Source organism: Melospiza melodia, chromosome 6 (assembly GCF_035770615.1).
Source record: "Melospiza melodia melodia isolate bMelMel2 chromosome 6, bMelMel2.pri, whole genome shotgun sequence".
Taxonomy (NCBI): Eukaryota; Metazoa; Chordata; class Aves; order Passeriformes; family Passerellidae; genus Melospiza; species Melospiza melodia.
Window position 1 is genome coordinate 4384144 of NC_086199.1, and position 121896 is coordinate 4506039.

Here is a 121896-nt window from a genome sequence, read left to right on the forward strand (position 1 = left end):
TTGTGGCTAAAATCAGTAACAGCTCTAGCCATTTTCCCTCAATATAGAGCAAAGGAATGAGCTAGTAAATCTAGGCTGAAAACCCAATTTTAACTTTACCTGTTCTCTCTTACATCCTTTGTGTCAAAACAATAACATGAGAGAATTGCAAAGGAATCTTTTTAATTTTTCAATATAATACACTTTCTCCTTGTTTGTGTCTTGGAAGAACTCTGTGTAACAGAATAAAATTCAGTTCACCCCTGCAAGTCCAAAAAGCTCAAAAGCTTCAGACTTCTCCTGACTGCCTTTAAAGGAGACTCCATATTTTAACAAGTGGGAATTGTTTTTATTTAGCTTTAGTTTATGATCACATCGAAAGATCACACCGTACTCAGCATCATAGTGGAGAGGTAATATCTTAAAATTTATCCTCCATTTTGGTCCAGATATAACCCCCCTAAAACCCTAAAGTGATGAATATTTACTCTACCAGTGGAGACACACACAGATTAAGTCTCTTTCCCCACACCTTTTAACATAAAATCAAAGTTCATTTCCATGACAGTCTTTTATGATCTGCATCTCAACTGGAGAAGACATTTTCCAGCCCAGAGGGCAGAGGCTTTGCTTTATATTGTCAAAAGTAGCAAGTTCAAGTCCTGTGGTGAGGGTCACATTTTTTATAATAAACCCTTCATATCCTGTATTATCTCCTTGTTAAATGGTTCACTACATTAATTATCATTATCATCCAATGTATTTTGCACTGAATGAAAATATTTCACCAATGCTTTTGGTTGAAGAAGAAAAACATAATACACCATTTTATGAGTAATTTTCATGAAATTTTGCATGCATCCAGATCTTGTGAGGTAGGGAACACACTTTGTTTGAACTTTATAGCCTTCTCATTCAGTTTTCATTAATAATTTTCCCTTTAGTTCTCAATAGGTTTCTCTAGCATTGAGGGAACAATATCAGAGCCCTCCTGTAGCTAATTTAATATCTGTAAATTTCCATGGCTGATAAGCAACAACTGCGCAGACGAATAGAAAAATAAAATAGTGAATGTGGGAGCAAAAAAAAAAACAACCCACAAATGAAAGAATGAAAGTGGAGACTGCAAGATGCTATGGAGTGATAATCATTGCAAAAAGTTTGGCTTTGTCAGGTAAAATGAATAACAGAACGGTGATTAATATTTGTCTTCTAAAAGTAAATGAAAAGCTTAAATGTGTTTGTTCCTTTCAAAAATCATTCTCTTAATAGGTAGAAATGCTCTCTCATGGAGTTTTTCACCAGCCCCTGTTCTGAGCTGTGCTCAAACACAATCCCAGCTCTCTAAGGGAATAGACAGATGTGCTTCCTGGACAAAGAGATCATTTTCTACCACACCTTTCTCTCTCCCAAAGCAAGGCTCTGTCCCACACTCATAAACTCATAAGGTTTACATGGTGTTTATTTGTATAGAAACTGTATACTTTTTATAAAAATATTAGATACTTTAGAGAAGTAGAACTGTGAAGTATGTATTGTAGTAAGACTTATGAGGGGAATTTTTAGATTATTTGTTTTAAAATATTTACAACATGGAGTAGCTAAAGCTGATAAGCCATGAAACACTGGAGTGTATTATAATTAAAAAATAGTTACCTACTTATTGTGATAGTGTAAATTATAACATCTGTATTGTCTCACCCTCCATGAGACTAAAAATAAAATCTGGCCTACACTCATAAACTCATAAGGTTTACATGGTGTGTATTTGTATACAAACTGTATACTTTTTATAAAAGTATTAGACACTTTAGAGAAATAGAACTATGAAAGATGTATTGTAGTAAGACTTACAAGGGGGATTTTTAGATTATATGTTTTAAAACATTTACAACATGGTGTAGCTAAAGCTGATAACCCAAGAAACGCTTATAGTGTTTAATAATATATAATTAAACACTATTTTAATTTAAATATAATTAAAAATAGTTAGTTTCTAATTATGATAGTGTAAATTATAACATCTGTATTGTCTCACCCACCATGAGACTAAAAATAAAATAAAAAATTTAAAGCACCTCTCAGTTACCCCATCTCTGAGTCAGAAAAGGACACAGCCCAACACGCCATAACACAGCTCATCTCCCAGTCTGTGCCCTCCCTCATGGCTGCAGGCACTGCACAGCCCTGCCCTGCACTCCCACATGGATCCCACAGGCTTTGGTGGCACTCCAAAAGCTGAACACACCATCCTGGATGAGGATTTTTGGAGCTGTCCCATGCAGAGCCAGGAGCTGAACTCAGAGATCCTCATGGGTCCCTTCTGTGATTCTAAGAAGACACTTTACAAAACCCAGAGAAACCAAATAACTTTGCAGTGTGTGATGCCACTGCCTTTCCACAGAAACTCCAAATTCAGCAGATGAATTAACTGCAGCTCCACAGCAAACAAATCTTCCAGCAACAGCCCAGGGAAAGGACGCTCACAGGTCTGTCAACTGAAGGTATGTTTTTAAACTCTTGCCTGCACAACGTAACTTTTCCTCATAAGCAGTTCCAGCTATACCTTTGCAGCTATCAAGCACAAGAAAAACTGTACTGAGGTTTGAATACAGTGCTACTCAAAGGATGGCCCAATGTGGTTTTTTTTTTAAAAGCCTGGGGAAGCACCACAGACCTTGCTGCACTTAAATCTTCCCTCAGCAGAGAACTGAAGAGATGCATTTCTCTACAGATCATTTCTCTGGTCTGTAGAGAAATTCAAGCTGAAGTGAGCAGTGAAAAGTGTGATTTTTCTCTCACTGGACCAGTCTTGGTGCTACAAGCCAAACCATCTCGTCCAGACAGGGCTGGTGCCTCACGCCAGGCCACCGGAAAGACGGGACCTGCAGGAGGAAATAAATTCCCCTGGAAGCACGGGACCGACCGTGGTGCTGGCCACCAGGATGTAACAACAAGCAAAATTCTTTTCCAATCCTGCAAATACCCAAAGCCCTGGCACCCGCAGACCTCACATCTCTAATTAAAAATGGCCATGAGCACTTCAATAAACAACGCAATCCATCATGTCCAGGACACAATAAAGGGACACGGAGTGGAAAAGAAGCTTTGCCCTGTCCTGTGTGCTGTACTGTATGTGTTTCACCACGGGGAAGCATGTGCTAATTTCTTACCTCTCTGCTGACTGCACTGTCCTTTTGCATAGTTGCTGCTGAACTGCATGAAAGGTATTTCTAATCTCGTGACGGTGACTGAAAAGGGTTGAAGGACACAAATTAAGTCTCATAGCAATAGAGCAGCTCAAGAATGGAAGGTCAGCCAGTTGACTCTTCCCAGAATCCCCTGAACAATGCAATTATTCATGAAGGAAATTTCAAATTATTTTCATTAGACTTCTGTTTTACCAATCTAACCAAAGTGATTAATTAGGGATTAAAATATTTACTCTGCACATGCTGCCTTGGCACAGCACTAGAATATTTAAGCATTGTGCTAAAAGGGTCAGCTGTCTCCAGCACTGTTTGGAATTCATTCTCTACTTTCTGTGTAAAAGGGCATTGACTCTCATGTCTACACCACACTTAGGATCCCATTAGGGACATGGAGAGAGAAGGGAAACCCTCCTCCTGCCCTTGGAGCTACCCCAAGCTCCCCAGCTTCTTTGCTGGGCTACTCCAGCACAGCAGCAGAGAAGAGCAACAGCAGTGACTACAGCAAGCCCTGCAGAGGATTCAAGATTCCACTCCTATTCCACACACAGGACCAGAAAAGAGGGAGATGCTTGTGAGAACCTGGAAGGACCAGAAAAGAGGGAGATGCTAGTGAGAACCTGGAGGAACCAGCTAGAAAAGAGAGCCCTGTGATGGAAGACACAAGAATAGAAGAACTGGATACAAGAATAGAAGAACTGGACTCAGATTTCCAGTTGTGGAAATCCTGGCTGGTTTCTCATCCCTCTGAAAAATGGGAATATGGAGTTACCCCGAGTGGCAAATGCTTTCATTGTAGATGAAGTTTAGAACATTTGGCATGCCCCAGTGAAACAGTGGGGTGGGAATGCCATGCTTGCTCTGTTCCCTTCCCAGAGCTGAACCAGCAATCCCAGGTCTGATTTTAGTCTCATGTGAAGGGTGAGACCATGCAGATGTTAAAGCCTGAGGTCAGAGCCTGAGTCAAATCCAACCCCTGCAGACCTCCAGGGGCTCCTGGAACCCATTTGCAATTCGTCCCTCACCTGTTTGTCCAACTGAACCCAAAGCAAAAGGATGAGAAACAACGAAAGACCCCAGAAAGGGGGAACATGGAGATGTGGGTGACGGTGCTCCAGCTCCACCAGATCCACAGGGATGGTTGGATTTGGCTCAGCACCAGGGCCGGAGGGGTTTTCCTGGTGGATAACCTGGCAAACCCCATTCAGGAGCCTCTGCAGGGTGGTTGAAATGCACAGAGCTGGTTGCTGCCGCCACTGCAACCTCACCAAGATGAAAAAGATGCGTAACAGGATTTGCATTCCTTTCCAGAAATGACTGCTGCAAGCAAACATTTCAGCACTTATTTCTTACCAATATTATTAGGAGTCTCAGCCCATTTCCTGGCTGGGGCATGTTTCCTCCGGGGGACTAAAGTCACCTGTCACTTTCTTTCTCATGTTACTTAATCGTTTTAGTCCAAGCAGCAAGCTGCCAATCATATTTAATATTTAGTCACCTTGAATGCATTGCTACTGATTAAATAGACTGCTATTTCAGTAAACAACTCGTGAGAGAATACTTACAGCTTCATTATAATTATTCCACCAGATATTAGAACATTATTCATATGTAAGTCCAAAGAATATTTAGGTCTTCTCCTATTTAGTTCACAAACAACATTTTAATTGCTGCCATATTAGCAGAGCTATCAGCGCTAATTGGATAATACCCCTTCAAAGATTTTTTCTTTTAGCAACCTCTTTTGCTTGCATGCTTTTAAAATGTCTCTGGTTTTTTGGCTCACTGATGATTACCCACAAAGAAATTTGCCCTTATGTGTCTATCAGACAGACACCTATATATATATATATATATATATATATATATATATATACATACACACATATATTTTTTTGAATTGTTCTTAGGTTTTCTCTGGTGGAGGAGGACTCTGTTGTTTGTACACATTGAAAACGAGGGGCTTCTGAAAGAGGGAGGAAGAGGATGATAGGACAAAGCCTGTACTGCAACTCATGACAAAGGCGAGGTGAAAAATCCAAATTTTCTGAGATCATCCATAGACTTATCCATAATGAATCCCATCACCTGGGCCACATTCCCCTGGGGGCTTGGAGGATCATTTTAGAACCTCCCTGAAAAATTCATTAAGGGTATCACAGAATCATGAAATTATTTGGATGTGAAGGACTCTCAAATATCATCCAACTCCACCCCTGCCATGGGCAGGGACAATTTCCACTATCCCAGGTCGCTCCAAGCCCTGTCTTGGGCACTTCCAGAGATCCAGGGGCAGCCACAGCTTCTCTGGGCACCCTGTGCCAAGACCTCACCACCCTCACAGCCAAGAATTTATTCCTAATTAAAGCCATACAAGTAAACTTACTGTTAGGAAGTAAATTTATTTTATTTAAGTTAATAGCCTTAAAAGCAGGGGTCTTGCTCCCAGCAGGAAGTGCCTTACAAGGTCCACACTTGGAGAAGTGTTGGAACATGATACAAACTGAAGCTGGGCAGCAGGTTTTGACAAATTATATGGTAAAGTCTTTGCACAGTGATGGCAGATTTAACGAGTGAGCTTTGCTGGGAAAGGAAAGGTAAAGGAGAATTTCCAGGAAAGTAAACATGTTCTGTGTCACTACCATCTGGGCAGGATCTTCAGGCCTTGCTTCTAGAAGGAAAGTTTTGTTCAGGAACCCAGATAGGGCAATTTATCAAAGGAACAGATAAATGCAAGTGTTTGTTTCGCTTCAGTGAGAGAAAATGAGAAATTGTTACTTAAGGTTGACCCAAACACATCTCCTTGTTTCTTCCCACTCCTTTCACCTCCTCTCCTTCCTCCCTCTCAGTTTTTTTCAGTTTGACCACTGAACTGAAAAATTAATTATTCTTACAGCTCTATTAAAGGATAACTTATGCCAGGCTGCCTGCAGCCTAAATGATGTACATTAAATATCTCTATTTCTTACTTGTTTTTCCCTCTCTTTTAACATTTATCCCTTGGTTTGAAAGTTTCTGAATTCCCAAAGTACTCATGGGGTGCAATCGATTGTTCATTAGGCAAATATATGTTAAAATAAAATAAAATAAAATAAAATAAAATAAAATAAAATAAAATAAAATAAAATAAAATAAAATAATAATAATAATAATTTTGAACCAGAACGATAAAATTAAAGAGTCAGTTCCTAATCAGAATGGCGCACACAGCCTTCAGTGTGCACAGTAATGACTATCTGTGTAGGACAGAGTTACATGGGATATTGTTGGGATATTGGGAAGAAATTCTTCCTTGTGAGGGTGCTGAGGCCCTGGCACAGCTGTGGCTGCCCCTGAATCCCTGGAAGTGCCCAAGGCCAGGTTGGATGGGGTTTGGAGCAGCCTGGGATAGTGAAAATTGTCCCTGCCATGGCAGGAGTGGCACTGGATGATCTTTAAGGATCTTTCCAACCCAAACCATTCTGTTCCATGATTTTATGATTCTCTCTACATCTCTGTCAGACCTTTCTGGTTTCTCAGCGAAACTCACCAACCTCACAACATTTTGGTGCAAATTATTCAGCTGGGAGGGCAGGGAACACATGGCTTGAGAAACAAAGTGAGGTGATCAACAGAAATAACCGAAGCTCGATCATTTTTTGTGTCTCTCCATCCTCTGGAGGAGGTCTGGGCTTTGGTCACCCTCTGCTTTAGTCATTTATTTCAGTTTTCCAGCAGAAGAACTTACAGATAGAGAAATATGGAATTTTAGCCTGGAAGAGGAATCCCAAATGCTTCTCATGGCCACAAAACCACGAATGGATCTGCCCATTCATAAATTAGAGACTAAACACCCAGCTGTGAACCAGCAAGGGTTCACTGCAGATGCAAAGCCAAGGCTGAAACAGATGGAAGTCAACATGATCCATTCTTGGATCCAAGCTGGGAAAGCACTTCCAGGAGAAATGACACAACTGCTGTGGTCACATCACACTGCAAGACATGGAATGCACTTGGAAGGATCCATAAAGATCCATAGTGAGCAGCTCCAGCAATGACCTGAGAGAAGGAGAATTGTTCAAGAATCCTCTCAGCTACTCATTGCTTGTCTCAGCCAGGCAAACACTGGTCACAGGTTCAAAACACAGAAAATCAGAAGATCAGCTGGGTATTTCAGGGCGTAGAACACACTCTCTGCTCTTAAACTTCCTCAGAAGTTCTCACTTTTTTCGTGTCATTTCATTTCAGTCAGGTACACAGAAAAATTCACTGTGCAGTGCAGCTAAGAAAGTTGGCAGGAGCAAACATTAAAATATTCAGAACATCTTAAACTGCAGAGTTAGAGTTTTTTATTGTTGTTTTATAACTTTGCTTTAATCAACTTTTTATCCATTGACTCCCTCGCAAGTGCCAACCAATATAATTAGCACTATCTAAATTAGTTATCACTCAAAATTACTTCCTTCTTGGAAAAAAACAGTTTTATTTTTAAATCATAGGTGTTGCCATAGGCTGTACCAGGAACTATATGCATGGACACATTTTAAGTAGATAATATTTTTAATCCTAATTAAAAAAAATAAATTCATCCCCTCCATAAAATGTTGAGATTTGTGAATGACTTTATTTTAATTTTTTGATAGAAACATGGTAACAATCAACTGATTTTCATTCATATACCTACTGTGCACCTTCCATTGAAGCATTCTATTGCTCAGCCGGGCTCTTATATAAACTCAACGCAAATTTCCACTGCGGGGTTTGTTCCCATTTCATTGCACACTGGATGGAGGGCAGAGGAGCCAACATTCCCCAGGGGTGCCTGTCCCAGGGGCTGTTATTGACACACTGCCATCAGCAGCAGGACTTTGCCTTCTGCAGCCTCCAAACCCATCAATACCTATTGATTTCAAGGTGAATTGCAAGTACATCAGTGCATCTGATAAAGCAGCTCTCAGCAGCGCGAGCTGAGAGTGGAGATGCTGAGATATCAAATCTCCCAAATGTGGCCTTGGATCCAGCACCTATCAGGGTGCTGAGAGGGGCTGGGCACCCCAGCTGAGCCACTTCAAAGGGACCAAAGATATTTGTGACCATGGTCTCAGGGGTCTGAGGATGAGGGAAGAGACAAGGATCTGACGCCGTGTTTCAGAAGGCTTGATTTATTATTTTATTATATATATTATGTTAAAACTACACTGAAAGAATAGAAGAAAGGTTTCATCAGAAGGCTAGATAAGAATAGAAGGGGAAAGAATGATAAAGGTTTGTGGCTTGGACTCTCTGTCCAAGCCAGCTGGCTGTGATTGGCCATTAATTAGAAACAACCAACATGAGACCAATCACAGATGCACCTGTTGCATTCCACAGCAGCAGATAATCATTGTTTACATTTTGTTCCTGAGGCCTCTCAGCTTCTCAGGAGGAAAAAATCCTAAGGTAAGGATTTTTCATAAAAGATGTCTGCGACAGATATTATTTCAAAGAAGCCCACAGGGTCATGATCTGGCTTTGAAAATGCTGTCCCTGGTGGAAATTTTATTCACTCAAGTTTGGATATGCTGCCTGGAGATTTCATACAGCTCAGGGACATGGGGTAGGGGTGGCTTGGCAGTGCTGGGTTCAAGGCTGGACTTGCTGATCTTAAAAGTGTTTTCCAACAAAAATCATTCCATGGTTCTGTGGTTGTACATCCTCCCACCACTCAGACCTTTGGGAGCCCAGCACTGCTGCAGGCTCTGCTCTGAGTGGCTTGCAGGAATATTTCCTTTCCCTATTGATCCCCAATAGTCAACCTAAATCCACCTTCTTCAGCATCAGGGAACAGTTCAGAGCTCCCATTTCCCTGAGGAAGGATCTCCTGGTGCCTGGGGAATATTTCTCTTGCTATCCCTTGCAAGCTGTCATTCCTTTAGGGAACAATTTCCATGCCCTCACCCACCTGAATGCCCCTGGTATTTATCCCTTGCTGAGGGAAATGAGGATGGGATGGGGATGCTGGAGAACAGCCTGAGCTCTGAGAGGAGGCTCCTTCCAACACAGAAGAGGGGCAGGATGAGGCACAGGATGGAGAATATTGGGCAGACCCGAGCAGGAGGGCTGTGGGCACATGGCTGGAAATGCTGAGCTGCAGTGCCTCACCTGGGAAAGCTCCAGGCTTACAAAAAAACCACTTTAATTGTTGTTTATTGGACATGCCAGTGTTTATTAATGCTACACTGCAGTGCGGGGTACCCCAAATCAGCTTTATTACTCATTGCAATAAGAGCATCCATCACAAACTGCCCTTTCCATGTATCCATCCTCCAGCCCCGCTCCCTCTCAGTTTCATGTCACTGGAGTTGGGGGTGTGGGAGGTGCAACAGGAATCAAAGCCACCTTATCATTTCAGTGTATCATTGGAAACTGGGTAAAGAGAAAGCTGAATCATTCCCCACAACCTGAGGGCAGTGCTATCTTTCATCCTGACTTGTTCTGCTATTTACAAAAAAACCTGCATAATTACCAGAGCAAATGCCACGTCACAGCCTGCACCTGCTATGGGCAAGATAGAGAACATTTTCCTGAAAGTAATAATTAAATAAACCCATCCATCAGTCAGCTGCATCTAGTTTTGTGGCTTCTGTGGGCTTTAAAAGGAGCAAAACAATGCATTTGTGCAAGGAGCTTTCTCTTCACGTTTTAATGGCAATTATTGCATGTAAACTAGCTTTTGTAAGAACTAGGAAGCAGATGGATGTGGTCAGAAAAAAACCCAGGCAAATACACCCACTGGAAAATCAAAAAGATAAAAATGCAAAGTCACTGCGTGTGTAGTTGAGTGTGTGCTGTGAAATGGTTCTTTTCAGCCTCAGCATCTGAATATTCCCAATGGAAATGTCATTACAAAAGACAACAGGTTGTTTCAGCAGAACTGATCAAAGTCTGAGATTGCTGTTCCAGGCACGGCCCCACAATGAGTCTGACAATCCTGAGCTAAGGAATTGTTATTTCCCAGAAGCTCCAATGGAAGAGACATCCAGGAAGAGATGGAGATGCTTGAAATGCTGGGAAGGAGTGAGAGGGTTGTGAGGAGAGCACTGACAGCGTGGGAGCATCTTCTCATCCGGCCTTCATTTGCCCTCTGAGCTGTGCACTGAGGTGTGCCAGGCAGGGCACCCCTCCTTTAAACCTGCTTTAAACAGGAGTCCCAGCCTTCCTTTGGGGCTGCAGCACTTTCCTGATGCCAAAATTCATCGTCAGCCAAGCCAAGGGGTGATTTGGGTGCTGCACCTTCACAATGACCAGACAGATGTTGTGATGGTGTTCACAGGGGTCTCAGGTTGAGGGAAGAGACGAGGATCTGACTCCATGTTTCAGATGGCTTGATTTATTATTTTATGATATATATTACATTAAAACTATACTAAAAGAATAGAAGAAAAGGTTTCATCAGAAGGCTAGCTAAGCTAAGAATAGAATAAGAAAGAATGATAACAAAGGTTTGTGGCTTGGACTCTCTGTCCAAGCCAGCTGACTGTGACTGGCCATTAATTAGAAACAACCACATGACACCAATCACAGATGCACCTGTTGCATTCCACAGCAGCAGATAATCAATGTTTACATTTTGTTCCTGAGGCTTCTCAGCTTCTCAGGAGGAAAAATCCTAAGGAAAGGATTTTTCATGAAAAGATGTCTGCGACAAGATGTTTAATGCTTGGGCTCAGGCATCTAAACATCCCCACATCTGTCCACGTGCTTCTTTCTCCATCTCTTCATGATGCATTTTCCTCTCTCCCAAGCTCACAGCTGTGGTGCACATTCCTTTTACACTGCACTTTAGCTGAGAACTGGGATGAGCACATTTGTCCTGTGTGACCACTGGAGAGAGCTGCACCTCACTGCCTCTCCTCTGCCAAGGGACAATTTTAACCATATTAAGCCATTCCACATCAAATTTTGGGAAGTTGTATGCAAGGTAGGATTATGAGGATTAAAGGCGTGGAGGGCTCTGCTTTCCATTAAGGATTTGCTGACAAAGAATCTGTTGGCAATTAATAGATTAATAAATCTTTTTGTAAATGTCTCATGAATTCCTGCGGAGCCGAGCAAGGCAATGATCCCAGTTCAAAAGCCCAGAGAGCACTCTGTGACATTTAAACCTGTGATTTGCAACTCTTCTTTTTTTTCACAACTTTCCATGCTCAGAATTTTGCAGCAGTGGCCCAGGCCCTGCCCAATGTGTCTAAACCACTTGCCAATGTTGTTCTTCACCACCACCAGAGACCTTGCAGAAGCAACTCTTGGACAACTTTGGAAATCTTTGCTTTGGACCAAGCAAAACAAGCAAACCCTCACTTCAAAATGCTGATTTTTTTATTGCCAATTAAGCCTTCAGAAAGTACTGAAGATTCAATTCTTGAAACGCACTGTAGCTAAGAAACATGTTTGAAAAGACACCACAACCAAAAATGGGAAGGCAACAGAAATGGCTCAAGAAAATTCCAGCAGATGGCTCCTACAGGGAAACAGAGCCCAGGAAAAACCCTGCATAATCACCTCTTCAGACAGCAAGGAAATAACTTCTGGGAAGGATTTACTTCCATCCCTCTTCAGTATCCCAGATATTCAGAAATTCTTCCTGAGATCTGCAGTTCCTACTTAAAGAGTAATTTATTGATGTTCCTAAGAGAGAAGGCTTTAATTCACAAAATATAATTCATCAAAATGCTACAAAAATGGCAGTTTCATTCTGATCCTAATCTATAAAGCTTTTTGTCTATCTTTAAAGCTATGGTTATCTTGAAGTGCTTAGTCTCATATTCATTGCTTTTATAATTGGACAACATAGAACAATGGGAGATTTACTAGTTTATTAAGAACCAAAATGAATGTAATCCAATATCACCCTTTGTTGAAAGCCACCTACAAAAGAATTGCATGAGGATGTGAAATGAATAATCTTTCTTGGTTTTCTCCTCTTGAAATCACTATAGTGCCTTTCCAGAGCATAATAAATGGCAGGATGTTATGGAAAATTACTACAAGTCTTACCAGGTAAACAAGTTCAGGAGATTTTGGGGAACTGGTGCAGCTCATTCCTGACAAAGATTTTCACAGAAGAATCATTTTTTTATTTGAAATTATCCTAATGGTCCAGAATTAAAAAAGAAAGCCTTAGGATCAACAATCTGGTTCTTCAGATTCAGACATTCAACCCAACCTTTTTTTTGTCTTTTTCTTACCTATAAACATGGGCTCGTGCATGGAGCAAAGTTTCTAAGGTGGGAAAATAAAAATTTTTCCAGTAAAGGTAGGACAATAAATAGCATTTAATATATAATAAAATGTTATATATACAATATAATAATATATAATAAATTGATATCTAATAAATTGTTCCAGAAAGGTAGGACAATAAATAGCATGTAAGATATAATAAATTCTTGTATATACAATATAATAATATATAATAAATTAATATCTAATAAATTGTTCCAGAAAAGGTAGGGCAATAAATAGCATTTAATATATAATAAAATGTTATATATACAATATAATAATATACAATAAATTGATATCTAATAAATTGTTCCAGAAAAGGTAGTGCAATAAATAGCTTTTAATAAATAACAATAAATTAGCACTGTGAAATAAATCTGAAAGAATTAGCTTGCAAGACCTAAGTCCTCCTCTGCATTATTCGTCCTTTAAAGAGGAGCTGAATGATCAGTGCTGAGCAAGAGTTAAATCTTCAGGAATGAGAGCAATGAAAAAATGGGAGCAGTGCCTCTCCATGATGTGTCACAGTTTGAACCAAGCAGCCAAACAAAGAAAGGGATTTTGATGACTCCTTGCCATGGACAGAACTAATTTTTCGTGTTGTAAATTCTTTCTAGTTTGGAATGAAGCTGAAATACATTGAAAAAATTCACAAATCCCATTTTGGATAAAAACTGGCTTTGACTGTGCAGTGAGCTCAGGGAGTGTCTGCCACCATCTTGGTATCCTCAAGCCTGCTTCAAATCAGAATACCAATTTCTAATTTCAGTTCAGCTCAGTTCTCCGCTATCGCTGTTCAGCTCCACCATTATTACAACAATTTCTTCCCTGGCCCTCGAAGTGCTTTTGTAAAGAAAGAAAATGGCACTATGCCTCATTCATAGAGAGCAGAGCAGTGCAGAGCAATAGGAATCTCTGGTGCCAGGAGGGGTCTGTGCCCTGCACCAAGAGGTCACAGTTTGGGCTCAGACCCATCTTGGGGCTGGATTTCTATCACACCCATGGCTGTCACTTGTGGGGATCCCTGAGGAACCAGTCCTGAAACAGCACTTGACTCCAGTGCGTCTCTTTGGACTCCTCAATAATTCCCTTATTATATTTCATCTTCAATAATCTGCCTTTTCCTGATCATCATCCAACCCTAACCTTGCTCTGTAAATTCTCAGCTTTGTTGTAATGCAAGCAAAAAATGCATTGAGCTCCTTGGAGCAGACCTCCAGGGAGATGTCAAAACCTTCAGGAAGGGAACCACAAAGCAGAGGTGCAGTAAGTTAGTTCTTAAATTCTCCTTAATTTGATGTGGTGTTTGTGAAAGGCCTGATTTCTACCCCTCTTTCCTGCACCATGAGCTTGTGGTCTTCCCATCCTCTGGGAAATAGGATGCTGGGATCCCTGAGAGAAATGGGAGAATTCTCTCCTTCTGCTTGACAGGACCCAGCTCCCCATCTCCAGGAGGAGAGATGCTGGGATCCCTGAGAGAAATGGGAGAATTCTCTCCTTCTGCTTGACAGAACCCAGCTCCCCATCTCCAGGAGGAGAGATGCTGGGATCCCTGAGAGAAATGGGAGAATTCTCTCCTTCTGCTTGACAGAACCCAGCTCCCCATCTCCAGGAGGAGAGATGCTGGGATCCCTGAGAGAAATGGGAGAATTCTCTCCTTCTGCTTGACAGGACCCAGCTCCCCATCTCCAGGAGGAGAGATGCTGGGATCCCTGAGAGAAATGGGAGAATTGTCGCTTTCTGCTTGACAGGATCCAGTTCCTCACCTCCAGGAGGGCTCTGGGCTGATGCATCTGCAGGGAGATGGGAAAAATAGATGGGAAAACCTCAGCATGCAGATTGCCATGGCTCAGCTCCTCCCTCCCCACCACCAGCAATGGAAATAAGCAGAGCTGCCACTGGGGCAGCATTTGAGCCCTTCCCATGGGAAAAGCCAGAGGGAAAAGGCTGGACTGATGCAAAGGTCACTGACAAACTGAACCCATGGGATCTCCATGCATTTACACCCTGCAGAGGATCCACCCAAAAACACCTCAAAAAGTGACAATCACTTCAAGCTCTGTCACACAGACCGCACCTAAGATCATTTCTCAAGTTAAACTTTATCCATTGGCTTCAAGAATAAATAAATGTTATTAATAAATGTTGTTGTCGGTTGCTCTGCTTTTCTGCAGCTCATGGCAGGGCAGGATGTCAATTGCCTCTTTGCTCAGGACTCGTTTATCCTCTGTTTTTCCCCATAGATGCTTCCTTATAAAGAGAAAAAAAAAAAAAGGAAATGAATAAATTGAAAAAAAAAAAAAGCTTGTAGACCCAAAAGAAAGAATGCACCTATTATAAAATAAAATCTCTTTTAGCAGCTATTAGAATGCATTAAAAATATTCACAGGACTCTCCCCTCCAGTTATGTTGCAAAAGCCATGCAAATAATAATTGTGGCTAAGTGCAGTACAGTGACAGTCAATATTGTACTTCCCAAGCTAGCACTCATTATTCTTTATGGAAATCATGCATTTTGTGAAAGATCAAAAGATTTACATATCATATGGAGTGCTTCAGGGAGTGACTTGCTGTGCACTTTAAATGCACAATGTTCCACAGCCATTTAAATACAGATTTCATTTCTCTCTTCTGTGTGATATTAAATTTGAAAAAGGAGTGAGACAGTGACGAAATCGACTTGGGTACCTTTGTTCACATCATGAAATACAATTTTAATTTGCTTCTGATATAGAAGTTTAATATTTTTATGGGATGTTATTGAATAATCTGCTAGGCTCAGCATTGGCCTTTTCTCAGGAAAGAGATGAAAGAATTTTTTTGTATTTTTTTTCAGAGCACTGCAGGAAAAAATCGTCAGCTCTTCCATGCCCTGGAGAAGGAGACAGACTTTGACTGCTTGGCCTCCCTCCACCATCAGCTCCCCTGCAACCTTCCCCTGTTGGTGTGGTCTGCACTGGAAGGGGCTGCCCCGGCTGGAGTCACCATCCCTGGAGATGTCCAAGGATGTGGCACTCAGGGCCGTGGTTTGTTTGGCAAGGTAGTGATCAGCCAAAAGCTGGACCTGATGGTCTTGTGTCACAGACATCTTTTATGAAAAATCCTTTCTTTGAGATTTTTCCTCCTGAGAGGCTGAGAGGCCTCAGGGACAAGATGTAAACAATGATTATCTGCTGCTGTGGAATGCAACAGGTCCATCTGTGGTTGGCCCATGTTGGATGTTTATAATTAATGGCCAATCACAGTCAGCTGGCTTGTACAGAGAGTCCAAGCCACAAACCTTTGTTATCATTGTTTCTTATTCTATTCTTAGCTAGCCTTCTGATGAAATCCTTTCTTCTATTCTTTTAGTATGGTTTTAATGTAATATATATCATAAAATAATAAATCAAGCCTTCTGAAACATGGAGTCAGATCCTCGTCTCTTCCCTCATTCCAAGAACCCCTGTGAACACTGTCACAGTCTTGGAGGTCTTTTCCAAACTAAACGATTCTGTGAGTGTTCCCTGGGTGCTTCCCCTCAGAAGGTGAGGTGGGGCTGACAGCCAGAGCTGCATTCCGGGGAATCCACCAAGGATGGGACCAGTCCAAAAAGCAGATTGTTCAGAATGGTCTGCAGAGCTGGGGGTTATTTCTGGGTGGCATCCAAGAGTCTGGGTTATTGCTGAAGATTGCAATGCAAGATGTTTTCCATTACCATCTGTATGGCAGATTACCTTTGTCAAGTGGGCAGTTTGCCTTATCTCTCTCTTTGAGTGACCACAATCACTCCTCCCTGGGAGGGGACATTGCTGATAACAGCTATTGAATGTCACTGCATGGCTGATAAGAACTACAGCATCCCATTGGGAGATGTGAGCCCAGAGGGAGGAGCCAAGCATTCCTACCCAGGTATAATCTGGAGATCCTGGAATAACTGCACAGCTTCTCCACTGGATTCCCCAGAGGAACAGCAGCTGCCTCTTCTCCCACTGGATCTTCAGAGGAAGAATCCATCCTTCTCTACAGGATCCCTGCTCCAGCAGAACCACCCCTGACACTGCAGGAGGTCTGAGCCACAATTCCAATGGGACTGCTGCCAACACCCTGACCCACAGGGTGTCAGGTTGGGTTCTGACTCTGTCAGTGCTGTTCTAGTGTACTGCATTGTTTATTTTATCCTTTATTTTTTCTTTTCCCTATTAAAGAACTGTTATTTCCTGCTCCCATATTTTTTGCCTGAGAGCTCCTTAATTTAAAATTTATAGCAGTTGAGAGGGGTGGGGAGGGTTTACATTCTCCATTTCATGGGAGGCTCCTGCCTTCCTCAGCAGACTCCTGTCTTTCCAAACCAAGACAATAATTCAGGGTCTAAGCAGCAGCACTGGGAGGAGTTGGGCACAACCCAACAAGAGATCCACACTGGTGAGGATGAGGAAAATTGTTCCTCTGCCTCCTCTGAAGGGTGAAAAGAGAGTTTTCTGCACAAGCAATTAGTCCTGTATTTCTGAGCAAGAAGGAAAGTGTTGCATGAGCAGGAAATCTGCCCTGTTTGTTTGCTCCTGATACATCTGCATTATTTTCTGTACGGAGCAAATGGAAAACCTCTTTAATGAAGCATAAAACTATGTTGTGATTAAGGCTTATTCTGTCTAAATATTGACTCAGATAACACTTTCTCGGGACAAACAGACCATAACCCATGACTCTGGCAACAAAGCCAGGAAGATTAACAGGAAAGATGCAATTTCTGGTCGTCTGAAGAGAAGTTTGACACGGCCAAGACAACAGGCAAAGTCTTTTATGATTGTGAGATCCAGCCACAGGGGCTTCGAAAGGCTGTAGCTTTCTAGTTTTAGTGAATATTTGAAAGTTCAGGGGAAAATATCTCTGTCCTTCCCTAAGTGGTTAGCACAGAGACAAGAGCAGAGTGGCAGGAATTTCTGGAAACTTCTAAAAGTGAGAACTTCTCCCATTATCTTGGACGAAAGATTACCCAAAGAGTCTTGCAAGCCCTGTTGAAGTACAACCACTGGCTCTTTGACCTTCATCTGCAGATAAAATCAGAATAAGTCAGGCATGCAGATAATAATCCTGGAAGAAGAACAGGTAGATTGGGGTCTGGAAAGCAAAATCTGTAATTAGAACAGAGGGTGCTTGGAAAATCAGCTCAAAAGGGAGAGATAAAATCTTATGCCAATTTCAATGGTATGATATTTTCTGTTTCTTTCAAAAAGCATAGATTTGCTTTAAAATAATAAAAAAAATAGTTTTATTTGGAAGAAAGGTCCTGGTCTGAGGGAGGGGGTGTGAAGGGTTTTTGGTTTAGACATTGTTATGTGTATTACAGTCAGTTCAGAGAACCAAGCTCAAACAGGATCCCATTTTGGGGGAAAAAACCCAAACCAAACCAATCCCAAAAAAACCAACCAACCAACCAAACAAAAAACCCAAAAAACAACAACAATAACAACAACAACAAACTACAAAGAAAACAATAAAAAACCCCAAATAACCCACCACAAAAAGCCTAACCAACCAAAAAAACCCCACAGGAGTGAATCTCTGCCCCAGAAGGATTACCACGAGGTGAGGGAAGGCACACAAGAGGGTGAGGATTCTACAATTCTATTTTCTGGGATTTCAGACCTTTCCATCTCTGTCTGCAACTAGCAAAGCAATGATACCTCCCAGAGAAATACCACCTCCAGGGCTAATCAGCTGCCATGTCTTGGAAATATTCATAAATAAACAGAAGAAAATGAATTGTTTCCCACAAATACTTAACAGATAAACCTTCCTGGGAAGGAAAAAAGCTCCCTGAGAAAGGAATTATCTCCTTGGTCCAGGGGAGTTTTTGATCATTCTTAGGATTTGGGAATTTAAAGAAATCATGACAATAGATGATGGTGTCAAATAGAAAAGCAAGTAAACTGCTGCAGCTGTACAGGCACAGCAGTGTTCTGTAATTCCAGTCTGGGATATCACCGGGGCAAGGTGAGGAGTTAGGAGAGTTAACAGGAATTATTTGAGCAGGAATTTAATTCTTTGAGATTTACTCGCTTATTTTAGCTTTCAAAACTCTTTAAAAGGTAAAATTAACTTTGGGCATGCCCCTAAATGTCACTGTGGACAAGAGAAAGGATTTATACTGGGTGTTTTTTCAGGGTTTTGGCAGTGCAGATGGGCTTAAAGGACAATAAGGATGGACCGGGAAGTCCTGGACATGAACCTGAACTCTGTGGGCACTTCAGGAGGAAGATTATCTAAAACAGATTCTGGCTAGTCTTTAACTCAACTCCACCCTCTCTCCAGTCCTTGTTTCTTCAGACAGTGTTTTTTCATGGTATCATGGAATCATATATGTCTCAGACATCTTTTATGAAAAATCTTTTCTTTGAGATTTTTCCTCCTGAGAGGCTGAAAGGCCTCAGGAACAAAATGTAAACAATGGTTATCTGCTGCTGTGGAATGCAACAGGTGCATCTGTGATTGGCCCATGTTGGATGTTTCTAATTAATGGCCAACCACAGACTGGTGGCTTGGACAGAGAGCCGAATCACAAACCTTTGTTATCATTCTTTCCTATTCTATTCTTAGCTAGCCTTCTGATGAAATCCTTTCTTCTATTCTTTTAGTACAGTTTTAATGTAATATATATCATAAAATAATAAATCAGCCTTCTGAAACATGGAGTCAGATCCTCTTCTCTTCCCTCATCCTCAGACCCCTGTGAACACCATCACACATATAGGCTGGGAAAAACCTTTATGATTACTAAGTCCAACCATTCCCCCAGCACTGCCAGGCCCACCCCTAACCCATGTCCCCAGGTGCCACATCTACAGCTACAACATATCTGGAATATTTCCCTACAGAATTCTGCCATTGTCTTTCCACCTTTGCCACCTGTCCAACCCACCTAAACTTTCAAATTTCTCCTCTGTTCCCATTGTAAACTTCCCCAAGCTGAGCTCTGCAGCTCCAACAATTTCTGGATATGTCAGAACTGTCCAGGTTAGCTAAGTGTTTGTAAAAGATAAAATTATTGTTTTCTGGGAAAAACCCCCAACAACAACAGGGGAGACACAAAATAATAACCCAGCAGATCTCACAAGCCAATTGCCAAAACCCTTTACAGCCGTGCTTTGTCTTCCCACCAGCTGCAGATCCCAGCCCTTATTTTGGGCTCTGCACTGCAAAACTGGCCTTTCCTTTCCACTGGAAGGAACCAGGAATAAAAGAAGCACGGAAATGTAAAGGCTGAAATGAAAGTGGGAGAGCAGGGGGAGCGTGGCAGTGCTGGTGTTAACGCTGAAGTATTCCCTGGGAGCGTGAGCTGGCAAACGGAGTGGACACCCAGATATTTGAAATGCAGCCAAATAATTTGGCACATCTCTAAACTGGCACAAAGCAGTCTTAGCAGAGCTTCCTACTGCTGCTGGCACTTTTACAGCTGTCTTTCTTCATCTTGCTCTTCCCACTGCAACAGCTACTCAACAGGTGTTTCCACAGGCACAGTGTGTTTGGCAGCTGCAACCCTTCAATATTATCGCTGGAATACATTTTTCTCCCCATCAACAGCATTGCCTGGCTCTGTTGCCCAGAGGCCAGCATGGCAACGGGGACAGCTGACCAACTGGATTTGGGAAAAGGGGGCTGTGGGCTCTGGGCAGCCAGATGTAGGAGCCAGTAGAGCAGTTGGAGAACATCAAGGCTTGGCATGGCTCTGGAAGGCTGGAGTGATGCTTGGCTGAGGTTTGTCTGGAGCCCCATGCTCTGCTCACCTGGGTCTTCACTGCTTTTTTTTCGCTTGTTGCTCTCCTGGTCCCACGTCCATCAACAGAACATATTCTTAGTTATTTTCTGTTGATTAAACAGGCATAGAGAACATAATTTCTTTGTTCTCTGTTGTTCGCTTGGAATGCAAGGGGGTTTCATATTCTGTGATTTTCTTCATTGCAAATAAGTTTCCCTAACCTCTGGGTTTCCTGTCTTTGATTTTTCATAAGGATTGAGTGTTTGCTCAAATTATGATGGATTTTCCCTGCCTGACCCTGTTCAGTCTTCAATCCAAATGTGCTTAGAGCAGAAGGCAGGAGAATTCAAATCCTAGAGGAAACCTGGGAACTGTGAGACTTTCAGACACAGAAAGCACCCAGAGCAATTCAAAGGTGAGCCATTTTGGAGTAGAGTTCATGAGGACATTAAAATTAAAGAATTATCTTTTTGCTTTTTTTTTTTTTCCAGCTTGCCTGTGGAGCTTTTTGGCCTTTTTTCACCTTTTTGGTTTTCATCTCATACACACCAAGGCAGTCTCAATTCCTTCAGCAATGCAGTTTGCTGGATGCTTTCTTCTTCCCATTGCACATTTTCCCCATGCACAAAACCTTGCAGTTGAGAAGCTTCCAGAGCAAGAGAAAGATGGTGTTTAACAGCCCCCAAACAAGCTTCTCTCCATGGATTTATCTGCTGGCTTTTTGAACCTTGGTGAACTTTGAGCATCCACCAAGTATTGCAGCCAGGAGCTCCATCCCTTCACATCTCTGGATGCAAAGAACCCCTTCTTGTTTATTTTGTGCCACCATGATAATTTTCTGGGAAATCCCTTTGCCAGGATTTCTTCTCCTGGGAAGCTTCAGCTTCTCCCTGTTTTGCTGCTTTGGAATGTGATTTGGAGATTGTTTACCCAGCATGCGAATTGTTTCTACTTAATGGCCAATCACGGCCAGCTGTGTCAGTCTCTCTGAGTCAGTCACGGGTTTTTATTATTGATTCTTGTTAAACCTTCTGATGTATCCTCTCTATTTCTTTAGTATAGCTTTAGAATAGCATTCTTTTAATATAATATAACATTATAAAATAATAAATCAGCCTTCTGAGAACATGGAGTCAAATTCTCATCTCTCACCTCATCGTGGGGACCCTCACACACACCACAATTTTGCATCCATGACCCAACAGTTTTGCTTGGTGTCCCTAAGTCTTGTGTTGGAAAACAGGTGGGAAAATGAGTTTCTGTCTCTCCCTGCTTCTCCAGCAGCTGTGGTTTCTCAGATCTGAGCTTATGGGTAAGTCCTCCACCCATCCTCCCTTTCCCATGAAGGGCTTGACATGGACATTTAAAATATAAGTATGGAAATGTCCCAGTGGATCTTAACTCTCTCTGCTTCCCACAACATCTCACCTTGGATTCAGTCCAGGGGAGGCCATGAAAGTGATTAAAGGGATGGAATCCACTCCTGTAGAGAAAGGCTGAGGGGGTTGGTGTTGTTCATGGAGGAGATCATAGAGCTCCTTCCAGTGCCTGAAGAGGCTCCAAGAGAGCTGAACGTGGGCTTTGAACAAAGGTACAGGACAAGGAGGAATAGCTGCACACTCAGAGAGACCAGATTTAGATTGGATATTATGAAAAAATTCTTGCCTGAGGGTGAAGGTGCTGAGGCCCTGACACAGGTGTCCAGAGAAGCTGTGGCTGCCCCTGGATCCCTGGAAGTGTTCAAAACCAGGTTGGATGAGGCTTGGAGCACCCTGGGACAGTGGAAGGTGTCCCTGCCCTTGGCAAGGGGTTGGAAAGAAATGGTTTTTAATTTCCCTTCCAACCCAAACCATTCTGGGGTTCCATGACCCCTCTGAAGAGCCAGAATTGTACTTCTAGCCCTCTTCTCTCTATGTTTATGTTGGATGTGCAGACACAGACTGGCTAACCACAGGTAGGGCCCTTGAAGAGCCCAAGTCTCAAGGTATCTGTGCACAGAATAAAAGTTGTTAAATCTCTGTCCAGAGCACCACGAGCTCTCAGTCCCCACAAGGACCAGGAGGCCGTGAGGCTGTTACAGCCCTCTTCCCACTCTCCCCAATGTTGCCATTAATATGTAAAACCTTAAGCTTGCTAAAGGGATTATTTCCCATCCTATCTGATTGTAAACTGGCATTTCAATGATTACATGTATCTTTTTGTCATTTCCTCGTAAAACATCTTATTCTTGAACAGCATAATTGGCCTCTTACTAATGTTTAATGAATGATTAAATCAGCATAAATGCAACATACAGCTCGACATGGAAAGCATGTTTACAACCTCCAGAGCCACAAAAATGTAGTTTTTGCAACATAGGTTTTAAACCCTTGTAGTTTCCTGATTATGAACTTTCTGGTATATTTCACATTAAATACATGGGAAAGAAAATGTGAATTTGCCTGTATGAGCTCCGAAGCAATTCAGCCACTTATCATTTTGTTTGAAATTCATAACCTGTGTATTAACAACACCTCTGTGGTTTCCATTTAAGTATATTATGTAATCTTCCCAAATTAAAAGCCAATTAAAGTCACAAAATTGCAGAGCTCAGGCAGGTAAGTCCTTGTGGAGATGGCTAAGCAAGGACACTGCCTTGCACTGGCACATCACATTAACCACCCTCACAGAGAGACTCCAGGATTTGCCCAGGAAAAGGAGTCCAAGTCAAATGAAGCATCAAATGAGTGTAAAGAGAAATGGAAAGCTATTTCTTGAAAGGAAGGAGAAATATGGGAGGATACAAATCCAGCTTGCTGAAATATGAGGTTGAGAGGCTTTTAAGACAAATGGAAAGTCAATGATGATCTCAGGATCACAGGTGTGAGATTAATTTAAGAAAGTCCACTTTAATAAAGGCCCCTTTTGACAAAAAACAGACCCATAAAACTGGGATATGCTTTACCTGGGCGACTGCAGCACTCCAGAATCCCGTAGGAGTGGAAAAACAAGTCCTAAGGTTTATCCAGTGGAGTTAGGGGAGTATCACTGATCCTCTCCAGGTCACTGGCTCAGGAAAGACAGAGAAGCCAGGGAGATGGGGAATTTCAATCTTCCAGGAGAAGATGCAAAAACACTCTGCTTTCCCTGTAGAAATATGGCAGGGAAGTGAGCACAACAAAGCAAAGAAGCCTGCTCAGGCAGAAAACTGGCATTAGCACAAGGATATATCAGAACAAGCCAAATAGTTTGGGGGTGGAAGTTACAGCTCCCAAGCACTGAGGTGCTGAAGCAGCTCTTGGACAGATGCTGCAGGGCCAAGGAAATGCACGGGTTTGGAGTGAGGCTGGATTTGTTCGTGAAGGGGCTGGGGGTCTGTTTTCCCTTCAAAGCTGCTATCTGCATTGTTCAGCAAGAAAGTTTCTCTGCCAGAGCAGGAAGCAGAAAAGACACCGTGAGGCAGCATCCTTGAGGTGTGCCAGGCTGCTGGCTGATCCTGGGGCTCAGCTGCACCCTGGGATTGTTAATTTGAGAAAAGACCTCCAAATCACCAGCTGACCAGCTCTCCTGGGGTTCAGCTGCACCATGGGATTGGTAATGTGGGAAAAGACCTCCAAGATGACCAAGTCCAACCATATCCCCAGCTCTGCAAAGGCCACCCCTAATCCACGTCCCCAAGTGCTGCTGTCTGGGGATTTCCTGAGCTCCCTCTGCACCTCTACTGAAGAAATGTCTTTTCTCATTCTGGAGAGGAGGAGAAATGGGGGTTTTATCCAACCAGACCAGCGTGATGCCCACACAAATGGATTTTCCCTTCTGCTCTCCCACAGCTGTAGCTATTCCTCATGTGCTTTTATGGCAAAACTCCACAGTCAGGACTTTCTGCCCACTGCCCAACCTGTGGCCTAGTCCATAAAGCCCAGCTGACAGGAATTCTTCCTCCAACCTCCTTTGTCATTTAACCCTCCCATATCTTGCTGCCTCCATCCACTTCTGGATTGCAGCATACAAGGCAGTGAAAAAAAGAGGACAGTTGGGTGGTCTGTTATGGTTACAAATGCAAACAAAGTAAAAAAAAAAATTAAAAACTAATTAAAATGGCAAAACAATGTCTTATAAAGGAATTTCAGTATTAAAAAAAAAAAGATGGGGGATCAATATTCCATTTTCTGAGGTGTTGCTGTAACATTTCACAAGGGTCACAGCACTGGTATCTCAGCACTTCATCCAGCTACCATGCACCACAGACTAAATCTGAGTTTGGCAAACACTTTCCTGGTCTCATCATCTGGTTCATAAAACCACTGGGGGATTTTAAAGGCACCACAGGCAGGTGCACTTTTAGCTGGCATCCCAGTTTGGATTCATGGCATGCCCTACCCACCAGCAGGAGCAAGTGTTACTGCTCTCAGCAAAACCAGCCCAGATTTATTCATTAACACATGAGGAAGGAAAGGCAGGAGCTGAAACCAGCAGAGATTCACCCATGAAAAAGAGCAAAAAGCCGAATCAGGTAATGCAAGAGCACAATATTTTAACCAAAATGCAAAGAAAACTTAATCATCAAAACATTTGGAAATTTTCGGCCAAGGTGTCTGATGCTGTCATGACAAGACCACAGTCTGAAAGTGATCCCAGGGCGATTTTAAAATTTTTTTAAAACAAAAACACAGTGTCAGAGAATGACTCTTCAATGAGCCTTTGTCCCTGCATTCCCATCCCTGGCAGTTCAGCTCTGGGTGCTGGGGCTGCTCTGCTTTGCAAATCTTCTGAGATACTGAAATGTCCAAAAAAAAAGAGGTTCCTGTGAGAATGCCAGGTGAAGATTTCGAGCTGAATGTTGGAATAACCAACTTTCCAAGCCAAATTGATTCGAGTTATCTTATTTGCTTTTTATGTAAACACAGGTAAGCTATTCTTGTATTTTAGGAAAATAATGGAAATAAAACCAAAAAGTAATGCAGTGTCAAGCTCCTTCAAGCATGCCCTGATCTGTCACTAAGGGAATCCTCCCCAGCCATGTTTGAGGGCTCCACATGAACCATGGCAGTGTCTAAAGCTGCTCTGTTTGCTCTCTCTGACACAGCCCAGTGGTTTCAGTCAACACAGATACCTGGAGACTGCCGACTTCAAACATTGTTTATTGAGCAAACAACCACCCTACAGCTCAAAAGGCAAAGGGAGGGGGGAGAAAGAGATGGGGAAGTGTCCCTGTGAATGTGAGTCAGGAGGGACACGAGCCAGCCAAGGATATTGGAGAATATAGCAAATATTCTGTTGCCAAAACCATCCAACAAAATAGACCAAGGATAAAATAGCAAAACCAGAACCATGTGTGGACTGGGATGTCTGGGTTAAAATCTCTGCCAGGAAGGTGTTTAATTCTCAAGATAATAAAATTCTCTGGGTGCTGCAGTTTCCACCCAAAAAGTCTTCACAGCACCTGTATTTCAGCTGTTGGGCACTCATGTGGCCACCCAGGTCCTGCAGAGCACTGGTGGGATTCCTGCATGGAATCTTCTAGAGAGGAAAAAGGGAGGATCTACCCAATCAAAAATAAAAGGGGAAGGACACACTAGTGGCTAAAATATTCTGTTACATCACACCAAATTTTTCATGTGTCCTGTACCAAATCTGATCCTCCTTGGTAAAATTATTCAAGATTCAGGGTCAGAGGGAAAACAGGAGATTTCTGAGTGCTGGAAACTTCTTGGTCTTCAAGCACTAAGGTTTAGTTTTAAAACAACTCACATTCAGTTACATCACTCCTGGGGCAGGACACTGTGTTGTTCTCATGCTGTAAAGCCAAACAAATGGAACAGAGACAGACCAAGCGATCACTCAAATGTATTTTGCCCATTTTAGAATGTTTTCCAAGGGTTTACATATCCACTGGCTTTTGACATGATTTACCTCGAGTGGTGCATGGCATGGAAATGCCCTCCTTCTCTGGAAATGTCAGCAAATCTTCTTCTGTTCCCAACAAACCAGCAGAGCCTGGAAAAGGGACTGGAGATGGAGTGAAGATGATAGTTTGGGAGATTACTGTGAAAGAGAAGGATCCATGCAGGGAAGCAGAGATGGCACGAGGCAGAATGGGAGCATGGAACGTACAGAACATACAAAAGATGGGAACATACAAAAGATGGGAATTTCAATCTTCCGGGAGAAGATGCAAAACCATTCAGCTTTTCCTGTAGAAATATGGCAGGGAAGTGAGCACAACAAAACGCATGAAGAAAAGCGCTGAAACTCAGAAAAGCTCACTTTCTGAGTTTCCCCACATGATGGTGGCTCAAGGCTGTGCAATTGGGGCACTGTGGTATTTTCTGAGGCCCCCATCATTGGAAGGAAATGATGAATCTGACTCCATGTTCTTAGAAGGCTAATTTATTATTTTATGAGCTATATTATATTAAAGAATGCTATACAAAAATTATACTAAAGAATAGAGCAAGTATACAGACAGAAGGCTAAAAGATACTAATGAAAACTCATGACTCCTTCCAGAGTCCTAACACAGCTTGGCACTGATTGGTCATCAAGTAAAAACAATTTACATGAAACCAATGAAACAATCACCTGTTGGTAACAATGTCCAAACCACATTCCAAAGCAGCAAAACACAGGAGAAGCAAATCAGATAATTATTGGTTTCATTTTTCTCTGAGGCTCCTTAGCTTCCCAGGAGAAAATCCTAGGCAAAGAGATTTTTTAGAAAATATGACAGTGACAGAACACCTTCTGTAGTGCACATTAGAGGGGGAGAAAATGCAGAGAAAAACCCAAGTAGGGAATGGGTTGTGAGAGGGAACACATTATTCTCCATCCATTTTCAGGGAGAAGAGGTGCTGGCATCCCAGCATCCCAGATTCCTTCCTTACAGGAAACCTGGGCACTGCTTCTTCTCAGTCTCAGTGCTGTCACAGCTGTCACCACTGCCAAGCAAGCTCCGGTGCCACCCTGTGCCCCTCTCTCCAGGGAGGAAATTCCCAGTTTCCATCTCGGGGCAGGAGAGCTGGCATGGCAGAGCCCTCGCAGATGGGTGAGCAAACCCACAGCTGGCACTGCAGCTTGCATTTAGACAATTACACACCCTGCCAGCAGCCACGCTTCTTGGAAGGGATTGTGCTGTAAATATTTCACTGCCTGCTGCCCGTGGCCACTAAACACTGACAAATGCTCCTGTAACAAAGGCTTGGGCTCTGGACCTCAAACCTCTTCAGTCCCAAACTCCAGCCTTGCCCCTGTAACTCATCCTCACCCTGGCAAGGTTGTTTTAGTGGGATTGGGTCAACACAGCTGCACCTACTTCCCGCAGTTCTTTTCATTCTGTCTCTGTTCTTTTTAATTCTCAGCGTTTTATTGTTTTCTGGAGAGTTTAATTTAAGAAAAAAACGCTTGATTTCTGGTTTTCTGGGGTTTGGTTTGGTTTCTTTTTCAAGTCAACAAAACCCCCCACAATCCTGCACCTCCAGTGAAAGGAAAACTTTCCCTGCCAGAATTAAGTGGAGGTGGCAGAAATGAGGATATTTGAACAAAGAAAGCAGGAGTGATCACTACCCCATCGCTGGAGCACACAGGGAAAGGAAAGACAGAAATGGAACAGCAGCAGTGAAAAATATGCATGCATATTCAGCCCCTTTGTCAAAAAAGCTTGTGCTGCAGCATTTCAATTAACAAAGTAGGATGGTTTACCTGATAAAATGCTCCCTGTGTGAGTGTAATTACATATTTATGCCCCACAGAGATTTTTTAATTTCTCTTCAGTTTGTTTGCCTTGAAAGTATTTGTCACTGGAAATGTTCTTGATGTGTAATTTTAAGGCAGGGTTGGCCAAATGTGTAGTTTGTTTTCATTTTAGATTTACTTCGCTGAAGAAGGATTGGAAGATAATGTATATTTTCAGAGCAAAGGGAAAAAAAATCAATAAAGAAGGTGATACATGAACCAGCTGCAGAAAAAAATACACTCAAGTGCTGCTTCAGAAATTTAATTATTTTTTTTCTTTCTTTTTCTCTTGCTTTAAATATATTCTCAGGTGCTAGAAACAGCTTATTGTTCTGCCCCTGTCATTTTGTCCTTGCTCCCCAAATGCATCTCTTATGTTTCCAGAGAGGCTGCAATGAACAGGCAGATTTTTGGTCATTGTTCTCCTATTATTTGAGCCCTTCCTGAGTAATCCCTGCCCTGGAGTCTCAGTGCTGGGCACCTTCCTACCTCCAGCAAGGCATTACAGATGTGCTGGAGCCCAAAGGTGCATCCAGTAGGTTTTGAGTTGTGGTATTTGCTGGGATGAAGGAGGAATTGAGAATCTGACTCCATATTCTTAGAAGGCTAATTTATTAATTTATGGTATTATATTATATTATATTATATTATATTATATTATATTATATTATATTATATTATATTATATTATATTATATTATATTATATTATATTATATTATATTATATTATACTAAAACTATACAAAAGAATAAAAGATACTTACAGAAGGCTTAACAAGATACCAATTAAAAACTCGTGACCTCTTCCAGAGTCCTGATACAGCTGGATCATGATTGGTCATTAAATTAAAACAAGTCACATGTTGGATAAACAATCTCCAACCACATTCCAAGGCAGCAAAACACAGGAGAAGCAATCAGATAATTACTGTTTTCATTTTCCTCTGAGGCTTCTCAGCTTCCCAGGAGAAGAAATCCTGGTGAAGGGATTTTTCCAGAAAATATGACAGTGACATGAGTTGTCCAAGTCCTTGTCCTCACTTGTGCAAATGCTGGGCTGGGTCAGGGCTTGGCAGAGCACAACTCCTGTAAATGCATTTTCAAACCTTAGTTTAGCCACAGAAATGCAGAATTAAGACTTTGGAGAGCTGCTTGAATGCTCAGAGAAGAGCAGAACTCCAGCTCCCATCAAAACCCGCCCTGCTGTTACTGGGGTTTTTTCCCCTTATTTCCTCCAAAGTTCCTCAGGAAGGACAGAAAGAATCTGAAGGTCAAACCCACCCCAGTTTTGGCTGGGGGACAGCTCAACAGCAGGGCACTGCTGGCTGGGGAGGTCAGTGAGCTTCAGAGAGATTACTGGAGAGGTTTCCTCAATAGCTTCAGCCAAGGCTTGAGAGGCCACCACAGCATAAACCATGTTATGAGGATTATTCCCAGTTCAACCTTGCAGGAAAGGAGGAATTTGGAGCAGTGTCAGGAGAAAAATCCATGACTCTTCCCAGGTATGCTTATGGCACAGGGATGATTGTGCTGAGCTTCTGGCTCTGGAGGTGACAAAAACCCACATCCATCTCCTGGATCTGACAGCAACTCCTGACACTGCCATGGCTGGATCCATCTCACAGGCCTTGAGGAGAGAAATGAGTGCTGGAGCTGGCTCTGCTCCTTCCTCCCTGGCAGATCCCAAGGGTCAGGAATGGCATCTGTTCCGTCTCTTCCAGGATGCAGAAGGGGAGCTCGTGTCTTCCTGCTCCCAGGAAAGAGGCTCAGAGATGGGATTCAACCCCAGTGCCTGCCAGACCGTGCCACTTCCCTGCCACAGCCAGGATTGTCTTCTCTCCCCCCAGCTGTCCCAGTGTCCCCGAAGAAAAGCTCCAAGATGAAAGACAAAGGAGCTGGCAAAGGCCCAGCATGTGCTTGTTTGGGATGAGGAAAACATGCAAAGGAAATGCCCAAAAATCTTAAACACTCCAACATGTCATCTGGACAATAGTGCTCTGCCACAGCTCCTCTGAACAGAGATTTTTTTTTTTTTCTCCCACACTTTGGTTACCCAAGAAATGCAAACTTCCCTTCAGGTACAAATCTGGAGCTCCCACCACTGTGCTCTCTCTGTGTTTGGTGCCTGTCCCACTCAAGGGTGATTGCCAAAAGCCAAAAAAACCTGATATGAGTTAACACAGAGCAGGAAAAGCATTCTGGTGCTGCACAGGGTTCCTGCACACCTGTAAATCAGGTGGTACCTTGCAAAGCATCAGGTCAGGTGTGATGGTGTTCACAGGGGTCTGAGGATGAGGGAAGAGACGAGGATCTGACTCCATGTTTCAGAAGGCTTGATTTATTATTTTATTATATATATTACATTAAAGCTATACTAAAAGAATAGAAGAAAAGATTTCATCAGAAGGCTAGCTAAGAATAGAATAGGAAAGAATGATAACAAAAGTGTGTGTCTCAGACAAACAGTCCGAGCCAGCTGACTGTGATTGGCCATTAATTAGAAACAACCACACGAGACCAATCACAGATGCACCTGTTGCATTCCACAGCAGCAGATAATCAATGTTTACATTTTGTTCCTGAGGCCTCCCAGCTTCTCAAGAGAAAAAATCCAAAAGAAAGGATTTTTCATAAAATGTGTCTGTGACAGTCAGTTTCTTCTCCAGGGACAGGACAAGAGGAAACAGCTTTGGGTTGCACCAAGAGAGGTTTAGGTTGGTATAAGGAAAAAATATCATCACAAAAAAAGGTTGTAAGCACTGGAAAAAGCCCAAGGCAATGGGATTCCCTGCAGGGATTTAAATGATGTGCGGATGTGGCACTTGGGGACGTGGCTGGTGTGGCATGCTGGAAGAAAATTTGGACTCAATGATCTTGGGTGCTTTTTCCAACCAAAATTATTCTGTGATTCCCATCTCAGGCAGCAGCCCTCTATCCAAGGAGCAGTGTGAAAATGAGGCAAGCAGCTCTCAGGTGCACAAAGCCACGCCTGACAACCCAGACAAAGAAACGAGGGTGCTGAACATTGGCTTGAGCTAATTCCCCATCTTGTGATATGGGAAATCTCACAGTCTTCATAGAGCTCCACACAGGGTTTTGCAAAAGTTTTCCTACACAAGAAATGCTACCATGTGGTCACCAATATTAACCACTGCAAGCCTGGCTGTTAAGCAGGAGGCAGAGTTTTGAAAAGGGCATAGAGTCACAGGACAATGGGAAATGGCTTCAAACTGACAGAGGGCAGGGTTAGATTAGAAATTACAAAGAAATTCCTTACTCTGAAGATGGTGAGAGACACCAGAACAGGATGCCCAAAGAAGCTGTGGCTGCTCCATCCCTGGAAGTGTCCAAAACCAGGTTGGATGAGGCTTGGAGCACCCTGGGACAGTGGAAGGTGTTCCTGCCCTTGGCAGGGGTGTGGAACTGGATGGTCTTGAAGGTCCCCTCCAACCCAAAGCATTCTGTGACTCTTTGATTCCACGTTCCAGCTTCCACAGGCAGGTTTGGCTCTGGCCCAGCTGGAGAGCAGCTCCCCTGGCAGGCGGCACCCAGGGCTGCCAGCCACACCAGCGCCTCTTGGCAGCCCTGCCCTGCAGCTCCTGGAGAAAAGTTAGCAAGCACTGCTGGCCAGGCTGCCAAAGAGCCCTGCACCCCAAAGCTGGCCAGGCTGCCAAACTGCCCTGCACCCCAAAGCTGGCCAGGCTGCCAAACTGCCCTGCACCCCAAAGCTGGCCAGGCTGCCAAACTGCCCTGCACCCCTAATCTGGCGAGGCTGCCAAAGAGCCCTGCACCCCTAATCTGGCCAGGCTGCCAAACTGCCCTGCACCCCAAAGCTGGCCCAGTCCCATCCTGCAGCACAGCTCTGGGGGAAGGCAGTGTATCCCCCTCTTTTGGAACCCCTGCTCCTCAAACTTCCAAAGGCACCAGGTGCACACACCTGGTGGGGTTGTTCATGTGAGAAGACTGACATCTCTTCTCTAGGGACAGAAGAGATGTCTGTCCACTGATTGTACCATCTCCTGAGGTTCCCTCTGGCCCCCTGTCTGTGTGATTGCTCTGGATGAGTTTGTGGTGCTCCTTTCCACCAGCTGGTTGTTGACACCAATTAATTCTGGTTTGAATGGCCCAAATGGCCTGCTCCTGTTGCAGGCTAAGATTAGCAGCAACAGCAAAAAATAACAACCAAAACACACAAACAAACCAACCCTCATTGCCTCTTAAAATGGGATTTCTGTCTCAGAACTCCAGTAAGACTCACTACCCTCTCCAGTCTCATATTCCAGTGATATCTCACATTATCATGGGATAGACAGTCCACCACACATCCCTCTGCTGCTCATAATTTCCAGCTCCTATTCTGGCATATTCTGCTTCTTCACCTCATTTTCTCTCTGGCTTCCTGTCCTGGTTTAGGGCAAATTTGGGAGGACACTTCCTCATCCCCTCTTTTACCCCTCAGCCAAAAATGCTCTCTCAGGGGCCCACTCCTGCCTGAGAGTGTTTGAGTGCATGAAAAACTCCTGAAGGATATTGGTTTCTGTGAGAGGTTTGCACAGAATCCCACATATCATCTCAGGAATATCTGCTTTTTTAAGCTATATGGTAATGCATGCTGTGCATCTGAGATTAGAATAAGGCCCTGAGGAACAAAACACTCCTCTCCCTTTACAGCTGACAATGCAGAGCTGATTTTTATGAACTCATTTCCAAGAGATTCGGCTCCATTGTTTAACACAGGGAAATCTCCAAAGATGGTTTGACTTGGAGAATTGCCATTTTCCTCTCTAGGGTGCAAGATTTCACTGGAGGGTATTGATCTGTGGCCTGGGTTCCCAGAGTGGGGCTGGGCACTCTAAACAAGCTGGGGAAATCTCCAGACTTCCAACAAACAGCCCCAAAAATCCCGGGGAAGATGCACAATGACAAGAGGATGCTCTTGGGAGCCCCCAAAAAGATTGCTCAGTTCCTGTGGCCTCCTGGGTCTTTGTAACAGATCATATTCACCTCCTCTCACCTTCTTCCTCTTCATTATTAAACACTTGAGTGCAATTCTTGTCTTCACTCAGAGATTTAAAAATCCACAAATAATGGAACAACACCCTGAGAGACTGAAAAAAATAAAATGGAGTTTTTTTGATAAACTTACAGAGCCTGGAGAATTGGCCACTCCTGCAGGAACAGTTTTCACCTCACCTCAAAATAAAGTTTATATATATCTACATATCTCTATATAGATACAGATATCTTGTCCCCAGCCCAGACCTTCTCACAAAACATTGCCTTAAACCACAGTGTGATGGTGTTTGCAGGGCCCCAGGATGAGGGAAGAGACGAGAATGTTGACTCCATGTTTTAGAAGGCTTAATTTATCATTTGATGATATATATTATATTAAAACTATACTAAAAGAATAGAAGAAAGGATTTCATCAGAAGGCTAGCTAAGAATAGAAAAGGAATGATAACAAAGGTTTGTGACTGACTGAGACAGTCCAAGCCAGCTGGGCTGTGATTGGCCATTAATTAGAAACAACCCCATGAGAGCAATCCCAGATGCACCTGTTGCATTCCACAGCAGCAGATAATCAATGTTTACATTTTGTTCCTGAGGCCTCTCTCAGCTTCTCAGGAGGAAAAATCCTAAGGAAAGGATTTTCCATAAAACACGTCTCTGACACCACAGCACTGACAAAACACCGTTTCAAGAGCAGAACAAAATGGGGCAAAATTAAGGCAAAATAACGAACCTGTTCCAAATGGAGACACATCACCAGCACAGAGGGAAGCTGGGCTGGAACCCTGAGGCACCTGGACTGCCATGTGCAGTGTGTTTACTCTCTCCTGGCCCGCTCCTGTCCAGTCTCTGCTCTGCCACAATCACAGCAGCAGCAGCAGCAGCAGCAATGAATTCAGCTCTGCCTGCGGTGGATGTGGCTATTTCATTTTGGCAGCACGAATGTTGCTAAGTGAAAGCACGTCTTTCTCAACTGCCTTGCTCATGGGAACCATTTAATCATTATAGAGCAATTATAGAGGTCTTTATTCAGTTGTTCCTTAAGTCCTCATTCAGGCAAACCTATTTCAATGGGAGCTGTGCCTGAAAGGGGACTCATCAAAACCTGACCAGGAAATGGCCAGTAAGAGTAACTGATTTCCAAGAGAGAAAAACTCATGCATTACGTCCATAATGGGTAACTTCTTATGAATACACCTATTGAAGTGTGTTATATTCATTAAACTCCATTTGGAGAGGAAGGGGAACCTTCCAGTTAACACAATTTCTAAGGGCTGGTGAGAGCTGGGCTCTGTCCCTGCCTTTGACACCGGTGCCCCTAGGAGCACGGCCACACCACTTTGTAATTTTACCTTAAATTTAGCAAAATAGGTGCTGAACTGGGACAGCAGTAACCATCAGTTTAACTATATTTCTGGCCCCTGGATTCTCCTTCTGCAAAACAGAAAAAGGAGGAGAAAATTTCTCCTATTTTTTTGGTTTTTTTCTGTTCACATTTTGAGGCAGGGCAAGGCTTTAATTCTGTGTTCCATCGCCCAGAATGTCTTTGAAGGGGGCTGTGCTGATCACAGAGCAATAATAATACTAATTGTTATCAATACAAGCTAAGAATGCTGTGCTTTTGTGGCAAATGTCCACTAGGAACTTGACTGAGACCATCAACATTCCATCTGGGAGTTAAGCCCCATTTGAACTTGTCTCCCAAAGCGAGAGTTTACAAACACAATTTAGTCCCTATTTGAGCAAGCTCTTTGAAGATGTAAAGTACTAAATTGTGTATCTCTATGTAGAGAGACAGAGACAGAATGTGTAATTTCTTTCTGCATTCAGGGAACACGAGATTTCCTTTTTTCCCCTCTTTTTGGAAGGAAGTTTACTGCTGAGACCATTAGAGAAAATGCAAATGTGCCGACTGTTTGTTAAGGCTCCAGGAGAGAAGGCACAGGCAGTCGTTACCACGAGTATTTCTAGGAAAATGGGAAATCTTTGTCTTTAAGTGTGTTTATTTAGCCAAGGGAAGTTTGCACAGCTTGTGGAGCGTGGTTCTGGAGGAAATTAAATTTCAGCTGCACCTTCATATCACTGCTACACCTGCCAGTTCTCCCGACCAGCTCTGTCCTGCACCGACGTCACAGATGAGCTGTTGGGCAACCACCAGGGCTTTTCTCTTATCCAAGAAAGAGGCAACAACCCCACTCCTGCACACCACAGATTGCCTGTTGCAGCAAAACCACAGGCAGGAGAACATGGAGGAATTTTTGAGGCTGATTCAAGAAAAATGAAATTACCTTGCGTGTGTATATAGGTTGGTGTGGAAGGATCCAAGCTGGATGGAGCCTAAGCCAGGTTTGGTGCAGAACACATTTCTCATTAGAGCTTATTTACTTGGACACGGCCAAAAGAGGACTTGAGGCTGGAAAATGGGAATGAGAGATAGAAAAGGGAGAAACATTTGCAGACATTGACCTTGGAAACAGAAGAAATAAGCAGAGGCAGAGGCTGTTTGGGCGCAGCACACCTCTCATGAAAAACTGTGGTCAAACTGCAATTTAAGGCAATGCAAAATGTTTTGATCATACTTTGCAAACTAAACGTTTTGTTTCTTCAGTTTGAAACTAATGCTTCAATTGCAAAATGTATTTGCAGTTTAATTACAAAAAAATCAATTCTATGAGTTTAAAAAGTTAAGACCTTCACACCGCATTGAAGTACAATAAATGCATTGAAACACCATAAATACATTGAAACACCATAAATATATATGGTTAGAGCTCAAAGATTATATCACAGAGATATATTTCATCTGCACTGTAAGCATGGGTGCATCTAAGCTGATCATTCAGGGTTCTCTCTCAAGCCACTGAAGATCCAGCCAGGAAAATCAGTGGAGCAGAGGATGAAATTCACTTTTTCTTACAGCACCTATCAAAATCCAGTCAATTAAGTGGCGCCCTAAAAGCACCTTTGCTCCTCACCACACCACAGGTGACTGGCCCAGGTGTGAAAGTCTGCCTGACACACAGACACTGTGCTCTCCTACTGCCTGTGTGCAGCTGGGGTTATTTTGCCCCAGACCTCTCTGACATGGAGAACCACGGGGCCATTAAAGTTGGAAAAGCCCTCTGAGATCGAGTCCAAACTTTCCACCACTAAATCATAGCCCCAAGTGCCACATCCACACATATTTTGGAGTCTAAGGGATGGTGACTCCAACACTGCCCTGGGCAGCTGGTGACAGAGCTGGACATTCCTTTCAGAGAAGAATTTTTTCCCTGTTATCCAATCTAAACCTGTCCTGGTGCAACTTGAAGCAGCTCCCTCTCCTCCTGTCCCTGTTCCCTGGAGCAGAGCTTGATTCCCCCCCGGCTGTGCCCTCCTGTCAGGAGCTGTACAGAGCCACAGGGTCCCCTCTGAGCCTCCTTTGCTCCAGGCTGAGCCCCTTTCCACTCCCTCAGCCATTCCTGGTGCTCCAGACCCTTCTCCATCTCCATTCCCTTCCCTGGACATGCTCCAGCCCCTCAGTGCCTTTCAGAACCTCATTCTTCCCCTCTGCATTTTTCCAGTTCAAAACAAAGACCTCTCCCTGGCCAGTCACCTCCAAAGTGAGAAAAGGGCTCTGAAAGTTCTTTGCTCCAGGCTGAGCCCCTTTCCACTCCCTCAGCCACTCCTGGTGCTCCAGACCCTTCTCCATCTCCATTCCCTTCCCTGGACACGCTCCGGCCCCTCAGTGCCTTTCAGAACCTCATTCTTCCCCTCTGCATTTTTCCACTTCAAAACAAAGACCTCTCCCTGGCCAGTCACCTCCAAAGTGAGAAAAGGGGATGTGTGTGAAAACCCCTGAAACAAATCTGCAGGATCCTGAAGAGCTGTGTTCTGCTTATTCTCAAGGTAAGAAATCTACATTTTGCTTCGGTCAGAATTTTGCAGCTCCTGTGCACACACACTCAGCACTGGGGGGGAAAAGAGCATAAAGAAAAGGAAAGCTATCTTCAGCAGAGCGATAACTTATCTTTCCAGAGATATTTTTTCCCCTCTATCTGCATTTAAAATGAGTCAGATTTGGATGGAGGAGCAGCACTTGCTGCTTCATGTGCTTCTACACGGGTTTTGTGGATGAGCACTGTGATGTATTAATGACTTTGTTGTTTATGGGGTTTGAGTGGATAAAAAGGAAAAATGTAGTGGGCTCATACAAAAAAGTACATTGGGATTAAGACAAAAAAAGCATGGCTAAGAACTTCCTTAATGAACTCATCTCAAGAAGAGCCATTCCTTCAAACACCACACAGAATGGAGACATAGTCAGGTTTCTCAGAGAGCAAAGTTGCAGACAGATGCCAGGGGGAACCAACAAACATTTCTAGCACGTTACCAACCTCACCTAATCTGTTTAATTGTGTTTGTAAATTCATGAGGCACCCAACTGTTCACCCAAATACCTCACTTCTGTGGAGCAGGTCCTAAATTACCACGTGTGGGGTGCATTACCTCAAGTGCCAGACTTTGTTGAAGATCAGTCCCTCTCCTTATTAACATCCACTCCTGCAGAGATGGAACCTTCTGTTCAGAGGCATCTCATCCTCACAGATCCCAGTGGTAAACTCTGTGTTTGGTAAAAGCACCCTTTGTAGCAATTATATTTTCTAAGCAAACCTTGTTTTTTCATTATCCTGCAGCAAACAGCCTTGTTCTGTTAGATACAGCCAGAGGAAGAAATGGATATCCAGAATTACACAGAAATATTGGTTTGAAGAAGGAAGAGAGGCAACGAAAAGGATATTTATACTTGGGAATCCTATTCCATTTATTGTCTGCTGAGGACCTATTAACACACACTCCTGGGTGTGTTTTTGTAGAAGAAATGGGTTTGTTTGAAATTCCAGACAAGGAAGATTTATTTGATGATACACATCCATCACAGGCTTCCTCACAGATAAGGCTCAGGGAGAAATAAAATTCCCAAAACTCCATTTTCTTCCAAGCTCTCCTGATCTCACAAGACACAAACTCCAAAAGAAGAGAGCCCCAAACCAAACAAATCTGAGAGTTGGTATTTCACTACAAAATGCACTCTCACTTTGGAAAATAACATCCTCCTATTCAGAAGGGCTAAGAGACATTGAACTGGTATGAAAACCATTGGTTTTCCCATTTATTTTTTTTTCCACTGAGAAAAACCACAACATGGCTGGCAGGCACAGAAATAGCTGTTACTCGCACAGGGATGTTCTGTGGTTTTTCTGCAATAAAATTTCATTCTGTGCCACATCCAGCCAGTCAAGTTATCCCAGGCAGCTGGAAAATGCTAATGAAATCTTCTCAGTAGTACTTTACAGCTAATTAATCATTCTCCTAAGACAGATCTAATGGAAGAACACAACCTGGAGTGTGATATCTCACACCATCAACATCACCCTGATGAAATTGCATAATTTAATTCATTTTTTGGGTTATAAACACAAGTATTTGGTCACTGTCAAAGCACCACACGGGAAAGGCAATCCCAGTTGGGCATTTACAGTCCAGCATAATAAACCAGAAATATTTTTTGAGCATTTTGGTCACTCTGGAGGGACTTGAGAGAGATTATACACTTTGCTGCTTGAGCCCCACAGGAAGTTCTTGATATGAGGCAGGTTTTAGAAGGGGGCTGGTGTCTCAGTGTGCAAGACTGGATATCTGTTTTTTCCATCTGATTAATGTAAGGAATCCACACCCACCCCATCCATCTACAGAGTCTCTCCCTCCAGTTCAGTGATAACCACAGAAATGCTAAACAGAACAAACAAGGATTTACCCTAAAGTAATCTGCAGGTGCCACATCAGCCAATCTTCCCTTCAGATACACACACACACAGGAAAGATAACACACAACATTTAGCAATCCATTTTTCTGTTCTGTTTCATTGCCACCTCAATGGAATATAAATATATGTATATATAAATATGTGTGTATAAAAATATCCATACACACATACAAATATATACATATATATATATACATATATACATATATATATACATATACACATATATATATATGTGTGTGTGTGTGTGTATATATATATATATATATATATATATATATATATATATATATATATGCATGGAATGGGGTAGGAGAGAGAAGAGTGAAGACACAGGAAAATACAACATTTAAGTCCATATAGTCAAGCTTATTTCTGTATAATCGAAGAGGCAAGTAAAGAAAAGAATTTGCAGAAATTCCAAGCTCAAGTCAAACCTGGAGCTTGTTTTCCTTCCCCAAAACATCGTTTGACTTCAGGGCATTGTAGTCCTCCACCTTCTACGTGTCCTCAAAAAAATAAAATGGAACTGTGTAATGGGAACAGGTGCCAGCAATAAAGCCTGGAAACTCTATTTGTCCTCCCAAGAAATTGTCTTCTCACTACATAAGTACAGCCTGGTGCTGTCGATAAATGCAAACAGCATTTTGATAAAGATAAATTATGAAGCAGCTCTTTGGTCTTCTGAAGAGCTGGGGTGGTGTGGACAGCTGTTTGTCTGCTGGAGCTACATTTAATGAGATTTGTGCACAAAATTGTTTGCACGTTGGAGGGATGCGTTTCACAATGGCACCGAAAACAATTGGGTGTTGTGGGATAAGTACCTTTTACAGTATATCAAGGTCAAACCTTTTACTTGATGTACTTAACTAACCATGTAAAATATTACATCAGCAAGCCTATGAGGCACTTAGAGATATATTCATATTTGCATAATGTCCTCTGTAAGTTAGTCTGCGGTCCTTAAGGGTGTTTAGAATAACTGCATGCAAGAATATACTTAATCCAATCTCATTTTAGCTTTTGCTCTTTTAAGATTTCAAAATTAATAAATCCTCCTGATACTCCAAATTACCATGAGCTTTTATAAGCATAACTTTGTAACTTTAACCCATTTATGAACATACCCTACAGGCATATGTACTAATGAATAAGAAATAACATTAGAAGTTTAAAGATGGTCTCTTTATGAAGTAATGTAAGAAAATCCTGTTAGCTGGATCAAGTACAAAAGTGTGATTTCTTAAAAATAGAAAATCCTTCACAAAATTACTTGTAATTACAATAACCAAAGGATAAAAAGTAAGAATAGTTTAAGCATTGTGCATTATTTAACTTGGTACATGAAATATGTTTTATGTATATGTATGAAGCATGCAAATAGCAATCTGATCTAAAGTGTGCTTCCATGGCTACAGGATTTCTATTTATTTATTTATTTATTTCCTATTGTGCTTGATTGCTGTCAAGAGCACTGACAGATAAAGGATTTCAAATTACCTTAAACACTTGGTGCTTGTTCCAGGGAACAATCCCTTCTCCTGTTTGCCTCTAAGACATCGGGAGGAGGTGGGGAAAATCTTCCTGGCCAAAGGTTCTCCCCCAAAGTCCTCCAGAATCCACAATCTCAACACCTGCATTGGAGAATTAAAATGATGATGATGATGATAAAAACTCATCAGAGTTAATGGGTCAATAATTGAAATTTCTCCTTCTGCTTGCTGTGGGATTGAAGCAGCCCCTGCTGCCTGCCCACAATCAGGAGTCATTACAACCCAGGGGGTGAAATGTCCTGGTGATCAAACCCTGCAAGCAGGGCAAGAGAAAGGAGTGAGCCCCAGGCACTGCTGCTGATGGCTCATGGGAGGAAAAAAGAAAAAAATTCCATGTGGGAACCACGTGGAATTGGGAAAGTTTTCATTTTGCCTACCGCATATTTAATACGGGCAGAAAAATCCCAAATCATCTCTTGCTTGCCCTCACCCCTTCCCACCTGAAGTTCAACATTAGGTGGCCAAATTATAGGGTGCTCTCCTCTTTTATGTTATGATTTATTATAGTTGTGATTTATTATAGTTATGATTTATGATAGTAATCCATTTTGTTCTGTTTCCAGATCAGCCAAAGTCACTGCTCTCTTTGCAGAGAACAACTGAAAAAAGGGGCTTCTATCAGTTTATCTGCTATGAGCAGCCAGTGTGGATCATCAGAGCCGCTTCCAGTCAGTGCAGATGATACCTAGAACTGAACAGCTGGCCCTGAGACCCCAGATCAACTCCCGATTTCCTGAGTGCCATTTCAGGACACCAGGAGTGTGCTGCTTTCAGGAGGATGACAGGTGAAAGTCCCAGGTGTCACAGGAGTCACCCTGTGGCTGTCAGGAAGCTGAAGAGTGTTGACAGGCCTTACAACAACAAAATCCATCTCACTCATCACACCTTGACCTTGGCAAGTGTTTGCCCTGCTCAGTGGAGCAAGGAGAAGGTGAATTTAAGGCAATGACAGGGGAGATGTTGCCAGGTGGGTGTTCTGGAGATGCTCCACTGCTCTCCCACTGGATGTCACCCTGACTTTGAGCCCAGCTCTGGACTCTCCACAGACCAAAGTGGCTTTGTTCGGGGAATAAAGCACGAGCTGGTGGAGAGCAAAGCTAAATTACTCCCTATTAAAGCAGCCTCAGATAGCCAACAGCTCTTTGATCTCGGAGTCTTTGTGGCTGAGATGACTTTGAGGTGTTAGAAAATCTTTTTTTCTCGAGTTCGAAGGAGGAGTCAGGATTCTTTGGCTGTGGTTTTCAAGGTTGTTTATTTTCTATTAACTATAACATTATTTTCCCGACTTGCTGAGGTCTGTCCAGCAAGTTGGTCTGTGGCACACTGACTGCCCTTGGGGTGGTGTTATCTTTTTATACTAAAAACGACATGCACATTATTTAGAGTTTTTCCCAATACCTATCACCTATGTTAGACAGTGGTTTCTCCTCTAAACCCATCTAAAAGTGCCAACATCACCCAGAAGATGGAGGCTAGGAAGAAGAAAGAAGGAAAAGGCACACCCCAATCCCTCCATCTTGGCTTCTGAACCCCCACTCTAAAAACCTCAAAATTCTACTTTTTCACCCTGTGACAAACTAACTATCATTCTACTTAAACTCTCGTGGCTTGTAAATCTTCACACAAAGTTGGTAATTTTCTCCATGGGTTAAAATCAAAGGCACAGCTGTCTTTGGCTTCATGCCAAGGTGTCTGAGCCCCCTGGCAGGGGCTGGAGCCCTCCAGGGCAGCCAGAGGGATGTCCTGGGTTCCAACATTTGAGAGGTGGGATGGTGCTTTGTCCCAGGGATTGATGGGGCACATATACAATAATTCAACCAAACAAGGCTGGGAGGGGATAGATCTGCTGCAAGTAAATCTGGAGCTTTAGTGCCCACAGGGAGAAATTCCCGATGCCAAAGCACAGAAATGCACATGAGCATAAGAGGACCTAGATCTTATTTAGACAGAGAATTAGAGGGAGGTTTCAACGTAGGACATCACGGAGGGCATGGAGCTGCCTGGGTAAGTGGACTGGCAGGACAGTGCTCCCTCTTCCCAAGAAAACAAACCTCAGCCAGGATCAAAATGGACCTTGGCCTGTTTAAGAGTGGCGTTTCATCACTGTGTGGGTCACGAGGTGACCTGAAGCTCTGACCCAGGAGGTCTCTTCAATTCTCCAGTCATCAGCAGCACCTTTGCTGTACACAGCTCTGCTACACATTGAGGAAAGGGATTTTGTCAGGAGTACAGTCCCCACATGGGAATAAGAGGAGATGTTTCTGCCTCCTGGTGTTCTCCTGCCTCCCTCCTGCCTGCTGTGTCACAGTCACAACACGATGGGACAGCTAAAGAGGACTAAGAGCTGTCCTGGGCTGGGCAGGGCTCACAGAACCCTGTAAATCAATAATTAGGTTCAGTCACCTAGACCATCTCTCTGCTCTTGTAGTCTCAATTATAGTCCAAATTATCATCACCAAATGTCCTCTCCTGCACTTCACAACCAGCCTACTCCAGAACAAGATGCCAGAAGAAATGAGACAGGCCAGAGTTTGGCTAAACTTGTTTCAGCTCACCCAAACCAGAGGTAACAATTCAGGTAGCTCAGATCCCCATGGCAATGACATTTATACAAGGGAAAAATTCAAAAAAATACTATTAGTCTCCTAACAACCAATAAATCAATGAATACTCTTCCTCCTGCATGTGACCATGGATTCTGGTGGATCATTAAATCAAGATCAGGCTGTCACAGACAACTTTTATGAAAAACCCCTAGGATTTTTTCTCCTGAGAAGCTGAAAGGCCTCAGGAACAAAATGTAAAAAAGGGTTATCTGCTGCTGTGGAATGCAACAAGTGCATCTGTGACTGGCACATGTTGGATGTTTGTAATTAATGGCCAATCACAGTCAGTTGGCTTAGACACAGAGTCCAAGACAGCTGCCTTTGTTATCATTCTTTCCTATTCTATTCTTAGCTGGCCTTCTGAGTAAATCCTTTCTTTTATGCTTTTAGTATAGTTTTAATGTAATATATATCATAAAATAATAAATCAGCCTTCTGAAACATGGAGTCAGATCCTTGTCTCATCCCTTTAACCTGAGACCCCTGTGAACACCATCACAATCAGGCATCTTCAGATTGCCTTAGAAAAGCACCAAACTGGAACACAGGAACAGCCAAATAGAGTGAGCATGACGAAATCCAAATTGTAGCAGCAGAATGCAAACGCTGAGTGGGACTGAAGAAAGGCCAGTCAGGCATTTCTGGGGTGGCCACTTCACAGGCATTTGTCCTTGTGAACAACCAGGAGATAAAGTAATAGACTCAAACATAAAAATTTAGAGTTCTGTGAGAACTGAGAACTACCAGCATGGCCTTGTCAAAGAGAAAAAAGGGCAAGTTCTAACAGCAAACAAAAAATTCTAGTGGTTGCAGGAATATCCAGGAATAAAAGTACTTTGCAATGAAAAGATGATGATGATGACGACGATGATGATTATGGTTGTTGTTGTTGTTATTATGATTATAATAATATTATTATTGTTGTTATTGTTATTATTATTATTAGCTGTTAAGCACTGGAATGGGCTGCCCAGGGGGATGCTGGAGTCACCACCCCAGAGGTGTCCAAGAAATGACTGGATGTGGCACTCAGTGCCCACCCAAGGTGGTGGTTGGGGCCAAGGGTTGGGTTTGATGCTCTTGGAGGTCTTTCCCAACTCGAATGTTTCTGCCATTCTGTGATTATCCTCTAAATCCAACAATATGAAGTGCTGTCAACAGGATGTAACTATTTGTGAGTGAAAAATAATAATTTTATGCAAACGGTCCAATGTAGAGAGAAAACATGTCACTGAACCTCAGCCATGTCACAAGTCTGAAGTTTCTTTACCACGGCTTTACTGAAATTACCAAGGAAGGAATAGTCTGACACTCCTAAATTTCTTAAAGGATGAATAATTTAATTTAATTCCCACGCTGAATAACAGATTTACTTGTAAATGCTCAGACTTTCATTCTGCACTCAGGGTAAGCACCCTGGCTTTGGGGAAGAAACACTGCATTTGCTTTTATATGCAACACTAAGTTTGATACAGCCCTTCAGCTGTAAATCTCAATTCCCCTCATTTATTGGGCCATCATTGATGCCTCCAATACAGCAAAGTCAGAGATTTGAGAGTTTTGAAAGGGTTTAGAGTCCCATTAGACTCATGGGAGCTGTTCCTGTAAATCTTCCAGGCAGCTCTAAAAAATTTTAGTCTAAATTCCTTCCCCCTCCTTTTGCATATTTTAAAGAAACAAACTTGCTGGAGAGCAGCAGCAAGTAGAGAGGAGACTGTTTTTATCAGGGTTAGCGAGGTAAAACAAGAGAATTGGCTTTGCATGGCGATAAAGTTTAATGAAAATTTAATAAAAGTTTAATAAAACACACTGGAAAGTGCCAGAATGTTTGTCCTGAAGCTGCAGACCTCACACAAAATATCAAGTGAGTGAGGCTGCAATGCCAAATAGGACAAGGCCAGAGTGGAAAAATCTTCTGAAAGGTTGCTAGTTCCTCCTGATCAAAACGAGAAAGAGAAGTTTAAGAAACTGAAGGAAGGAAAGGAATTTTATCCCGTTTCAATTAACCAGGAAGGCTGGATGGAAATGTTTACTCCCAGAGAGCAGCACTATCAGCTTCAGGTGTGATTCTCCTTTAGGGGACAGGAGTTTTGATAAAAATGCAGCGCCCTGGTGCTGGTGGTGATAAACATCCACAGAAGGTGTATTTTGGGGGTGATAAGGAGCTGTGTGACCTTGTAGAGCCCCCGAGCTCCCAGGCAGAGCGGCTGCACCTCAGAGCAGAGACAGAGACAGCAGAGGCAGGAACGAGCTCAGCTCTGACACAAAACATCTTTTAACTCAATTACTGCTCACAAACACAGCCCTGCTCCCGTCTGGCGAGGCAGAGCCCAGCTACTGTCAAAGCGCATCATGAAATGGAAAAGGAAAAAAAGAAATTAAAAAACCACACCAGGAATGTTTGCCCAGCATCCCTCATTTCCTGAGCTGTGGTCATCCAGTCCCACCCAGAGACACAGCAGGGATCGGCCTCCCAGGAGGAGCAGGCAACATAAAAGTCTGGAATGTGCTCTCTCCTCCACCCATCACAGCCAGGCATGTGAATATTGATGTGAATATTGGATTTGGTGCTGTGCTTCCACAGATACAAAACTAGGCCGACAGAAGTCTGGACTGCGGCCCTTGCTCCGTCCTGGTGACTTGTGGGGAGCTGGTAGCCAAGAGCATTTGGAACGGTTGTCTCCCTCCAGATGCTGCCATTCATTTCTGTGGGAACAGGACCACTTACATCTAATTACAGTTTCTGCTCAAATTAACAGGACAGAAATGACAGCAAAAAAAAAAAAAAAAAAAAAAAAAACCCACAAAAAAAACCAAACCAAACAAAACAACCAAAAAACAAACAAACCCACCCCAAAATGTTTTCTGGGAAACTTTTTGCTGTCATGGCTTGGGAAGCAGTTGATCCTTTCCAACAATGGCTTTTAAGTGATTTTAAGTTCATGTGAACAGATTGCCCAGTTTGTCTCATTGTTAAAACATCAGGAAAGGGAGAGTTTTATCACAGAGATCCCCTGCTCATGAAAGATTTGTTAAATGACCACGCAGTCAACTTTGGAATTGAGACCATTGTGGCATATAACGTTGTTTTCATTATTAAACCAAATGCCAATTGCACATTAGAGTATTTTCTGTGTAATGGAATTTCTACAAACCCACGTTTTCCCTGGTGCTGCACAAGGATTGGAGCCTATGTGTGGAGTTTTATACATGAACACCTCTGTCTTTCCCTTCCTTGTGGAAATCAGGACTAATTCCACCCAAGGGTAAGGAAATCTGCAATTTCCAGGTGACAGCCAGGCCACCCATGTCCAACCCCTTTCCTTGCATTCCATTTACCATTAGGATCACATCAGTTGGCCACTGGATGCAGAACATTTCTGCCCTTCAAAGCCCACAGCAGCTGGATTATGTCACCATCACAGAATCAGAGAATATCCTGGGTTGGAAGGGACCTACAATGATCATCAAGTGGGGTGTCGAGAGGTCCCCAGGATGAGGTGAGAGATGAGAATTTGACTCCAAGTTCTCAGAAGGCTGATTATTATATTATTTATATATTATATTATATTATATTATATTATATTATATTATATTATATTATATTATATTATATTATTTATATATTATATTATATTATATTATATTATATTATATTATATTATATTATATTATATTATATTATATTATATTATATTATATTATATTATATTATATTATATTATATTACATTACATTACATTATATTACATTACATTACATTATATTATATCATATTACATATATTACATTACATTACATATATTACATTCTATTCTATTATATGCTATACTAAAACCATACTACAGAAAAAGAAAGGATACATCAGAAGGCTAGAAAAGATTGAATAATAAAAACCTGTGACTGACCAGAGTCCTGACACAGCTGGACTGGGATTGGTCATTAAGTTAAAGCAATTCACATGCTGGGTAAACAATTCTCCAGATCACACTCCAAAGCAGCAACACAGGGAGAAGCTGAGGCTTCTCATCTTCCCAGGAGAAGAAATCCTGGCAAAGGGATTTTTCAGAAAATATCACAATCAAGTCCAACTCCTGGCCCAGCACAGGACACTCCAAGAACCCCTCCAAGGGGTAGAGTACCTTTGCTCCAGTCACAAAACGGAAATGTAGGGGAGAGCTGGGCTGGGAGATTCCTTCCCTTGGTGGCTCCAGCCCTATGAGGGGTCTCCATGTCCTGCTGATGAATCAACACCCAATTCAGGCTCCCTCCCTGCCAAAGAGCTCATGAAAATAATTCTGGGCTATTAATCATTATTGATTTATTTTCCTGGTCCATCCTTGGGTAGTTGCTGTCTCTCAGATCTCCATCAATGAGTGGTAGAGGGGTTAAATCAACAGTTATAGCTTATAGAGGCAATGGAAAATTCTGCTCCTTTTTTTAAAAACTTCTCTTTAATAGCTGACTTTCAACACACCAGCTCCTAAATTTTTCAGGTTATTTCTCCCCCCACTTTCACAGCTGGACAAAATTTTAAAGTTTTGTCAGCCAGGCCCAGCTCCTGGCCTGTCCCAAGGGGCAAAGTAAAATCACAGAAACCATCAGACATTTGTTTTGTATGTGCTGGCTACAGGGCAAGAATTTACAGACTGCAATGCACCAAATTTTGACTTTTCCTTCTATTTCAGCAGCAGAGCCCTTAAGACATACCAATCAAAGTAAAAATACTTGCCTAGAAATATGGACTTCACCTCCCACTGGCCAGACCTTAAAAAACATTTCAAGTCTGAGGTGAATAAAAGAACAGGAGGAAAGGTTATACAATGTGGATCTAGACCAATTGCATAGGAAAAATAGGAATTACCTTTAACTGCAGCTTTTCTTACCTGTCCTGCCTTTCCTTTAAGAGAAAAGAAAAGCTCTCCATTTGCTCCCACTTTCATTTTATGTGCTTTTTAAACAACTAAGCATAGTTCTTGTTCCCTGGAATTAAACTCACACTGGTGGTTCTAAGAAGAAACCAAAACCTATGAACCAGATTTACAAAAAAATAAAAGAGAAATTTTTATCTTCAAGCTGCTAAAGATTCAAAGTTATTTTGTAAGGGACTAGCTAAATGTTGACTTCTTTAAAATCACAGAGGATATGTACCTGTATTTGTATAACACAGGAACAGGCAACAATCCATTTGAAATCAGATTGCACCATCTTAGACGTTTCCAGAAAAGACTTTTTTTCCAGCCAAATTTTAGGGATACTGTCAGCTGGTTCCAAGGAGAAGTTCCTGGAATAACAGCCACTAAATTCACAGATTCAAAGTTTTATCTAGAGGGAACATGATAGAGAACACACAGCACAGCAGATTTTTCACCCGAGACTCATTCCAAGAGCTGCAAAGCTGCAATAGTTTCCAAAATGTAGGACAGAATTCCTCAGGTCATTGCCTTACACACATGTCCACACAGCCAACAATTAAAAATTCACAAGAACATCTTGTCAGACGCCTCAGCATCGGGTTTGCTTCCCAGTCTGAGCCTAATCTTACCCTGAGCATTCCTTATCTCAGGAGGGAGAGAGACTCGCAGCTAAGATAGGACTGGGCAGCAAAGTCACAAGAGTTCAAGTTCTGATCCTGCTTCTGAGTTTTGGAAGGACTCGTTTAATCCCTCCAAGGTGCAGCTTTCCCTGTGTGGAATGGGGATAACACCACTTGCTTCTGGTTGTCTGTTCAGTCTATCCAAATCCCAAGTTATTTAGGAAACAGTTTCTCAGCATAAATTTACCTTTTCCTTTGTGGAGCAGGACTTCCAATGCCACTGGAGCCCTTGAGCAGTGATAGTGAAAGCTGGTGAATTAGTGCCAAAGGAGATTGTGGTGTGCCCAGCTTTTCAAGCCAGGTTAGTCAAAAACCCCTCCAGAATGTTTCAAACAAAAATGTTCCTGTCCTGCAGTACACAGTTCAGCTGCATTATTTCTTCCCAGCAGGATTCATCAGTTAAGAGCTGCTGCTTCTCTCGCCCTGGCACAAGGCTCCTGGGTCTGAAGGGATTTAATCCCTGATACAAAGCTTGAAGGCATCACTGAGGAGGGGAGACAGTTTTGTGGCTCCTACCACAACAAAAGCTGAACTGTATTGCAACCAAACATTGGTGGGCCTGATGGAGAGACTTCAGGATTGCATTCTTTGTCTAAAATCAGCCAGGTGTCAGGAGAGGTGATCACAGTAGATCCCGTTGTCTTACAAAAATTTGGCCAATCCACTGTGGAAAATTCTCAGCTCAGACTCACGAGCAAGCAGTGATTTCTTATTGTATCAATACACAGAATCCCAGAATGGTTTTGTGTGGAAGGAACCTTAAAGACCACCCAGTTCCACCCCTGCCATGGGCAGGGACACCTTCCACCATCCCAGGTTGCTCCAAGTCCTGTCCAACCTGGCCTGGAACACTTCCATGGATCCAGGGGCAGCCACAGCATCTCTGGGCACCCTGCGCCAGGGCCTCCCCACCCTCACAGGTCATGCCAGGAGCAGCCTTTAGGAAGCCTTTGCAAAATTCTGAGGAAAAAATACCCCTCCAAACACTGCAGGCCACTTGGGGAAATTCTTTTGCATGTGAGGAAAAGGGATGTGGTGTTTGGAAGAATACAGCCTGCAAATTGTTCACCCCATTCCGCTAAGCCTCCTAAATGATCTGGAGGTGTCCCAGTTAAGCAGAACTGCAATCCCTAATAAGTGGCACTCATTGCCACTAAGCACTGTTGGACTTAGATGATTTCCCTTGTAGATGTCTGGATTAAGGGTTTTGCCAACTAAGCACCTCCTTTTTCTGATTCAGCGGCGCCTACGGAATCGAATGTATCTCACCGCTTTATGTATCTCAAATGGCACAAAAACAGGCTGGGTTTGTGAAAATTAAAATACAGTTTATCTCTTGCACAAGTTTTCAATGCATGTGAGCTCCTGGGGCACGTGGAGAACATTTCACCCCATCCATCCATCCCTGCATTGTGTACACAGAGCTGTTGCCACATTTCTCTTCACAGAGAAAAGCAAGGCACAGTTCTTCCCAAGGATTTCTGAGATTCACATTCTCTGAACCTCAGATAAAGGGAAAACACAATTCTTATTGTGCTGTGCCTGTGTTATGCCAAAGTAGGATGCAATATGGAGATTGTCTATCCAAAGTTAGGATGTTTTGTTTCCTTGGCCTATCAGGGCCAGGTGTGTGTGTGGACTGTCAGGGGACAGTCACGAAATTCTGTGCAGTGTGAGCAGGTGTGTCATAGATACCTTTCATGAAAAATCCTTTCCTTGGGATTTTTCCTCCTAAGAAGATGAGAGGCCTCAGGAACAAAATGTAAACAATGATTATCTGCTGCTGTGGAATGCAACAGGTGCATCTGTGATTGGTCTCATGTGGTTGTTTCTAATTAATGGCCAATCACAGTCAGTTGGCTCGGACTGTCTGTCTGAGCCACAAGCCTTTGTAATCATTCTTTCCTATTCTATTCTTAGCTAGCCTTCTGATGAAATCCTTTCTTCTATTCTTTTAGCATGGTTTTAATATAATATATATCATAAAATAATAAATCAAGCCTTCTAAAACATGGAGTCAGATCTTCTTCCTCATCCTCGGACCCCTGTGAACACGGTCACATGTGTGTGCAGAGTGAGTGCTTGGCAGATTCAGTTTAGATGAAATGTATATAGTATAGCATAATAAAGTAATTAATTAGCCTTCTGATATCCATGGAGTCCTCATCATCATCCTCTCTCCCCTTTGTCAGAGTCATTTTTGATTTACAACACAGAGAAGCCTCTCCTAACCTGGTCTGATAACATTCCTCTGAGCCAGGCATTGCGTCAGGGCACAAAGGAAAAGGGGAAAGAAATAAACAAGTCAACCCCAAACCCAGGCACCTTGAAGCAGAGCTCTGAGAAAACCGTGTGTCTCAGTGGAGAATCCTAAGGCCGGTACATTTTGGCTGCTTTCAGAGCGAGCAATGCCCCTTTCACTGGGCACTCAAAGCTCTAGAGTCACATCTGTTTGTGCTGGCGTGAGATTGGCACGCTGCTCCCAAGGATGAAAGCTGGAGTGGTGGTGCCAACCTGCTGGGAAAAGCATGGCTTTCAGGATTTTCCCCTTTCTTTCCTTTTGCTGCAAGGATTCTCATGTGGTGCCAAGGCGGCGCGAGAGGCGAGCGCCACAAGTTTCCTTTGGAGAATGAGGGGAAGGGTTGGAAAGGAGGAGGAGGAGGAGGGGGTGAGAAATGTGGTGGGGGAGAACGGCATCATGTGATGCCTCAGGTTTTAGCTTTTATATTTTTCAGGTTCTGTGAGTGTGAGGGTCTGGGCTTCATATTTGGGGATGGTGAGCTCTCTGCACAGAGCAGGGAGACAAAACAATTCCTTCTCTAGGACAAATGATCCAAATCTCAGGCCCAAGAGCATAAACATGGACTGAAGAGACAAAACAAGAAGGATGGGACTTCATAAGCTAAAGCTGGAATTGGACAATTAACTCCAATATGCAAATAGACCAAAACTTATAAAAGTGTGAGACCTGGTGCTCCAACCCCTTGGCCAGCTCCACTGTCCTATTTGCACTTCATTTCCAGGTCAGTTTGGATTAATGAGAATTCATGGTATAGGCCACAATTTGAGTTCTAAAACAGGAATTAATCCAGGAATATTTGTGAGACCCAGGTCTCAAATATGACTCCCTGAACACCAAGTGGGAAGCAGGGCCAGGAAAACATTGCTTGGAAAATAGCACATGGCTCATGAGGCCAGAACTCAGGGAGGCTTTCAGTGCCTTCATAAAGGAAGATTAAAAAAAAAGCAAAAGAAAAATAATTTGTAGGACTGAGATTACAGCTAACCTCATTCTTGTGCCTTGTAAAATATCTGAGAATAATTAAATCTGTTCCTTTTCTTTAATTAGCCTTGTGTCTCATTAGAGCAGTTCACTGCCATGTCTTTATTTACTTGATTTATATCTCCTCCACACCTTTGCCTTCCCTCCTTCACCTAATCTTAACATCTCTCTTTTCCTTCCCTTAAAGCTCTTTATTTTAGTGCTTTGATGTTATATTGGCTTCCCCTTGACATGTTTTGTTTAAAAGAAAAACAAAGACAGAAAATCTATACACAAAACAGAAGTCAACTACATCTTGACAAATCAAGCTTTTAAAAAGTCAGAAAAAGCAGATTTAGAGATGAAAGCTCATTCTTAACCCAGCTTCCTTCTTCAGAGACCTTAATATGATCTCTTTATGTAACTGTTTGCCAATTAATTCAAAATATAATGCAAGCTGCAATTTCGCTTAGAGACATGCATTCATTAGGGTTGGGGAAAGTATATAGTTCTCAGGCTTTGATTGATTTTTTAAATCTCATTGAGACATACAGAACAAGACATCTTTTAAAGACATCAATTGTCCAAACAGCCACGGTTTATATCTACAAATTTACCAGAAACAGATGGTTTGCACATGGGTGGAAAACAGAGTTATCCTAGAAGAATGGTAGCAGCCTCTAATCTGAGAGTGATGACAAGTCCTGCTCAAGTTGTGACCTACATTTGGAGAAAACAGCAGTTCACCATCACAGAGTTTGCTTTTCCCAACACACAGAGATCAGATTCCTGAACATGGAAGATCATAAGCTGTCAAAGCTGCTCTGGACACTCGTAGTTATCACTTCCACCCCATGGAAGATGCCCTGGCACTGCACCTATGGCATGAGGAGATGTGGCATTACAGGCACACAAATCCCTAAAACCAGCCCAAATTCAAATAGGAAAGTTGGGTTTTTTTTTTTTTTCCTCCTCCACCCAATTTATTTCTCAATTCAGCTTGAGAAATAAACATGGACAGTGGCTGCAGGGACAGAGGTTTCACAGCTTTCCTGATTTCACACCTAAACAGTACTGCTACCCCAACATTGTCCATCTGATCCTTGCTGGCATTCTCTGGGATACAAGGAGAGATAATAAAAGCTATAAACTGTGGAATATAATATTGAGGATCCCTGGCATGTGCTCCGGGTACCCAGAGTACTCACTAAACAGGAAAGTGTTTAACTGAGCTCAACAGGTTTAATTGTCAGGGATTCCTGAGTGGATTCAGGAGTCCAAACCTTGATACCTTTCAGATCTCTCCACTCCTGACGTACTGAGAGTGATTTGCAGTCCCTGCCCTGCTTTGCCTCCAGCTGCAGCACTGATACAGGACAATGATGCTCCAGCATTCAACTGCAGATGCAGCCCAAGATCTCACAAAAAATGGAGTCCCTGCCTAGAGAAAAAAATGCAGGCATTTGAGTCCTGGTATAAACCAAAATATTCCCTGCATTTTTCACATGTAAGTGATCTGAAACATCAAAACTCCTACACAGAGATTTTGGGCACATCAATTAGTGTGAAGGTAAAATAAATACCTCTTTGAGCTTTATCACCCACGGGATTTGTTTGGAGACCACACCAGCTCAGCAGGCATAAAAACAACCTTCAGACCCTACCATGGTTCTGAAATATGTGACAAATTATGTTAGAAAGGTACAGTGACACCTCTTGTGACTCTCTGAGTGTGGCAGGACTCAAACTCCTTGTGCCACGAGGTGAAACAAGCCAGGTGGAAAAGGAAAATCTGAGCAGCAGATGGGTGAAAGAAGTGGACTGACCATGAGAGAGGGGTGCAAAGCAAACAAAAAGAAGAAGGAAAGCACGTGGCTGTTGGGTGAAGTATCAACAGCTGGCTCATGGGGTGGGAGAGCAGCACAGGGCAGCAGCACAGCACTGATAGAATATCAGACACCAGATTATCATTTCAGGGTGCAGGAGCCTGCTCTGAGCTTCCCACTCAATGCAGACAAGTATCAGGGAGGTGATCTTAGCATAGGAATAACTGGATGCTAGAAAATAACCTGTTTCATCACAGAGTGCCCTGTGCTGGCCCATATCTGATTCCGTTGAAAATAAAAGAGAATTTCTAAACATCAGCAAAACCAATAAAAAGGTGACAATATAGACAGGTTCCTCAAGGGTCCCAGACAATCAGGATCCCAGGCCTGTCCTCTCTGCTCAGACAAAACTACTGAGGGGAGGAATTTGCTCTGTGACAGGGCGTGCTGGAAGCATGCCCAGCCCCACCACGGCTCCATCCCAGCAGTTCAGCATGGAGCCCCCGGTGCTATTCACCATCAAGAGAGTGAATTCTATAGCCCCCTGCTTCCCCCTGCCCCTCTGGCAGCCAAATTCCTACACTGGCCTTATGCAAATCCAGCCCAGGCCCCCCTGCTCCCCACTCCTGAGCCCTGGGCAATATTTTATTGAGCCATTGTTTCTCCAGGACACTACAGAAAACATCACGTATTTTCCTCTGCTGACAGTCTCAGACCACAAAGGAAAATATCCCTGTCCACACAGGGGAGGTCTGCAAGCACACAGCACGTGCAGCCCAAGCTATGTTGAGGGAAATACAGGTTGGATATTAGGAAGAAGCTTTTTATAGAAAGGGTGATAAAGTTCTGGAATGGCTGCCCAGGGAGGTGGTGGGGTCACCATCCCTGGGTGTGTTTAAAAGAGACTGGATGTGGCACTGGGTTTAGTTGAGGTATTATGGGTTGGACTCGATGATCTTGAAGGTCTCTTCCAACCCAGTGATTCTGTGAATTCTTAGGCCCCATTCCTGGCACCACAGTCCCACAAGGTCTGGCACACCAGCCACCATCCAGGGCAGCCTGTTTGCCCAGCTGATGCCACCCCAGGCATTGTCCCAACGCTGGGATCCCCTTCCCAGCTGGCTGCCAGCTTCCCCAGCACCCAAAGGACAAAACTTTGCACCCAACACCCCATCCAGCCTGGGCCTGTCATGGTTTCCAGGCAGCTGTGCTCCCTGCAGACCTGGGGTTCTGTCCCTCGGGGTCAGAAATTTCATGTGGGAAGGCTCTGCAGAGGGGTTCTGTCCCTGGGGGTCAGAAACTTCACATGGGAAAGCTCTGCAGGGGGATCTGCACAGGCTGGATCTGTGGGCTGAGCCCAGTGGTCTGAGGTTCAATAAGGCCCAAAGTCCTGCCCGTGGGTCATGACAACCCCTGCAGCTCCAGCCTGGGGGAAGAGTGGCTGAAAACTGCCCAGAGGGAAAGACCCTGGGTTGCTGGTGACTGCAGCTGAATGTGAGCTCCAGGTGTGGCCTGGAGCAGGAACAGAGTGTCCAGCAGGAGCAGGGCAGTGACCATTCCCTGTGCTAGACACTGGCAAGGCCACACCTCCAAAACTGGGGTCAATTTTTGGATTCTCACCAGAAGAAAGATGCTGAGGGGGTGTAGTGTGTCCAGAGAAGGGAATGGAGCTGGGCAGGGGCTCAGCCTGGAGCAAAGGAGGCTCAGGGGGCCCTTGTGGCTCTGCACAGCTCCTGACAGGAGGGGACAGCCAGGGCTGGGCTCTGCTCCCAGGCAACAGGGACAGGACAAGGGGAAACAGATTCAAGTTGCACCAGAGGAGGTTTAAATTTGATGGTAAGAAAAATTTCCTCACCAAAAGAGTTGTCCAGCCCTGGACAGGCTGCCCAGGGCAGTGATGGGGTCCCCATCCCTGGAGGGACTTAAAAACTGTGTACACCTGGCACTTGGGGACATGGGTCAGTGGTGGCTTGGCAGTGCTGGGCTAACATTGGATTCAATGACCTCAAAGGCCTTTTCCAATCTGAATGAATGAATTATTCCCATGGCATCAGACTGTTCTGGGATCCTCTGTCACCTCCAGGAGCTGGCAAGTGTGGCCAGAGCCATCTCAGAGCTGTGCCTGCCGAGGCAGTTCACTGGTCCAGCAACATTTCCTTTTCTCCCGCATCACAAAATAAAAAGCAGGAGAGAATTATTCGTCAGCTCAATCCCTGTGTTAATCTAGTTGCAAGTATAATGTGATTTCCCTCCTGCCCCAGTAGTAGGTATTGCAACACCTTACATATGGATCATTTTAATCTAATATAATCTGGCTGGCTAGAAAGAAGGTTTCCCTCCACCACAGCTGCTTTTGATTAATGCTAAACATACATGCAAAGCTTCAATCAGCAAGAGTGTGCATCTTAGCTGCTCTGCATTTGGGAAATCAACAGTAAACCCTAGAAAATGCAGAAGATGCTGCAAAGCTTTACATGCTTAAGTTATATCCAGCTTTTTCCCCCCCCAGATGTTTCCTCTCTTTGCCATTTCAAATGTATTTATTACTACTTTTCTTTAAGCAAAATTGATTTAAAAGCTGCTGATCGCAGGAGATAAGAAGTGCCAGCTCACCTTTACAAAAAACAAACCCTGGGCAAATACTCATTAACTGTTTTGTCCTCTTCATTTTACATTCACTTGCTGCAAACTTCAGCAAGAGGAGAAGCATTTCTGCTGGAGCTGAATGGCACATATGCTATAATAAAAACACAAAGCAAATAAACGATAGCTTTTTTTATCACTATTAAATACAAACATGTATTCTTATTTTACTATAATTATCAAACTAGGATTAATATAATCTTGTATATTGCTTCCCTTCACGGTGAATTAAATTATGTAAAAAGTCTCCCACCAGTATTCTTACCCAGCAAGAAACATTTTAATTGTAAATTTGCCTTTTGGAGTCTTTAAATGACACACACACACGCATTAAAAAAGGCCACGACTATGGAAGCTGTGTATCCACTAATCTGTAAATAGACTCCCAGTCCAGGACTCATCTCTGAAATGTGGCATCAATTGCACAGGCTCCCATTTAGTTTTAGTTGAATAAAGCCACACTAGATACGCAAATAACATCAAACTTGCCGGATTAGAAAGGGGCACCTCATACTCTAAATCATGATTGTCAATCATCGCCCAGGATTAAGGGATATAGTTTAAAAACCTAAAAGCAAGCACTTCCTTTTAACTTCTGCCTACTGTGCATTTTGGATTATCGCCCAGAAGCAGCATTACTTGAAACAAGGCTGCCTCCCTTCTGCCAGCTCCGGCAAGTGCAGCTCTGCCACCTCCTCGCCCCTGCTTTGGGGGAAAAAACCTCTCAGCAAAGCATGCAATTTAGATTTGAGATCTACTGCTGGCTGTGATTATATTTATAACTCGCTTTTCACACAAGAATGGGGGGTTATTTTTGGCTTAATAAGTGCTTTCTGAACACAGTCCCCATTCTTACCACAAAGATGTAAGGCAGTTAAAAACCAGAGTAGCTGCTCTGTTCTTCCACTGAGCTGGCAGCCTCCCTGAACCACCGAGTTCCTTCCTGGTGAAGGGTTTTGAGGGAATTACCTGGAATGCATTTCATTGTGCTCCTGAAAGCAGAGCAGCATCCCCTGGATAACTCACCTGCCCTGGGCAGTCACAGCCTTCCTACTCTGTCCCCCACCTCTCATCACTTTTCCCACCTTCCCCTGGTAGAGCTGCAAGTTGTGCAAAGTGAGAGCTGCCACTTGGAAAGTCTCTCCTTGGCTGTCAGAAAGGACCATGGGATAGGGAGATTTGGTCAATAAACATTTACATTGAGTGTGTATGTGAGCTCGGTGAGCTGAGCTCAGGATTGGGACAGAAAGCAGGAATAATTTATGGGAATACTTAAGAGAAGTGGCTGCTATTTGGGCACTGACTCATTGTCAGGATCTCTAGCTGGTCAGGGTGACCCCAAGAAATGTTAGAAAGTCTCTTTCCCCAGCCTGGTGCTTGAAGAAGGAGTCAGAGCTCTTCAGTTCTCGGTCTCAAGGTTGTTTATTGTGTCTTACCTCTAAAATTCTTTCTCCTGTCCAGCTGAGGTCCACTCAGCAAGACAGTCCAGGCACTCTGCCTGCCCCCAGAGCAGTGTTATGTCTTTATACTAAAATCTACTTGTACAATATTTACAATTACTTTCCAATACCTATCACCTATGTTAGACAGTGAGCTTCTACTCTAAACCAATCCAACAGTGCCAACATCACAGCAGAAGATGAAGGCCAAGAAGGAGGAGAAAGGCTGGACACACCCAGATCCCTCCATCTTGCCTCCCTGAATCCCCATTCTAAAAACCCCAAAATCTACTTTTTCACCCTGTGATAAATTCACTGTCATTCTACTTAATTTGTCATGGCTTGCAGATCTTCATCTAAGGTTGGTAACTTGCTCCATGGGTCATAATCAGAACCATGGGCATTTTTGGTCTCTGAGCCCCTTGTCAGGGGTCTTGGCTGCTCAGCACAGCCAGAGGGATGTCCTGGGTCCTGACAACTCATAACTGATTACCTGATTTTCCAGGTTTGTGGTTTTCCTTATCTGATGTAAATTCAGGCCATTTTTGGCCTTTTGGTTGTTTCTGCCCAACAAGTGTGGTGCCAACTGATGTACCTGGACATGCAGGTTCTGTTGGAGAGCTGGACATGGGTGATGAAGAGAAAGCACACAAGGAATGGGGCAGAGAGGGAACGTGCACAAACAAGGACCTGTTTGCTTGTGTGAAGGCATTCCCAGCCAGCATTCTGTGTTTCCATTCCTCTGGCTGCTACCACAGACAACACACATCCCATCCTGTTCCATAAAAACAGGATTAAGTCATCTTGCACAGCTAATGAAGCCTTTTCCAAAATCAGTATTTTTGGAACACGTTTATAACTGAGATGGTCACCAGGACCTGGGGAAAAGGGTCACACCCTCACTGATGTGAATTCACAGCTGCACTGACTCCAACTTCACTTCCAAAATCTAAAGGAGTCAAAGCTCTTGCCCCTAAGGTGCAGTTTATGGCTGCAAAGTGATTAAAGAAAATATACACTGGTTCTTTAAGCAAGAAGGGGAAAAAACTCAGCTAAAGCTAATCTTATCAACATATAACCTTTTAATCAGATTATTGAAACAACATGTTAATTTATGAAAAGTTCAGCATTCTATTAAATTGCAAACAACCCAGTGAATTGCAACCCAACAGGCTGCTTCACTGAATTCATGCAGCCACTCCTGGCAAAGGCATTCCAAATTTGAACTTAATTAATATTCCTACTCCTGGTTTCCATAGTTCCTTTTTAAACATGAGTACCAGCAGAAACTGGCAGTAACTTCACCCATATTCTCAATAATAACCCCCCTCTGGCTGTCAATATGTATGAAAGGAAAAATTTTTTGCATACCCCAAACAGCCTGTCATTTTCCTGTCTTTTGTCAAAAATATGTTGGCAACTTTTTTCCCCTCTTTTTTTTTGCTTACACAGCTTAAGATGCTTAACTGTTTCTCTGCTTGGGTTGTGGGTGAGGCACCTTCTCTTCTTGGAGCACTGACATCAAATGACAGCCACATTGCAAAAGAATCCCCACATTTCACAAAGGTATTGGGGGGAAAGCTTTCCTTGGAGAATCAAGAATGTAAGTGCTAAAATGCTTGGGGAAGCATTTAACATTTCCCATCCTTGCTTAGGAACTTAAAAAATTACTTGTCTTCATTATGGAGTGAGAATTTATTACTCTAAATGTGATTTAAAGCCATTTTTCTATTCCTATACAAGCTGCATGTCAGAAACACAGAGCAAGAAAGCCTCACTCACCACGTGGGCAGAAAGCAGGAGAGAAGCACAGCACTGAATCCCAGCTGGGCATGGAAAAGGATGAAAGGGACATTCCCAGCAGTGCCCTGCTTCCACAGGGACCTTTCCAGAGAACAAAGTCCCTCTGCAGCTCCACACCTCCCTTTCTGCATGGTGTGGTGCCCAAAACCATCTTCCACTGTTCACCAAAGGAGCCCCTCATTCATGGTGTCCTTTGACTTTTAGGGAGTATTCTTTGTGTATTGTGTTGGTACAAGAGGAACATAAATGTCATTTGGTAGGGTATCCAGATAGCAGAGGGCTCCCATGAAGAATTTCAGGCTAAAATCTGCACAGAAAATCCACCCTGAGCTCTGTGACACTGCAGGACACTGTAATAAAGATTAATCCCTCAAGCTTTGGGACCAGTGACTTCAGATTTATGCCTTTGGACTTCTGCACAGGAATAACCCTGGATTGCTTTCCATGGGGAGCTCAGTGTCTCTGCTTCATCTGGCCAAGCACACCCCAAGTATCTCAGAGAGTGTCTGACTGAACCTCTCTTAGAAGCAGAACTGAGCTTTAAACCAGGTGAGATGCCAGTGATGACAGGTAGAAAGTGACCTCACAATTCCCTAAATTAGGGACTAAACCTAAAGCTTTTTCCTAAACTGAAACCAGCAGGTGAGCTCAGGATCTTGCCATGGATATATCCAAACTGATTCTTCTCTCTAATTTACCAGGAGGGTGGGAAGACACTGGTACAGATTGCTCAGGGAGATGTGGCTGCCCCAATCCTGGAAGTGTCCCAGGCCAGGTTGGATGGGCTTGGAGCAACCTGGGATAGTGGAAGGTGTCCCTGCCCATGGTAGGGGGTTGGAATGAGATGATCTTCAAGGTCCCTTCCAACCCAAACCATTCTAGGTTTCTTCCAATCCAAACCATTCTAGGTTTCTTCCAATCCAAACCATTCTAGGTTTTCATTCTATTAATTTCTCAGGTTTGGAACATTAGTTCCATTTTAACCAAAAGTGGCCAAGGCATAGATGGATAAAAGATAAAATTCCCCAATAAATTTTATGCAAAAAAGTTCAATGCAAAGATCAGAAATCCAAATCAGTGCATCGCCAAAGGCAGGCTGCAGAGTGAGCCCAGCAGCAGTTTGTTGTTTATCCCATCTGTTGACCAGCTGAAATGTGTGAACTGGTGTCCAGTTAGAGCATATGTTAATGTACAGGAGATGTGCCAGATGCTGTGTGGCTCACAAGGAGCACACAGAGCCACTCACCCACCTGTGGGACAGCACAGAGGGTGCCCAGAGGGATTTAAAGGAGAGGGATTTTAAAGGAGCACATCCAGAGGGGACAACAAGGCTGGAGAGGAGCTTGGAACACAAACCCTGTGAGGAAGCCCTGAGGGAGCTGGGGGTGCTCAGCCTGGAGAAAAGGAGACTCAGGGCTGCCCCCATCACTCTGCACAGCCCCTGAAAGGTGCCTGTGCTCAGCTGGGGCTGGGCTCTGTCTGCAGCAGCACTGACACACCCAGAGCACACAGCCTCGAGCTCTGCCAAGGGAAATACAGGTTGGATATCAGGGAAAAGTGTTTTACAGAAAGGGTGAGAAAGTTCTGGAATGGCTGCCCAGGGAGGTGGTGGAATCACCATCCCTGGGTGTGTTTAACAAAGCCTGGATGTGGCACTGGGTGCCAGGGGTGAGTTGAGCTGTTTGGGCTGGGATGGACGATGAAGGTCTCTTCCATCCTGAAGGTCTCTTCCATCCTGGTCATTCTTTGATTCTGTGAATTCTGTGATTCTGAGTTCGGCATCACAGAATCATTTAGGGTGGCAAAGACCTCTCAGACCACTGAGCAGAGGGAGGAACCTGTTGAGTATCACTCTCCAGGAAACCAGGCTTGATGTACTCCAGCGTTAAATACAATAAAATTAATTAACACGTTCCCTGACAAAACAAGGTTTAGATACAGACAGCCAGTAAATCAGGTTCTGCACCTCTGAATTTGGTGCTGATCCTGCTTTAAAGGTGGGGGTGGGAGGACCAAGTGACTTCCTGAGGTGCCTTCCAATCTGATTTATCCCATGTCCATCCTACATCTGGGAACACAAGCAGCTCAGTACAGCCATAGGTGGATTTTCCACCTGCAAAGGTGGAAAGGTGAAAAATTTTTCTTTCTGCACTAAAGAAAAATCCACACGAGCAAAGATTGAACTCCCAGATTCTAAACTGACACAGTGAGTCTGCATCACACCCTCAACAGGTACAGGAGCAGGCAGTGATGCCAAACCCCAACACTCAAACACTGAACACAACAAGGCAACCTTGGGCTGGTCATGACACCTATTCCATTCCATCAAGGCTGATGTCAACCACAATTTCCAGGATTCTGCAGGATAAGAAGCCTGCCTTCAGGGTATCACAGTGCAGAAAGGTGATGTCTCATGCTGTCATTCCAAACTCTGCTGTTGCATTGAGTTCAATCATCCAGGCCCTGCCAGACGGGGAAACTCAAAGCCACCTGCAAATCAGGAGGGGACAAGATGACAAGCAACTGTTTGACTGGTGAGGATCCTATTCTTGGAAGAGTTCCTGCCTATCCTGCCAAAAAATGCCTTGGCTGAGGAGTGTGTGGTGGCTTGGGAGGAGGGATGAGGAGAGGGGAGGGAGTGCTGAGGATCAGAACTGCCTCCAGGTAAGGTAGACCCAAGGCAGAGTTGAAAGAGAATGGCAGGTCAGATGGAAGCACCCTGGAAGAGATGGAGGATGTCCAGCCAAAGCCTGGATTTTCTTCAGAAGGAGATAAATAATTTCTCCTTGATGTTAGTGCTGGCCTTCAGCTTTAGAAACTCTCCAAATCAGGGAAGTGGTTTAAAAAAAAAATAAACAGATCAGGAAGCCCAAGTGATCCTTTGATGGGGCAAAAAGATGTTTTGTGGTTCACAGTTCACAACAGAGAGAAGGGCAAATAGGATGGCTGGAAATAACCTTCCATGCTGCACAGGGGAAAAAAAAAAATCTCTTAATTCTTCAGCTGCACTGGGAAGGGCAACAGACATTATTTCTGTTATGGCCTGATAAGCCTTAGCTAGAAATGGATCTTGGAAAGCAAAGGGGTGAAAGCAGTGAGGGACATATGAGGGCAGGTCATCAGCAGAGCCCTGCAGGAAAGAAGAGCCATAACACTCTGCCTGAGCAGCTCTGAAATACCAAAAATCCTGAGAAACTGCTCAGAGCCAGCATTGCAAAACTCCACCTAACGAAGGGAAGCTCGCCATGGAAAAAAAATCAGGGTAAAGACTTGCAAGGAGAAGAGGAGACAGGCCATTGCTCCCAGAAGGCAGGGATGGAACAGATGGATGGCATCTGGAGATGGCCTGAGCTGCAGCACAGCTGAGGGAGCAAACGGTCAGGGAGCAGCTGCCACCAGGCTGGGATGGGGAGCACAGGGACAGGGCCTGCTCTGCTCTGCCAAGGACCAGCAGGTGTGCAGGGACAGGGATGCCAAGCAGAAGGGAACCAAGCTACAAGGAAACTCATTCTGTTTGAAGTAAGCCAGTGTCAGATTAAAGGAATCAAAGACTTGTTTAGAGCAAAGCAAGGAGAAATAAAGGAAGCGTTTTTCAGATTTCAGTCCAAGCCTTTTGTCCAGTTTAACCTCTTTCCTCTTACCCCTCCATTTGCTTGTTTTCCTCATCAGTCACAACAGAATGGCTCCTCCAGAAGAGGCTCATCCCTTGGCTTTGTGATCACCAAAGAGACCAAGATCAAAGCAATTCAGGAAGAGTTTTCATGCCTGTACCCCCTAATGTGGTATGGGAGATAAACCTGAGCAGAGCCACAGCAGCCAGAGGGGCTGTGCAGTTCTCCTAAAGACAATTACTGCCCACAGAAAGGAAGCATTTGCCTGCCATCAAATTCTCTGCTCTCCAGTATTAGCATGGCAGCAAAGTCCTCTCAAGGTTCTTCCTGTTAACAGGGAAGAGGAAATCCAATGAGCCACACGAGCTGAATTCATTACAGATCGTTTTCAGGGGTCAAATTAACAAGTAGCCATGGCTTTCTTGGCCTCTGCAAGTAGTGAGGTTATCTTAGGCACTCATTTTACTCATTTGCTCATTAGGCATCTCATTTTAGCTGGTTCAAATGAGTGGCTTGCATCCCTTCAGAAGTGATGAAGCAACTGAGACTCTTCTAGGAAGCAAATCATCTGTCCTACTTTAGCTCCATGCCAGGATGAATCAGACTTTGAAAGAGATCCCTTCTCTCTCAGTCCATGATACAGAGAGCCTGCACAATGAGCACAGTGCCCATTTCAACTCACAGGATGGGAATTTGGGGCTCAGTCCCCCAGGATGTTTCCATGCCTGGGGAACTGCTCCACTTTTGCTTCTTTTGGCTCCACTCCTGTCTCATGTGGCACTGCAGAGGAGCTGTGTTGTCTTCTGCAATCTTGTTCCATCACAGAACTGGCTCTGTTCCATTTCCCCTTGGAATCCACATAGTTCAACATCCAAAAAATAACTACCCACTGAATTAAAACAAAAACTTTTTAAATGTTGTCACTCTCCCATAGCTTCCTCAGCACATCTAGTTCTTTCTGGGTCTATTTTGTACAGGGAATGCTCAAGAAGGAGAACTATTCCTTGTCTTTTTTGGCATGAAGCAATTTTCTGGCACTGACAATTAAAAGCAAGTACATTCCAACTCAAAGCTGGAGACAAATTTAGGAGTGTGGTCTGACAGCACAATTGACACTCATGCCATTTTTTTTTTAAATGAAGTTGACAGATTCTTAGGAATTTCTAAGAGCAGACTATTTGTGAGCCTGATTAGGACCTTAGTGAGTCCTGGAAATAAAACCCCAGGATGAGCTCTCTTCTTTAGCTGACATTCCTGTTGATTTCTGCCCTCGCCACGCGACTGAACACTCGGTGCTACCATTGAATCATTATTTCCTGCCTTCTCTTTTTCAGCTTGGCCCCTCACGTTGCTAAATGTGCCATTTTTCCCATGAAACAAAGCAGAAAACTTCCCACCTTCCTGTTTCTCACCTCACATGGTGGGTCTGAATGGAAGACACCAACATGGAGAGAATTACACGTTGTACAAAGAACGGCTCCGGCTTTCTCGACGGAAACAAACCCAGCTTTGGATCACACCACAAGGAACTGTCCCTCCAGCAGCCTGATCTGAGGGTCTCCTCTGGAATAATGTCCTAGAGGGAAGCTGACAGCTCTTTCTTGCCCTCCCTGCACACAACTAGCAGCATTATTTTTACAGGATTGTTGTTTGTGAAGACCAAATAAAGCCATTTCCTTTAAAGCAAAGCGCCTTCACAGTGTAAAGGCTTCAAAGAGATCTTTGCCCATCATTGCAGGGAGTGCTACAACCCTGAACCTCTGTGTTTTTGTTTCCCCAAAGTCACTTCAACCTGCAAATTTTTCAATTTGCAGAAAAGAGGAGTCTCTTCTTGCTAACACAAGCACCACCTTAGCACCCCTCTCATCAAAAAAATTAAGTGCTATTAGCTAAAGACACTCTCCTGTCTGCTCTGAGTTAGACACCAGTCATGGTAGGTTTTAATTTGATTAGTGATTGGGCTAAAAGCAGCTAAATAAAAATTATAATGCCCAAGAGCCACTTAGACTTGTTCAGACTCTTTAAATACCAAATCCCTTCAGCAACATAACATTATCTTTATAGACAAAACTGAGTTTAAAAGTACAAATCTAATTGATCTCAAGTGCATTGGAATTACTACATTTAGGCATTGGATTATGTACTACAGAAAGCCTCATGCTATGCAGGCAACAAAACTAATTGTGGGAAGACAAAGGTATGTGTCTAACGTGCTTATGGACTTTTAAAAATTCATATTTCCATTGAAGCTGGCAAAATTACAGCTGCTCACACCAGCAGTGAATTTGGCACTGTGCCCCACACGTTGAGCAAACACAAGCCAGCTATTTCTGGTCTCCTTCAGAAGACCTGGACTTCAAGCTCTGCCTCAAAATTACTATTTAAGGCTTTCAATGTTGCAGGAAGAAGAAAGTAAATAAAAAAGCAGCAAGTTGACTCTCAGCAGCTAAACAAGACTTTTCTTCTCTTTAGTCTCGACTGGGGGTTCAGTTCACACAGACATTTATGGCAGAGGCTCTGACACTGAGGAAAGATGTCTTTCCACATTTAAAGGAGCTTTTCAAATGTAAGATGCTATTTCAGAATAAAGGAGTTGCCTAGACAAGAGGAGGGAGGAATCCATCCCCACAGCCACTTCTGAGATTGATATTTATCAGCATATATACAAAAATCACCCTCACACATCCAAAACAAAGGGTACACAAATGGAGAGATTCACTAGCCCAGTTGAACTTGTGTCTGGCTGGTCAGGAACATTCTTTTAAAGTCTTCAGATGGATGCAGTGATTCTGGCTGCTTTGAACTGCTGCTGCTTGCAATTTAGTCGCCTCCCTGCAGACAGATTTCCCCAGGAGGAAAAAAAAAGCAGCACAATCCATTTCTTTTCCCCCAAAATACAACCCCAGATCTGCATGTCAGAACAAAACAATAGTCAAGAAACACTGGCAGACAACATGATCCAAGATTACAGAATTATTTTAGTTGGAAGGGACTTTAAATCATCTCATTTCACCCCCTGCCATGGCAGGGACACCTTCCACTGTCCCCCAGGGTGCTCCAAGCCTCATCCAACCTGGCCTGAAACACTTCCATGGATCCAGGGGCAGCCACAGCTGCTCTGGGCACCCTGTGCCAGGGCCCCAGCACCCTCACACGGGTGAATTTCTTGCTAATATTGAACCTAACCCTGTCCTCTGACAGTTTAAGATATTCCTCTAAAACTTGGTGGCTCATCACCGTGCAGCATTTCCTGCTTATCCCAGAATGTCTCCTCTTGATCCTTCTCTATAAAAGGAGATGCAATCGCTGCTAAAACACACTGACTTTACCCACAGAGGCTCCCAAAAATGCATTAAGAAGAGAAAACAACAAGCAACATAGCAGGAGACAAAACAGGTCTTAAAAACAGAAAAACAACCAAAACACCTGAGCTTCATATAATTCAGAAAAATCCACTGAAGGAATCCACCTATTTCAAGGGGCTGGGCTGGGTCTTGGAGATCTTATTTCAAATTTTTTCCTGACAGGCTGGAGGGAGAAGGAAAGGGTTTGGAGAATAAATTCCAGGGAAGAGCAAGAATCTTTCTAGGTTGAAATGTGTTTTGTTTTTTGGGTTTGTTTCTTAATGAGAAATTAAAACCACACATGCTGAGAAACAAAGTTAAGTTAAATCTAGCCCAGCTTTACACATTTTAACAATTCACTCTGCTGTCTGTAGAACACAGCAATATAAATATTGCTATCTCTGTTAAAATGAATTATTGACAATTTTAATACATGTTGCACAGTACATATTAATATAGAAAAATGCATGTTATCAGCAGTGCAATGTTGACCATGTACTAATCCATTCCACCTGCTCAAATATTAGTGCAAATAATTATATATTTGTAATGCATCATTGCTGTCTAGTTTGAATCTCTGCCTCCAGAATAAATGTCTCTTCTCTGAAGTTGTTTGCTATTATGAGTAAAATGTTATATATTCATACTCAAATTGACTTTGGGTGGATAAGTAAAATGAGCAACCTTCAAAAATCCACTTGCCTAAGACTTAGCAAGTCATTTTAATGAATTGTTTACAGTAAAATGGATGTTATAAAAATGTTTCAAATGCAAGCTTGTGTTCACTGGCTTCTCCACAATGCTCAAACCTCACTTAAACATCAGTGGAGGGCTCACAATGCCCATCTGCAACCCAGGTGAACCTGAACTGTTTGTCCTAACACCTGGAGCTTGGAATTGGCTCTGGACACATCTTCTCTCCATAATCTGTTTCTTTAGAAGCAAAGAGGGGCCCTTGATGAGGCTGAACTGATAGAAAAACAGCTCCTGTCCACAACAGATGGATGCCGTGGCATTCACATTTTCTGGAAAAATCCCTTCACCCAGGATTTTTCTCCTGTGAAACTGAGAAGCCTCTGAGAGAAAGGAAAACAATAATTATCTTATTTGCTTCTCCTGTTTGTGCTCATGTGGAATGTGTTTGGAGATTGTTTACCCACAGGTGATTGCTTCATTGGATTCTGCTGTGAGTTGTTTTGAATCAATGGCCAATTGGGGTCGAGCTCTGGAGAGACTCACAAGTCTTCATCATTATCTTTTTAGCCTTCTGTAAGTATCCTTTCTGTATTCTTTAGTATAGTTTAGTTTAGTATTCTTTAATATAATCTAGTATAATAAAATAAGGAATTAGCCTTCTGTGAACAGGGAGTCAGATTCATCCTTCCTTCCTGCCACAAATACAACATGATGCCACCATGGAAAAGCAGCTGCACATCCAAGAGCTGCCAGGGCTCCTTTGTGCCAGGATAAACCCTTGGGATGGGGCTGGGAGGGAACAGGGCAGCCCTGAGGAGATCCAGAACCCAGATCAGCTGGGATTCAGGCGAATCACTTCAAGGGAAGAGCGTGGTGCAAACAGCCTCCTTTGGGGAGGAGAAACAGCCCCCAAATTACAGAGCCCCTCTGTGCACACAGAGGGGACAAATGGAAAGGGCCAACACCTCTCAGTCTGCTCTCTCCTCTGTCCTTGCTAAATCCAGGTCTGAGGACAACAAAACACAGCCTGAGGGGCTTTCAGCAGCACCACTGCTGCAATGCTGGGATCCTGAACCAGCGCTTCTTCCTTCACACTCTGGACTCAGCGGCCTTGCAGATGATTTTGGGGTTCAGTGAGAGAAAGGAGGTTTAACACTTCAAAAAGAAAAATTTTAACATTTCAGCTTTCAAAGAATGCTGCCCATTGGGAGATCAGCAGAACAAGGCAGCACTGACAGCTGTGGCTCTTGGGAAGGTCACACGTGATCTAAAATTACATCAGTGGGGTGGGACAACTCTGACCCCACAGGGAGACTGGATATTAGGAAAAGGTTTCTCACTGAAGGGAAGGCAGGCAGGGAATATGGGGGCTGGCTCCTCACAGCAGGGATGAGGACAGGGAAGGCATGGAAAGGATGGGAATTGCCACAGCCTGTGGCTCAGCTGTGTTCCAGCCTCAGCTCCAAGGCCTCCTCACTCCACAGAGGTAAATCAGCAGTGCAGATGAGCAGGATTTGGGACTCCTACAAGCAAGCCTCAGATTCAGTTTCATCCCATATCAGGATGAACTGAAGTTACAAATAAATAAATTACTAAGAAAACTTCAATCAAGGATGAAAACAAGTAATTTTGACTTAAGCTGATACTCTTCAGAAATGGCTCAACTTTGCATTTCATGTTACTTTCCTAGTGAAAGATTAAAGCTGAGATATCTGAGTTTTCCCTCCGTGGTTGGCTCCTTCCATGACATTTCGATATAATGTACAGGTCAGGGGGAAAGAGATGGAAACAGAGACCTGCAGAGATGAGAGAATTTGGGAAAAGGAGAGGGATGAAGGGGAAGGGAGCTGCACTTCTTCCCCCAGGCTCCACGTGGATGAAGAAGCACCAGATAATATGTGAAGGTCTCCAAGAAGCCACACTGCAAATTTAAGATTTTTCCCTCTCTGGCAAAGTGAATCAGAAGGGAAGGGATAGTGCAGTCCTGAGATCTGAAAGGAAAACAGGGCACAGGGACATAAAGCTAAGAGAATAAAAGTAGAAACCAAGGTTTCCACACACACTGAGGGCTGTATTGACACAGGGCTGTGCCCCACACAAGAGAAAAGACGCCAGGCAAACACAGCTGCTTCCCCACTGCAAGATAAGCACAAGATGTGGTAGAGAAATCTCCTACCACCAAAAGAAATTAGAATGGAGGAGAAAAAAAGACAAGCAAAGCACTGAATGTAACTGGGCAGGAGATCTGCCTCCCTCCCCTCCTTAAAACAGGTGTAGAAACACCAGGAAAGAAAAAATAAAAGCCTACAACATGCCAGCCTTGATGCAGAAGCAAAACAGAAATCTGTCTGCATTTACAGCTACCACAGAGGAGGCGGTGGGGAGGAAATAATGCCCAGAAGCCAAAATCCAGCAAAACAGGTGGACAAGAAAGGTGTTCCTACCTTTCTGCTGTCCTCTAGAACAGAGCTGGTGGCTGGCTTGTCCTCCCTGCTGCTCCTGGGACAAGAAGGGCAAAGGGTAAGGGCTGCTACCTGCATTTAAAGTTAGACAAGCAATTGTTTAGAGATCTGCTTCCTTTGTACAGAAAAAAAATCATAGCCTCAAACTATGAGTGGCTCAACCCAAGTGCTAATCTGAATTAAGACAGTTATTGCCATGAAAACCTAATCCAAAGAGCTCTGGAGTGTGTCATGCCATCCAGAACTGAGAGTGTTTAATGCCATGCACATACTGCACTGAGAAACCTGAAACTTTGTGGTTGGAAGGACAGGACAAGGTGTACCCAGCCCAGGAAGGGATCCAAGAGGCCTCATCCTCACAAAGCCACTTTGTAGGACACAAAATCTCTCCCAGAAACAGAGCAGTCAATACAGGCAACACTCCATCACAACACCAATTAATTAAAACGACTTTGTGAAGAGGAAAATAAAACCAAACCCAACCCAAGTCCTCTCCCCACAGCCAGGATAGCCTGAATTTCCCTCTGCTAACACTTGCCACCCTCAAATCCAGCAGTCACTCACCTTCCTCCAGCTCACTGTGGTCCTCAAAGACAATCACAAGCTCAGCTCTGTGGTTCTGGACACAAAGGAAGGCAAATCCTCCTTCCCTCCACGGAGGCTGCACCTTGCTGATGCATTTCCACTGCTTGCAGACTCCCACACCACCAGCTGTCCTTCAGAGCAGACACACACAGGGTTTGGATTCTCCTCCTGTTGAACCCATCTCTCCAGATGAATGAGCAGCTCCACAGCCAAGCATTTCAGCCAGCCCCTCTCCTCTGGAGGCTGATTTCATTTCAGGGTGGGACACAGCTGGGGAAATTCAATGCCAACGCTGCTTTTTCTCCCCGGTTGATGTGTGTGTCAGTTTTCCATCATTCCTATTTTAACCTCCTCCTCCATGTGCTTCTTCATTTAAAACTGCTCCTTCTCCACATCCTTTTTTAGTTTATATCTTCTTCACATCTTATCCTCTATTTCTCTATCTCAGATTTCCCTGCACTGCTGCTTCCCCATTTTTTTTGCATTATTTCTGAAGGATTGTTACAGAATTCCTTCCTGCCCTCTGTGCACACACAAACAGAACAAAATAGCAAGTGACCTTGATAAATTACAGGACTTGAAAAAAACCCACAGCTTCTTTTCCAGCCTACAACAGTTTGCTGCAAAGCCATTTTCACCAATTGTAGACAACATAATTACTCTCCCCCTCCCAGGTTTGGCTGCCAGCCTGATAAATAAATGCCTATGTTGTAGGAGGGAACATTAGACAGGCAATACTTTAACTCATTATATGAACATTAAAAGGCATATTTGTATTTTAGATACTATTTCATTGCATTCATAAGCCACTGGAAATATTTTTCTAAATTACATGCTGTAAGAGCTCTAAACTTAAAAATGTGTGAAAATTATAGTTCCCCCACCCCATCCCAATACAACTTGTATTATAAAATAAACTTACTGACAATGCAGCCTTCTCCAGAAATAGAAACTTCCAGTGTGTGCATGGGGGGGTTTTTTAAAGGAAGGAGAAAGCTCACACCAGTGATAAATTTGGTCAGTAAAATTACTTTTATTCCTTTTTTTTTTCTTTTAAATAGAAGGGCTTATACAATTGAGTATAAATATCTTCGAGGAACATGGAAATGAAATGAAAAAAGTATCTGGAAGGAATTCTTTTTATTGAGGAAGAGTTTACATATCTAAGTGTTCATCTACTTTTTGCTGCCTCCTGTTAACAGGCATAATGGAAATATTGCACTGAGCATATGCATGGAAAACACAGCTAACAAAGCAAAGAATATGGTAAATACATTTCATACAACCTTAAAAAAATTCAAACAGTCATACAACAAATTCTGAAGCACTTCTGTGATCTGCAGTCTCAAGATGATGTTCACTGTTCTGAAGTGTTAGCAAATTGACACTTTTTATTTTTCTTTTTGTAGAAAGATTTTGTATTGGTTCATAAAACCACAGCCTTAAAATTGTTGGCTTTCAGTTACAGAGGTAACAGAGAGGTATCATCTGAATTCACATCAGAGCTTTTGGAACAAAAATGGCAGCAGTACAAGCAGGTGCCTCCTCCAGTGTCCAAACCCCTCTGCGGCTTTGCCATGGCCAAGGAACAGAGCAGAGCAGCCCAGCAGAGCAGCCAGACTCCCTGCATGCTGTCAGCCAGGCTGGCATCCATTCCCTTGTCTACTGACAGAATGCTCCCCTAAATCCAAAATGAAGCAGGAGAACCCCAGCTAAGCAAGAGAAGTTCCAACAGGTCTTGTCAATATCGACCCCACCTGGGAATTCTTTAACAGAAGAGGAAAATCCAATTCTCTGACCAACCCTTAAAGTGAATGGATAGAAATGCTGCTCTGGAGATGGGAGACAAAGAAGTTTCCAAAATGTGCTGAGCCCACAGTAGAAGAAAGAACATGTTTGCAAGGATTTGCTCCACTGCAGTTCCAACCTGGTTTCCACAAGAGCCCACTGTGAAAAAAAAGGTCTATTTACAACAATTTCCAGCTGCTTGTGGAAAAGCCAGCCCAGAGGTTTCAAACACCACTGCTGCTTCAGTTCAGTGTGTGCACACTGTGGGTCCATGTCAGGAACTCCTGAATAAACTCTGGAGCACAACAGACACAGAGTAGCCTCTGTCCAATATCAAAGTTACAGTCAGTGGAAGAGCAGCTTTCACACACTTCAACATTTTATATTGCTCAGGCACTGAGGATCAATTCTCTTCAGCATGAGAATTTGCCACTCTAGGTTTTTGCTGGGGCCATTCCTGCCACATAGCAAAAACTGGGCTACATTTTATCCTTTCACTTCGTTAGAATTTGAATTTATTTACATACAAAATAAGACAGGAGAAAAAGTTCTTTTACAGTAACCCAACAATGGGCACCTTCCCTTGCAATAGGGATGCCTTAGGCAAGGCAGCTGCATTTACTTCAGGAGCATTTATAAAATTCAGTGTGCTGGTATCTAACAGAAACAATAATGTCAGATCATACAATGCCAGTACATTCCAGTGGGCCCTTGACTATTAGGTAAAAAAAAAAAAAAAAAAAAACAACAAAACAAAGCCAAAGAACCAAAAATAAAATAAAATAAAAAAATCCAAAACTTTTCACCACTTTAGTTCTGTTTAGAATGCTACACAATGAATAAATTATGTCTTTCTGGGATAGTGTTTTACTCCTACATCTCAAAGAAATTCCAAGCTAATTAATTAGAGCAAGAAATTACATTGAGCAGGATAACGTTTTAAATGAAAGAAATGACTTAGAAACACCAATCAAAGATAATTTGATTATGATTAGCTGTGCTGAAGTCTAAGTCATTAAAATTGATGAAGAATGTTTTTACACTGGTCTATTCTATGTAATCCATTACCTACGCTATGTAGTTCAAGTCTAACAAATGGTATCTGATAATTCAATATTGAAGACTAAAATACTTTCAATGCACCATTTGCTCTCCTACACCAACATGTTTCCAATTAAAAAAAAAAAAAAAAAATCAGTAGCAAGTAGATTTGTGAAATTCTTCACTGGGAGAACTTGAGCTAACATGAAACATCATCCAGATTTTTACCTGCTCGCCTTCCACATGGCCAGGTTTAAATATGGCTGCTGCTTTACCCTGAACAGTCACTGTCCCACAAAAGTTACACCCATGGTTGGTAAGAAACAATTCCCTGTGCTTTCTAACAACTGAGGCTGCCCAAAGGTGCAAGGATTATTCCTGCCATGCTCTCTCTCAGCTGAAGTGGCGAGCCAGACGAGCAGACCTGTAGTCGACACGCAGCTGGACAAAGGAGTGAAGGATGTTCTTGTCCAGGTTAGCAAGTTGTTCTCCTGAGCAAACCTGCTTCAAATTATCTGGGGCTACAACCAGAAGGTTGCAAAGTGCATGCAGGGTATCAAAGAGCTGTAAGACCAGCGCAATCTGTGGGCAAGAGGAAACAAAGGAAAAAACCAGACATTAAATTAGAGTTGCTTGAAGTCTTATAACAGAATATCCATCTACATCTATCACTGGCTGGGGTCTATGTACAAATCACAAATGCTAGGAACAGCCTTGAGCTGTTTTATTTTCCAACATCAGTCTCATTACATGGTTTTGACAATGGGAAGATGCCATCAGCAGACCAAGAACTTAATGTTACAACTTACTTTAAAAGTTTTTTGACCAATTACACAAAGCAAAAGCACATTGACAGTAGTTCCATCCAACACACCTTTGGTTAAACAATGCTTGCTTATTTTGAATACAATACCTGCTTGTAAGCCTTAAAACACAATGCACAGAGGTCCATTATTAAGCTTAGAACTTCCTAATATCTCTCTAGATAAAATTTTCTGCAGCTTAGGGAGTTCTTCTAGACAAGCTGTAATACACAAACCATTGTTCTATTTGTCCTTGCTTTTCTACTTCTTACATAATTTTTCTGCTGACCAGTCTCATGGCTGCTGCTTAGCTCCAATCACAATTCTGCTGCCTCTGAGGCTTTCAGAACCTCTGCTGGTCAGGATGACCCTGAGATGTGTTAAAAAGTCTCTTTTTTCCAGCCCAGCAGTCAAAGAAGGAGTCAGGATTCTTCTGTTCTGGTTCTCAAGGTTGTTTATTGTTTCTTATCTATAACATTCTTACTCCAACCCACCGAGATCTGTCTGGCAGGTCGGGTTGAGGCACAGTGCCCACCTCAGAGGTGGTGTTGTCTTTTTATACTAAAAACTATGTGTACATTATTTACCATAACTTCCAAATACCTATCACCTATGTTAGACAGTGAGCTTCTACTCTAAACCAATCTAAAAGTGCCAACATCACCCAGAAGATGGAGGCCAAGAAGAAAGAAGGACAAGGCACACCCAAATTCCTCCATCTTGGGACCCTGAGCCTCCATTCTAAAAACCCCAACATTCTACTTTTCACCCTGTGATGAACTATCATTCTACTTAAAGTTTTGAAACTTGTAATTCCTCATATAAGGTTGGTAATTTTTTCCATGGGTCAAAATCAAAGGCACAGGGGTTTTGGCCTCTGTGCCAAGGTCTCTGAGCCCCCTGGCAGGGGCTCAAGCCCTCCAGGACAGCCAGAGGGATGTCCTGGGTTCCCACATGAGGCCTGCCTTTTGCAGCTTTCCCAAAACCCTCCGATTTTAAGGGTTCCCACAGTATCTTCAAAAGATGAGGAGCAAGAGGATTTAGCACCATCACTCCCTCCTGATGGACAGGTGTGGTGGTGTTCACAGGGGTCTTAGGATGAGGAAGAGATGAGAATGTTGACACCATGTTTCAGAAGGCTTGATTTATTATTTTATGATATATATTATATTAAAACTATACTAAAAGAATAGAAGAGAGGATTTCATCAGAAGGCTAGCAAGGAAAGGAAAGAATGGAATGATTATAAAATTTTGTGACTGACTAGAGAGTCTGAGCCAGCTGACTGTGATTGGCCATTAATTAGAAACAACCACACAAGACCAATCACAGATGCACCTGTTGCATTCCACAGCAGCAGATAATCATTGTTTACATTTTGTTCCTGAGGCTTCTCAGCTTCTCAAGAGGAAAAATCCTGGCAAAGTGATTTTTCATAAAATATCATAGCTACAGACAGGCTCACCTTGAAGTCTTTGGCACACTTCCTGTACTCAGCCACATCACAAATGGCCAGCATCCCCCCCATGCAGCTGTAGGAATATTGCTGGAGGTGCTCGTAGATGAGACGATGGAAACGAACCCCAAACTCCATCAAAACAGTGTCCACATTCTTGCCATCCATGGAATTCCTGATCTTCTCCACCTGTTTCCTAACATACCCACACACTTTAACACAAGCCTAGATTAAAAAATAGAAAGAAATCAGTAAGAATTAGGTAATCTGCTGTGGTGGTATTTGCAGGGGTCTCAGGATGAGGGAAGAGATGAGAATCTTGACTCCGTGTTTAATAATGCAGTCAAGTAAAATAATAAATCAGAAGGTTGATTTATTATTCTATTATATATATTATATTAAAAGAAAATTATATACTAAAACTATACTAAAAGAATAGAAGAAAGGATTTCATCAGAAAGCTTGAAAGGAATAGAAAGGAATGATAATAAAATCTTGTAACTGCTCACAGCCTTGACACAGGTGGCTGTCATTGGTCATCAAGTAAAAACAATTTCACATGCTGGGTAAACAATTCTCCAAAACATGAAGAAGCTGAAGTTTCTCAAGAAGAAAAGATCCTGACAAAAGGATTTTTCATAAAATATGTCCCTGACAATCTATTTTCTTCCACATTTTAAGTTAAACATCAGTTACTAACTCTGATTAATCTCAATGATGTGTTGTAAAAGTTTATTCTCCAATTTTTAATTTTCCACATTTTTTTGTTTTCCAAACAAAGGTGCAAAAATGCAAGTAGAAAGATGGATGCAAGAAAATATTCAAGTAAGTTATAGTTCATATCAGTTCAGAATAGAACATTTTAATCTAGATTTTTAATTTAGCGATCCACCAAAGGGGTGTGTGATTAAAAACCTCTTGTGAATTATAATCATAAATCCAAATTAAGAGCCATACAGGGATTCCTACCCTTCCCACACTCTGTTACCTACTGCTGCCCTTCTCCCATTCCCACCTGGCTGCAGGCATTTAGGGAACACTCTCATTTCTTCCCACTGAGTTTTTTCCCTACTTCTCCCTGCCTTTTTCCCTCATGTGAGCTGTGATGCTTTGCCATGTTCCTGCCATTCTGAGAGGAAAAAGCACCCAGCAACTGGAGAGTACCTGATAATTCATTTTCTGAAACTGATAGCTTAAAGGTAATTATCAGCTAAAAGCCTTGTTCCAAATTTGGGCCTCTTGGGAGGAGAAAGAATGTGCCAGTTCCTCCAGCACCCACTGATTTGTGTCTGACACTAGATAAAAACTACTCATGCTCCTTTTCAGCTTGAGACAATAGTCCACAACAGAGTTTGGAGGTGCTTGGTGCAAGATGGAAGTAAATTAAGTAAATGCACATGTTGTCTAATGGGAGTTTGGGAAGGAACATCTTGTGCCTGGTAACACTCATGAGCTGAGACTTTGGTTACTTACATTTGTATATTGAATCAAAACATTGTTTTCATCTTCTGGCTTGAAATCTGTCTTCTTTTGCTCTGCAGCCAAGATGTGCTTCATCTGTCCAATCATACAATTCAGTGTCCTTTAAAGTTACAAATACAGATTGGGTTTTGAAGGGAAATTTTTCATTTCCTTGATTTTTATATTAAATATACTGACACAATTCTGGACAACATTAAGCAGCATGAAGCAATGAAGGACAAAACCCAGCATCTAACATTTTTCTATAGAGAAGATTTTATGAAAGCAGTTAGAAAAAGGAGCATAAGCCAAAAAAAACCCCCTAAAAACTCCTTCCTGCAAGTTCAGTGTCTTGGAGCAGAGCATGCAGCCTGCTGGGCTGCTGCTTTTAAAGGGAACACATGAATTGTGAGGTAATCCATTCAAATCCAGCTCTTCAGAGGAATTGGACAGCATCCTTCAGACAGAATCAGAAGGAAGCATTCCAAGGAGTTTAGCAGAATTAGATCACATTGCATATTACTCAGAAGCAAGCCTCAGAAAACACTTGGAAAATGAAGGAAGGGTGAGGGCAAAGAAGAAACTTCTTCCTTTGCCAGAGCTTGGTATTTCTCTTGCTCCCAGAAATCTAATGGAGTTTTACAGCATCAATTATTTCTCCTTTATAGGATTTATCTGTTCAGAACATTATCTAAGGTCAGGGCTCTGCTTTCCTTCGAGTCCAAAGCAAAGGTCAAGCAGCAAAGCAGAGACAGAGGCTGCAAACCTTTCCCAGTATTCCCCTTGGCCAGGAACATCCCCCTGGCTCTCTTCTCTTCCCCTCCCTGTCCTTCATCCTCCTCATCCCCCCAACCTTCCCAAACAAAACTGTCAGGGACATTCCAGACCTTGAAGGATTCAAGCTGGGGTGGGGTGGAGAAGAATACATGCAACCAGAGAGGGAAAAAACTCCTTTTATTCCTGTGTATAGAGCTCAGGCTTGTATTTCAGATTTACTCTGTTCCAAGTCCACATAACCACAGAAATTCAAAGAAATAATATCTTGCATTCTCCTCAATTTCCATTTGGAATAAATACTCCCAGAAGGATGTTTACACAAAATACATTCTGAGAGAAAACCAGTTGAATTAATTCTGTTTGGCTAATAAATCACTTTTACTGAGACAGATTATTGCTGTGAATGGTTTTCAAGAAGTTGCACTTGGACTTTTCCATATTAGATAAAGGTGAAACCATTAATGTTTCAAAAATTTGCTTTATTTTTTAAGCAGGACAATCAATTCTCAACAGCATCAGTGGCAACACAAAGCAGCCCCACAAACACATTTTACATGTAATGTTCATTCATGTTCATCATGAACGTGTAATGTTCATCTCAAAACTCATCTCCCTTTTTTTATGTGCTGAAACACAATTTTTTTAATTCCTCATCAACAAACCTTTGATTATACTGTCTTCTGACAAGAACTTGTTCTCCTAAGTCTTTAAGAGATTAATTATTTAAGACAAACAGATACAAACCACTGTAATAGTGATGATTGTCCTGTACCTATCTAGATCTAAGCTTATGGCCTCAGTGCTTCAAGTGCTTCAAACTTCATGGTTAAACCTCTAAGGTCACCTACAGCAGGAGCAGCTAAAATCTCAATTGCCACCTTACACCCCCTATTTCTACCTTCTCCTTGCACTTGCAGAAAATAATACCCCAAATCAGAAGTAGGGCATCACACAACAGCTCCATTTCCTAATATTAAGTTCGTTACTTTTTTATTTTCCTCTGCTGCAAAACAGCTGTGATTTTAATTTGCAATTTTTATAGCTATCCCCTCATTTTTATTCTGAGAAACAGAAAAAAGATTAAATGAGTCACAACCTCAAAGCAAGTCAATGTCAGAATCAAAATTATTCCAGGTCTCCAGACTTCCACGACTCGGTCTAATCCATAGCACTGCACAGATCCCAGCAAATCATTTAACCTATTTTTGTCAAACCTTGCTCCTAATGGAAATCCTGCAAGTGCTTAACCTATTTCAATCATCATTTCTCCCTCTTTCAAAGTAGAAAAACACCAGTTTGAGACAATAAGGTAACAGTGAATTATTGCACTCTTTCAACATAAGGAAAATCCTTTAAAACATCCTGCCAGAAGCATTTTTGGGTCAGAAATCTGCCATGGAAAACATGACCCTCTAGACACAAAAAAAATCTAAATTTCCTGTGCACAATAATGGATGTTTATCTGTTAAAAAAAAAATTAAAATATCAATTTTGAGTCGAGGAATAATTCATGCTTAAAAGTTAACATATATCACAAAGGTGTGGTTTAAAAAAAAAGATTAAGAGAAAGTTTTAATCTCTACTTGCCTATCAATGCCCATATCCAGCTTCACTTCCATTTGTTCTATGATGTCCTTTTTCTTCTGAAGGCATTCAGATAATTTAGGAGAAGAGCTGCAACAGTACAGAAGATGTGTGACAGTATTAAAACATCAAAATTAATTTGTCTGCTGCGTTTGCTGCTTCCAACAGGATCTAGTGAAGATTTCTCACCCCAGCAGGAAAAGGGCACAGCCACAAACCCCCTTTAGTCCCACCTGGAATGCAGCAACAAAATCTCCATGGAGCAACATGTTTTTCCTTCCTCTCAGTATTCCTGGAGCTCACCCTCTCCCATTTGTGTCCAAAGGAACCAATTTCTTTAAACTTCCCTTCTTCCCCCTCCCACAATAACTACTCCAAGCATAAACTCCTCTTAATAAATATGAGAAATGAAAAATTTGTTTTCTTCACCAAAAAAAAAAAAAAAGACCAGAGGAAATGTTAATCAAAACAAAGGTACCTGATCAGTGGCATCAGATGATCATTGAACTGCTTGTCAAATAAATGGAAAATTGTATTGGCCTGGTGGACAACATCCAAGAAATAAAGATTTGCATTCTTTGAATCAGAAGAGGGAATGCCTGAAGCAAAGGAGGTTTCATTAGAATTGTAATGATATGCAGTTCTTATAATTAGCATGATGACTTTTTAAATATGCAGATTTTTTCCATGAATGCTTAAATCACAGGCTTAGAGTTTCAAAAATTTACCACGGTGCCATATATAGAATTCTTCTCATAGCTATATTGGTAACAAGCATAAGAAATACTTTATTGGTAACATTTCTGATGGCAAAACAGAGCAGTCAATTTAAAAACTCCTTCAGAATGTGAGTTTGATGCTCTCTCACAAGACAGGTTCTCGCTGTCAAGATTTTAACTTCTTTAAACAAGCAGTTTTCTTATTTACTGTCACTCTAAGCACACAAATATACAAACAAGCATGGAATTTCTATAAATATTATGATTTAATACAAAAATACTCTCCTGTTATGACACAGAATACAGAGGCAGGGAATGCTGATGTCCCAGCTTCTGTGATAAAAATGTTTCTAAAGACAGAAGCACGTTTCCATCTGTACATCAATTCCCCAAATGAAAGTTACACTTTAGAAACCATTAAATGTCAACCCCCAAACACACAAACCAGATTTAATTTAACCAACACATCCTGAACAAGGCCAATCAATAAGGCACAGCAAAGATCATCTGCACAGAAAGGCCAAGGAGATGAAATGCTCAGGAAATTCTGTACTCACCAGCAAGGCCTGTTTCTAATGCATAATCGATGTGTTCAGTACATAAGAACTCTACAAGCATAGAAAAAATTCTGAAAGCATTCTTGGGTAAGTCAGAGGGATCAGAGAGCTTTAAAGAAAAAGAAAAAAAAATATCCTAAAGGTCAGTTCTACATAGATTTGAAAGTTTATTGGATATTGCATAGGGGATAAGCTTAAAATGTAACAAGTACTCCAGAATAATTGGAATTTTACTCAAAATGAAAAGTACCCATACAGAGAATTATTCAAGAACTGACTGTAATAGCAATAAACTCCTCAGCATTTACAAGTAAACTGAAGGTGCCAGAAGATGCTACAAATAAAAGCATTAACAGATGATGATAATAATAATAATAAATATTAATTAATTAATAGTCCTTACAACAGTTTTCCAGATGCAGTCTCAGAACTGCCTAACCTGCACACCACTGGATGCTGGAAAATGCATACAGAAGTGATTATTCTATGCCTACCCTGTATTTTTTATTCTTTTACCACTCTCCTGGCACTGGCCACAGTGAGGAGCAGGACACTGGGTTAGCTGGAGCTCCAGTTTGTGTTCTCTTAGCACTGCAGCAAAAATAATGCAGCTGAAGCTGGGCCACATTTAGCACAGTTCAGCTGGAGTCAATGGAGCATGAACACTTTTATTAAATGCAGCAATGGCCACATTTACACTCAGCATCTGGACTTTGATGAGCTGTAAGCAACATGGGATTTTGGACAGCAACCTGTCAGTAAATCCCTTTTCTAAAGAAAAACGTGACAGGGCTTTTGTACCCAAGAAAAACAGCTTTGGTTCCTAAGGAATTAGGTGAAGACTTTTATAAAGCTTCAAGGAAGAAAGATTACTACTGCAACTGCAGGTAATTTACACAACACTCACAAATATTTCTGCTGTATTTCCCCCCGAAAAAACTCAAAAACCCAACAACAGAGGTTCCCAAACAGGGAAATGTTTCAATATATGGCTACATCAAAATTACCAATTTATTTTTCCTGAAGCAGTCACAGCTGGCAGAACCCTGCACACATCTGTTATGTGACATAAATACCACAATTAGTTAGCCAGGGACTAACTTATCTTTTGCACAGTGAGTTGCTTTGTCCACAAACCCCTAAATTCTAAAATCCTCATTCTAGAAATCTCCTTATGTGCCAAGATCCATTGGGGTTTCCACTCAAATAGAATTCTTCTAAAATAATTTATATTAAATCTGATCCCAACAGAAAGGCAGAAACAAAAGGTTGTGCACATGTGGAAAAAAAAACAAAACAGTTTATATCATGAATTTAACAACTGCTTCTAGCAACTATGATGTTGAGAAAAATAATGATCCACCTGCTTGCCTTAGAGCACTGATTCTCACCTGAGGAAGGTGATGATCCCAAGGGTGTGCAGGTAAAGTCTGTACCCTGGTCTGTCTTTGGCACCACTCAATTTACAAAATATTAAAACATTTAAATATCTGAAGTTTTTCTGCCATAAGCTCATTGAGAATGTTAAAGGAATTAAAATTTCCTAGAAATCAGTGTGTTTAGCTAATAAAAAAAAATCACATTTAAGTCTGCAATTAAATTTCAAGGGTTTTCATTTACACCAAGTACCACACAAATATGATTGACAGGCAGTAAAACCAGCAATTTAATCAGAAGTAAAATGCCTTTTTTACGTTAGACTGAAGCATTTAAAGAACTGTAGAGGGTTACAAAGGTAAATAATGTTTAAGACTATTCCTCTCAGCATTTTATTGGTGATCATTCACTAATGTAAGAAGAAATTACACTTGAGGCAGGAAAACAACTGTTGAACTATTCAGTGTATTTTTAAAGCAGGGAAAGAAAGCAACACTAGATGTTTCTCAGGTTTTGGGGCTAATTTAGTAAGAAAATCAATGCAGCCAGTAGGTTTAACCATCCCCACTTCTTCCTAATCCTAATACTCACAAATTACAACCAGATCCACATGGAAAAACAAACCCTCAGCCTCCACTGTGGCTCCATTTCCATGAAAAACACAGGAGACAATTGAAATATCCTATCTTTTCCAGATTTACAACAACCAAAAAATTACAAATTTTTACAAATTTTTCTTTCAAAATTTACAACAGCCTTCCTATCACACCTCAACCAAAAACTTAAGCTCAAGATTTAATCTCACACACAAAATGATACCACTACGGGAGGTGACAGGAAGCAAACTTACCCTGTGACATCTTTCAAAAGCTTGCTTGGTTTCTTGCAAAAGGTTAACCACCACTTCTTGGGACAGGAAAGTTTCCCCATGTGTGTCAATGCTTGGCCCCAGGGGTAAGTTTGTTCGTTGCCTTAGTCTCTCTTTGAGGTCTTGAATACTGGAACAAAGACAGACCCCAAGAAGATTTCACCAGGTGGAAATTTTGGCACCCAAACTCAACAACAATTCAGGTTCTTTTAGTTGTTAACTCAAAAAACAGGACCCAAGACACAGTTTAGGATGTGCAAGCATTAAGACAAGTCTTGCAAGCTTTAAAAACAAAAATTGGCAGTAAATGCAAAACTACCACCTCTGATTCCATGGTCAACTGTGTTCTGGAATGGCACATTCACACATGGGAGCAGCTGTTCATTCCCCTGTGGGATGAGTGATTTCACTGGAATCCTGCAGCACTTCTGCTCTCTGGACAGATTTAACCTCCATCCTCTCTGTCACCTTCCAAACACTAATGAGAGCTTCCTATCTCATCCACACCCACAAATCCTCTCATCCTCATCCATGATCTCAGCAGTTCTTTATTTAGTCAAGCATGCTTCGACACATTTCCATGCATAAAACAACCCATACAGTTACGCACCACAATAAATTTAATTTTCCCCAAGAAAATTAAATTTTCATCTTTGCTTTATTTTTTAATTACTTCACTGCTGCTTTCTCCATATCATTCCTCATTCCTGCCACACTGAACCCAGCAGCTCTTTGAAAGGTGCAGTAGCCTTAGCACCTCTGCTTCACACAAGTTTTGATACTTCCTATCCCACTTCTCACTACTCCTGCATTAGTTTTTCTACCCTGAGGATAATGAAGTCTTGTTTTACCTTTCTCTAAGTCCATTGCATCTTCTGGGCTCACTAAGAGCTTTCTCACTGACATTGCTATGGTCTTTTCCCCTTCCTAGGTCTTGGGAGGGGACCACAAGACCTGGGCAGGTGAAAAAAAATGTATGCTTTTAGATACACACATATACATGCTTTAGGTACCTTAGTTTTGCTTCAGTCCTTTTGTGGATCTGGATCCTAAGTTGAAACATAGGTTTAACTGGTATTTTTCATTTCCAGTATGTACAAATACCATGCACTGAGTACATTTCACATGTACTGAGAGCAACACACTTTTGAGCAGAACATAAATTGAAAGCAAATAATAAAAGGCTGTAGGTCTTTGGCAGTTCATCACTGTGCATCTGACATGGCAAATACAGCTTTTCTCCCCTCACCACCTCCCTTCCACTTCAAAATTATCAAACTTCCCCAAAGGAACTTACCCTCCAGTGCCAATGGACCTCTTCTGGTGGTTTTTGGAATCATAATAGCGCTGCAGAATCATTGCACTCCTACTTTTCAAATAACCAATTTCCACCTCAATGTAATTCTCCAAGTAGGAAATGAAAATGGCCTTGATAAGCTTAGACAAGAAAGTCTGCTTATCAGTACCCAAGTTAAATTCCATCAATTTGCTTGACAGATTAGTGGTTCTTTATGCAAAAGAAACAAAGAAGGGAAGGGGAGGAAAAGGTTGAATGTGGATGAATTACAGCATTACACGTTTGTAAAGTACACAGCACAACAGAACCCTGATGGTGATTAAGACTTGGAGCAGTTTCACATTTAAGTAAAGAATTTCACATAATTCATGTTTAATTACACACAGCACCACTGCAATCAAGTTGCCAGTGAGATGGGGAGGACTGGCTTTTGCACAGTTTTAAAATTACTCTTGAAGATCACAATAATACCCATTGAAAATAATAATGGCCATTTTGAATTTTCCTTAGGAAACCCATCATTGTAAAGGTTAATAGACAAAAAAAAATTCACAGCTTTTATGAGAAGTTTACATTTTTGGCTCCTTTTCCTTGACAATAAATCTGTTTATTTTCCAATAGCTCCAATCCAATAATTTCATCATTGATGTATACATACCTTGTATATAGATCATAGAGGTTTTTAAGATATTGTTCTGCATCTGACTTCCTGTGTTCTTCCAGCTGATCCTTCACATAACTCTGCAAAATTTGGAATATCTGTTAGAAGATCAACTGACAACCAAATGAAATACTCACTACTTCCTAGATTATATGGAATTTCCTGTAAAGTGTAGATCTTAAAGGAAATTCATCTTTCCTTTGGCTTTGCATCTCTAATTTACTCTTCCTGTATTATCCACAGAGGGGGGTAAACACTTGTAGAAGAGAATGATTTAATAATACAAAACAGTAATGTGTGAAGCAAAGACAAAAGATAGATGGCTTTGAAAATATGTCTGACCAAATAACACAAAATCCCCTCACTTTAAGAACCAAAAGCACCAGAGGCCTCAGAGCATTTCTGCAGTGGACAAGGCAAAGGACATGGTTACATATTTGCTTATCATAATACATACATAAAGCAGATACAAGCCTAGAGCCTTCTTATCATGGAATATTTGAACAAAAATATAATTTAGTATAAAATACTAATTCAAAACTGACACACAAAATTGGGGGTGAAACACAAGCTCAATCTCTACACTATGAGAACAACATCTACTGGGAAATTGATTTTTGCAAGCAAAGTCATGCTGCTGACTTTAAGAACTTAAGTGAGTGTATTTGCAGGATGAAAAACTTAGTATTTTCAATTATTCTAGATTTTCATAAATATTGCATTAGCTGCAAGACAGTACTCACAACATAAATAATTTTCACTTATTCAATGCTAACCTCACACACAACACCCAAATCCAAGAATGAGCAAATTAAAGATACAAAATGTGCATGTTCTTTTCCTGACATATTCTTGGAAGGGGGCATAGAGAAGAAATCAAACTCATGTATGACATCTCATGAATTACCCAACGAACACAGCAATTCCCTAATAATTTTACATATTGAGTTTGAGTATTTGCAGTCACCCTGTATTCAGAGCTCAAGGAGATTTATTTGATATGGGTTTGATTATCTGTCCTAATTGTTACAGAGCAATGAATTGATTCTACACCCTTATACAAAGATTACAAATACTTTAAATTCTCATTAATTGCTATCACTAGATAAAATATTTTTTTATTAAGAGGCTCCTCAATGAACTTCAACCTGTTAAATTTTGAAATACCTGAAGTTTAACTTCAAATATATTTTGAATGAGTTTGGCTAGCACGGTCTCTGGATTGCTGAAGATTTCTCCAACTTGCTTATTCACTCTCTGGCAGAGAATGGCTGCATCTTCAAAGACATCATTCCTCAGGAATGCACCCTAGGGATTGAGAAGCACATTTTAGAATATATTTCCAACAACCTATAGGACTAAATAAATCAAAAATGTAATATAAATAAAGAAATTATGTAAAACAAAGTGCATTACCTCCTGACACTGTTTTATGTACACATCAACACAGTGGGAATAGCCCTGTGGAAGGAGCAAAACAGTGTTAGAGCAGGGTGTTCATGTTTTCAGTGAAAAACAAAATCAAGGAAATACAATGCTTGTGAAAAAGTTAATTAAAAAAAAAAAAAACCTCAAACAGAATTCATTCAAAGCACAGACTTTTCCAAACCCATTTTCTTACATATCTAACATAACTCCACTTAGCACCACTCTACATGCATCTACACCTCAAGTTTCAACATTCTTTCTCAAGCAAGAAAGTCAGGTCACACCGATGCAAGAAAAGATTATCTCAGAATGTTCCCCACTGATGCTGCCCCCAATCCCCCTCATCTCTCTCCTTTATTCCCCTGCACTTGATTTCAGATTGAACACCTCAGTCCTGAAGTGACACATCATCTTGACATGAGGGTTTGCCCACACAAATACCTTCACTCAAAACAGGCACTTATTGTGCCGTGGGTTGATTTTATTCAAATATTTAAATTAAGCCCCTCAGCTTTTACCTTAAAGTGAAGCAAAACTGCTGCTACTTCTCTCATCCTGGAGATTTCTCCTCTGCGCTGAGCACTGGTAAACTCTTGAATTAACTGGCACTCTAAATCATGGTACTTACCTGGAGAGAAAAGGGGATAACAACAAAAACCCATCAGGCAAAAACTGTAATACTGACAGTATTGCTTACTTCTTTAATCATCTTTAACAATTCAAATACAGCAATATGGATTGAACTGGATAGATAACTTACTTGCTATCTTTGATTTTACTTCAGAAAACCTGTTAACAACAACAAAAAAATAGCATGATTAAATTCAAATCCACATCACATGAGAAATCACAGGCATCCTGGATCATGAACAGCAGGCACTCTGCTTAAAAATGAAAACATGCAGCACAAAGACGACAGAAAAGTTCCCTGCTTTATATCCCTAAAAACCTACAAGCATCTAATTCAAATCTAGCATTAAGTCAGCAAAGCAAAATTATCCCATTAAAAGTCTGTTAAGCAGTTTAGGATGTGTATGTAAAGATGATCCTACAACATGAGTGCGTGAACACAAATTTGAGAATAGAGGAGAGAGAAATAAGCACACAATCCAGCTCAAAAGCTCCATGAATCCCTAAGCACAGCACCAAAAGGGGAGACAAGGGAAGCATCAGGAAAATCATAGCTGTGCGAAGATTTGCTTTCTTAAAAAGATGTTCAGATAGATTTTTACCTGTCAAAAGGCAGTTCCTGTGCAATCAAATGCAGTTTCTGAATAATATCAGCTGCCTCTTTAATCTGGTGAGAGGAAAACATGACAGAGTCATTAAAGGAGGTCTGATTTGGGGCTGTTCCTTTCCTCCCCCTGCACTGTCCAATTTTCATACACAAAGTTCCTATCTCTAAAGCTGGTTGAGAATTGACATACCCGTGGAAGAGATCAGCCCCTCCAAGTTCCCATATCTACTTTTAAGATGCTTAAGGTATTTTTCTTTAAGATAAAGTAATATAGGTCAAAATATGAAGAAAAGTCACATTACATGTTCCCATTGGGGATGTCTGTGGAGGTGTGTGAGCTGGCTGGACAAATAGCTCACACCAAAAAAAAGCCATGACCATGCTTGGCATGGAGAGGGGAAAAAGGGGATTAAAACAGAGAATTCTCCCAAAGAAGGTGAAATGTAAGATGGATTAGAAACTCTGAGGTCCAAAGCAAAAATCAAGATGGAAGTCAGGTAATTACAGAGCTACAAAATAAGAATAGCTGCATGAATACAAAAGTTAATAGATAGATAACACAACATGCAAATCTGTGCTCTGCTCTGGGCAGCAGAACCTTTTATCCATTATTCTTCCACCACCAGTCAGCACAGGAAGTGCATCTAAGCAGTGCTTAGTGACTGCTTCTTTAGGCTGAACAAAATGGTGGAAAACCCAAATTCCAAAGTGTGGGGAAGGCAGCTGGTTGCAACTGAACTTGAGTGGATTTAAGCAGTGCTGCCTGGGCCAAACCTGACCCAGCCGGAGCACATCTGATCAGGGGGAGCTGGGGGGCTCAACCTGGAGAAAAGGAGGCTCAGGAGGGACCTTCTCACTCCCCAAAATTCCAGGGGGCAGCCAGGGGGATTTGGCTCTGCTCCCAGAGAACAAGGGACAGCACAAGCGGAAACAGACTCAAGTTGTGGCACGGGAGGTTTAGATTCAGGTTAGGAAAAAATCCTTCATGGAAGGGGCTGTCACTGGCACAGCTGCCCAGGACAGCGGTGGAGTGCCCATCCCTGGGGGATCTGAAAGCCTTGTGAATGTGGCACTTGGGGACAGGGTCAGTGGTGGCCTTGGCAGTGCTGGGGGAAAGGTTGGGCTTGAGGGCCTCAGAGGTCTTGTGCAACCTGAATTATTTGATGACTAAAAGCTTTATAGGCTGACACAATGGAGAACATGCAGAATTTGCAGTTTATCTCGTTCCTCCAATTAGTGATGATCCAGGGAACTGAAGTGAGAGGGAAGGAAGCAATGAAATCCTATTCTGCCACCACTTAGAGCAGGCTGGATTAAAACTTTTCAAGAATAGAAGCAGACACACAGGTAAGAATAGAGAGCACAGGCATCACACCAGGCTGGTTGTTCAGCAAAAATAGGGGCACTCAAAGTGTATCCATTCTGACTATTAAGAGCAGCTTATGTTTTGAACTGTCAGCTTACAATAGCCTCTTAAGGCAGAAGCTGCTACACTCCTCAAACAAATCCAATGAAAGAGCAGTTATTTCTATTAGCTTGCAGCAACATTAATACCTAACACCTGGGATCTGTGCAATTGTCCATATATTAGCAGTTATTCACCAAAGCTGCAAAATCAAAACAAACAAAAAAAAAAACCAACCAAGAAATCCCACAAACACAACATTTTCTTTGTTTCCTCTTCACACTATAGCTGTTAACTAACTTAGATTTTATTGAACCCAGGACTTTTTCTATGCACAAGAGAGGCCATGGCAAATCAATTCTCCACAGTTTCTCCTTAAACCCGGACATCTTTAATTTTTAATTGAATCAGGCTTCTGTAAACCATTAAAACCAAAAAAAAAGTATTAATTTTTTAAAATACAACTTAAGGGTTATAATGTATCTGGGAAAAAACAAATGAAAAATCATGGAGAAATAAATAACAGCAAGACAGAATTTTAACACAAAACATGCACAAGTGAAAAGGCAAAATGAAATAATATTAAGAACAGAACATAAACAGAGAAATGGACATAAGAATAACAGTAAATATAATAAGCAGGACAATGTTATTGAATGATAAACAAGTGAGCTGCTGACCATTTTTACAGTTTAATTGTGTTGGAGTGATTTGCTCACTTCAAGAATCTTCAGTACAGCAGAAAGATTGGTTAGCTAGCAGCACAAGGGAAATTATAAGGATTCAGAGGGTGAAGACACAATGCACAGAAAGGGACAAGCCAGCAAGGAAAACCTTCACAGAGGCAAGTCAGAAATTGCTCAGTATGGCTGGGAGAAAGTGGGAAGCAACAAATGGAGTGCAGGGAAAGAAAGGAATCCAACAGATTTTAAGAACAGACACTATTGAGAAAAGTATCAATTATAACACAACTGTACTATGTTATTTTTTGTGCCTCTCCTTTCACAGTGTCCCCTCCATGTCTCAAAGAAAAGTCCACACTTGTGAGGGCTGGCAGAGCACAAAAAATCATAACATCCTCTAAAACATTATCTAAAACCCCCATCAGTTTGAAGATCAGAAGACATTGACAAAGCACTAAGGCTTCACATTAAGAAAGTTTGTTACTATCTTGTACTTTAGAAGTATTTTTAGTACAAAGATGCATTAAGATGTAACAGCTCCTGTCTGGGCAGGCTCTTTTACAAACACTTCTTCAAGTTATTGTTTAAATCAGGGGGAAAAGTTCAAGAATCCACCTGGATGAAATTAGCCCCAGTAAGATAACCTGTATCCAGAAATTCTTGTTTGTGTTCCCACACCCTTCCCCTGCAGACTGGCACAAGACTCAGGGCCTTTACATTTGTCTTCCTCTAGATTTGATATCTTACTATTCTCTGGGGTGTACAGAGGTTTATTTATTTACAAATTTCCAGGTTCACCCTATTTATCTCCCAAATGTTACTGGTTCTCCAACAGGATGTATCATGAAATGTTAATTTTTAAATAAAGTGAAAGTTGAATTCTTTGAGCCTCTTGAGCAGAAAACAATTCTCTAAATTATGTTTTGTTATTCACCATGCTGCCATTAAATATTTGTAAAATGCATGTTTCGTTACTCCTTAGGAAAAAAGAATTTATGCAGCTCTGGGAAAGGCCGTCCACAGAAGAACTTCCCTTATGCTGAAACCTTTCTGTTTCCCTTGGAAATCAGGGAAGTTTTTCCTCTGCTCTCTCTTGAATTAGGGCAAGCTATCAACCAGTAATTACCACATATCCACAGACCATGAATCAAAAGGCACTGTGCAAGTGACTCCTTGGGAATACAACTATATAAAATGATTAGCTTTTCATTTCCCTGAGAGACACCTCCAGCTCAGTGGGGAGGGGGTGACTATTAACCTGTTCTCAGGTCTTCCATGAGCTGCACATTTCAAGCACAGATTTTTCTGCTGAATGTACAAATCAAGTGTTTGCTGTTTCCACATATTATAATTTTTTTCCTGACTTCAAGCATAGCACTGCACAGAATTTAAGGAGGAAAGGAAGATTCTTCAGGATACATTAAAAAAACCCAAACAAACCCAAAGCAACAACTTTATTTAAACTGCACTGGGAAATCCAATGTGTCCTTTTGCTTAGAGCTGGGTTTTTTTCCTTCAGTTTATTTCTGTTTGTCACACCACTCAGATTATATTTGCTTCATGAACGTACTCTTGAAGCACAAGAAAAACAAAATGCTTGAACATTTCTTTGAAGTTCTCCTGCCTGGTTCCTCTAAATTCCAAGGGTGGAGACATAACCACAGGACTACACAAAGCCCAAAGGCATGCTGTGACAAAAAGGTATCCAAGGCCAGTGGACTGACCCAGCAGAGCAAAGTTGCACAAAGAAGTTGCATTCAGAAACGTTCTGCTTTACAGGATGGATCTGAGGCAAGGGGTTCAAAGGGAACAGGCAGATATTGTATTGCACTCCAAAGTTGCCCTCCCAGCGTTTCCCAAATCTCCGATAATTTCATAAAATGAAAAATGCCAACATTGCCACATTAAGCATGGCTGAATACAAATGCTTTATCAGCAATCTGCAGCCCAGTGTTGTTAATTTCCATTTCAGAACAATGAAACTTTAACAAGTCAGTCACTCAGTGGTTTGAAGTCTGACCATGGTAAGTCATGGTAGCAGCTTGTAATTAGGGCAGTCCCGCTTATTGCTTTGAACTGCTTTCATCCCGCTGACAGCTCTTACCTTTTCAGAGTTTGTAAAAACATCAGACTTCAGCTCTCCATCCAGAAACTCATTAAAGTATTTCATCAGCTTCTGAGCCTCCACAGCCCGTTGCCGTGGCGTGTTTACCCCCTCCAGCTGGTCACCAAGGTGACAGACCTTAGTTGCTACATAGCTGATGTGCTCATCCAGCTCTTGGAAATGTTGGAAGGCAACCTGGAGAACACAAGACACTAAAATCATGATTTCCATTCCACCTACTTCAGGAAACACAAGATTTTATTCAGGAAGATGCAGGTGCTGCATCTCAGAAGTGTTAATTAATTAATTACACACAACCCAAACAAAGCTTAGTGTTTTTCTTTAAATGATTGTGAAGACTGCTCACTTTCAGCATTGCTAACACTCCTTAATGCAACATTGTCCTGGGTTGACTATATGATGCTTTTATCCCCAGTCCTCTCATTCTGTTTATGTTGAATAATAAGTTTTGCACCTTTAAGAGTGTTCCAGAGAGTGAAGGGGGGAGAGAAGAAGAAGCAGTTTGTTTTCAGACACTGCACTCCTCCTCCACATTCCTGCTCCTGGACTGTTGTTGTCTGCAGACAGACAGCGGGACAGAGCTCTTCTTTTGATTTTTAGTTAGTTTTTAGCTAGCTGAGGCAAAGAAGTTCCTTGGACTGTTTTTTTTTTCCTTTTTCTTTGGACCTCTTGAAACTGCTCTGGACTGAACACCCAGGAGAGCACCAGCAGCTGCACCTGTGGCCCACTGGGCTGGGCCTGGCCTGAGACAATTCCAGCACTGAGGGACTGATCAGAGACTGAGTGAGCTACAACCCGGGCTTTTCTCAGTTTGTCATCTCTTTTAGAGTGGCAAGGGGTCTCATTGTTTGATATTGCTTTGGTTTTATTGTTTAATAAACAGTTTTTCCCACCTTTCTCCAAGGAGGTATTTTTTTTCCCTCCCGGATCAGTTGTGGGGAGGGGCCGATTGAATCTGCTTTTCCCACCGGAGCTCCTCTGGGGGATTCTTCCCCAAATTTGCTCTAAACCTGGACAAATATGCAGATGGGCCTCCTTTGACAGGAGAAAGTCATCAAACCCTCTTTATTCTTATATCAAACAGCTGCACCCTGCACCAAGAAAGGTTAAAGGAGCACAGGATGCTTTGAAAACTTGCACAGCTTCCCACTGACTCCACCCCTTGGATTTACCTGGTTGCTTTTCTGCAGCTCTTGTACTTTCTTGGCAAATTCCTTTGCTTCCTTCTGGCACTGTTGTTCTAGTTTCTCCACCTTCCTCTGAATCCTTTCATCCATTACCTGTAATTCTTGGATATGATTTACAAATTCTTCCAATAATCTGATTTAGAATAAAATACAGGAAAACAGACTTTAGTTTGAAAGATACCATCTTCTGAAGAGTTTAAAACACCTCAAAAAAAAAAAAAAAGCAACTTGCATACAAGGCTGATCTAACCATGTCCAGCTTAGAAATATTTCTAGATTGAAGATTTAAATAAATAAATTTAAATATTTTAGAAAATATTATTATTAATAATAATAACAATATTAAATATTTTAGAAAAGTTCTGTTTCTAAAATTTTGTTTTAAATTACAACACCCTAGTGTAGGACTCTATGACAACATAAAAACTCTGTGCATGGTGGGCCAAAGGAAAGAGGCACACCAAAATATTAATCATTCAAGAACGTGGCTCTGCCACAGATACAGAAATCCCTACATCCCCATCTTCCCTAAATAAGAAAAATGGAAATAATTTGGAAATCATTTCATATGGAGAAAAAAAGCTGAGGCCACTACATCCCTTCATGGTAAGGGATATAGCAGAAAAATATTCTCTACTCTACATGTCACTGGAAAGTTGGAAATCAGCATTACAATGAGTAATTATGAATAAGTAACTGATACAGCCATAAGTTCATAATGTTGTTCTGATTTCACTTCTTCCTATACCCATTTTAGAGGGTTTTTCTGCCCTTTCCCATCATTAACTTTTCTTTCAGACTCACATTTTACTCCTCCCAATCACAGCACATCTGAATGCATTCTTGAATTCCCTCTGTTCTTTTCATTCTGTTCTCAACATCTCTCCCTTTCTCATTAATTTTGTCCATTCTGTCCCATTTCTGTCATACTTTCAGCTCTTATTTTCTAAATATCCCAGTCACTGGTCACAGAATGGATCCTCCACAGCCATAAAACTCATGGTAAGAACTGAAAATATCTGAAACATTTCAGAATTTTGCTGTCCAGGTTTAATGTCAGAAGAGGCTTTTAGCCCAGTCAGTTGCTTGAGGGCACAACTTAAAGAAAACTGGACTGAGGCAAATGTTGGTGACTCCTCTCTCACTCCCTGCTTGCCAGAAGCCCAAGAGCAATCTGCACAATTGCAGCAGATTTCACAGAAAGCTACAAGGAACACATCTGAGTTTACAGAAGTACATTGAAAATCAAATTTAAACAACAGTGACACAAAGCATTCTTTCCAACAAAAGCCTAGAGAAATGCAGGCACTCTCTATTAATTTTAACAAACTGATTCAGGCTGGGGTTTGTTTTTTAAACAGGTCTTGTGGCAACTCTTCACTTAATTCAGCAGCACTGCTCAATATATTTAGAAAGGAAAGAAGCAGAAGAGGCAGCTGCTGGTCAGGTTTTCAGAAGAGAAATACAGACTCCAATACTCTTTCTAACAGAAAACAGAAAAGAAAAAAAATAGATACCAAAATCTGTCTCTTTTTCAATATTAATTTTGGCTCCCTGCCCAATACTAGAAGATTCCACAAGAAAAATATTTATTGTTGCAGGTTTTGCTTGCTTGTTCTGAAAAATATGGAAGTGCCTCGCAGAAGTTCACACAAGCAAACCAGCAGAACGACAGAAAATCTGTTAAATTAAGTAGGAATTTGTGCAAATCATGAACCACCCTAATGTATACACTGGGCACAAGCACAGGGAAAGAGCTCCAGGGAATAATGTTGTGCATTTCCAGGCTTCTTCCTGCTTCCATCACACCTAAAGCTCTGCAGAGGATGCAGGCCTCAGACTGAATGTCAAGAGTTCAGCATTTTGCTAGAAATTCAACAACATCCTTTCTCTCCTCAGATGCCTCCAAAGAGGCAGAGTGCTCCAGAAGAAATGTCCTTTGACTGTGTCAGGTGAATTTGCTGACATTTTAGTCAGTCAGATCAGTTTATCATGAGATCTCATCCCCAGAGCTGCCTCTCTTGCTGTTCTACCTTTTTGTGCCTTTTATTTACAAATTATTGTGTCTTAAAACAAGGCAGCTCAGGAAACTAAAGTAAGGAACTCATTCAATTGGCTTAACTGTCATAGCAGTGATATTTTGCTTGAATCCAGCAACTGTCTTGCAAGTAGAAACAATACCAATTCTCCTTCATTCAAAAGGTCTCAATCAGAAAGTGACTTTCCCTACTCATTACTGAATAATTAGTCCTGAATAATTGGCTCATGGACACAAATGTTAACAATTTTCCCATATAAAAATCTTGGACACACAGCACTTACCATTTACCACTACATACAGGTTTGTGTGGAATAAATATATAGAATATATGTGGAATAAAACAGCACAATCAGAGATAAATCCACTTTGACCATTGTGCAATTTGATTGGTTTTTTTTACCTTTTGGGATCGAAAGCTTCTCCACCTCTGGAACCTCCCCCAGGTGTTCTCCATGCCAGTCGTTCAATGTATTCATCTGCCACAAAAGGCTCCTGGCCACAGAAGAAAATCCCTTTACAAAGTGCCACAGCAGGCTGCTCCTTCAGCAGGTGCTCACACCTCATTCTCAAAGTGTTTAGAAGCTTTGCTATAATCAAAAGTACAGTGCTGGCAATTACTCCATCACCTCTTGGGCTCACATATTTATTGTTGAGAACACAGCTTTTAATATGATGAGTTGGAAGATCAAGTTTAGATATTATCAGGCTGGTGGCAAAGAATGTGCTGCAGGTCTGTGAAGAGCTGGCTGTAAATGACATTATTTGCAGCTGAGTTTGTGGTTTGTCATTCCAAAGGGCCTGATTTGAGAGGTTACACCACCCTGAGCCAGCCATCAGCAAAACATCAGAGAATTCATCTGCCCACAAAAATTATGAGGCAAAATAAGGGGTTTTTATAGTTGTTCAACTCTCTGTCACACCATGGCATCACACACAGAACTGACCAAAAAACCCAGCCCAAAAAATCCCAGCATCCCACTGGATGCAACCCAAGTGCAACTGCAGAAACAGAGCAAATAAAAATGAGGGGAAAAGGCATTAAAAACAGAGGATGAATTTGATTTCTACAAGTAGAAAAAACAGGGTATGAGTGACACTAAAACTCAAGGTTACACAAGTTTCTTCCATAATATTTGCTGGTTCTTCCATAAAAACACCACTCAAGGGTAAATATTTAAGATTATTTCTCCACCCAACAACATTTTCTGGAGGCAGAGGCCTCACTTATAAACCCAAGCGCTCCAATTTTAGCTGGCTTAATACTCACACCAGCTCAAACATTTCATCACAGAGTTAATACTAAATTACTCTAAACACAGTCCAATTTCTATCATTAATAAAAATAATATTTATCACTTCAGCAGCAGTGACTAGGTGCTAACATCAGCACTTCTAAGACCAGTAAGAAAAGTATTTTCACAACCACCAGGATTTTATAGAAAGCTTTTGTATTATAAGAAACAACAGTTTCAAAAGTGTGAAAAAACAACCCAAAACAGAGCTGGGAGTGGCTCTGGCTAATAGGAGTATTTAATGAAACAACTGAATATACCACCACTGCTTTTGGTAAAATTTGGATAAAAAAATGAAAATAGTAAAAAATAAACAGATCTCAACAGGTATTACATTGGTTACTGTATCACAATGTCTGAAACTTTGTCACAAAGAATAAGGAAGCAAAAAGCAGCCTTACAGAGTTAGTTTTGAAAGTAAAACCAAGGGTTGAAAAGCAAATATTGCCTGTTCAAGGTCTGTCTCCCCAGAAACAAATTGTGCCCTATCCAGTCAGAACCAGCCACTAACCAGGAAGATAAAAGATTTTTATATATACTTTGTTACACACTGAATCCTGACAGATATGGCAGAAATTTCATCACTCAGTAACTGACTCAAGTAACCGTGTTGTGCTCAGCCTCCTTGGCTAAACTTCAAAAATAACTGGTTGATCCCACATAAAAACAATTTCCCTGCAAGTCACTCATCTCTTTAACCAGGTCCTTCCTGATACACAAGGTGAAGTTTCCTCTGCAAGAATCCTTTTCATCAGAGCCACAATGCCAAGGTTTTCTTGCCAAGTGTTAATTCCCTCCTTATGCCACCTGGGTATCTAAAAGTTTGGAACACTTTTGTAATTTAATTTGAGGTGAAATGAGTCATTCAGAGCAGTAGCATTCCCTTAGGGGAGGCCTCCAGCTTCCCAATTACCTCAGGGCTGCTTGCAGGACTCCTCCTTTATATGAAAATCCACATTTTTTTCCTCTGAATCCTGTAATTCAGCTGAGGCACCACTCTGCTTACAAGGATACCACAGCCAAGTGTGCAAGAACCCTGAATAAAGGTTTTACTGACACTCTGTGTGTGCAGATAACATTTTCTACACTTCTCACTCCTAAAAGATAATTCACCTACACACATATAATGGCTTGGAATATTTTTCATTTTTGTAAAACAACATTTACAAAGTTTTTCTGCGAGCCTCTTCTCCTAGAGAAATCTGATTTAGATGCCTCAGAAGGCCAAAAAATGTTATAATGTCCATCTTTTTCACCCATCATGCCTCTATACACCTCTAAATAATCCTTGGGTGCACTTTTACAGAGACCACCTGCAGCTCCCTTCCTGGAAAATACCTGTTCTTCCCAGAACACTTACACAGGAGACCTGTCCTTCAGTTTTTTTAATCATATAAATACTGTTTGATATTATTTAAGAAATATTAACTGCAGTGGATATTATGTGCAGGATGTTGATCAACAGAGAAATAAAATGAGCTTTTTCTTCCAGTTTTCCACAAAGGATGTGCTAAAAATAATCTACTTGATTTATAAGGAATAAAGGAAGCTCAACAGTGTCTTTCTAAGACATGATTTTCCAGGTTCCACTGCAGATCCAGAAGTTTTTACTTGAGTTTGCACCTCCCATACACATTTGCTTTTTAAGATGCTATCTTGATAACAGGGTTACTCACAGCTGACAGCCTAACTCCCGTTTTAAGTCCCCTATCCTGTTCTGCAGAAATTGCTGGAAATCAGCTATTACAAATGTCATTTGCAAGTCCTTTGCCTGTTATCAGATGAGCCCCAACAGTCAATTTCTCCAGCTTTGAACTTCCCTCGGGCTGCAGATGAATTAACGTGATCCCATCCATTCAGCCAATACTCCTGATTTAATAAGAGATATGCCTGAAGTGGGTCATAACCTGGTTTGATCTGGTGTTTACAAATGAAACTACACTGGACACAGCCAGATTAAAAACCAGTTTAGAAGTATCCACTGTTAAGTCATGTGAGGGAGAATTCAGACCATGTTGTGCACGTTTGCAGCACAGATCCTGCTACACCATTTCCCATATCTGTACTGAAATTTACTTAAATCACACACTCATGAAAATATGGTAATGAAATTTCAACCTCAGAAGACAGCTTAGGGGTACTCCCATAACAAGCACTTATTTATGTTCTTAAATAAGGCAGAAATTTCAAACTGACCAAGCAGGCGACATTAAATTAGTGGACATCAACAAAAACTCTCTTGCCTTTGGAGTGAAATAGAAGTGAAAGCAGGAGAGACAGAAATACTGAATTCCATGCTGGAAAAACACAATTTCTAGCCCCAAACTTCAGGCAAAAGTCTCACCTAATTTGCTTATGCTTTCATGCTTATTGCTATTGCAAAATGGAAAAAGTTGTTGCACGACCCAAAGCAGCCAAAACACACAGTTTTCTTTCCATATTCAAATTACCTCACACTCAACACCCCACAAAGACCAGAATGGCACTGTCATCATGTTGAGAAACCAAGGGGCTCCTAGAGTGGTGCAGGGAGGGTACAAAACCTGGCATCCAGCTACAGGAACACAGTGTTTTAGTCCTGCCATTTTTTAAAGCTATGCAAACCAAAAGATGTGAGTCATAACACTCGTGTGCCATCACAGTGACTCACAAATTCAAATGCACACAATGCATTTACATAGAGCCCAGATATAGGAACTTCCAGAGAAACAGGAAGACCCTTTCCTGAAGGCTGGGCAGAGCGAGTCCCAGTGACAAACCAGCAGAACAACCACTCTTGAGTGACTTGGAGAGCACATACAGGACACCTGGGGATGGCACCATGTCCCTCTGGAGAGGAAGTGGGGACACCACACGCTTTCTGTTTATCACAGGTCACATCATGAGAGCCCAGGGCCCAGGCCAGAAGCTGAAGCCACAGAATCACTGAAGGGTTTGGGCTGGAAGAGACCTCAAAGATCATCTCCTTCCAACCCTCTGCCATGGGCAGGGACACCTTCCACCATTCCAGGGTGCTCCAACCTGGCGTTGGGCACTGCCAGGGATCCAGGGGCAGCCTCAGCTTTGCTGTGCCAGGGCCTCACCACCCTCACAGTCGAGAGGGCGATATCGTTCTTCCTAATATCTAACCTAAACCTGCTCTCTTTCAGTTTGAAGCCATTCCCCGTGTCCTGTCACTACACACTCCTGTAAAAAGTCTCCCCTCCATCCCTTTGGCAGGCTCCCTTCAGGAGGGAGATGATCCTCGTACATCTCTCCCACCTTAGGGCATTCTGTAATTCCAGGGGAAGAATGTGACAGACTCCTGCTATTCCTGCCCTGTTCTGCGTGGCCTTAGCTGAGCCATTCTCCTTCTGTGCCTCGCTTCCACCGCAGGTAAAGGGAGGGCAAAGTCATTTCTTTATTCCATCCCAGCCCCACTGACACCTCGGCGCCGGGGTCAGACCAGGGGGTGCGTTCGGCAGAGGGATGGCGGGGCCGGGCCTGCCCGTGGCCCTGTCACCCGCCCTCTGCCAGCACCCGGGAGCCGGCCAGGAGAGAGGCCCTGCAGCGGGGCAAGGCGGGCACGGCACCCGCGGGGCGGCACCGGGGCTGCCCCGCTTCCCCAGCCCCACAGCCGCCCGCCCCTCCCCGGGGAGAGGCCGCCGCATCTCCTCAGCCAGCCCAGCCGGCCCGGCCAGCGCCGCCCGGCCCGCGGCGCCCGCACCCACCTCGAAGAGCTCGGCCGTGGTGGCCATGGCCGCAGGGAGGGAGGGAAGGAGGGCGGCGGTCCCTCAGCGCCCCTTCGCCGCCGCCGCCCCGCCGCTGCCGCCCATTGTGTCCCCCGCCCCGGCAGCAGCAGCGGCGGCCGCGGCGCCGCCTCCGCCCGCCGGAAATGGGGCTGCGCCGGGCGGTCACGGCGCGGCCGCGGCTCCTCCCCGGCCGCCATCGGCACCGGCGGCATCACCGCCACCATCGGCACCGGCGGCACCGGCGGCATGGCCCTGCGGGCGCTGTGGCTCCTCAGGCACGACCCCGCGGCCGGCGGCGCCGTGCTCTTCTCCAGGTAGCGACGGTACCGGGCACGGCGGGCTGGGCAGGTCTGAGGGCCGGGCCGGGTGCCCCCGGTGATCTAGAAGGGATCCAGGTGTTCTGAGGGATCCGAGTGCCCTGGAGGGACCGGGCGATCCTGGGGGTCACCGGATGCTCTTGGGGGTCCGGGTGCTGTGGAGGGAACCGGGCGCCTTGCGGAGAGCCCCCTCAGGGGGCGCAGATGTTCCCGACGGGGATCGGGTGCTCTGGGGGTCTGGATGCTCTGGAGGAAATCCTGATGTTCTGGGGGTCTGGATGCCCTGGAGAAAATCCTGGTGTTCTAGGGGTCGGGATGCCCTGAAGGAAATCCTGGTGCCATGGGGGGTTTGGATGCTCTGGATGTCCTGGAGGAAATCTTGATGTTCTGGGGGGATCGGGTGCTCTGGGAGTCTGGATGCCGGGAAGGAAATCCTGATGTTCTGGGGGGTTCGGGTGCTCTGGGGGTCTGGGTGTCCTGGAGAAAATCCTGGTGCCCTGGGGGTTCGGATGCTGTAGGGGTCTGGAAGCCCTGGAGGAAATCCTGATGTTCTGGGGGGATCGGGTGCTCTGAGGATCTGGGTGTCCTAGAGGAAATTCTGGTGCCCTGGGGAGTTCGGGGGGTCTGGGGATATGGGTGTCCTGGAGAAAATCCTGGTGTTCTGGGGGATTTGGATGCTCTAGGGGTCTGGAAGCCCTGGAGGAAATCCTGGTGCTCTGGGGGTCTGGATGTCTGAAGGAAATCCTGGTGCCCTGGAGGGGTTCGGGAGATCTGGGTGTCCTGGGGGACACTGCTGCCCTGTGGGGCAGATGCAAAAACACCAAAACCATCTGATACTGAACAAATCCCTGGTCTTGTCCCAGTGCTGCTGGATGCTGTGCTTTTCTGACTCCGATTTTCAAAAGTTCAGAATCAGGGTCTCTTAATGTGCTTTTAACTAAATATGGCAGCTTTTTCACAGCTTCTGCATTTTGCACGTGAGTTTCCTTGCTCTGTTCCTCTTTCTTTTTTGTCACATTTTGCCCAGCTCTTCTCCTTCCTAACATAGTACAGGACAAAGCAGTAATTGTGAAATACTGTCAGATTAACAAAATGGGCAAAATAGAAAGCCTATATTATTGATTGTATTTTACTTATACTCTCTTCATATTGTTATATAGCTGCACTTAGAGTATGTTCAGACAAATTCTGTCTGAATTTGATATTAATTTTTTGCATATAAATACATTTTTAAAATTATTGAGGGACTTTTAGGTTATTGAACACTTAAGAGTCCTCCAAAGGAACAGTTTTTATTCAGAATTCTTGCAGGTACAAAGGAAGACTTTGGGCTAGGCAGTTACTTTTGTTGGACTGGTAAGATTTGTTATGTTTTTGGTTTTTTTGGGGTTTTTTTTGTGACTTTAGAGAAATCCAGACAATGGGAAGGAAAAGAACTGGGGCTAGGGAAAGTTTGTGGGGAAAAAATAACAACCAAGAAAAAAGTAAGTAGACTATCTTCCATCTTCAGGTGCAGACAGATCTCTCCATTGGACACTCCTCTGATTGTTTCAGGATTAGTATTATGGTCCTTGTATTACCTACAGGACTGGAGATGAGGCCTCCCCTCTACAAACACAGATAAAGAGAAAGCCTTGTCGCCAAAACCTCGGAGAGTGTAATCACCGCGGAGCAGGGGGGTGGTGACAGCGGTGTCTGAAGTGACTTGTCACACAGTGAGCGCCAGAGACAAGGAGTGGCACTCCTTTGAAAAGGGCAAACTATCCTCGATGCTTCAAGTGATTTCCAGACTTAGATCTTTCAAGTTCCCAGAGGAAATAATAGGGCTGTGGAAGCCCCAAGTTTATCCTCCTAACTGACCTTAAATTCAACAAAGCACTGCAGACAATACAAAGAATGCCCGGATCACATGGAAACTGTTGGTTTCAGGACTTAGGCACTCAGCTGGAGATATGTGAGCCCTGATCTTTGACCTCAGGGAAGACATCAGGGACATCAAAGCATTCCCCCCCCCCTCCTTTTTTTTTTTTTTTTTTTTGAGCTGATCATAACTTAATTCAGGCAACAAGGACGGTCTCTCTCTTGAGTCACCGAAGCTCATTCATCCCTGGAAACTTTCATCTCTTTTTTTTTTAAGTTTGCATCACTTTCTAGAAGGGAATACTGAAAAACTGGGATTTGAAGGGCTAAGTAATGATCTAATGACCCAACTGGTAAAATTCAGTGGGAGGAGGAGGAGGAGGCTGCTGTGGTGTGGGGACAGCTTCAGCAAATGGAGCAGAGACACTGAGACTTGACTAAGACTGAAATATCTCCTCTTCCCTTGTTTTGGAAATGTTGGCCAAAAATAAGAGCTGCTCACCAAGGTTACACCTAGCCTCTTATCAACACCCTGGCTCTGCAAAGCCTCATAAATTTTAGAGCTGTAAACCCACTTTGTTTCTTTGCTCTCCAGAATAAAATGTGAGACCACAGGGAGGTTTTGCTGTCATCTGTATCCTGTTTACAAATTGTGTAGCTCTGGCTTTGCTCTGTCTATATTTGCTTTTCCCTTACCAAAAAAAAAAAAAAAAAAAAAAAAACCACAAACCCAAAAGCCCTTGATGCCTGACTAGGAATGAAAGAAAAAAAGCACAGTCACTGAAAATAAGCCTGAGGAAGTTTAACTGCCTGCAGCTACTCAGTTAAGAGAAGATGATGTAGGTGGGACTTGGAGGCCACAGGATAAGATCCATGGGAGTGCTCAGGAGCAGGAGGGAAGTGCTGCAGATGGAGGTCACAGATATAGCAAAGCCCCACACTGCTGGGGCTGCAAGTTTAGGAAGCAGGCTCTCAGTGTGTCCTTAAAAAGATGTAAAAAAATGACACCAAGTGAGGGCCTTTATATATCTGTGCAGTTTTTTCCTCCCATGTTGCAAACAAACATCTGAGAACACCTGCTGCAAGATGATCCATAAAGTGATTTAATTTTGTGTGTGTGACCTGTGAGGGGCACTTTGAGGGTCTGTGGATAACTATTGAGAGGAACCACAAAACAGAATGTAGGAAAACCAGACTTCATGTAAGAAACACTCAGGGGAGTCTGCAGTTCCAAACCAGGGCAAAACCAGTGCATTCATGGAAGTAATGTTTTTTGTTTTCTCAGCTATTTATTAAAAGACAATCCTCAGTTCCTCTTGATGGATGTGGGTTACCTTGAAAAGAAATTCATCCCACTCCCCTTTAAAAAACAATACTGCTGCAGGACAAAAAAAAATCCCAGATATAGTTTTAAACAGTTAATATGATATTCCTCAAGTATTATCTCTAGAAAATTTGAAATTAAATATATCTATTGGTACAACAAAGCAATTCTAAATTGCACAAAATCTCTGTCCATGACATTATCATTACATCTTAAATACATGATAAAATGAAATGATGAAAAAGTCATAAAAGCTTTAAGTCATGGATATTGCATGTGCAGTGTGGAATTATTATTATTGGTATTGGTATTATTGTTATAGCAAAAAAGCTGTAGCACTAGTATACTTTATCTAGGCAAAAAGCTGTTGTAGTTGCATTTTTTTACATAGAACATAATTTTCTTAAATATCTGAGAACAGTGTGATCTCACCTCTTAGAAATATTTTGAAGTTCTACTCTGGTGGGAGTCATTCCTTAGTGTCATACAAAAATCCTGTTTTGTGTGACAGTCAGCACAGATGGACAGATTCACAATTTATTTTAAAAAATAGATGTTTACTCTTGTGAATGTACTTACTCAAAGTTGGGACTTGCTAGAAAGAATCCTAACTACTCCTGTAATGGTTTTATTGACAGTGATTTGTGTTCTGATCCCTCCTCTGCTTCTGTCAAGTTGCTGCAGGCTTCCATGTACACGAGGTTATTTTTAGGCCCAGCAGGTTTTGGGGAGTTGTTTGGACAATGAAGAGAAACCCAATATCAGTAATCCTGAGATTTTCATAATGCTTTTGCAGCCAGAAGAGGGCTTGGGAGGTTCTGCCCCAGAAGTTTTGGGGTGATATTTTGGGTGGCACAAAGGCACTTCATGGGTTTTGCCCCTCTCCTTGGGCCCCCAGGGTACTCCCCTGATGGGGGAAGCCCTCCTGTGACAGTTCTGTGCCAGGATAGAGAGATGCACGGGACTTTTTGGGTCTTCAGCTTGTTGTTTATTGTTATCTTATCAACATTTCTGGCACACCATCTACATCAGACTTGGCACGCAGGAAAGCACCACAAAATGGCTGCAGATGTACTATGGCTACATCTGTACAGATGTACAGGTTGCTCCAAATCCTGTCTAATAAGTTTCAAGGTATTTTCAAATTGTTTCATTCAATTAACTCTTAAAATTTACTTTATTTCCACCTTTCTACCAATGATTCATCCCTTGTCTGTCCATGTAACCTCTGCACTGAGGCTTTCCTCAGCCAATCGTCCTGTGCCACCAGCACTGCAGAAAATGGAGTAAATGAAGAAGAAGAAACCTGAAACAAGGCCCAAAATCCTCCATCTTGCTTCCTATCTACTTCCATACTAAAAAACCCCAAAACCTACATTTCTCATCCTGTGACAATCTACACTATTCTCTATTATCTGTTTCACACTCTGGTAGGCTCTAGTCTATCCCAAACTCTTGGAATCCTTCTCCATGGGCAAAGGTTAAAGGCAGTGCTTCTGTGGGAGTCAGGACCCCTCAGAGCAGACAGAAATATTCCCTGTGCCCTGGGTTCCAACAGCACATGGCAGTGCTTATCTGGGAGTCTGTCAGAACCCAGGACATCCCTCTGGCTGCCCTGGAGGGCTCAATCCCCTGCCCAGGGGGCTCAGAGACCCTGGCACAGAGCCCAAGGCCCCTGTGCCTTTGATCTTGACCCATGGAAAAAATTACCGACCTTATATGAAGATTTGCAAGCCACAAAAGTTTAAGTAGAATGATAGTTATTCTGGGTGAAAAACAGATTTTTGAGGTTTTTAGAATGGGGGCTTGGGGTCCCAAGATGGAGGAATTTGGGTGGAAGTATTTTACAGAAAGAGTGGTCAGATACTGGAATCATTTACCCAGGGAGGTGGTAGAGTCACCATCCCTTGAAGAGTTCAAAAAAAGACTGGATGTGGCACTTGGTGCCATGATCTAGTTGAGGTGTTAGAACATGGGTTGGACTCGATGATCTTAAAGGTCTCTTCCAACCTAGAATTTCTGTGATTCTGTGTCTTTTCCTTTTTCCTTCTTCCTAGCCTCCATCTTCTGGATGATTTTGGCACTTTTAGAGTGGTTTAGAGTAGAAGCTCACTGTCTAACATAGGTGATAGGTATTGAGAATTTATGGTAAATAATGTATGTGACAGTATTCACAGGGCTCTGAGGATGAGGGAAGAGAAGAGGATCTGACACCATGTTTCAGAAGGCTTGATTTGTTATTTTATCATATATATTATATTAAAACTATACTAAAAGGATAGAAGAAAGGATTTCATCAGAAGGCTGGCTAAGAATAGAATAAGAAAGAATGAATAACAAAGGTTTGTGTCTTGGACAGAGAGTCTGAGCCAGCTGACTGTGATTGGCCATTAATTAGAAACAACCACATGAGACCAATCACAGATGCACCTGTTGCATTCCACAGCAGCAGATAATCAATGTTTACATTTTGTTCCTGAGGCCCCTCAGCTGCTCAGGAGGAAAAATCCTAAGGAAAGGATTTTTCATAAAAGATGTCTGTGACAAATGTACACGTAGTTTTTAGAATAAAAAGACAACACCACCTCTGAGGTGGGCAGTGTGCCTCAACCCAACCTGACAGACAGACCTTGGGGGGGTTGGAGAAAGAATGTTATAGATAAGAAACAATAAACAACCTTGAGAATGAGAACTGGAGAATTCTGACTCCTTCTTCAACTGCTGGGCTGGGAAAAGAGGCTTGTGTGTATCTCAGAGTGACTCCAAGAGGAGTCAGGACCCCTCAGAGCAGACAGAGGAACACTCCCCGTGCCCTGGGTTCCAACAGCTCCGATTCCCTCCCCGCAGGCGCTACCCCACGGTGGAGCTGCGCGCCGAGACCCTCAACGGCTCCGCGCGCGTCCCCATCCCCTCGGACAGCGCCTTCCTCGAGGCCCTGCTCCTGGAGCTGAAGCTGGAGGACGAGCACCTCTTTGTGGAGCACAGGGACACCTGCACCAGGATCAGCCGCTCGTGCGTGCACTCCGTGTCCACCGCCGCGGGCGAGCTCTGGCCCGTGCTGGCGTTCCGCAAGAGCGGCCTCATCTACGCCTGCGTGCCGCTGGTGGAGGGCGGCCTGGAGCCGCGGCCGGCCCTGCTCACCGTCAGAGGGCTCTCCCAGGGACTGGCCCTCCTGCTGGGCATCATGGACTACGTCTCCCCCAGCCGCAAGAACGAGGCCGAGCTGAGCAGCAAGGTCGGGCAGCTCCGGACTCTGCTGATCCAGGCCTGTCCCCTGGGCACCCCCCTGAACACCAACATCCGCGGCCTCAGCAGCTCCTTCGAGGACATCCAGGAGATGCCTGTGGACAAGGAGCAGCCAGCCTGGAGATCCAGCAGCTACAAGGGCAAACCCCAGGTCAATGTCTGCATCGCTGAGAAGGTCAAGTGTATGCAGTATGACCAGAGGGATGTGGTGGACACGTGGCAAGTTTATGGAGCTGTGAACTGCAAGGTGTGTTGCGTGGCTTTGCAAGGGTTCCCGAGGGTGAGAAAGATAGATGAGAATCTTGATTTGAATCCAGCCTTCATGATCAGAAGGCTGGATTTATTAATTTATGATATATAATACATTATGACTATACTAAAAGGAATAGAGAGAAAAGTTCAGAAGCTGCTAAGCTAAGAATAGAATAGGAATAGAATAAACGAGAGCTCTCTGTGAATCTGTCCCAGAGAGCTTGGTCCTGATTGGCCCTTAATTGTAAACATGGAACATGGGCCAATCATAGGTGCACCTGCTATATTCCACAGCAGCAGATAACAATTGTTTACATTCTTCTTCTGGGGCCTCAGCTTCCCAGAAGAGGAAAAATTCCAAAGAAAGGATTTTTATGAAAAAATGTCGGTGACAAAGGTGAGAGCGTTTGATGTGCAAAGTAGTTTTTGTGCAAAATAAATACTCATTTTGTGCAAAATAAATACTCATTTGTGATGATCTCTAAGGTACCTTCCAAACCAAACTGTTCTGGGATTCTACAATGAAAAGCACTGTCACATACAAACCATCCAGAATAATTATACAACCAGTTTCTTTTACCAGGTTCATTATCAACTGTTCTTATGTCATGAGACACCAGCTTTTGTGGGATCATTTACAACATTTGATGTAAAATGATGTATTGAGTTGAAAATTTTCCTGATTTTTGTTGTCTAAGTCACATTTAGGAGTTACTGGTACCTTTGACTGTATGGGGATAGAGTATAAGAAAATAAAGATAGTGTAGAAAGTAATCTTACCCCTAAGGAGTTGCAGCTGGGCCAATTATCAAAGATTAGGAACAGGTCAGGGATGTGGCTGACAGGTGGCAGGTTTATGGAGCTGTGAACTGCAAGGTGAGAGCGTTTGATGTGCAAAATAAATACTCATTTGATGTAAAATGACGTGTGGAGTTGAAAATTTTCCTGATTTTTGTTGTCTGAGTCACATTCAGGAGTTACTGATACCTTTGACTGTAGGGGGATAGAGTATAAGAAAATAAAGATAGTGTAGAAAGTAATCTTACCCCTAAGGAGTTGCAGCTGGGCCAATTATCAAAGATTAGGAACAGGCCTGACTTTAACAGGCCACAGCTGTAACCAATGAGAAGAACAGTGCTATAAAAGAGTGGGTTGGCTGGTTGAGAAGGGAACTCGAGTCAGTTGGCTGCTTTGTGAAGAAGAAAGAGTCATTGCTCTGAGACACTGCCCATGAGAAACATCAAGAGGGTATGAAACTTTTGTGATAAGGAGACAGCAGCATGGAACCCCTGCAATAAGATGACAACATTTGACTGCTTGGCCACACTGCCCTTACTTAAAGTAAACCACTGAAATGCCTGAATTAGACAAAATATATCCAGGCTGAGATGTCTAAATGCCTTCTACAAGTGTCTTTACTTGAGCATTTTTAATTATTTTTCCTGCCAAATGAAATTTTAATCTTTTGTCCTTCCTTATTCTACTACAACAATATTTTGATCCCTCAAAAGGTGGTGTTTCATGACATAAGAACAGTTTATAAAGGAAACTGGTTGTATAATTATTCTGGGTGGTTTGTATGTGACAATGGTTTTCATTGTAGAATCCCAGAATGGTTTGGGTTGGAAGGGACCTTAAAGATTCATCACATTCCAACTCCCTGCCATGGACAAGGGACACCTTCCACTAGACCAGGTTTCTCCAAACCCTGTCCAACCAGACCTTGGACACTTTCAGGCATGGGCTTCCCTGGGCATTGTTTAATATTAAAATATCTCATTGTTTAATATTGCAAGCTGGGGACTATTTACTCAATACGTCCATAATAGTTATTAAATATATTAAAATTTGTGACTATAATTTGTACTGCCATTCATTCTTTGCTCTGAATTGTGCTTAGGAAGCACACAATATCATCTTGGCACACTGTATTTGGAACTGCCAGTGTTTTCCAAGGAGAGAGACCTGCTAATCAAGTGGGAATTTAATTATTTGCATGCAGTGGGAATCTCATCTCCAAAGGAGGCCAACCTAAATGCTGCACTTCCAAAGGCTGGGTCATCTCCCACCTGCCATGCTGGTAGGGATTGTGTGAGTGAGCAGCTTCCTGAGGGACAGGAGCAGCTTCTCAGAGGGACAATTCCCAGGTCACTTTGCAGGGTGGGTGGATGGCCTTATGCAGAAAGAAAGCTCAGGTGTGATCGTGGCCTGCTGGGGATGAGACAAGGGACACTTTGCTGTGACAGAGCTGGCATGGAACCACAGAGGCCATCCAAACATGCTGGAATCCATTAAGTGGATGTTGTGAAAACAACCTAATTAATTAAATTGTCAGCAAATGTGTGAGACTGATGTCTTAGTACTGGTGGTTAGTACTAATGATCGAAGCCAGCTGAAAATTGGTGGGGATTTAATTTCTTTTTAATGCTGAAAATGTGGTTTGTTTTTGAACATCTCACTGTGACTCGATTCAGGTACTTTAGAATAATGTCTTGCCTCCTTTTGCCCAGTGTGACATCGAGGGAGCTGCACCAAACGTCACCCTGAGCCTGGCGCTGCCCAGCAACGCGCCCCCGCTGCAGGACATCGTGGTCCATCACTGCGTCACCTCCGTGGACCCTGCCATGCTCCTGTCCACCAGTGCTGAGCCCCTGCACGACTCTGTGTACAATGGACCCTACAAATTCCCTTTCATTCCTCCTTCAGACTCCTTTGACCTGTGTTACTACACTTCCCAGGTAACAGCACGTTCCCAGCTAGCATTGCTGTTAGTGTTCAAACAGAAATGAAAACACCTGTGTGGGCATCAAGCCCACATGGGCGTGCTGGAGTGAGTTGGAGTCCAGTATAGATAACAAAACATTATATAAAATGGGTTTTATGTAATATACTGCTTGGAAGGCGCTTAAGGACTTGAGGTGTCTGAGTCACGTTCAGGAGTTATTGATATCTTTGTCTGGCAATGCTGCTCTTACTTTAAATCAGCCACTTAAATGCTTGAATTAGGCAAATTCAATATCAGCCTGATATCTAGGCTGAAATGTCAAGTGCATGCCCCCCCGAGTCTCTGTTATCACAAGCAGCCTGCAGAGTTTAGCACAGTCACTAATTAATGTTTGGGGTCTTTTTTGAAGTACTTTATCAATGAACATAGTGTATAACTAATCTTGTGGTGATGGTGTTAATATATCTTGAGAATGAATATAGTTTTTTCCAGGTTCCTGTTCCACCAATTTTGGGATGTTACCAGCTTGTTGAAGAGGGATCACAGATAAAAATAACAGTTAATTTAAAGCTCCATGAAAGCATAAAGAATTCTTTTGAGTACTGTGAAGCTCGTATACCTTTCTTCAACAGGTAAGAATAAAGAAAACCTAAATAAATTTCTTCAATTTCTCTGTTATCTTCCCAAGATGAACTTGTTAGGAGTCAATATAACAGATTATGCTCCATCAAGGTTCTACCAGTGAACACCAACCTAGGTGGAATACAGAATTATGCCAGAATATTTGATGACATTCCCAACACTTAGTTTCTCATCTTGTTTCTCTGTGGTATCTTCTCACATGAAACACTGTCACAATCCCCCAGGTGGATTAAGCTGGAGATCACTTCCAGCTCAGGGTTACCTGTTCCTTAAGACTGCTAATCCTAGCTGCAGATCAGCTTATCAAAAATATAGTTATTTCAAATTAAAACGATAGTTTTCATCTAAGCCTCCCTGACAGCTGCCACGACCGTGCTGCCACCTAATTATCATGAAAATTCAAAGATGGGATGATACAAAGTTGCTGATGCTGATCATAGTGTTAGTAAAACACTATCAGTGAACTAAAACATCAACAGCTCCTTTATGATTACTGGGCTGAGAGCACAGTGATTTATTTCCTCCTGCTCTGTAATTTCTTCTCATAAATTAGCAGTGTGCTCAGATAGGTGTGATTGGTCTGTATGCTCATAAATACCATCTGTCAGCATTTCCTGGCTTTCTGTAACAAAACAGGCATTAACAAATGCTGAATGATGGTGACTGCAGTGGCTTTGTTTCTCCTCTCTCCCATGCAGGGGCCCCATTGCTCAGTCAGAGCACAAAGTCAGTTATGGCCAGCTGGATGTGTTCAGGGAGAAGAGCCTCCTGGTTTGGGTCATTGGTAAGGACCTCCCTTCTGTGACTGCCCTTCCAGCTCCTTCTCTGCAGCCTGGGCACAGCTGTGGGACATGTAATGGATGCTGTCTCTGCCTTTAGGACAGAAGTTCCCCAAATCTTTGGAGGTTTCCCTGACTGGAACTCTGTCTTTTGGCACCGCAGGCAAAGAGCACCCGACTGATTATGTGTGCACTGGGAACACTGCTTATGTCAAAGTAAGTAACAGGCTCTGGGAAAAGAGGCCTCAGTAGCCAATTCTTATTGTCTTCAATTGAAGATACATTGATTTAAAATCTCACATTCTCAGCATGGATTTTTGTTTTCCTGCCTAGAGGATTTGACATCCTGTCACTTTGGAGTACCCTTGCACACGCAGAGTGTGTGACACAGATTGCCAGATTTGCACAGCAAGGGTGACAATGTGCATCTGATTGTGTTTTCCCTCTCTTTTTGTAGCTGTATTTCAGGATCCCAGACTTTACACTTACTGGATGTTATGTAGACCAGCATTCTGTTCAAATCTTTGTTCCAGGGAAGCCCAAAATTACTGCATGTGAGTTGCTAAAATTGAATTGAAGTTATAAACTGACTGAAGTTATAAACTGAAGTTATCAGAGACTAAAATTACATAACTAAAGTTGGGCTTTTGTTCTCTGCTTTTGAGTTGGGGTTTTTTTTTTTGTGATGTTTAAAGCATTCCTGGAGTAGGGACAGGCCTCTCCCTTTGAAATGAGAGCTCTTACAAAGTCAGCCTCTCTGGGGCTCTCTGCCCTGTGCTGGTTCCTGTGCTCTCCATAATGGCAGAACTTTTTTGGAGGACACAGGAGTGATCCTCCCTAACCTGGCCCACCTTTGTCAGAGACATTTCAGGTGGGTTGGCAGTACCCAGGTACAGAACTCAGCTCCTGCGTGCAAGGTGACACTGCTGCTGTCAGTGTCACCACACCAGCACCTCTTGGTGGATGTGGCTCTACACAGAACGTGTGAAGCAGAGCCCAAATCTGCTTTTTGTTAACACATGAGCACTGCCAAGCCTGCACCAAAAATACCCTAAATGCCACACAGAAGGCACTCATTAAACCTGAGCAGCTCTGCCTAATGAAAGCACTTTTATTTGTAGCTGTCCCTCTCTGCTGCAACTTCTGCCAGTCATGGTGGCAGAACTCAGTAAAAGCCTTTTGAAAAGCATGGTCTAGACTGTTAATTTTGTGACAGGTCACACTCAGCCCTAAATTGTAACACAGAAAAAGCAGCATTTTCATGTTTTATATTGAGTGTGCAATTTATATTCATTGAACAAAATCCAAGCCATCCACCTGCTTTTGACTTAACCTCTGTTTGAATTTTAAGCTCATGACTGATACATTAGTAAAGGTAATTGAAGCTGAGACTTTAAATGTCTCATTATCAGAAACGATTTTCAAATAATAGTAAGAGTCTTACAGTTTAAAGAGGCCATTATACCTTTTCTGTAAACTGGTAAGGATGGATTAGTAGTCACTTAACTTGGATGAAGGAATGTCTGATTGTGAGGCACCCTGTAATGCTTATTTTTCTTGCCTGTTTTTTCCCTTTAGCCCGGGAATTGATTTCTTCTGATTACTACATCTGGAATTCCAAAGCACCAGCACCTATGGTATTCAAACCCTTACTTGACTAATGTACTTGGGAATAATTTTAATATTTAAACAAAGCACAGTGTTAATAAGATTTATGTCATGATACAGTAAAATAAATGTTCTTCAGCACTTTTGCTTTCCTTGTGTTCTTAAAAATTTCTGTTGGTGGAAAATGAGAGGTCACTTGTCTTAAAAACATGAGTTGGGTTTAAATGGTTGAGTTCTGGCTGACGGCCCAGAGAGGACAATTTGAAATGTACTTGCTGTGGTTGGTTTTACTTTCCCTTCTAACTTTAACTGGTGGTACAAAATATGTCCCTGGTGTTACAGGTACAGACATTGAGATTCCCAGTTAATTCACTGGTTTCCCATTGCAGGATGGGAAAGGTTTCAGCATCCTATTCCTGTCCTGAAGTCACAAGAATCTCATCAAACTCCAGACTCAGAGAACAGTTCAAAGCAGAAGTTGTGTTATTTTTACAAGATGTGTACAGAATACACACCAGGCAGTAATTCACAAGGGATGTCAGGAGGAGGAATATGGCATGAGCAGCACTTCTGAAAGTGGAGGCAATTTTAATGAAGGAATCTTTATTGCCTCTTCCAGCAGAAGTGGTGAGTTCCCTTGCACACATGCCTGTGATCTGCTTGCTCTGGAAGCAGAGGTGGGAACTGGGTTTTCCAGCTCACAAAACTGGTTTTGAGGAGGCAAAATCAGCTAAATTTGCTGGAGGTTCCAGAAACCTTCACTGAGCTGTTTTTCCTGGAAAAGTAGATGGAAAAAGGTCTCAATTTACAGATGCAAACCTCTGATTTTGAGATCTGCAGGAACACAGGACACGGACTTTAGGAAATGTGCAGATTCTGAAGGGCTGGTGAGGAGGTGCCACAACCTGGGGAGCAGCACAAAAGCAGAGGATGCTGATCCCTAACAGAGCTGCTCCTGCCCTGCCTCGTGTTCACTCTGCTCTGTGGGGTAATTCAGATCAGGGATTGTGCAAGGAGGGAATTTTAAGCTGTAATCTGAAAAATACTTTGATGGAACAATGTGATGGGTTGGTAAATGTTCTAGAGGGTGGAGATGCTGTTGAGCGTTGAAACTGCTGTGCAAACTTGGAGCTGTGCCCTGTTTCACACAGGTGATGTGTCTGTTTTGTTTAGCAGCAAAGTGAGTTTGTGATTTTGCCCGGGACCCTGCTGGAGTTGTCCACGCGCCTGGACACCACGGTGTGAATGGGGAGAGGAGCTCTCTCTGCTGGAAGGGTTTAGAGCCTGTTCTGGACACCAGGCCATGGGGTTTGCCTTCCACCTGCCCATGAGAAGGGTGGGAGCTCTGCTCTACACAGCAGCACTCTGCAGGAATGGCTTTTCTTACTCAAACAGCCCCCTGCAGATTCTGGGAAGCAATGGCACTGCCTAAATTAGTGGTTGTTTAGGAGACCCTTTACCCTTAATAAAAAGGGACTCTTCTAAATCCTGATCCTTTGTATTTCCCTCCTGCCCATGACTCTCTCATGCTTAGGGGAGTTGAGGAGCTCAGGAATGGAGTGCTCTGGCTTTGCTAAGCTAAAAATGCCATTTATTCTACAGAAGCTGTGAAAGGAAATAATGAACTGCTTTGCACACACTCAGTAGGGCAGGTTTGGAGGGAGGGAAAGGCAGGTGATGCAGTTTTTCACAAACTGCTCAGGGCTAGGAGGGAAACATCACCTGCCCCCACAACCTCACATCAGCCATCACCTGTTTTGATTTGTTATCAAGGTTTGCTCTGTAATTGCTGCAGTGCCCTGCTCAGGGACAGCTCAGGAGTGAGAAAAGTGGGGGAAGGAGCTCTGGCTGTAAGAGTGGAGAGATCTCTGTGCAGATGTGGGTGTGCAGCACAATGGGGAAGGCAGCAAAACACAGCAGGTTAAAGGCACACAGCTTCACCCAGCATTGTGCAACCCCTGTGGGACACCCACAACGGGGAGAAACCACAGGGGGAGCTTCTCCTGGCCCAAATGGATCTTCCCTAAATATTTATAAGGTAGGAAAGTAGTAAACTCAGCTTGGTAAACTCACTAAGTTAGGGGACACTGGGTAGAGATAACATGGGAAGAGTTCAAGGATTTACAAATTACTAAACCTTTCTGTGTTTCTCTGTTCCCTCTGTAGTTTCCCAGGTAATTTCACTGTTTCTTTATGTGCTTTGAGCATTTGTCTTGTTTCATAAAAGGAGAAAAGCCCTTCAAACCCTAAATCAGGAAGATCTGATGTGGAGCTCACACGAGCCTGAGGACTCCCAGGGCAGAACTGGTACCTCACAGAGGTTCTGCTGGGCTCTAAAGGCCATCTTTAATAAAATGAACAAGCTTTTAATACAACAGTTTCCTTAAAAATGTGTTAAAGGGAAAAAACAAAAAAACCAGAGTGCTGTTTCTTCTACCCGAGTCTTTGCTGCTTGAAGTGCTTCTATTTATGATTTTGTCACAGGCATAGATTATATGAGACCTTTGTGAAGGTAACTTTGCAAAAAGACTTTCCAAAAGAATTGGCCAAAGAGTTCTCCAGACTTTGCATTGTGTTTCAGAGGGCCAGAAGAAAACTAAGATGCAAAGAAGTGAAAACAATAAATGTGAAGACTTAAATAATGGGTTGTAAACCTGACATCCGCCCTCCAAAAAAAAACCTAAAATACTGGGTATAAATATCAAGGATTAAACATGGAACTCACTTCATTACTGAAATTAATTTGTTTCATTTCATTAAAATTTGGGAGTAATGTAAGAAACAGTGATTAAAATTAATTTAAAGCAAATACACTCTGTCAAAGCTTGTGAGGTGAGACTGAACATTAGTTGGCAATGAGAATTGATGGAACAGACCTCCAAGAAATTAACATAATTCAAAATCCATTTATAACACAGTAAAAATGGCTGAGGTTTCCAAATCCAGTTGTGGTGAGGAACCCTCACCAAACTTGTTTTATTTAACACTTGTGGAAGGTGTGGAGGGAAATGGGGAATTTGCACTGAGGTTCCCAGAGGCTGAGAAGCTGCAATTCCTGTTCCTCTCACCACAGAGGGGAATGAGTATCCTAAAAACAGTTCCATGTTGACAAATCTGTCACTGATCACTACTCAGTGATTTGATGGTTTTCCAATTTTCTGGAAGCCCCTTCCTCCCCCAGGGTATTTGGTGACAGCTCCAAGATGGTTTATGCAGTTCCTCAAGAACTTGGGGGTAAATCCTGTTCCTTGACATAATTTGAAAGCTGTCACTTTTTTTCATGCAATTCAGCCCTTCCCACCTCTGCATTTTTTGCTGTTTTTACCAGCATTAACTGCTGTGGCCATTTGTTACAGTAAACACTGAAACAACGAGGCATTAAACATTCCATGGCTGTCCCCAGTTTATCCATGCTGTCCCAGGAATTGGCCACACTGTGTCCTGTTTGCACAAGCCCTGCTGAGATTTCAGCCACAAGAGAGTTTGTGAGTCCATGTTTGTCCCTCACTACTTTTGCTGACTCCCTCACCACCACCTCCCTGTTCTCTCATCCTTAGGGGACAGACAAAATAAAAGGTTTTTATTTTTAACACCTTTTATTTCCCCACTTTTACAGTGGGGAAAACCAAGCCCACACAAAGCTGAATGCATCCTGAGAGCACCATGGTGGAAAATCTCTGCAGCCCTCAATCCCAAATGAGACATTAGATGAGAATTTTGTGCATCCCAGTTTGGGAAGTGCAAGTTTCCCTGGAAAAGCTGCTGTATGGCTGTCAGTGGGAATCCCACAGGGGCACCTTGGGATTGTTTCTAAATTACATTCCCATGCCTGAATTCCCCTCTTGCTACCAAAATCTTGCCACACAAACCCAATGCAGCAATTCAGGTGCAGGGAACAGAGATTTAACTCTGACTGTGGCTCCCCTGGACATCCTGGGGACCCCCAGCATGGGGATTGGTGCCGTTCACTGACCACCTAAAATTCCTCTTCCTTATTTCCCCTAAGATGCACCCATCTGCTGATTTTTGCAGGAATGAGGTGGTAACTCAATAAGGTGGTAATTCAATAAGGTAGTAATTCATTAAGGTGATAATTCCCCCTGCAGGTGAGCAGGACCTGAGAGAAAAAAAGGCTCTTTCCCCCCCTAACAATGGGGATTCTCTCTCTTGTGAGCAGGCTGGCATTAAAGCAGGGTCTCTCTCCACCCGCAGCCAGATCCAAAGGACTGTGGGGTCATTACTGCAGCCTTGCAGCAGGCAGGACACCCAGCCAGAATTCCCAAGAGGCTTTCCCAGGAAAGCAGCATCCCTGGAACTGCAGTGAGCAGCACGGCAGTGCCACCACTCCATCCCAAGTCAAGGGGGCCAGGGAGGAGCTGGAAAGGAGAGGATTGGGATGGCTCATTGCTCCCCCAGCCAAACCCCACTGTCCTCAAAGGGTCTGGAGGGCTCTCCCAAAATCTTCCCACTAAAGATGCACCTGTGCCCCAGGATGCCACACCCTCAACAAATCCAGCCAAGTATTCCAGGGACATCTCCACCCTCAGAGATGCTTTTTTTCCTAAGGACTCCTGACCCACAGTGCAGCTGAAAATCAGATGTTTTAAGGCACAGGCCTGCCCCCTTTTCTCCTTCTTGCCTTTATGAGGCCTGCAAGAAACCTGGGCGAGCTCTAGATAATTTTTTGTAGAGACACGTAACAGCAGAGAACTAAACCCAACCCATTTTCCCCCCAGAGATCAGCTGGTCACTTTTGATTTTCTCTAGAAACCTGTCTCTTCAGGACCTTTCTTTTTGCTTTTTCTTTATTTTTTTGAAGTCAGAGTCTGTTTCCCGTTTGGTAGGTGACCTGTTTAATGTTTTCCCTGTGTCTGGGAACTCCTTAGTGTAATTAGCGACCTTTGAACTCCACAACTAATCCTGAGCTATTTTGTATTCCTTACTCATCTTTAAGGCTGGACCTTTCTTTTCTTTTGAGTCTGCTGCCACAATTAAAGAAGAAACAGCTGCATTTCAAAGGGATTCCAATTCCAGAAGCTTAATCGTGATTGACATGTTCTTATTCTAAGCTATAAGAAACTCTAAGAGTCCTTTCTTGGGTTAAAACTTCAATCATTTTCTAAAAAATTATCTCAATATGGATTTTATTCATTTTCTTTGATAACCATTCTTTGTGATTTTTTTTAACTTGAAAGATGCTTTGAGTTTGTGATGAATATGAACTGCGCCCACCGAAAGAATGAATGGTGTCGGGCTCGGGCCGGGTGCAGAAGTGCCTAAATTCCATTTATTGTCAAAATCTGATTATGAAACCTGACGTCCTCCATGTAGCTTGACATCATTCCACATGCCCCAAAGGAAGGAGAGGTGGAAGCTCTTGCAAATGAACCCCAGGAAGGCTGGGGAGGGAGATGGCATAAAGCATTCTCTAGAAATAGACATATTTTTTAACAGCTTTTCCCAGTTTTTATAGCACAGATTAAGAAGCCTTCCAGTGTTGGAAGGGCCTCTCTTCACTCTTGGAGAAATGAATTCCCAATGAAAAGTCACTGCCGAAAACAGCTGCCTTAAAACAGGGATAATTCTTGAGGTTTAAAATTATTGCCACAACCCCACCACAAACCCTGAGCGAAGCTGTGGCACTTAAATCTCCTCCAAGGGCTGATCCTAGAAAATGATGGGAGCCTATTGGGTCCGGTTATTTAATTATCTCCCTCTCACTTACACTCAAATTCAGCATGACCTCAGAAAGATGGGCTTAGAAAGGAAAAAAAAAAAAGGCAAAAAGCCTGAAAATCTGTTTGTGTGTTTGCCCAGATCAACCTGATTTTTGGCACACAGATCCATGGGCATCACTGATGGTCTAAACCTGCCCAAAATCATCCCAAGGAGCCCCAGGAACGGCAGCAGGCGAGACCTGGTGTTCCTAAGACAAAGGTCAAATAAAAAAAAAGGATGTTAATAAACATCCCTCCATTTAAAGGGACTTTCTTCTTCTTCTTTTTTTTTTTTTACCCCTTTTTTTTTTTTAAGGATTACATCTTAAATTCCAACAAATCAGATTTAGGAGCTCCTGAAAGTGAAATTGATCCATCCCTCAGCCAAACTTTGCAATACTTTCCTGTTCTGACATCATTTAGATAGTTAGCTGCATTATCAGATTAAAAACCATTGTACAGGGCCGCTGAAAGGAAAAGGAGCCAAAAAGCTAAACACTGCCTGAATTCTGAACCTTTTAACCTGGCTGAAGTGCGGTGGGGTCCCTGTTATGCAAATACCTTCAATCCTCTGCTAAGTTCAGTGGAAATAATTTTCTTGAATGACAGGTTTATTCAGCAAGGATTCAGTTGGCGATTAATCCCCCTTTGATCTAAGGTATTTCACTTAACCAGCAGTTACCTCGTCCTGACAAAGTGCAACCGAGATTAGGGAGATCTCCCCACCAGCGGCCGGCCTGCCCGTTTATTCTCCCCACCGTTCAAAGGGAAGGGCCAGGAATGCAATCTATTCCCACTATTTGAAGATGGAAAGTGCTGTCTCCCGAGTTAGAAAGTCAATTGAATACCAAGTGGGGCTCGCTCCTGACCGAGCTCCCGACCCCAGATATTCCCATCCTCGGGATGTTTTTGTTCTGACCCCGCTCTCACACAGGTTTTCACTCTGCCAGAGCTGCCTGCTTATTATTTATTTTTAATGATAAATATACTTTCATTTATTGTTGTTATTATTATTTAGTTTATTATAGAATTATTCTTATTATTATATTTTATTTTTATTTTTATTATTACTATTTCTATTATTATTTCTATTTCTATTACTATTACTATTATTATTACTATAACTATTATTATTATTATTATTATTATTATTATTATTATTATTATTATTATTATTATTATTATTATTATTATTATTTAGATCAGAGCGCGGCACTGTGGAAAAGAACGTTGCTTCTGGGAAAAGAGGATAGTTTTCCCAATTTTGAGCTGGTTTTGAGCTATTTCCCAGTTTTGAGCTATTATTCTTTCATTTTTTTTGCTGAAAAAATCCCTTTTGCACTTCTCCAGCTAGTATAAAGACTTATTAATATTTAATAGACATTAGATAGATAGATAGATAGATAGATAGATAGATAGATAGATAGATAGATAGATAGATAGATAGATAGATATTACATGTATTATAAATGTATATACTTATGTGTATACATTTATGCATATACTTATGTGTATATATTTATACATAATACTACATGTATTAAATGTACACACATTTGTATATATAAATGTATATACTTATTTTTGAACTATTTCCCAATTTTGAACTATTATTTCTTCATTTTTTGCTAAAAAATCCCTTTTGCACTTTTCTGTTGAGTGTATAAATTTATTAACATATAATAGATATATAAAGGAATATTACATGTATTATAAATGTGTAATTTTGAGCTATTTTTGAACTATTTCCCAATTTTGAGCTATTATTTCTTCATTTTTTGCTAAAAAAAATCCCTTTTGCACTTCTCCAGCGAGTATATATATTTATTAATATATAATAGGTATAATGTATAAATTAATATTACATGTATTATAAATGTGCATATTTTGAGTTATTTTTGAACTATGTCCCTATTCTTGAACTATTATTTCTTAATTTTTTGCTAAAAAATTCCCTTTTGCACTTCTCTGTCGAGTATAACTATTTATCTGTGTATAATAGATATAATATATAAATTAATATTACATGTATTATAAATGCATATATTTTAAAATCTGATAATAGAGCTAAACACCCAAATTACATCACAACAAGAAAATTTAGCTGAGGGATGGATCAGTCTCACTTTCAGTAACTCCTAAATCTGATTTGCTGGAATTTAAGATGTAATTCTTAAAAACAACCAAATAAACTTCCTTTATAGCTGGAGGGCTGTTTATTAGCAACCCTTTTTTTATTTGACCTTTGTCTTAGGAGCACCAGGTCTTGCCTTCTGCCATTCCTGGGGCTCTTTGGGATCATTCTGGGACAGGTTTATATGGCTGGATACATATTTATACCTCCAGCAGGCGTGGTGTAAAATTTTAGTGCCAAAACCTATTAATGAAGGAAAACACATCACTAGAAATGACAGAATCCTCCCCTAAAATAAAAAAAAAATTCATGCAACTGCTCCATGGCTGCCTGACATCCGAAAAAAGCATTTTTTACTCTGCTTATTCAATCACTGATGCGTTTTCCCTTTTTTTGCTGAATTATGACATCATTTTGGAGCAGCATCAGCTCCAGAAATGCTGCAGCAACCACGGGAGCACGGTCCTGATCTGGGGCTTAGCTGGGCCAGCCCGTGAGAAGCTGATTACAGGATTGGGCACAAAGCTGCATTTCCCCATCCCAGGGGAAACAAAATCATTTGTGGGATTCTCCCCGTGGTGAAAGTGGCTAGTGCCAGGATTTCCACTCGGAATTTGATGATTTTAGGGGGGTGTTTGTATGTAAATAGGGCTGAGAGAGGGGAGGGAAATTATTTTATTCCCTCACTTTTAGGACTTTACCATCCTGAGATATCAGGCAGCTGCTTAAACAAATTCCTTGTCTGCAGAATCTGTTAACATCAACCTCCTAAAGAATAGCTGTGCTTGTAAGTCCTTGCAGAATTGGGGCTGTAATTGGGAATTTCTCCACTCCACATGTAAACCATCCTTCATCTGTGTTGTCATTTTTTTCACTCCCTTGTGTGAAATAATTGGAATTATTAAATTGCTGCTCTGCAGGGTGAGCTCTGCCGCACGAACCTGCCCTGGCGTCCCCCCATTCCAGCTGCATCCCCTCCTCATTTATTCCCATTTTATAGAATCCTGGAGTGGTTTGGGTTGGAAGAAACCTTAAGGATCACCCAGTTCCAACCCCTCTGCAAGCCACGGGCAGGGAAATTTAAACTTCCAAAAAAAAAATGAGAATTTCCTGGTGGGATTCCACAGCCTCGAAATTCCCCCCCCCCCAAGGCTCATTGAAGGCCCCCATCACACTCGATCAGGTCAATAATACACAAACTAAGAAGGATTTGCACTCGAGACAGTAACAGCTTCTCAAGAGCCATTACACTGTAGTGGCTTTAAGAAAGAAATCCCTTTTAAGAAATGCCAGGCTCTGGAGTAACGTGATAGTCCGTAAGGCTTTAGGGTCTTTCTAGCAAATATAATGTTACACGTGCTTGCCAAGGGGAGTTCACCCACTGACAAGTCAGGGAAAAATAAGATGGGGGGGGGTTTTAAAATATTTTATGTATTTGTTTTATTGACCATGTGAACTCTGCAATGAGAAATTTATATTTGAAAATAAGCCCAAATTGTTGTCTGCATAATAAATACAGAGGGACTGCAAGCAGTCAAAGCAAAGAGCCACAAACCCCATGCTGGTCTCTGTAGTGCCTCATCAGTGACAGATAATTGATTGGTTTAGCTAAATCAAACTATTTGGAAAATAATTGTAGTCAATTTGA

The 121896-nt window shown here is 42.5% G+C and overlaps 2 protein-coding genes across 5 annotated transcripts; one reads left to right on the forward strand and one right to left on the reverse strand.

The window, feature by feature from the left end:
* Window positions 1-71135: 71135 nt before the first annotated feature.
* On the reverse strand, window positions 71136-99731 carry EXOC5 (exocyst complex component 5). 3 transcript variants are annotated; one of them, XM_063159709.1, is made up of 19 exons: window positions 99624-99731; window positions 95022-95113; window positions 92566-92713; window positions 91373-91567; window positions 87176-87240; window positions 86704-86732; window positions 86462-86571; window positions 85932-85976; window positions 85683-85823; window positions 84513-84595; window positions 83855-84064; window positions 83571-83606; window positions 82540-82687; window positions 80313-80421; window positions 79515-79635; window positions 79040-79126; window positions 76688-76796; window positions 75224-75439; window positions 71136-73537 (listed from the first exon to the last, which is right to left on the reverse strand). In XM_063159709.1, the coding sequence occupies exons 1-19, from the start codon at window positions 99648-99650 to the stop codon at window positions 73349-73351; spliced, it is 2160 nt and encodes a 719-aa protein (XP_063015779.1). In that variant the 5' UTR covers window positions 99651-99731; the 3' UTR covers window positions 71136-73348. The 3 variants fall into 3 exon arrangements, with proteins under 3 accessions (XP_063015779.1, XP_063015780.1, XP_063015778.1); XM_063159710.1 differs by lacking the exon at window positions 83571-83606; XM_063159708.1 differs by lacking the exon at window positions 99624-99731 and having other exon boundaries at window positions 95022-95185.
* Window positions 99732-99849: 118 nt separating this feature from the next.
* AP5M1 (adaptor related protein complex 5 subunit mu 1) lies at window positions 99850-112538 on the forward strand. 2 transcript variants are annotated; one of them, XM_063159712.1, is made up of 8 exons: window positions 99850-99958; window positions 105993-106638; window positions 109154-109381; window positions 109861-110000; window positions 110709-110794; window positions 110953-111005; window positions 111247-111343; window positions 112368-112538. In XM_063159712.1, the coding sequence occupies exons 1-8, from the start codon at window positions 99891-99893 to the stop codon at window positions 112448-112450; spliced, it is 1401 nt and encodes a 466-aa protein (XP_063015782.1). In that variant the 5' UTR covers window positions 99850-99890; the 3' UTR covers window positions 112451-112538. The 2 variants fall into 2 exon arrangements, with proteins under 2 accessions (XP_063015782.1, XP_063015781.1); XM_063159711.1 differs by having other exon boundaries at window positions 99854-99958; window positions 110890-111005.
* Window positions 112539-121896: the final 9358 nt, after the last annotated feature.

Bases quoted from the DNA above. Each gene is read 5' to 3' on its own strand.
- EXOC5 (XM_063159708.1), bottom strand. From the start codon at position 95,185: ATGAGGTGTGAGCACCTGCTGAAGGAGCAGCCTGCTGTGGCACTTTGT. The intron at 83,607-83,854 runs GTAAGTTCCTTT...GTTTCAACTTAG, and splicing joins AGGTCCATTGGCACTGGAGG to GATCCAGATCCACAAAAGGA. The intron at 79,127-79,514 runs GTACCTTTGTTT...GTACTGTTGCAG, and splicing joins CATCTGATGCCACTGATCAG to CTCTTCTCCTAAATTATCTG.
- AP5M1 (XM_063159711.1), top strand. From the start codon at position 99,891: ATGGCCCTGCGGGCGCTGTGGCTCCTCAGGCACGACCCCGCGGCCGGC. The intron at 110,001-110,708 runs GTAAGAATAAAG...TCTCCCATGCAG, and splicing joins CGTATACCTTTCTTCAACAG to GGGCCCCATTGCTCAGTCAG. The intron at 111,006-111,246 runs GTAAGTAACAGG...CTCTTTTTGTAG, and splicing joins GGAACACTGCTTATGTCAAA to CTGTATTTCAGGATCCCAGA.